This window comes from Conger conger, chromosome 4 (genome assembly GCF_963514075.1).
Source record: "Conger conger chromosome 4, fConCon1.1, whole genome shotgun sequence".
Lineage (NCBI taxonomy): Eukaryota > Metazoa > Chordata > Actinopteri > Anguilliformes > Congridae > Conger > Conger conger.
This window is the reverse complement of record NC_083763.1, coordinates 55,682,078-55,826,256: the sequence shown is the minus strand read 5'-3', so window position 1 is coordinate 55,826,256 and position 144,179 is coordinate 55,682,078. Positions and strand designations below refer to the sequence as shown.

The following is a 144,179-nucleotide window of genomic DNA, read 5'->3' as shown; positions in this document are numbered from 1 at the left end:
TAGCTATCTAGACTAGCTGGATAGCCATGAACAAAATAACCAGCTCAGCTTTGGGCTTCTGATCAAATTTGCTGAAGTAACATTACTCCCAGCATTTGCAGACGAATCCTGCAGGTCACGTCAGCTAATAAACTGATATTGCTGGACACACACATATTAAAATAGCAAGCTAGATACCTAGTACCAAGGCCTTGTTTTATTTGTGCATGCTAGCCATCTGAGTGGAGAGACCATGGAGAAAACCTGACGAATTGTGACCCTATTGGCGTTTCATACACAATGACAGAAGAACACAACAGCCACCTTGTTGTAGCTGGCCTACTTGCTTTTGGACGAGATTATGAAGTATAAATAGTAAATATTTCTTACATTCATTTTAAGGCCCACACACATATTTCTTGTGTCTTTGTGTAAAATTTTAGGATCAAAGTGCTATTTTTCCAAGCTGTTCATAAAATGATTTCCCATGTGTCAGGACATATGTTTTTGCATACATTTGCAAATGTTTTGTGAGCTTTTTAGATACTAAAACCAGGACGCGAATGCTGATGCGTGTGGGTCTTTATGAACAATGCGAACAGAGGCAGTTGTGAATTAATTTAATAATGTTTTTATTTGCGGATTTTATAAATTCCATGAAAGGTGTTGCTAAACACATTTCAAAGTAATAGGTTTTATACAAGGAACATATTCACACATGGAAAGCGTTTTTTTTTTTTCATTTTATCAATAAATTAAGCTCACTTTAGTGCTTAAAAGGAAAAAATTACAAGATGTCTCAAAAAACAGATTTCTCTAAATACCAAATTTAAGTAGCTAATGATAACTGGCTGTTACTTAAAGTGAGTGATATAAAATATCTAATTACAAAATGGATTTTGGAATATAGTCAAAACAAAATATGATTAAATTGCAGTTAATTTTCCATTAGCTTTGTCAAAAAAACCTTCCTGAACAGCTGTGTGGCAGTATGGCAAGTATCAGATTTGATGGATTTTCCAAAATTTTGATGCATACTCTTTGCCACGTAAACAATATTACAACACCCTGCATTTGGATGAGAATTACCAGGCTTTGTTGCTGGGGGAACCAAAATGCTTCTCAACTTGTCATTACTCATTTAATCAAAATCAAGACAGAAAGGACAAAATGTCACAATGTGTCACGTCTGTACCTCCTGCAAATCCTTCTTCCAGCCTGCCAGGAATTTTTGTGTACTTTTGTAGTATCACTCTTTTAATGTGAAAAGAATGCTGGGGAAGGTCAGAAGTCAACATATAGTTTGTGCTGCTGTCGTTTTCTCTTACTGTGAAGGTGAAGTCTTCATAATACCTGACAGATTTAAAATATACTTTTACAGTATCAAGTCTAACAATAGGTACAAAATGCCAGTGCTGCCAGTGAGAATTATTGGCTTGCGTTTTCATTTTCAGTGTTCTTCGCATTGAAAATGCATGTCAATGCAGCGCTTGGTTATCTATATTAGGATGTTGTCTACTACTGTGACTATTCACTTTGAACATGCATTCTAATTTATTATTCAAAATATAGTTGAATATATAACAGCAGAAACATCTTTTTTCTATGAAACCTTTATCATACAGCTTGCCTAAACCATAAGAAAGGGTAGATCCTTTATTTTGTAAAAGTATCAGTATACTTAGCCATCATGTACGTAAATGCATGCGAATTACTGAGACATACTGTATGTCTTGGTTCCCATTCTAATTGCCTACAAGCCACCATTTCCTTAGCAAGTGATACAGCTTTCTAACACTTGCTGTGAAAATGATTTTAGTACTGAGAGGCATGTCTGGTGGGAAGTAATCACTGGCTTGCAAGTGTGTGCAGTTGACAAGTTCATGCATTTAAGCAGCAGTTCTGATTGTGTGGGGTGCTTGAGTGGTGACTTGAGTGCCATGATTAGTGAGTCTAAATTAGTGTGAAAATAAAGAAAATGCATTATAGTTCACTCACAGTGTGCACCTTCTTGTGCGCGTCATTTACTCATACAGTATGTATTGCATTCAATCCGGAGGGAAATAAACTGCAATGGAAGTGTGGACCAGTTCAGCAGTTCTAATGGTATATTTAACTGATGATGAAGAGACAGAGACCAATTTAATGGGCACAACCTGTCCACTGCTATAACACCCTAATGTGGCAATGAAAAGAAAGCATGTCAATATTGGTACAAGAACAAAATGAATAAACAGCATAAAGAGTAGCTGTTCCTTGAATTAATTCTGCTCCTTTAAAGTCATGGGAAAGGCCAATTAGAAGTTGTTATATTAAATTGAAGTCTTTAGTAGCTACACTGAAGTGCCCGTGGGTTTTCCGGGCCCTTTCCAGCTGAGCACTAGTCCAAATGTAGCATTATCTAGAGTTTCAGCCCATTTACCCTGGCATTCCACAACAGCAGTCGACATTTGTGCAATGATTGTGAAAATTAGGCCCATGTTGTTTCTTACTGCATATATGTACAGTAATTCACTTTAAGTCTTTAAACAGTGAGGGACCTTTTCTATTTAAAGGAAAGTGGGGGAAAGCTGCCGTCAATGAACAAATCCTCCAAAGAAAGGAGTTTATTCTTTGTTATGCAACAAATTAATATTACTCTGCATTGCAATACAATTCAAAAGACAATTATGTTTTATTTATGTGTTTGGTAGAGGAAAACATGTATGTAATATTAGAGTACTTCTGACATGTCAATAAACAAAAGGGAATTAACTGAGCATGTATCCATGTATCATGTGTCCAACACTAGCTTCTTATCAATGACTGCTACTGACCAGGTATCGACATGACATGACTATTTATTACTCTGTGGAAAATCATGTTGGGCAATGTGTGTACACGCAGCTCAGCAAGCATTTTGTGTGTGGCCAGAGCATCCCAGTGATGCTCTTTTGAATTTGAGTCAGATAAACAGGGTAGCCAGTCCCAATGCATTTGCACAATACTGCAGCGAAATTATCGCTCCCATGTCTGCAGAACACTCCAGAACACTACAGAATATCGTACCGGAATATACAGAACCTTGACCCATGACTGAAAACAGCATTGCATCAGTCTGTGTTTGGTAGCTTTCCGTTGGAATATCTGTGTGCCAAGGCATGCTGTATTGTTCTTTGCCAGACTTCCAGCCTCATGCCAATGTACAATGTAAATTAGCCCCTGATACCTTGATTTTGGAGCCGGTGTGTGGGAGCTCATCTGGCTATGACAACGGCCAGGTGTCTCCGTAGTAGTTTTGGATGCAGTCAGTTGATTCCATGTCAATGTATTGCCATTATGGGTGTGATTTGTTGGCAGGTGCTCATCCAAGTGTCTGGTAATTTCCATTCCCTCAGCATCCACTCTTGTCTGCTATTTTGTGCAGTTGTGAATTTATTGTTAACGCATGTTTTACACCGCACTCTGCACCTAGGGAAATGTCTATGTACATTTCAGCCACACGTTGTATGTTACAATATCCAGTCCTTCAGCGTGTAGACACAAAATCGGCCTGATTATCTGCCTGTTGTACTGTATGTCAGTGCTATATGGCAACCTGAGGAACCCGTAGTGACATGTATGTCCTAACATGAGGCTATTCACTCCATATCACTGTGCCATACCCATGTCCCCCCTATGACATTGGCTTCAATCCATGTGTAGCTTATTATCTTTCATTCGTGTGATCCAAAGTGACTTGTCAGTTCTGGAATCCATTTGCAAGTATACATCTGGGTTCTGACTCGTACAATCTCAATAAGCACCTTGCTCTGGGGAACAGTGGAGTCTCTCTCAGGACTTGAACCAAAAACCTCTCTAATTAAATCTATGTACAGTGAACAACTAATAATTTACAATTATTTGCAATGTGTGTTTGTGTGCATGTGTGTGAGTGTACATGTACTTGTGAGTGTGAGTACATTATATGAGTACAGAAATATTTTACTGTATAAGGCTCAGTTAACATGCATACATTCTGAAATGTAAAAAAAAGTTTGGTCTCTTTTCTAAGCCTTATAGCATGTACTTTAATTGAATTCCTATCCACCTTTTAACTCTCTTCTGGGCATCTCAGTTCTCTGTGGGGGGTGGAGGACTGAGGAAGGCTCCTGTCAGGGATAGCTGGAAATCTTGTGAATACGAGACCCTACCTGCATGGGGTTTCTTGTAACAATAGAATTTACACATGTAGGTACGTGGGCCTCATCCCTACTCTATTGGATTCACTGTCAGTGCTCCAAGCCATCCCTGCTGTTTTACTGTTTGGTGTCTTGTTTTCTGCACTTAATGCCACATTCATGCATTTGAACAATGTCTAATTGAGCAACACACAAACCACAAAAAAAACATTACAACATGATAGTGATATGGCCCTTCTGCCCGTCTTGCCATTTTGCCTGATCAGTCGTAATATTAATAAACTTTACAGTATATAGTGCTGTACAGACAATAAAAAAGAGTAAGGATGAAAATATGAATGACAAAAATGAAAGTGTTTTGGATGAAAGAACAACAACAAAAAATAATAATAAACACAGAACACATTTTTTGTAATAGCTAATAGACTTACATTTCTGGGTTTTAACAGATTGTATTGTATGTCTGCAGTTTTCATTTATTCCTGATGCAGTTCCCTTGTGAGATCCACGGGTTGTGTGAGAAGGAAGCACTCCTTGAGGAGTTTCTCATTGCCATTATGCAAGCTTTGAATATGAGCCAGATAGCCTACAGGCATACAGTAGGAAACCTTGGTGAAGGAAGGCAATGATGTGCAACAAGAAGCAGCTTTGGAAAGTCTGTGCAGCTGGGTCAGGACCTGCTACCTAACCTTGAGACCCGAGAGTACATATACATAAATAAGCAACCTCATAAGAATAGAAAAATCACTATCTTTCCTTTCTTTTCTTCAGACTGAGAATACCATTTCCGCAAATTCTGTGTTTTTTTATTTCAGTGGTGAAAGCTTTTTTGTTATTCGATGTGTATTTAAAACTTCTACAAAACATAACATCCTGTTTTTTATACGGATGTGTGCATTTTGGTTTCCTCCACAATATTAAGGTTGTGTTACTTGTAAAACTCGACTCTTTTGAAACCTTAATCTGTCTAAGGCAATTACATACGACTTCCATGAGTCCTTTTAATATGTTTAAATGTGACGATACATTAATTTTACATGTTTTTCAAGTTAATTTACCGTAACATACGTTATCGGGGGGGGGCAAGCCGGCATCATCTGATGTTCATATTCCCCATAGTGTGCTTTTCTTTAAATCCTTGCTAAGAATTGCATTCCTTTTCTAAACTGCATTTCCATCTCCTGTGTAGGATAATATTTCATTCTTTTTGACAAGCTATAAAACCCCATCATACCCTACAGGGTCTTGGTCTGCATTCTTCCCGGCTCTGTGTTAGCAAACGCACTAATGAATGATAACCTACAGATGTGCCTTTAGGAAAAAAAGACCTAAGCAGGAAAATTAAGATAAATCCCTGAACAAAGCACTGGGCGAGGTGGCGGAGGTGTCTTACTGTTATCCGTTGCGATATTGCTCTCTCTTGTACAGGAGCAATTTTCCCTGTCTGAGATGGGGAGAGGTCATTGAAACGCATAACTATGACAAGTGGCACTCAGGGCTCCCCCGGCTTTGCCTGGCACGGAGTGACACCGGAGCCTTTTGTTTTTCATAATCAGTGTGGAACCGCACATTAAAGGTAATAGGGCCAAGGGCCAAGCATTGTTTTGCATAAGCACAATGCCATGCTTTTATGCTCTCTTACTTTGCTGCTGCGACTAATGTGTTTGTGTGCATATTCATGTCTGTGTGGCTAATCAGTCAGTCGGAATAAATCATTAGAGTCAGCGTTCAGTCACTAGTATATAATTGATGAGAGGATGTAAACACATACACAGCTTGTTGTTGCATTTTTCCCTCTTTCTGAATTCTTGTTTTTTATGCAAGGTGTACAATTCCCTGGAAAAGTAAAATAAAGGTAAAAGACAAAAACAGCAGTTTTATTTATGTGTACAGTCAGCTCATCTTTCTTGGACCAAGAAACACTCTCAGCAGCAACCACCAGCGAATTTATCCTGCATATGAAAGTTGTGACATGTACTGTATACCTATTATGTAGTCAGCCATCTACCTTATGGGTATGCTTGTTGTAATGCAGCAGGCTTCTGTGGTGTGCAGTTGTAAGTCCTGACCCTTCACCCTTGTTGGTGACATGCCATTAACTAGAAGTAGTGCTTTCCAGTGCACCCACCATCCCTCACCAGCAATGGCTATAAATTCTCTTTGTCTTTTCAAAGGCAGTACAGCCCCTGTTAGACACTATGGCTAAGGTCTGTTGCTTACAGAATGTTAATGTATCTTACAGATGTCCTTCAAAATAGTTTATTTTGCAGTCATGTCACATTACTGTTCTTTCAGTTCTGAGGTCCCTGGCTGACAGTTGCAATTAATTGTAAAATAACATGCCTCTCCCTGTGGCACACAAAGGGCTGTGCAGAGTACACCCAAGCGTAGCCCGTAGCGATAACTCCACTCAGATGCATTTACTTTGGGTGCCACAATTCCAGAAAACTATTTAATGGAGATCACGAGAGTGTCAGGTGCTGGGGAAATGGAGGCGGACGCTGTTTTTATTTCTGCTGTCATTCCTGCAGCGTTGCGTGGATGCCGACACACCGTCCTCTGACTTTCCCAGCACTGGCAAAGAGCCGGAAACTCCCATCTGAGTCCCGGCCTCAGATTTAATGTCAGTGTGTAATAAGGGCTGCAAAAGGCACTATCCCCCTGGCAACGTCCCATCTGAATTCTGTTTTTTCAGTCCCATATTATTGAGGGAAGGAGGGAGACCAGCCCTCCTCTCCTATGAGCACTGGGGCACGCTACTCTGTCAAACCCAATGAGGTAAATATTTCATATGAAGGTGTTGTATACTGACCCAGGGTTATTTTCTAAACACGTGTAAGCAAACTTCAGTAAAAATCCCCCCTTGTGTTTCACTGATATTGACCCCTCATGACACCAATATCAGCGGTCACATTTACGGATGCTTCCCCGGTTGAAATGACGTATGACGTTCGCGGTGACCTTGAGTTTCTGCACTGCGTGAGGTGGAGGACATGCACATGAGACAGCACTGCACAGGTAGTGTCAGTATCCTTAAAGTTTGTTTCAAGACTTGACATGTTTTGACATGACTGCCTCCGTCGAGCAGCAAAGAGCACTGGAAATATCCATCACTCTGAAAGTAGAGCCGCTAACCTCCTCACTCATAGCAGTGGGCCTCCTGAGTCACTCCGACACCTGAACAAGACCCACCTCCCGAGACAGAGGTGGCTACCACTACACAATCCTCTCAGGGTAGATCTGTGAGCGGAGAGAGAAGAAAACCTGCTCCCTTTCAGTTGAAGGGAATTAAGATGTCTGCCGTGAAAGATCTGGGTTGCTTTTTTTGCAACTGTAAGTTTAAAGCAGGGAAGTCAGCCTTTTAGGCCCGAGTACCTAAGGATTTTTCGACTCCTCTCACCTAACTGCCTCAGTTCTTTGTCCATGTCCCAGATGAAGGATTGATGACAGAGAGGCAGGCTAAGAAAGCGGGATTACAGAATTGAGAACATCACCCACCAATGGCCCCCAAAAGTACATAATATTGCCCCTCCAGCTATATCTCTCAAGAACAGGAAATTATTTGGCAAGTCATCCAAATTACCCCATTCCCTGGGAGGAAATACTTTCTATAAAGTGATCCTGGACTCAGTAGTGTTGTCAATGCCATACTGTCAAAGGTATTGATTTATATTATAAAGCACTTTGGAATAACATTAATCAAGTTGAGAATTTACCAGAACACTGAAAAGCTCTGACAACTGAAGTGAAGTGCAATATCTTTTCAATGTTGTCTCAGCAATCATTGGCATTGAACTCATAAAACACACTTGTCTCTGTTGGTACTTTAAACTGAACTCTGGTTTCAAAGGAGTTTTTTTTTCATATTGATGAGTGTACTTGATAATGTGTCTTGTGCAGTGGCAATATCATGTTTTCGTTTTTTAGCAACAAAATGTTTATTATAATTATTTGTTAGGTGAATGTTCACTGTAATAGCGAACAAAGCATGGTAATAATTGTTTTCACTGAGATATTTTCTTTATAATACAGCAGAGATTTCCAATTCCATGTCATAAACCTTTCTTATTTTCTTCAGATGACACAAACATAAGCAGCTTCTATAACATAATGATGAATACATACTGCAGTATACAGTATGAGTATGTTATGTCTGTGTCCATCCTTCTGCTTTAACATTTCAATCTTTTATTCTGTGGAATGCTTTTCACATAGAGCATTCCTCTTGTATAGCGTATGTGTGAAAAGGAAAATAAATGCCTTATGCTATCTATTAATTACTTTCTGGTAATGTTCCACAGCAACACAAAGGCGTGCAACAGAGAGAGGTTGAGGTCAGAAACAAATTAATTAAAACTTATATGAAAGGGAAAAAGATGCTTTGTAAGTATTTTAAAATGATAAAAGTGTTTGTTGAGATTGATGTCAGTTATTAAAAAAGCCAAACAGTTTCCCTCTGGGAATGTGTGTATATGTGCGTGCGTGTGTGTGTGCGTGTGTGTGTGCGTGTGTGTGTGCGTGCCCGTGTGTGTGTGTCTGTACATGTTCAAGTATCATTTGTGTTCTTTATGTATGTGATGATGCACATAATAGTGCAGCCTGTGGAGAACAATCTGGGTCGGCGATTTCTGTCATTTACCAATGTACCATGTTTGGGTTTAATTGCACAGTAATGCACGGAGCTGTATAATTTTAAACTTCTGCCTCTGGAATGGATGCTAGCACTAATGTTGTGACATCTTAATTATTGTAATAGCTGTTTGTTAGCGTTTTAATTGTTATCCTCGTAGCGTGTGCATCTGCAGTTGTCTTATCCCCTTTTTCTTCATCGCGGAAACCGCCCGGGCCGTTGTTTAAACTGCTCCGGCGTGGGGATTTAATGCCAGCCATTACAGAGCCCAAGCACAGTGGTGTGTGCCCCGCGTGTGTCAACCCAGCCTGCCTCCTCACTCCCAGCTCCTGTCATGCAGCAGGAAGCTATGGAGCAGATTCCTCATATTGATCCATGGACATATAAAAAAATAAATAAATCAATGCACTGCTGCCTGAGTTCAAATCCTGCCCTTGACAATAATGTGAGGGAAAAAATACAGCAGAGCAATAGGGAAAGGAGGCAGGAGGGTTCTGCATTGTTGATCCAGAATGACATTGATAGACAGGGTCTGAAGGAAAGCTGATAGCCATGTTTGGCCTGCTGGTATAAAGGACGGACGTGACTGCAGATTCAAAGTCAGCAGAGCATGAATGCAGCGGGCTCTCACCCTGACTGGTCACACTCTGTACAAGAAGTAGAGGAAACTTTTACGTAGGGCTCTGTTGACTTTTTTAGTTCGGTCATCATTATTCGATTTTGCGTTCTGTCTGCCCCCCTCCCTCCCATTTCTTGTACAGTGCTATTTATTTTGTAGTTGTTTGTAATATCTGTTTTTACCTTCTGGCAGGCAATAAAAGGTCAGAATGTCTGGCTGAGTTCTGACTGCAGTGTTAAAGAAATACCACTGTGCGCTATCAATAAAACAGAAGGGCTCAAACACAGGTGAACGGTGCATATGGGGGCAAGTGATATTTTTGCAGCCAACAGCTGAAATTACTATCCCAGTAGGAAATGAGCCGAGAGTGGCTGTGCCCCCAATTCATGGAACTTGTGGTGACTTGAAATGGCCTGGGCCTTCAGCTGAAGCAATTTATTTCAACTACTTGTTACTTTCACTTATTCTCTGGTAACAAAGGGAACAGCAGCTACTTGTAATGTAGCTTAATGGTGTACATTACAAACCAGTGTGTGGTCTCTACAACAGCCATGTGGGTTGATTCCTAGTTAAGAACTTTCTGCTGCATGTGTGGAACTCTCCCAAGGCTCTGAACCGGAGCTGGAATGGGCACTTTGCCTGGGTGTTCTACGAGGGGTTGTTCTGCCCAGAGGAGCCATTAGTATTGTGTTAAAAACAATATTCAATACATCAAACTTCAGACCTGCCTTGCTTTTCAAAGATCCCATGACATTCATTTTTTGGAAGGAGCAGGGCTGCTTCTGCAGCAGTACTCGTTTAGTAAAAATACATTGTTGGCCAACACAAATCTAAACTACCCAGTCTAATTAATTATCCCACAATCCAAAAGCCCCAACTCCAAGCTGGAACATGTCCATGCCCATGGTTGCGGGCAGCATTTTCTGGCACACTGGATGTAGCCCTGAGGTAGCAGTCTACTATGCACTGCTTTCACTTTTCTGCGGCGGTTGTTAGGAAAGCTTGTGGTGACTCATCACAAGACCGAACGTACTGCAGGCCAGATATTGTTTTTCAGATTCTTTCTCAGATGACTATTGATCCGTCTCCCACTCCCAGTCTATTTCAGTCTGTCTGTCTGCTTGCCTAGCTACCTCTTTAGACATCAGAAGCTAACCTTATTCATGATTTGTGCATTTATATTTATGTGGCATTAAGCAGAAACCCAGAGAGTTGATTTAATTATTATGCTGAAGGGATAGGGATAGACCCTACCTTTCCAAGGTCCAAATCTGGGAGTGATAATATAGTAATTTGGGTTTTAGAGTTCTGCCTTCAAATTTGAATTTGTGTATCGAGTGTTTTTTTGGGGGGGGTTTTGCTTCATTTCTGGATCTCTAATGTTAGTGGCAGTTGTCTGGCAGTGTGATAGGGAGTATCTCTTGCTAGTTAATCCACAGGCATGCTTTATTACTCTGAGGCATGGGCATAGGATTGTTTGTTTTTGCTGGTGGTCCCTCTCAGTATCATTTCCCCTTTCATTCCTGCACTCACAGAGAGCAGTGGGAAGATTAGGCACATTTGGTCCACCCTTATTTCTTATATCTTACTTTTACACGCCACAGGAGAAGCTAAACAGTCCTAGTAACCGAAGATACACTTCCTTAAACCTTCTATAATTAGAAAGGTGGTAGATAGAAGCTGTCTGCTGTTTATTGCTATATTGGATCTGTAGAACGTTACATGCTGAAGTCATGGGATTTGAACAAGACATAATGAAATATACACTGAAACATCATTTCAGACTTTCTGCTGAATAGATTAGTCCAATAATCAGGACAGAATAAGATCATGATAGAACATGTTGCATAAACAATGGAGTGAAAGTATAAATGTTAAAAAAGAAAACCATAATATTGTATCACAATTGTCCTTCTTTGCCTGTTGCTGCTGAAAGCTTTTCTGCGGCCAACTAATTAATTCAAGAACAAATGTCCCCAAAGGCTGCAATTAATGATAACTTATTAGACCTGATGGTACCCATGAGGCTTAGATTTAATCCAAATGCTGCTGCTCCTGGTGATGTTACTTACCCAGCTGTCAGCACAGATGAGTCAGAAAGTAGACTGTAGAAATCCCCTAAAATGCACGTGTGTGTGTGTGTGTGTGTGTGTGTGTGTGTGTATGTGTGTGTGTGTGTGTGCGTGTGTGCGTGTGTGTGCGTGGGCGTGTGTGTGTGGATGTGGGTGTGTGTGGGTAAATGTCTTTTTTGTTTTTTCTTAGCTGGCACATTTCAACAAAGAAGCTTGAACTGTAAATATATCTTGAAGCTTTCCTTTGTGTGTAATTACTTGTGTTAGAGGCCATAAACTACTTCCTCCAATGTGTTTTGAAGTGATTAAGTTGCCCTGTGAAGAGGTTGTTTAGCAGTCCAGTTTAGCATCAGTAACCTCAGTGGTGCCGTAGACTTTCTCTTCACCATGGTGTCAGCAGTCTTGCTAATTTGGCCACTTGTGCCCCTCTGCAATAACAACAGCAAACATTTGGCTTCGATGTGTTTTCAAGTCACACATCAAACTGTTGTGAGAGGAGAGGAAAAAGGAACATTTGACCTTGTTTCAAAGGTGTTGAAGAAGAACAGCTGCTTGTAGGGTATTCACAAGTTAGTAAAAATACCCCTCTGTGCAAATTTACAACTGCACAGGAACACAAAACAGAATTTAAAATTCTTAGGAGGTCTCCTAAAACATGTCAGTAGGCAATTGGCATGCATTCAGCACACCGGGAAGACCTCACGTGACTATCTGTGCCACATTTTTTATATTTGTGCTGGTAGTTAACACCCTCCACCCCTACTTTACTTTTTATAATTCTTTCATGCTGCAGGGCGTAGTAAACAAGTGGAGGAATTAATCCACAGTGGATATATCACACGGCCAGCATGCACCAGGCAGGCTTCATAGCTTTACTGTCTTTTACTGTTTTTTCCTACGGTGCCTTTCTTTCAGCCGGGGCCAGACGTTGCGGCTCAGAAAAGAAGGTCAAATTAACTTAGCGAGAACAGCAACGGGGTTATATATACAGAGTGGCCTCTGTGCGGACCGCCTAGGAGCCGGCGGAAGAGAGGCACGGCTCAGTAATCTCTGCAAACACGGAGGCTGCAGGCATGGGGTTGCTATGGAGGTGGGGGGCAATCAGACAGCGGTGACATCCAGCTGGCCCACCGAGACAGCGTGGGAGTGACAGCAGTCGCCGGGGCAGGTCAGGTGACACGGGTACGAGTCAGAGTTTGATCAATGGCGGCCACCGTTTGCTCGGTCTGATCACTTACCCTCCGAGGCGATGTCGGCTCTGGCGGGTACGCTACACTGCACGGAGGGTGATTGATCCCGGCAGACCTTCGCCCCCGCTCTGCTCCGCCGCGCTCTCGTGAACTCCACCGGCCGCCTGCGCGCAGAGACTTCCTGCAAAGACAGAGTGTCCACAGGGCACATCACACTCATCAAGGCCACTAAATTACAAATTATACCCGTCTTCTCCGAAGAGAGATAGGGAGCTGAGGACTAGGGGTGGCACCGACGGTGGATCTGCAGAGCCGGTATTGTACTCGCTCTGGGCTGCTCTGGGCTGCTCTCTGCACTTCAGCGACACAAGTACAGCTGTAGCAACACTTCTGTAATAAGTCATTAGGAGTGCCTTTGTGTGCCTGCAGTTAATTCGCAAATAAAACAGAACAATGCTAATGCTAATTTTTTTTCCCCATCTGCAATGTTGATTACCTCAGATCTGGAGGCATATAGCGGAGCTTGTTTTCCTTCCCCTCATAAGTCAGATTAAACATGAAGCCGGGAAATTAGATTCTGTTGCTTTGGCTTACTAAATCCATGCAAAGGCCGAACATGACACTTTTCTCAATTGTTAAAACAGAGACCGTTATCTGATTTTAACGCTGAAGACATCTTGTGTGTGTATCCCCTGTGTGTTTGAATAATTGTATGTGTGATGCATTATTTTCTGGTTCAGGTGCGTGTTAAATCCAGTGACTCATTTGCATTGCCGTAACTCTTCAAGCGAAGTTGTGCAAGGCAACAGGGATTTCCAATTCACCAGAATATATACCTCTCTGTGTCACTGAAGTAGAACAGATGCTGGGGGAAAAAGAAAACACTTGCCCTGCGAAAAGCTGTTTGTAGACCTAATTCATCTTGTTTAATTGCAATTACTGCCCTCCTCTTAATGCCTGCAAGTCCAGTTTTGCTCAACATTTCAGGTTGTGAAATGAAACACAGAGTAGGCATTTCACCCTCCCTCAGTGTACCCATTATTCATCTTTTCTTTGATTACACTAGATACAGAGCGTATTAACGAGCACCATTTTACATCTGGCTTACTGGGTTTAAATAACCACTTTATACCTGGTAACAATGTAGAGTGGCACAAGAGCTCTATGAAAAAAGAGAAGAAAGAAGTTTCACATTAACAAGCATTAGCCCAATGATGGGATTATTTTATGATCCTTGTAATTCTACTCTTTTGAGTTTGATACAAATAGTCAAATAAATGCATACCGTATGTGTGTATGTACAGATATACAAATAAATACACCATGTCATCAGAGCCACAAATAAAAAATAAATAACATAATAAAGCTTTTAATTTTAATTTTATTTGAACAATATGAAAATCCGTCTCAAGTTAATGAATACAGCTGATATATTGTATTGTTCATCATGTATTGTTAGTATGCAAAGTACTTAATTTTATTTATACGTATTGCAAAATTACCAAAAAATATGCACATTTCATTGTATACTGTATTAAAGCCAGACCTAGAAATGTTTTATTGCCGTGTACACCAAGGGCATTTAGTTAGCTGTGTTGTGAAGTTACTTATCATTTTCATGTACGTTGTTTTTATTTCCATTCCTCAGTGGGGAACTATCTGGAATGCAGGTGGGAGCTATAAACAGGTCCTGACCCATACTTACACAACCAAAGCCCAGGTGGATAATGACACTGTTTAAATGTTTTTCCTCCCAACACAAACCCTGTCTGCATGCCCAGAGTCCTTTGTCTCCCTGCCTGCCCGTTCGCAATAATTTCATTGTACAAAATGTTGAGGTGAAAGGACAGGAGCAGCACGCTAGCACGAAAGTGACAGAGCCCATGCAGCATTAAAACTAACGATAATCATGGGATTTGATTGCCAGTCCCTCATCTTCAATAATTGATGACTCCAATATTTACTCTATTACCTGTGTGTTGTAAACATTCATTATCTGGATTCTTTTTAGATAGGTGAACAGGAGGAAGCGAGGGAACACAGCCTAAGGGGAGCTCCTGTCAGTTTGACTAATGATGGAAATGAATAAAATCTCATAATTACTTTAGAAAAGGTACAGTCCCATCCTTATCTTTGCAATATGCATTTTAAAAGTTTTCTTGGTTTATTAAATTCAGCCTTCCAGCCCATGATGCATTACAGTCAGCGCTAGTTCTCAAATTTCAAATTAAATTTTCAACTCGCTGTACACGGTGTAAGTAATCAGATTTCTGCATTATTGTATTTATATTGACATTAGCATCGTTATTATTTGTACCATGTAAATATTTGTAACTGGAGCTCTCCCTGTTCTTTTCCAGGAAAGGATTTTGTTTATTTGTTTATTTTAATGGTTTCTAAGATCTGTTTCAGATGATAGCTATCTAATGTTTTCCATTATCAGGAGATATTGTTTGTGTATAAATGTATTATTAGTTTATTGCCCAGCAGAATACAGGGTCATCCCTTTATCAAATTGTAGACTGTTCTGTTCTTTCTGTCCAGAGGTATAGATACATTTTCTGCTAAGATGCAGGTCCAGGTCGCAACTATTCATTAGCAGTGCAGTATTGCCATTGTATTATCAATGTAAAAAAAATCTTTAAAAGGATAAATAATGGTGATAGAACTGGGAATTGAAGTCAGAACCTATTGTTTGCAATACAGTGCTCATTTTTCCCCTTGTTTTTCTTCTCTGTGCTGTGCATGCGGAATTTATACAGGAATGACCAGACTAAAAGTCATATATAAAACCCCAGGGAAGCCTTGCAGGTATGCATCCTTGATGGAAAGGAAAGTGGTAATTATGCAAACCATCTATTTATGCTGAAAGACATTCCACAGTTACATTAGAGCAGAGAGGAAGTGCAGACAGTGTGGCTGTAGACATACAGTACAAGGATTAATCCAGACGGATGTCAGTATCACCCAGGAAGTCAATTTCCAAATTTACAGTCCATAAAATAATAACATAAGCTTCAGGAGACCTGTGGCTGACAGTCACACAGTATAACTAATAATTTGGTAAAATGTCTGGATTTTAAATGGAGGCAATAAGTGCATTTCAGGAAATGCAGAGACAGTTGTAAAGTTTTCAGTGTCTAGCTATTTTTTTACTTTCCCCAAAGGAAAAACAATTGAAACTTTGACAGCAACACCAAATTTTATCCAAAGACAAAGCAAGGCTTCTCCTTTATGTTAAACGCTGACTTTTAAAATTTGAAGGAATGAAAACTAAGGTGCTTCACCATGTTTGTCCTGACTGGAAAGAAATTCCACATACAGTTTGAAATATATATTATTGCATATTTACATTTTATAGAAAGAGACAGTGTATCGTGTTCATTTTTCATGCTGTCAAAGTAATTACCAGGCATTGCGAGGGGGAGGTGTGAATAAGATTATACCCCTACCCCACCATTCAGCTGTCACCCTGAAAACCACCAATGTGCCATTGTGCCAAGAAATGTAGGAGAACAAGCCCAGAGCATGCCATATCAACTGAAAAGGACAGTGATTGCAAGGTCAGATATGAATACCTTAAATAACATGTTAGGATAAATTCAACAACAAACCCTTGAACAGGTCGTTAGGATATGATTGCTGGTTTGAGAACATTGTTTTAGTAAATTTGCACCGTTTTTGTGTTTGTTTGTCCGTTGGATTGCATTGTGTTGCTTTGATGCATCCTTCTTTGTCCTCAGTGTTGAAGACATAAAAGTGTTGAATTTATCATGCCAAATTCGTTTTGAGTTGGCTTTTGATCCACTATTTCATAGAATGCACATCTGATTGCTGATGATTTCCACAGTGAGTCAATTAAATTGGTTTTGAGAATAAGGTAGCCAGATGAGAATCAGTTGTTGCACTGCAGATGAATGTCCTGTCTGTGTTTGAAATCAGACATGCTCAAAATGAAGGTCACCAAATTAAAAAGTCACAAGATCTTCTTTTTGCTGTCTGCCTTGAATTTGCTTGTTCCCTTTTCATTAAGACATGCTCTTGTTTTGAAGATGATGAGGAGAGATCTGAGATAGAGACTCCGAAAGTCTAAGAACTGCACCTACAAAGCATGAATCCCTGCCAGTACAACAAGGATGAAAGACATTTTTGGTCACTGACAAACACTATATCATAAGCAGGGGGTGCTTTTGATGCACAGCTAGTCACAAAGAATAAATCACCAAACAAGATGGGTGAAAAGGATTCAGCAAACTTGGAAGGATATTAGATATACCCCGGAGGCAATGCGATAAACTGAAGAAAAATCATACGAGTCATGAAAGGAAATAAACCAGCTCTCCATTTCTTAACAGCACTGAATCCTTTATATGCACTGTAGCGTTGTTGTGCATTAAGACATCAGATAAATGAATGAGATTATTTGTATCGTATCATAGATCATATCATAGGCTAATGATCATACTGCCATAAATCAAGAAGGGAAGAGATGAAGAAACGCGTTTGAAAAACTGCAAAAATAAGCGTTCATCTTTCGTTATAGATCTGTTTGCTGGACATGTTGTAGGTTTGCTGTAAACAGGCGGGCACTGGTAATTGTTCACCTAAAATACAATGCTGTGCTGGAGATTAGTGGCTTTGTGTTGAAGACACAAGTTCACACATTGCATGATTTCATTCAGTTGTTTAAAATTCTGTGCTCTGATGTTCAGGACTGTTCCAGTCTTCAGGTACTGAGTGAGGTGTTCTCCTTTGTAGCAGCTGTCAGCGTCTTCACTGGCTTTCTCGGTAGCCATTCTCCTGGACGCTGCTGCTCTCCATGGAGGATTGCTGTTTTAGGCTAGGAGTTCTATTTGAATAAGCTCTGAACCAGAACATTCTGTCCCTTTGATGCCTCGAGGGAGCGCCACTTTCAGATTTTTTTTTTCCTAGATGCAGTAATGCACCTATAAATGGAGCAATGGGTAAGTATGGCAATGAATGAAGCTACATTTAATTCCTTCATGCAAACCTATCCTAGAAATTGTGTAATTCTGCTCACAAAATGTATAGTTTAGAGCAGGGATCATCAAATAACGGCCCTCAAGGTCTGAGGACCGCTGGTTTTCCACCCACCCTTTACCTGAGTCAGGTGTGACGACAGTCTGGCCAATCGATAGAACTAATTGTTCAGCTAATTACCTGAGAGAAAAGAAAACCAGGGCCAGATTTGGATTTGTGTTCCAGATTTTATGACTTAATGTGAAATCATTATATATATATCTATTATAACAGTTCTAAAACATATATAAAGTATGTATGAATTGCCATTGTAACCAAGTTTGTAATATATGAGTAGTAATGGTCTATGGTTAGTCTTTTGTGGTGGTGTATGCATCTCATTCCCTCTAATGAAGTCTTCCATGTTTCAATGAGGTCACCTTTGTTTATGTGTTTCACAGGTTTGGAAGCTAATGTTTCTCAAACATCAGGAATTTATTCTGAGAATAATTTGGTTTGAATAAACACAGTCGGGCAGAAAGGAATACAGCATACCCGGCTACTCTACCAAAGATAAAATTTTGCATTAAAATGTGTACCTAAGATAAGATTCTGCACTGACTTATAAAAGGGAATGGTGTAAGAGAGAGATTACTGGGTAGAAGCAATATTAAACCGTTTTTAAATGCCCATTTGGTGCACAGTCCATTAATACACCGCGACATCATTTTCACAGCAGCATGTGACAAACGTCCGAGACCTTCAGCCAAATCAAGGAAATGATCCCTGACAGGCAAGACAAAGGCCAGGTTTTGTCACAGTCCTCGCATCATAATCAGGGGCTAAAGCCATGATCTCAAAGTGCGCAAATTGCACAATGTGTGACTTGCCCTGTAACATCAATCAAGGCAAAACCTGTTTCTTGTCAGGTAATGACAACCACAAAGCAGAAGACTAAAATAGCAGCACACATATTTTTACCTTCAACTTATCAAATGAATGTTGAATGTGTTAAACACAGTTCAGGCATTTGCATAAAGTATCACCATGTCCTGCCCCTCCATTATCACCATAGGGGAAAGAGAAGAGTTCTCTTTTTTTTCTTTTGGGATAACTCTTTTTGTTGTACTGCTGTGCGGCATAGCCTATCCCCAACCCAGGTAGCCAGTGCCCTATCCTCCCGGCCTTATAGCCACTTCATGTCAACAGAACAATCACTGTGTTGTCAGTAAGTGAATAATCTTAGTGTTTGGGGAAAAAATGTGATTAGGCTAAAAAATCTACTTGACGTATTTGACTTCTCTTAGTATTCATTTAGTGGAAAGCAGGTGCTTATCAGCAAGGAGTCTCTTTATGTATTATTAATGTCTGATGCATGGCTTTGCTCTGGGAACAGGATTTTGATGATGTAAGACTGACACTGTCAATCTCTGCCTTCCTCAGAGAATCAATTAGGAGATAAACAGATCCACATGTCTTTGCAGTGAGAACACCAATAGCCTCCCCTTGAATTACCTGGGGCAAGGTAAACTGACAATGGAGCTTTGTCCACTAGGGATAGAAGGAGAGCAAATTATGTATATGCTCTCACACTGTGTGAAGCAGTGTATATCAATTGTGACAGAAAGTGTAAGTCATAAGGTATTTTAATTGTATATACAGTGGGCTCCAGAATTATTGGCAAGATATAAATGAAGAAAAAAACAATACAGATAATAATCTCTTTCTCATGTTCAAATATATTGGCAACCTATATGCTTTTATTTCGATAAAGTTTCATTTTTTATTAAGGAATCTCGTTTTTTTCTGAAAACCATAGGTGTCAGAGTTATTGGCACCCCTAACAATTATTGTAAATAAAATCAAACAAAGTGAAATTGGCAATAACATTTTACTGAAGAACTGTCAATTCAGAAGAGATAGATGGTAATTGACGGTCACAAGTATGGTAATGGGTACCAAAAAAAACAATCCATAAACGGTTAAACATATCACTTTGCACAGTAAGGGCAATAATACAAAAAATATATATCTAGGTCTATCGAATGGAAAATGGCCAAACTTACAAGGAAGGAGACTCCATTGTCTCCATAGACAATGAGGAAGATGGCGAGGGAGAGGCCATAAAGAACTGAAGGATCATGGTATTAGAATTGCAGAGATTTCTTTTAGCTTGGGATCTCCAAGTCTCAAAAAGAACCATGCAAAGGCACCTGCATACCAGAAGCTCTTTGGAAGGGTGGCACAGAGATAGCCCTTACTGAGCACAATGAACAAAGCCAAGCATTTGGAGTTTGCCAAACATCATTGGAATTATGACTGGAAGACAGTGCTATCATCAGATGAGGCTAAAATGAAATGTTTTGGCCATACGCACCATCAACATTTTTGGCGGAAAAAGAGGAATGAATACAAGCACCTCCTGTATATGGAGGTGGGTCATTGATGTTTTGAAGATATTTTGCTGCCAGTGATCCAGTGGCACTATTTCAAATCAATGGTATAATGAATTCAACAAAATACCAGAACTTTTTGGCAGAAAATCTGGTGTCTCTGCTTGGAAACTAAGTCATGGTCATAGGTAAATGGTCCTGCCGGACAGTTCCTCATGCAACAACATACTACATTTCTCAATAAACACCACAAATCCAAGGATATCAATGATTTTGAAATGTTCTGTATGGAGGAATGGTCAAAAATCCCTCCAAATGTGTTCTCTAACCTGATCACCAATTTTTGAAGACATAATTAAAGAAGAGGCTTGTATCATTCAGAAGTTTGAGACAAAACAAATCTATGTCAGTGCATGTTGTACGGGTAATTTTCTTATTTGACAATGTGTGTTAACATAAAGACAATCACATACAAATAACCTTTTAGTGATAATCCTTATTACTATTAGACCACTTTCTGAATTAAGTGCTTACTAGGAGTCTTTCTCTGTCTCTCTCCCAGAAGACAGACAGCCTTTGACCTTAATGTCTCTGCATCTCAGCTAGCACATTCTGGTCTTACAGCAAGGTCAACAAGGGGTATTCAGAAGACAAAATAGCGATAAATGTTCGTGGCCAGCTTCATGTTTTTTTGTTTTGGTAAAGCCCCCCCTTCGGGAAAAGTGTGTATAAGAGCATTACTATGTCTGATTCAAATCAGAAAGCCTTTCTCACTTTTTTTTTAAGCTTTCTCACTTTTTGTAATTTCTTTGCAAATAAATATGAAAGTTAAACTCAAGTATAGCTATCGTTGTTTTTACTGGGATCTGTTTCATCAGACGATGCTCACCTGTGAAATGTTAAAAAGGGCATTTTTCCCTAACAATGTACATACAGTTTAGCACTGATATCTCAATTTTCAAGTCAAGGACCAAGTCAAGATATTGACAGACATTCAAATTCCACATGAGTTTTCCCAGAATGGCACTCAGATGTCCTCAAATGTGCCTAAATATCTCCAAATACAAAACATCTGCATATCTTTTTAGAAAAGCTTATTTTTCTATTAAAGCTGATTTTCTGATACAAAATGTAAAGAAAATGTTTATTGTTTATAATGTTTATTTAATGTCTATTGTGTTGTATTCATATACTGTATGTTTTTATAAAGCATGCCCAAAGTGTCCAAAAAGGATTACTCACCCTAGTGCTTTCTAACCAAACTGCACCACATTTAAAATTGAAATGCAGGACTGTAGAAATGTAGAACTTCTGAACTGTATATTTTTCCTCCTATTTTGGAACATGATTTTTTGATGCAGAGAGTTTTATTTCCCTGCTTTGCAAATAAGAGACTGGTAAGCATCTAAACTGCTGTTCTCGCTATAGCGGAATCTTTTTAACATCTGGCATCGCCACTTTGCGGTTTTATTACATCACATTTTTTTATGATATGAATATGAACGCAACCAACAATAATTTCAGACAACATTGACTCAACCACAAGGGAAAATTGAGTTTTTCTCAGACTTTACATTTCCATTTAACCATAAATAAAGCGCACTACAAAAGGACCTCAGTGAACTGAACACTAACGGAATGAAGGTCATTCGGAACACAGGAACTCTGAAAGTGACAATATACCAATTAAAGGAAATAAAATATTTATTTCAGTTCAACCTCAATAGAATTTGTCCAAACAATAAGTGAAATTAAATAGGCTAACCAACAATAGGCTAAGACTTGGCAAAGCTTGCACTCTTTTTATTTCATTATTTTATCCTGGTCCTTTTTTTTAGTGTCAAAGGAATACTTTTCATACAGCAACAGCCATCCCTTGTATATTTTTTTGCAATTGAAAGTTTTTTCTGAATCAATAGTGTTACTCATTTGCGTTTTTTGGTGGGTTTTATTTGCATTAATGTTACACTTCCGATTCCATACCCTGTTGACTGGAGTTTCGGACTTCTGAGATTCTACTGTACACAAGTTGGAAAGTAGTGCTTATGTTAATAACTATTATTTTTTAGTTTACAGTATTTTTGTGAATATTTATCAAGGATGCCAATTCTGGAGCCCACTGTATATATATATATATGTGTGTGTGTGTGTGTGTGTGTGTGTGTGTGCGCATGCGTGCATGCTACACACACAACAAATATACATTGCCCCATTTCTTGTGTATTGCTGTGACTGCTGAAATGATACAAGTAGGATTTCATATGTAAATTATTGTGGTTATATGGTATAGTGTGCATTTCAGTCTCAATGGATGGTGAAAGGAAGACCATTTAAATTATGCAGCACCCATTTCAATTGAAATTAATGTGATGTGGTAAAGAGAATTGGTTTGTGATAATTTGTGCATTGGAAACTGGGTTCAAAAATATGATAATAGGGAAATGTTGTCTTTTAATACATAAATAATAGCCAAGAGTAGGATCACTCTAGAATATGTGTGTGTGTGCGTGCGTACATGTGTGAGAGCGTAAAACAGAGATGCAATTTCATTGTGAATATACTGCCTTTGAATTTCTTTTTCATCCTCTTTCACCAGCATAGTGAAAATATAACAAATATGAATGCCATTTTACTTAAATGATCTTCATTGCTCCAAAATTATCCCATACCGGAAGGTCATTTCTTTAACAAGTACCATGATTTCACTTATTCACAGCCCAAATTGCCAGCCTCCTAGTTATGCAGTCTACCTATATTACAGTAATGAACAAACTAGCATTCTAAACCAATTGCACTTCAGCTCATCAGTTTGCTTGACTCCTTTTTCGTTTTTTAATAAGTGAAAAAGGAAATGTCCATGAGAGTTTTAATGAGCAGAGTAGCCTATTATTCCCCTTGTTATTTTATCATTAGCATTCAGTAAGTCAGCACTGTGCTGAACTATGTATTAGGTTTAAATATCATTATAATCTGATGCATGTATTACTAGAAATGCAGAGCTATGCACAGGGGGCCGTGGTTAAAAATGAATATTTTTAAAGAAAATGTTATTTTAAAACATTGGAATACACACGGGTAATGTATTGGAAGTAATGACCATGTCTACCCTATATGGAGGGCCAGCTACAATACAGTCGAGGGATGTAAACTGAAGATTGAATGTATGAGGGGAAAGAGCTAATTTAAGTCACACAAGAATGACCTGGCGATGCTACAGTGAGAGGAAAATTCAACATGGAATTTGACAATCTGTTCCTTTTTTCTGCTGGGTTGATATTCATACTTTGTAGTCTGTGCCTTCTGTCAGACAGAATTTTGGGATGCATGTGTCTCTGATTAAACAAATAAACATCTAGATACTGAGAAGGAATGTTTTTCTCCATAAATGTAATCTCAGCTCCTGGCGAAAGAGAGAGCTGATAGATCATCCCTAAAATAACTTCAAGGTAATTGTTCGGAAAACAAAATTCAGGCTAATCACATTAAAATGCAAAGGATCTACCAGCAGGATCTAAAAATAAAAATGATAAAAACAAAAAAAAGATAAAAAAGGATGAATGAGGTTTTATTATTATTTTTATGACTCCCAATCTGGTTTCTGGTTGAAATACTTAAATGGGGAACATTCAAATGATTGTCATTTTCAATTAGCCCTATGCTAAACCACATTATTTTGAAAGGATGCCAGCATGACAATGGCAGTGGCTGTTCATTTCCACCATCCTGCCCGCTCCTCATAAGAGGGGAATTTGCATTGTCTCAGCTTGAGATATGAGTCTGCCGCCATTCCAGCTGTCAGTTCCGCCGGCTGCAGCCCCACTGGAAGCCCCCGTCTCAGACCACCTCCGCACAGGCCAGGGATGCCATGAGGGAAGCTGGGATTTGATGGGTGGTCACACAGTGGCCTGACATGGTTTCAACACCCAGGCACTCATTGTAAACATGATGCTCATCTCCTTTATTCCCCCAATGCAGATTCCACGCACAGCAGTGCATAGCAAGGAGCCCCAGCCGGGGCCCGGGACGCCGGCTTTGTGGAGTTGTCATTGGCGGACGCGGTGTCACAGCATGGTTATTGGATAGTAATGACAGGGGGTGCGGACCCCATGGAGGGGGATTACTCCCACGACAATTCCCCGCCGCAAAACGCTGGGCATGGGTGCAGGGCTATTCTTCTCCCGGAGGATCAGTGATGGTCTTAAAGTCCAAAAGGATCCTGCATTATTGTTTACCGTTGCATCCAAATGTAGGGACTTGGTTGAGAATGGTGTTTGTATAGTCAGAGGAGGTGCGTCTGTCTGTCTGACTGACTGACTGTGTTGCATGTCTGACCAGATGCTTGTGTTGTTTCTAAATGAGCAGGCAAGGGAAAACTGAGCGCATACCGTTATTTTTATCCTGTTAACAGAGAACAAACCTTGGGAACATATAATCTACTATCTTTGCAGAAACCGATCTACGGTACATGTAACATGTTCTTGTACAATGTAGTATTGTGAAAAATATAACAAATAATTTAAGTAAAGCATATTTCTCTGTGTTTCGATTATTCAAGGGTACAAGATTTATAATGTCAGAAGTCAAATGATATGAAGAAATTATGTTTCTTTCGATGTATTGTTTTTCCTCTGTTGTTATTATTATTTTTATTATTGTTATTATTATTTTATTTCATTTGCAATTGAACACTATAATATGGTGATATACAAAGTTAAGCATAAATATGGAAGCAGAAAATAAAATGTGCTACAAATTTAGTATGCACTTTTTGGCTTCAAAAGTTAAAAAAAGACTACTTTTTGAAAATACAGCACAACTATGGGACTGGCACATTAGAGGGGTTCGGCAAAGGAACTGAAAATAAAGATTATGTGTTTGATTTCAATTCATGATCATATATCCAAATGATCTTTTGAGTCAAGGATATTCAGAACTGAGACATCAGTGCAGTAATGAGATGCCCAAGTTCATGCTTTAAGAAAACAGCAAGGTTGTTTAGAAAACTGAAGTCAGGGTCACTCGAGGGACTTTTAATGTAAGCTTTCAGTGTACTTAATTAACAGATAAGAAAATGTAAACAAAATATGTTGTTCAAGAGCCAATGCAGTTGATGCAGAAATGCTATAATGAGAAAGCAGGATAATATAATGAACTAGATTTTATTTGTTTCAGATGGGCTGTAGATAAGTAGGAGGCGCAGTGTTTGAAAAACCTGAATTATATGCAGTTTATACCAGCTCTCATTGTGTATACATGAATGTTGACGGGATACTATATAATGCTTAGTACTTTATGCATATTCATCTCTACTGATTTACTGAGTACATGCTAAAACAAAGAAATCATTTTATATTGCTTAATAACAAGAAGATAATTAATTTGACATGCTTTTGGAGGGTCTTTCCAGCACAATGCAGCAGCCCTCTTTAGATCATACAGATACATTTTGGAACCTAACTTAAGCTAGCTATCATTACCTGCTAATACATTTCTGCTGTCTCAATTGTGATTCCCACTTTGCTAGACATTGCTGGCCAGGAAGCAAGCAGAAACCTTTATGTTTAGAGGTAGGTCTTAATTTTTATTCGTAACATACGGTACGATGATTTGCTTAACACAGTGAAGTAAGTGTTATGTCACAAGTTGCATAGATCTACATTGTCAATGTTTTAACATAAATAAAAATGAAAATATATTCCATATGGCCAACTCTATTTGTTACATGTACGTATTTTGTATCATGCTCTGTGAGAAATTAGATGGGTATGCTACATGGAAACCTCTACAACAACAGTAGCCTTATGAAAAGATAAATAGATTATCCATTTACATTTATCAACATTTCTGGCAGAGCACCATTAGGCATAATTGTTCCTCAAGGTGTAATTCATCATTCTGCGGAATAGCATAATAGTACTAAAATCATTTTAACAACAGACATTAAATCTACCTGAAGTTTGTGAAACAAAGAGCCTTTTTTACTTCGCATTTCTGGACTACTGCTCGGGATACAAATAATTTGAATGCAGCATCATATTACAAAATAAATAATAATGTTTTTATTAATTGGTATAAATTACTGGTATAAATTTTTTTCATTTCTTTTAATTCAGCTTTGAGAGACAATTTAATTTGTTTTATTGTCTCTGTGTGTGTGTGTTTGTGTGTGTGCATGCGCGCATTAATTTGTTATTTTTGCTATATACTTAAGATGTGTGAATTTTAGATCCAAAGATTGATATGAGACAAATGTACAGACAGCAGCTCTTTAATTTATGGCATTTATCTGCACAAAGTACATGTTTTGCCATTTTATAGAAACAGCTGTTTTTATGTTGGGTCCCATATTTTCAGCAGTACAAAATTAAGCTAACAGATTAACTTAAAAGTTAATCAAATCAACAAAGTGGAAAATTTGTTTGCATGGCCCTTAAATGCAATAACTGCTTTGTAGTATCTCCTTAAAAAATGCTTTTCCAAGCCTTTTCTGCAGCTGCTTTCAGTGGGTCTTTCTTCGGGGGGTTTCTGTCTTCAGTCCCCTATTCACCGAATGAAATGCATCTCGATTTGAATTTGAATCAGGTGACTGACTTGGCCAGTCCAAAACTTTACACTTTTTCCCATTGATGAATGCTTAGGTTGCATAGGCTGTGTGTTTGGGGTTATTGTCATGCAGCCGGCTGATGAGGTTTGAGGAATGTTTTGTACATAGCAAGACAAAATCTGTCTGTTCACTTTGGAATTCATCCTACTGCTGCCATCCTCCATTACATCATCAAAACAGCCGAGTGAGCCTGTTCCAGGAGCAGCCATACATGCCCTAGCCATGACACAATCTCCTCCATATTTCACAGATGAAGGGAGATGTGCTTTGGATCTTTCAGTTTTACATTGTTTTGGTAAAGGTGTATTTTGACTACATATGTATATCCAAAAAAACTACTTGTAATGTAATGTAGCCTTTATACTTCCGCTCTCAAAGTCTTCTGTCTACAGTGGCTTGTGATGCAGTATTTCCCCCCCCTGCCCCCTGGATGACCTGTAGGGTGTTTATTTGGCTCAATACTTTCCAAACTGCTGTACTTGAAAAACTATGTTTCTTCTTAGAGGGATATTTCACTTTAGTAGACCTTAACACAAGTAATTTGCGGAGATTACCCCATTGTATTTGCACAGAGCGAATGCTAGCAACATCAGCTGTCCCTGCTGACCATTAACACCATTCCTCTCACTTATCTGGCTCAAAATTCACCCCCGTTCATTCTTGGGCCCTTGCCAAATAGTTTTAAAGCGCACACTATCTATGGAGGACAACAGGTCAATAAAAGAGAGAACTATCATCAAATGGTTTCTGTTTTTTTTAGCTGTGTATATATATATATATATAGAAATATATATATATATATATATATATATATATATATATATATATATATAGAATCTCAGCTCAACGCCACATGCTGAATCAAAACAGCTTGACTTGCCAATACCATGGTCGACTGAGAAAATGAAAGGACAGATGTTAAGTAAATGCATTGAACTGATACCCTGGGACTTATAACAGGAAATCAAGGAAGAAAAGCGAATGTTATAAAGTCTTAGTCGAGGACAACAGATGTTATTCTGAACATTGTGTTCTCTTGGCTTTTTGGTGATTTGCCTAATGTACAGTAAGAGTCACTGTACACGTGCCTTCCTATTTTTGTGATAATAAAATGAATGCTGAATTTGTGTTAGGGTCTGAAATGCTGTAAAATAGTCTGTTATATTTGGAAATTAAAAATCCTTCCCTCTCCTCTGCATTACAATTAATGGAACTATGTATAATGAACACTCTGGCATTGCTCGTTTATTTAGTCTGTCCAAGATACAATCTCCAGAGTCCATGGCTTCCACACTGTGCCTTATTACTCTTCTATATGAAAAGTGAACAGTTTAGGCAGTAAAGCACTGTGGAAAATGGAGATAGGTAATTCACTGTACGAAGTGAACAAACACATTTAGAGCTGTTTGAGGGTTAGGTTGTCATCGGAAGAGATGCAGTACTGTAGCATTTTGTCTCCACTCTCTCAGTTTTGCTGTATTGACTTGACTTTATATCCCATTATGTGCTTCAGAACTGGTAGGACAATTTATGTTGCATAATGAATACTTACAGTAAGCACAGAGAAGCAATGGCATATTAGACTGCACTTCTACTTCAGTATGAAAACCTGCAAATTGTTCTTCTTTTGTTCTATGTACAATAACTACTTTCCATCACATTACATCTCTTCCAAACTGGACATAAAATGTATGTGTATTCTACTCCACAAATAGCTCTATGCTTTTGCCTTACTCGATTCTAGACTTTTATAGTCACTATAAAAAAGCACAAAAAGAGAATGGTAGAATGGTAGAATGGTTCCACCTCATGTATTTAGATAGCACACATATGCAATGCGATATACACCATTTCAACCTGATACAGGCCATACATGCATCATGACAAACATTTTTTTAAATGACAAATAAAAAATGTCCTTATGAATTACACAGATATGCAAGTAGAATGGCTTATTTCTTTAGTTAGCAAATATTCTGCAGTGGCTAATTGCAGAATTCAGTAAAATAAAAAAAACAGTAATTCAGTAAAAGTGAAAATGTATGTTGTTGTTTTTTTTGCTCTCCCCAATGAGCAAATATGTGGAAAAGAAGAATGTGAAAGATGTATTTGTTCCGTATCTAAACAGTGTTGTACGGTGTTTGGGTCATGGTTATCCCATGGCTCAGTTACGTTTACTGCCTCTGATCTCTACTGAGCGTTGCTGGGGATGAGATTATGGCTTCTCCTCAGCTGAGAGCAATGGTGGTCATAAAGACCTTGACTGCACACAAGAAAGCAGCTGAAGAGACTGTACATTGCACCTGAATTATCCCATCTTTCTGGATCATAGTGTGTCAGGTCACAACATTTCATCAAAGTACAAACTGCAGTCACAGTATCCCTGCAGGATTCTCTATGGTATAATCATTTTGCTTGCAAAGAAAAATGTTGTCTTCCACCACAAAGCCCTGTACTGTATGTCAAAACAGTAAATGAACATCCAAAGGCAAAAAATGAAATTCTGTCTGCAACTGCATGAGTCCAACAGAAAGCATCTGAACATAATAGTTTATATCGTACCACCAAGCCATTCTAATGAGGAATTAATGTACCATAGATATTTATTCATTTGTCAATGGCACTTCCTGTAATTATTGCTATTTATCTCATATCTTGGTGTATCACTTGTAGAAACAGGTATATTTCAAGGCAGATTCAGTGTTTGCACAAAGACATGGAACAAAATGTAATGTTTCAATTGTTACCATTTTCAGAAGTTATCTGCAAGGAAAGTATAGCTTTAAAGCAGATAATCCTGCTTTGTGTGTAACCTGCCTCAGTCCAATACTGTAGATTCTTGCATTATTTATGAAGGATTATTTGCTGCCTTTCCGATGGCGTGTCATGTGGACTTGTTAACAGCATTCTAAATGAGTTATACTTAGACCCATGTGAGGGTAACATTATTTCAAATCATTCGAGCCCACACAATACTTACTGGTACAATTGACCAGTTTTCTCACCATACAAATGGGACCTTATACCCTCCCAATGTGGCCAATCCAACCCGTCCCTCACCCAATCAGATCTGCAATTAGTGTAACCATGGCACATATAATCATTGAACTAAAGCTGCTTCGTATCATACTATGGATTCACACCAGATGTCCTGCGGCAGAAGATTGATGTTGGTAGTGAGTTGGGTCATGCAGATAAGACAAAATGTCCAATTACGAGGGATGTTCACTGACACCAAAAGCGGTGAGATTTTCTCAAAGGTTCCAGCCAAGTGACAGGTCTCAATGACAGTGAGATTATGTCAGCTTTTTTTATTTAGTTTTCCCCCCAAGGCTGACACTTGCTGAATGGGAACACTTCTTTAAAATGAAGGGAAAACATTTGTTATAACTGTGGTTCTAAAACTGCGGCTGTTGGATAACTGGAATAAAGACTTGTAGCACACTGCTATCAATATGTGGAGGTTGGGTAAATATATGTGAATGGAATATACGTCTTGAGGTGGAAAACCTCTGAAATGTGACATATTAATCATACTCTTTTATTAAAAGGACTGTCAAGCTTTCCCATAATTTACTAAAGGTCCGCCTAGAAATGTTTCTCCTGAGAAAAACTGGTGTATATGAGTTCTCATACAGCTGGACAGTTTGCAATGAAAATGTAACTGTAAAATGTGTGAACAATTGATGGGTGTCTTTTCGAGGAACAATTGCACAGACATCCAGCCATAACCAGATATTATTGCTAAGTAACGTGTGGACAGAAGCTCACTGGTTCAACAATGGGGTCTATCTTGTGGTTGGGCAAAAACAGATCTTGTTGAATACCAAGTCAGTTTTTCCATCTCCATCTCACGTACATATATTACTGTACTGTATATGAAAATGTCATTGCAAAAAGACCTGGTCTGATATTGATTGAACAGTACCAGTGATCTGAAGTTCTGTTGATTTGTTTGAGAGCTGCAAATGGCCCATAGCTGGTGGCTCCAAGATGTTTCCCTGCTGCATCCAAATAGGGACGCGGTCTCCTTACCAGAGATGAAAAGCCAGCTTGCATCAGAAATCTGGGGCTTGTTTCTTTGGCAGTCAGCAGAGTGTGAAATCTACAGAACTTGTCATGTTAGGACTGCAGCTGCTACGGGGCCTGGGCCACCACACTGTCAGAGAGGGAGCTGGGAGGGGGAAATCCAGATGTGAAAGCATTGCCCGCCATCCCAGAATCCTGATGAACTGGCCGAGGAAAGGCTACAATCATTTCCCATATAAATAATGTCAGTGATTTCCTCCATGTTACATTCTGTTTTAAATCTGGTAGCGTTTATGTTAGTTCAAACAGCCGGGAAAATACGAAACTGAAGTCTGTCCTGATTCATATTACTATTGTCACAGCTCAAGCTGGACATTTTTACAGCAACGGACTGCGAGCAGGAAAATGACATTGAGGGAGAGAGGGGTTGTGAGCTGGCCTTTGTTCACATGACTAAAACTCAACTCAGTGTTATTTACATGTAGTGCTATGGCAATGGCACACATCATTTACAGCGAGGCCATCGTTTTCCTTACATATTACAGGGGCATATTATTCTGTCTCCTTTTATTAATAAAAAAAACCCAACAAAACTCAAATGGTGAGGCTGATGTCTGCTGTGCAGGGAACTTTCTCCTCCGTTCTCCATCACAGAAAATGCCTCAACCCCTGTGCAGGGAACTTTCTCCTCCGTTCTCCATCACAGAAAATGCCTCAACCCCTGCTAGGAGAGAGGAACAGATGCTGTCTGACTCGGCTGCCGGCTGGAAGCCTCCGTCCTCTGGTCGGCGGGTCACACACGCAAGGACAGTTGTGAGGGATGTGTGTTTAACTCCCTGGTTGTTTCAGTAAGCCGAGAAGAATCCCCTCAGGTGATTAGCTCATTAGCGACTCAGCCATGAGAGAGAGGCACAGTCCTCCACTGGAGCTCATGGGACGCGGGAATGAAGGACATTCACATCCATTCATTTTCCCTCTCTTGTGCTTGTTTATGTTTTTTCGGGGCACTGTGGAATAGAAAGAAAGAAATGTACCGTGGAATATTAGCATGCTTCTTTGTCCTGGGCTCATTATTTTCGCTTTGATTACAATCTGGCCCAGCTCAAGTTTCCTTAATTCGGCTCTCTGAAGCTGGAGCTGAAATTGGGGCGCGCTGAGTGATGGTTGACTTGCGGCGGATAGGATCTGCCGTGTGACGGTGGGGGGGGGGGGGGGGGGGTGGAACAATGGCAACAGCTATGATCAAAACAACAAGCGGCGCACAATACACAACAGGTAGTCAAAAATGTCATGTTTTCCAATGGATAGGTTAGGGTGGAAGGATTAATTATAGTAGATGCTGTGTCAAAAATAATATAGAGATATAGACAAGAGTGTATTGCTGTACATCTACAGCTGTGGCTGTCTGTCAGGCATTATGCATTTTATGAGAGGTTTTTTTCATTTCACCAAAAATGTTCAAAACATGCCACCACAAAAAAATTAATTATACTGTACATCTGCATCTTCAGTTAAGCTTGAAATCCTTAGCTGGTGACAGGCATGCCACGGGAATCACTGCATAGCATTCCAGTCTGACCACCGCTAGACAGGGGGCACTGCTCTTCCCTGCTACTCCTGCATATCTGATCACAAATCCAGCCCATCTGTTCTCTATTAATGCCTGTAATTCCACCCCTGACAGAGTCGCCCCCTCTCCCCTCTTGGCTTGACTCCATCCCCATGTCTTTGACTCCGTGGATCACTGGAGTGTATGTGCTGCAGCAAGGCCCTCTTCCTCACATGTGGGTTTTCTTTAACACTTTTGGTTGCTGTTCCTTTAATTATTTCTGGAGCCTTTGTACTTTACAGTAATTTTTGCAGTTTTTTTAATGATCAAATTAGCACACGTAATTAAAAAAGGAATTGAAAAACATCCTTGCATTTCTCTTGGTGGTGATGAGTGAGGCTCTGTTATTATGCTTTTGAACTCCTGCGGTGAGGGGGCAAGCTATGGATGCTTAAAGCAGCATGACATTTTTTTGTTTGTTGTTTCTTTGGTTCATTTTCATTCCTTGCCAGAGATTAAAACATTGATAACCACCCTGAAGTTTCAAAAGGGTAATTTGAGTTACCTCTCTGGCAAAATTTTGTTGTTGTTTAACTGTGTATTTTTTTTCTTTTTCTTTCCATTATCCTTCTTTCTTTCCTTTCTTGCCAGCTGCACTTTGGACTCGCCAAGCATACTGTCAATGTATAGTAAGCTCTCATATGAGTTTCACACTGGTTTTAATGCTCTCTGCTAGAGATTAAACCACAGGTTCAAATCATTTTTTCAGTGCTCTCAAGAGTATGACTATACAAGGACGAAATGTGTTCCATCTTATTCTAGAAAAAAATATGTTCATTCTGCTGCAGTTAAAATGCTTCTTTTTTTTTCTCAGGCTAAAATGAAATACAGAAGCTTTAAAAAGAAACATTTGGCCTCGTTATACAAAGTCCAAATCGTCAAACTGCAAGTTTTGGAATATTTTTCAAAGAAACGGCTTTGTCTGCCAGAAGCATGCCAGTACAGAAACAGTAATTGTGATAGATATCATGTCCGGTAAAAGCGAATAAAGGAAAAAAGGAAAAAAGGAAAAATCCCACTGAAAGAATGAATCCAGGAAATAATTTAACTTATGTAGAGAATAATTCAAGTATTCAGTTACTTGCTGTTTATAGTTTATTTCTTAAAGGCACCAAGACTTTAGTTTTAGACACAACTTTTTGAAATGTGTTTCACTGAACCACATGAAAAATTTAATTTCCCCATGGATGTAGGTCGCGGATTTTGGCTAAATTAATTTCACATGGGTTTCTGGTGGTCTGCCTTTGCTACCTTAATCTAAAGCTGTTTGTATTCAGTTTAGCAGTGGTCTGCTTCTACCACATTGCTCTAAAGCTGTCTTTATTCAGCCCGACAAAGATACTGATGGACTGTCTTGCTTGTTCGCTATTATGTCATCTATTTCTATTTCTCATAGAGCATGACTGCCAGACAGCCCATCTGGATAATTGAAATGACCTTTAGTTATTTGGTTAGGATTTTTAATATTTTTGGCTGATTGTTATTCCCACAGTGCAGGGAAAACATGTCAAGAGCACTCAAACATGACAGAAAAGAGAGGGCAAAATTTTGATCACATCTTTTTGATGGAATTATGCGATAATATATTTGGAAAAGAGTCACGTAATTTGTATCAGTCTTACATTTCACAGGACTGAAAATTAAAATGAGACAACATGAAGTAGTAGTCATCACTTTTTTGTTGTTTTATAGACCATGGCTCAGTAATTAAACACAATATATCAAATTAAGAAGTAGCAAGCCATTACCTTACCAGTGATGTGAAAAGACACCAAGACACTCAGTTACTATATAATGGTAATTTTACTAATGGTATGTAATGGCACCTGGAGCAATTCTTTAAAAAAAAATGTTTTAAAAAGGAAATCATTTATTTTACAATTGTCAGTTATCGTGTGTATTTAAATAGAACTTGAAATGACCTTCATGTTTTCTGGAAAAAGGCAATGAGTGCAAAAATGAACCCCAGGGAAGGTGCTGAGAGCTGCAGACCAAGCAAACACCAAGTCAATGGCCCTTACAGGACAAATTTGTAAAGGCTCAGTCTGTCAAACCAGATACTTTTTTTAGGCTTTATGGTCTCATAGAGCCACTTCCATCGTCTCTTAATCAGGTTAAATCTTGGCTTTGTCAACTCTTTATCATCAATAATTGTGTTTCTAACACATTACAAAACACGTGAATTGTTAAAAATGTTATATTATACGCTTATAGTTATACATCAAGATGTAATTTACATAATACTGAAAAAGCAGCTTGTGATCTCTGTGGAATAGCCCGTCATCAAGAAAGCATAATTTACAAGATGGAAGAAAAGTCTTTAGTTTTTATTAGTTTAAGTGCATATTAAAAGATCCACAGGACATTATTAACTTGTACACATGTAGTGAGACGTATTTCAGATTCATACAAAATTACTAGCTTCAGCAATATTACAGTATGTGCATTATAAATACATGGTAAAATTGTAATAATAAAAGAAAATCCAGTTTGTTTAAATGATACATGTACATGATATGAATACAATTGTACATGTATTGTATGTAAATCATAGCATCTAGGATATTATGAATAACTACAGTCAGCTGCTTGTTGACCTATGCTGGGCTCAGCCACTGCTCAATGCATATCCTAGAGGCAAATCCATGAATTGATACTGAACACATAATTACTTAAACCAGTGTTATGTGGTGTTTAGGATCATTTGAACAATTCCTTACATCAAATTTAGGATTTGTAATTTGTAAATTGAGAGGTCTCCCCTTTGTCTCCCAGTTTGTGACTTACCACTTAGATTCTTGCATTGGCACTTAGATAACTTACTCTAAAACAGTTAGAAGATATACTATTGTAAAAGATGTTTTCACCTCATATCTGTACATATGACTCGATCTCAGTATATTATCCCATAAGGACATATTATCCTATTATCCTATTTTGCTTCGGAAAATAAGTTAAAATGAATATAATGACTTCATCATGCTCCTGCATGTGCACATTGCTTCATGGTAGGGAAATGGTAATATTCTTTAAATCGTAGTGTAACTTGTGATTTTGAAAGAGACTCTACAAAATACACATGCCTTTCTTCATTGGTTGTTGATAGAAGTTTGCCAGATCAGATGGTGCCTTTTCGATCACCAACCAAGAGGAGATTTGTGGTGTTAAAAATACCATGTGGCCTTCTTTTGTGCACTTGCTGATTGCCCATTCTAAAATGAACAATTTTTGAGCACTTCTGTGTTAGCGCTGGCCCTTAATATTCTGCCAATAATCTGCATTTATCATTTTAATGATGTATAGTACTGCATATTCTTTTGTTTCATATCTAAGTGTTAGCACTCTTGACTAATGGAGAAATGCTGGTGATGGGGTGTCACACTGCTGTCTGAGGAGCCTTTGACAGGTTATTAACAGGCAAAAGAGACAGCAAACACTAACAGATGGGAGCTACAGATTTCTAAGCCTTAAACATTCGCTATCAAGTATAAGTATTTCCAAGTGTCACAATTTCCTTGTACCAGCTTACTTTTTCTTTTTTTTCCTTAAAATTCTTTTTTTAAAGAGATAGGAAACAATGTCATTATAAACCTTGAGGTTTTGCAGGAAAGAGGCCAGGGCCAGACATTTTACCCTGGAAGAAACATTGGAGTTGTCATAAACCTCTGGCTCCAGGTGCTAACAGAAGGTGACATAGTTTTCTAGAAAATGTAAAAGGAGTACCTGATGTTCATTGTTTTCAACAGCTTCTGCCATCATGGGGTTTTTCCACCAAGCTCTGTGCAGGTATATGACCATCTGTCCTTCATTTTGCTAGTCTTGTAATACAGGCAGCAGATGCCCATCAGAGAAGGGGTGATTAATCTCCACAAAGTCTGCGTACTGCCATTTCTGAATCCAAGTTTGAGGGAATGAGAGACAACCGAATGAGGAAAGTTAATCATCAGCTAAACTTACATATAGACAACCATATTGTTTGCGCCAAAAAGGAATGCCTTTTCTCTGTTGACTGGTTGCCTCGAAATAAAAAACTTGTTTCAAAACAAGTGGGCACAGATCACCTTGCACAGCACTGGCTAGCCAGGAAATGAGGCAATAGTTCATCAATGGATGGACTGGTTTCACATAGGAGTAAGCGAAGTGACAGCACTCATTATCCCACTTTTGATTGGGTCTCCGGTGACTACGGCTACACTGTATGGCCACTAAGGACAGACCTCGACATTCCTTACGTTATTGCTCATGTCCAGGCCCTCTGCAGCAGCCAGTTCACACAAGAGGACCTTACCCTTCAAGGATTTATTGTGTTTAGCGGCAAAGTGAGCATTCCGGAGCTTTAGAGTCACTGATCGCCTATCGGCCTCACATGGAATTGGAAAAGCTGTAATTGCACAGGGTGGCAGATGGCAATCGCTTTCCTTTCCCTCTCTCACCACACTTTGCCTATTTAACCTCTCGCCGTGTAAGCTCCTCTCCTGGTTTTTTATTTTACTCATCTGTAAATCAGCTCTTCCCTCTCCGGTGAATGCATTGGCTTTTCCTGGGCCATGCTGGGCCTCTTAGTCACACCTGACACATTGCATATGTTAAACCCAGTCATTCAAGACTGGCCACAACCAGTATCTCCTCCTCAGAAAATCCTAATTCTTTTTTTTAGAGGCAATTATGGCTCTATTATATTTATAGATACACGGCTTTACTGTGTTTGAGTGGTTGCTGCTGCAAAGCTATGTTGCATCTAAAATTTGGAATATTGGTTTTCATGAATACACTGTATATCTAGTTTAATATAAAATGTATTCATACATTATTGGACAGTGAATGAAAATCCATAGTCATGCATTTTTATTATGTCTTTGTAATTATTTGACTATTCCTTGAATGTTTTGAGACTTTCAAAACTGTGAATGCAACCCCATTTCCTTGTTATTTGTTTAGAATGGCTTGTGTCTGTTGTTTAATGATAAAACTGTCAGCAGCATGGCCTATAGCTACCTTTTTTCCAGAAAATCACCATTAGATGAAAACTCCCAGCTAATGATTCAGGGGCTTTTATCCCATAAAATTAAAAAAGCCAGTATTAACAAACACCAACAATTTATCAGGCAATATTATTATGAATATTGCTCCTATTTTATTCAAATTGCATCCAGAAGATTATAAAAAATAATAAAATGAGAAATAAAATGTTTTCATGTACACTGAATATCGGTGAAGCGTGTTATTACCTGAAGCTCATCTTTGTAGAAGAATCTCCGGGAAGACAAGAAGGGGGGGTTCAGAAGTATAATTTTTTCCACAAGGAATGTTTTCTATCTTATAGAAGGAAAAGCAGTCTTATATGTACTATATTGCATATGCTGCTCAATCCATGGGGAGAGGCTGTGCCAACAATATAGAAAGCACACACAAGCAGTTGCACATAGCAGTCATGTTCACAAGCTTCTCAGCGTATAGCCATTTGGGCTATTTTGTGCATCTCTTCCACACGTTCTGTAGCTCCGATCTTTGATTTTAAATATCTGCATTGTTTCCATATGGTAGAAACACTTCTGTTTGATCCATTTAAAGCCTTCCAGGGCTGACCACTGAACTGTTTTCACACACCCTCCACATACGTATGCCAAGTAATAATATCACAAAGTATTTAGCGGCTGGAGGGTCATTACTGAGCTTGCATCTGAGGCTGATCTGTAATAAAAGCATTCCTGGTGAGAAAATGGCAGCAAACAAGAGAAAGCAGGACAGAGGCAGACGTAATTAAGCTCTGCTCTATGGAAAACAACCCTGTACTCACAGGGCAGTGGGGAACGATTACCATATTAAAGTCTGAATATCACACTCAACTGATGGATTAATGGATGGATGGGTGGAAAGAAAGACTAGATATTTATTTAATGATATTCTCTGTTATATTCCTTCCAGCATCCTGTTGAAGCCAATTAAAGTAAAGGTGGAATGAAAAGCCATGTTGAATGGAACGTCACTAAACCAATACAAAACAGCTTCTACTGATCTGGAGGAAAGGGTAAATAATTTGTCTCTTGTCTTCAATGCAAAATGGCATGCTGTTATCCTGACTTTTGGTATGTTTTGATGAATGTCATACTTTTCCATCTATACATGCTATAAAAAATTATGAAGCTTCTGACAGCCAAAACCAAATTTAATCTTTTCAGTTTCTGACATAGACCATCAAACCATAACATGAAATTATCAATCACACGAGCACAACTATTTCCACTAACCCACCAGAAAGAGGCCATTTATTGATATGAGTCCATAAAGTACACAGTAGGCTACATAATTACTCTCAGCAGTTACACTCGCTATTCCTCTAAAAAATGAGTGAAACACATTTTTGTCATAATTTACGTCTGCAGAGATTGGAAACACTTTCTAATGCGATGCGTTCGGAGAATGATACAGCTGGAATGCGCTGATTAAGCAATTATATACTCATCACTGCATCTAGGAAAATAGCACGTTATATTCAGTACAAATTTCACTGTGCAAACCTAACACGGGTAATAAAGGTAAACAATAACACCAGAATTTTTATATTTCATTCAAACTTTGTCTATATTTTCATTAATGAAAAAGTCAATGATTCAACCTTTCTTTGTGATACGATTGTTTCACAGTAATGAAATATAATCTCTAAGATTTGTTTTAATGCACAAAAAATTGAAAGTATCTCATTAGTGAAGTTCCATTTTGTCATACAATACAGAATGTTTCTCAGGAAAGTCTTTCAAAAGGACAACACAAATGTTATAGATGTGTGGGAACTGTACATGGAATTCATATGAAAATGCCCGCATGCCCTGTACACTTTAAATTGTCCTGCATTTATAGGCTTTCCTGTGCAATTTCCTGTTGCCTTAAGAGCCTTTTTAATAAACCATTTCTGCGGCATGAATTTCCGAGCGTGTGTTGTGAAAATCTGAATAGAAAGAGCAGATCACCGACTGTACGGCCTGCGTGGTTAACTCCTGTTTCTCCACCGAATTCCATGTTTGTTTGGGTGATCAGAAAATACTCTGTCATGCTGTGAATAAATGTGTTTGAATTCTGAATGGTTTCAGACTTAAATTACCCCATAATATCAGAATATGACTTCATGGCAATTTAAACAAAACAAAACAAAAAGTTGTGTTCCTTCCCTAAGTGTAGCTCTGGGTGTAGTTTTGTTTGTCTGCCAAAGCATTTCTGCCCCTGTTATTTCCTCCAAATGAGAAAGAGATGTAGTTTCCCCCCGCCGTGAGTGAGCGCCTGTCGAGATGAGAAGTGATCCAGCTGCTTCATGGAGACTAACACAACAGGCCACATGACATCAATTAGAAAAAAAAGCCATTGCCTCTCCAAAACAGAGCAATTTGCCCCTTGTTTGTAGATCTAATAATGGAAATAATTGTTCCTGAAAATGTTTGTTTTGTTTTACTCTTTTTAGTTTATGGTTTACAAAGCCAGTATTGGTGAAATTGCATTCTCTTTGTTGGGTTCATCACATGGTTATCCACCGTCAGGTTGTTTAGTGAAACCGGGGTAAACTTGTAAAAATAAAAATTCATCTTAAATTCACTGCAAGTATGGAATAAAAAAAATATGAAATATCAAAATAACAACCTATTTGGAAAGGCTTGCTGTGTAATTCCACAGTCGGGCCACCTCAATATCTTGCAGCATAATCAGCATTGTACCTTTCCAATAAATAATGAGTTTGAGTCAACCCTGTGTTTGCACACATTTTGAATGGAAATGCAGACACATGGTAGACACAAGATATTTGTCCAGTCAGTTTAAATAAAGCGAGAGGGAAATTGACTAATATTTAAAGAAAGTATACAATTAATATATCTAAAATCTATTTCAGAGCATCATTCCTCCTCTCTTGAATTAAGTCAAAGAATAGAAATGTTTTAATAAGGTAGCCAACACTACGCAAACCTCTAAATGGAATACACCAGCTGCAGAAGCCACTGTCTACTCAGATGAATCAGACAACAGGCAATGTTTACCGGGACCATAGGTAATTTCATGTCAAAGCAAAGCATCAACTCTCTGGGTGCCTTTCATTAAATCGAATTGCAGCAAATTGAAATTCACTTTCCCAGTGAAATTATTTGTGGCACACAATCACCAAAAGGTATGCGTCAGTATTACCAGTTTATCTGCATTCACTGAATTTCATGAACACCAAACATACACACATAGACACACACTGAAAAGCTGGAGCTTCCACAGACCCCCTCTGCTCGTGCATTCATACTGTAGGACTGGTTGTGGTTTGAAGACCTTTTATAGACATTCTAAAATAAGCTACAGAAAGTTGCTGCAATACTTTTTATGAATGCGTTGATTGATGTAAACCAGTCTGCTCTAAAACAAAGTACAATGCAGTATTTGTCTATAAAATGACAGAGACATGTCCTTGTATTAAAGGGGACATCTGTGTGACAGTGAAGAGCATCTGATGTGCTATGTAATTAGCTTTTATTTTTCTCAGTGCGGAGCTGCTTGTTGCAGCCCGTGCTCCAGTTAAGCACTGTGAGTCACAGTGCACGGTTCAGGGCCTCTACCATGCTGCAAGCAGCGCCGTCTCTTTCATCAGTCTTGTCTGTAACCTCTGGAACAACCCTTTTTCTTTGAGAGCTTCCATAGGCGTAGTTTTTAATTTTTTTTAAAGGAAATGTTGAGCTCAAGTAAGGATGTGAAAAAAGAATGCAGTTGGCGGTGGATGTAATGCGATCCCACCACACCAATTTTCCCTGTTTATGTATGAGAGGGTAAAGAGGGCTTCCACAGCCTTGGGGTCAGAAAAGGGGGCTACTCTGCCTGGCATGTGCCAGGTTGTTTCCTCCCTAAAGCAAAGGGAGGTCAGAGCAATTTCCCAAAGTCAAAGCCAAGCCATCAGGCCATCAGCACATTCCCCTTTCATATTGGTCTCGGATGGCCGGAAAATGAGCCAAGGCCATTCTGAAGTCCCTTCTGTGGTCCTCGGAGTGGCAGGTACAAACACAGAGATATAGTTTTAAGACCTTTTTTTCCTCTCTCAAAAGCAAAAAAGAAGGACAGCCTTCATTAGATCTGTGTTCTCCCCACTTCTCAGAAACCATACAGTGTAACGTACCTGACTGCCTGCATAGAGAAGAGAACTGGAGAGGTGAGGGCTTGACCTACAAAGAGGTTACAGAGCCTTTGGTGTATCTGATATTATGCATCTAATGTTTATAACAACTTTTGCCAACTGAAGGTGGAGCAGAGGTTATATGATCGCTACTGTGCATTTGTATGACTACTTATGAGCAGGACGACTGGGAATTTGTGACCGAATTGGATGAAATTGAGTGCCATCACTGGGAAATGGAGGAATTCACACAGTTTAAGGACTCCACGGCTTTGTGTAAAGGTATGAACAGTGATCTTCTAAGTTGCACTCCATTTATTAACTGGTGCATGAGTTCAAAAAATAATTCACTGTTATTGTTTCTTACAGGGTGACCTTCAAATAATAAATACGGAGGTATGCATGAGAACTTTCTCATCGTTTTTACATGGTGGCAAACAGAATTTTCAATCTCGAACAGAATTTCAATAAGATAGAACCACTTGGTGGTCTTATTTCTAAACCTGCTGAACAATACTAAGAGTAATCTAATTCACAATCGAAAACATTACTCAGCAGGATTGTTTTTAGTAGCAATTAACCTCAATCTAAACAAGTTGTTTCGCCTTTAATTTAAACCTCCAGCTAATTAAGACAGCGGACATGACAGACAGCATTGATCGTCAGTTTGGTCATTATAAGTTAAACATTCTGCATGTGCCCTGCCTTTTATTAACAGAACATGCTTGTGCTAGCCCAAATCTACCATGGGCAGTATCTGGGGACTTCATTTGGAGGATAATCCCAATAATAAGCACCTTGATCTCCTGGATCTTATCTGTCTCTCGGAATGCGGGGTCTAGTTTGGGCACACAGCTCAGCACATATTCCCGTACATCAGAATATAATTAGCAGATTATGGTGAACTGAATTATTCCCGTTTAGTTCAATTCATTCCCATACCCCCCTTCCCCCCACACCACATCCATTTCTGCCTCCAGGTGTTCCAGTTCCAGTAATGTCGGTTTATCAAGATCTACTTTTAATTGAAGCCTTGAAGTACACAATTGCGTGCCGTGAAATCCATAACAATGACTTTGACGTCTTCAGGGTTTGAGTCTGAAAATGCAGAACACAAACCTCACACAAATTTCCTTTAGCAAGCTTTTATGGAAACTTTAGAACAGAGAAGAAAGTTTTATATGGACAGCTGGGGCCATGCGTGTTCTCACTTTATCTTTGTAACCTATGCAAAGGTGTTAAAGTGTACAATGCCTCTTTCCTTTTCACTGTACTGTATGTGCTCATATAACTTCAAAGCTTTGTGATACCGCTGGATTAATACAATTAAAAAATATATTTAAAACTGTTTCTTCAGAATTTTTTACACATTTACAAAATCAAGTCAAGCTACTGTATACACATATTTATTGTTATGTTATTGTTATTTATTGTATTTATTGTTTATATGTTATTGTAAATTATGTCTATGATAACTAAATTATAAATTAATTATAAATTAATATATCCTGGTGAATCGTTGCAAGATGATATGATATACTGTGTATCAAAACTGTAATATAAAAATGTCAAGCAAACTAATATAGCCAACAAACTTAATAAATATCTTCCATAATGTACTATCATGCTATAATGAAATTAACATTGCTTTAAGTATTTTAGCTGTGATGTGTACATGATTATCTACTTTGATATCGGAAGGTCCTTTCCCACAAAAAGGAATTGTTTGTCGACACCATGTCACCACTGCATCTCACTCTTTTTTTCCGCCGATCACAAGCTCCATTTTGTGTCATGAAGTGAGGTGTTGTGCTTTAGCTCCGGTGGAGGTGAGCTGACGGGACGAGACAGAGGCGGCAGATGGCAATGTGACATGGCCAAGGTCAACTGGCACATTACTGTCAGAGCGCTGGATTTGAAACCCAACACTTCTCCCTTCTCTCTGCCATTTCCTTCACTATCTAGGTCACGGGGCCTGCCATACATCCCGCTATCGCAGTATTAACTCAGTGCCGCAGGACTCTACCTGTATGTTGCGCGGGCTGTCCACCATATACGCGGCTCCTTTATATTTAATGGGGAGGACAGTTCTCCTAATTATCACCTGAAGAGCCTTGGAGGAATAGGTGTGGGATTAGCACACAAAAATCTCATACAAAGTGCCTATGAGATACAGTTTTTACAATGAGAATGAGATATCAGGAGCGACTCTGTCTTAAGCCTTTCAGCACCTCGGTACAGCTTTGGGCTAATTTTCCCATGTAACAGAATGAGATTAGATGGAGAGAGTGTTGCTGTCCTCTGACACCAGCCCTGAGTATCACAGCTCACCAGCACATCTCTTAGCCTCGGTGGCACAGGGCTCTACTGTAATTCTGCAGCAGACAGCTCCCGCTCACCCCGACTAGCTACTGTCAGCAGCACTCTCAGACACGGCAAGGCGTCCACAGGCTTAGCAAAGAACGGATGACAGTTGCTTTCTGGAAAAAATATGCCAAAACACATCAGAATGATTGATGAGCATGTGAAAAGCATCACGCGACACGGTGCATATTTAAGTAATTCTCGGCTTCCCCACCCCCCTCCCCCCTCCTACAAATGCTTTTTTAAATATCCATTGATAAGTGGCAATTGAGTGATACATTCTGGATATTTTTTATTGATTCGTTTTTTATTTGAGAAATTTAAGCAAGACTTTTCACAATTTTTGAAACTGCGATCGCAAACGCAAACAATAGTTTAACAAAGACGTAACAAACACGCAGACAGATGAAAAATGGGATTTTGAATGAACTGTGACAGGGCAGCATGAACAATGAGAGGTATTTAACCCAGTACACTCAGATTGGCTTCTCTGCCTTGCCGTGCCAATTGCTATAATTCAATAAATGTGTAGAAGCCGTTCTGGCTCTGCCAAGTTTGTGCCACTTCAGTATGCAGTATCTCCAGTAAAACCCTGTGAAAGCAGGCAACTTTATTTGTTGATGGATTTTCAAGAGCACACAAATAATGGCAGTAATAGTACAGTAAAATGATAATGACATGGCTTTCAGTCAACTCTAGAATGTCCAAATCTTTTTGGAAATGTTTGAACATAAATTACCATTATTGCTCTTGGTTAGTTACTGTGCCGTTCTGTAGGAAAATTTATATTGGTGCGTTTATATTTTATTTTGCTTTTCCATGTTCTGCTTCACCATACTTCCAGTTGTTTTAAATAATCTGCTGAACTTCTCCGGTGCAGCATGATGGCTCAGGTTTTGATTATTTCTGCCCTTTTGGCAGAATTGCTTTTTAAATTAAATAGCAGAACTATACCTGATTGGTCTAAAAAAGTGCATTTTCTATCTATGTTAATGCTGCAGCAGAAAAGTACATGGGAAATGTAAAATCTTTTCATCTATCTTTTTATGAATAGTAAGTGTTTTAGCAGAAACCGCATGTTTTCCCTTGAAAAGATGTTTGTTGATACCCACAAACAGCAAGCATATGGAAAGACTTATGGCAAAACCTTGTTCCAATAGTGTTGAAAGTAATGCTTTGGATCTTGAAAGTCCCTTTGTAATCTCCTACGAAAAGCATTTACAGTCGACAGTCTATCATAATTCAGTGAATCCTGAGAAAAAACGAATCAAGGGGACTGGTGTTTTTATTATAGTTAGGGCATACAGGCTACAGAGTTGAGTTTCTTTTTGTTGTTGTTGTTGTTGTTGTTGTTGTTGTTCATGACCATTATGTTTAACTTTTCCATCATCAGATTGTGCCAATTGTATTTAGTAAAGGACGTGTTCAAGACTACATGTGTGTGTCAGTGAAATATTGAGATGGAAACTTTTTTGTTGGTAGTGGAACTCTTGCTCACTTTTTTATTTCAGTAGAATCTGGGAGGGAAGGGAGTTTTCCATTTGAAAAGTAAAGTAAACTAAGTACAGCATAATCAGTGTTGGAGATATTTTGGCAAATTAAAATGTGCTAACTGTAACAAAACAGACCCTCGATGGAGACACCATTTTGTGGCAGTGCAGAGCTGAGAATTATTCCTGAAAGTACAGTGACACCTAAAGGCTAGTTCTGTAGCCATATTGCTGGGGTGTAAGTGACTTATTCAAGGACAAGCAGAATTTTTTGAAAAAGTGATGAGTTTTCACTTTTACTGGACTTGATAGTTCCAAGCACCGGTGAGGGGGATCAAATTCCCACCCTAATGACATGCCTCAGGCAGCCTTCAGGAGAACTGGCATTTTCATCTCACAATCTGAGGATCTGATTGGGCATCTGTGAAAAAAGAGAAAAAGAAAAGGAGGGTGGAGATGAGGTAATTTTATTTATTTATTAAAAAAAACAGCAAAATACTATCTGTCCATCTGTCACCAATGTAAAAATCATGTCGGCCATTGCATTTTTGTATTGTGATATGCTATGAACAAATAATACTATACATAATGTATATATTTTTTAAAACTTAACGTTTTATGAACACACTATAAATTCCAGCGAAAACAAAAGAGTGGGAGGAAACGTTTTCTTTCATTAAAATACAAGTAAATGATTTCCAGTCATGATTCCTTTTAAATAACTCGGTGAAATGCAATACGCCAAATAAATTAATAGATAAATAAAATGTGGATGTAAAAACTTTGTGAAAGACCACGACTAATAAAAGACGCAGGCATGTGTTCTTTCTAAACATGTGGATAAAAGATACATTCATCTGTTTGCTTTATTTGAATGCGCGCGTCTGTGCCCTGATAACGTAATCGTGATTTTGAAATTGTTACGAAGAAACCAAATTGTCATGAGCCAACTATTTAATCTGTTTTTTTCTGGTGTGTCTTTTCCCCATCCGAAGTCAGGATGCACTCTGTTAATACAGCAGTGAGAGACCAAAGCACCAGCGAAACAATAAACGTTGACTCGAACTGTCAGCGAGTCTTAATCACCAGGATTAAAGCGAGGCGTAATGTTAGATTCATGTTAATAACACTGGTGGTGAAATAGGTAAACAGTGTCAGATACACATCTCTGAACTTGAATTTGCCTTTGTGAACAATATCCCATTTCAACACTTTCAAATATGCTGGAATGCATTGGGAAAAAATCTCTGCTTGGCCACCAGTAGCTGCCCAAATCATATAGCCTATGGGAATTCTTCATTTGGGAATATAACCGAATTCTACGGAAACACATTCTTTTTTAAAGAGCATTGCGTTTAAGGAAAATGTGTCCTGGGTTTGAGTTTCCACGGTGATTTTCTTGTGAAGACTACATAGGTGAAGTCGGTCATTTCTCATGGCCACCATCTCTCACCAGCACACTGCACATACACACTACACTACACGAGGAGATCAGTGTTGTTCGTCACAATCCCGAGAGGAATCCAACAATGGAAAGATAATATTGCTTGCATCGAGAGGTCCTCTTTAATGGAAACAGATTTAGTCTTAATACTTTAGGCCTTGCATGTACAGTACCTCATCAGAAAGCCTTAGGAGATTCTTTAGTTGAAAACAAGCATTTCTCTGTTTTAGAAATACCTAAAAGTAAACCTCGCTACTAAATGTTGTAGTAATAGATGGAGCATAGCCTATAGATGTTACTGTATGTCTTTTTTAAATGTCTCCTTGTTTTGATGACATTCAGACATAATAATAATAATAATAATAATAATAATAATAATAATAATAATAATAGCTTAATGATATAACCATAAAAAATATTTTGTAGCCAAAAAGTAGTCTCTGTGGTTTTACCCTGAAAATGATTACTGGGCCATGCTACAATATTAAGTTAATGTGAAGGTGTTTTCAGATGATTATTCATATTTTAAAGTTATGTTATATTAAAAGTCATTTGGTCAATGTTTGTGCGAGACATTACATGACATAATTAAACAGACGCGAGGTCTCCCTCTGTTTCAATTTGACTTTAAATATTTGGATAATATTTTCAGAACTGCCACAGTTATGGAAGGACACTTCTTTGACAGACAAAGAAGCAGTATGGGCTCCCATCCCTGGCCTTGCATGAAATTATAATCAAACTTTAAAAAAATGTAACACAGCCTGCGTGATACATGTAGCATGGCCTGCTAAGCTTATGCTTGTAAAAATGTGTATCATTATGCAAATTAGCTTCATAACATAATGTGACTGTTCCAGACTGTCAAAAGTTAAAGAAATAAAGAAATAAATAAAGAAATAAATAAACACACAGCTCCAGCGTTCTCACCCATACATTTAAATGTCATCAATGGCTGGGGAGAAGATATGCCTTAAAGGTTAAATCCCTTCCCTGCCTAGCACAATCATTTTACCATAGCTTAGCTGCTCCACTAAGATCTGCAGTTGTGTGCACTCCATCGCCCCCTTATCTGCTTTTTTAAAAGGGACTGGATTAAAGCAGGCTGCTTGTGGACACAGACAGGCTGACTGCACAGTGACACAGTTTCATGTCTGTTTCAAACCTCGGGAAGTGTTTATCACAGACACAAAATGATAAACCAAATATGTATTGCAATAGACCTTCATATACAGCTTTGGTATGGGTATTATAGTGTGGGTAAACGTCATTGGATTGCAATGTGCTGGTATTGCCTGTTTGTTGCTGTCGAATAAACCTTTGAATAAAAACAAAAGGTCATCCAACTATAGCCATGTTAATTACTGAGGTTTCATTGTATTGCCTATTCTGGACAGAAATGTAAATTCCACCGTGTGATCGTATGTATGAATGTACTTAATGAGTACATGACACATCATAGCTACAATGTCAGGGGAGGCATCCTGTATTGTTTTGGGAACATGAGGAGGTGTGCCCATGTTAATGGTTGGGTTATTTGCAATGTATTGTTTACTTTATCTTCTTATTCTGCACTGACCTCTAGGGGTCAGTTGTTGGGGCAAATCTTAATGCACAAGAAGATTTTTCTACTCATTCAGAAAAATAGAACTATTATTTTATGATGATATTAAATAATACATATATGTGCTTCAATTAGTAAAGAATTGAAAAAGCACATACAATTTAGAATTAGAGTTAGAATTTAATCATGTAGTTAAATATTTTTAATATGGCACCTTCAGTTAGTACACTATAAATGGTTTAAGCAGGTGGCTGAAGTAAGAACAAGTATTTTCTGCTCATGAAAGTATGAATAATATGGAGTATGAAAATATGAAAGTATGAGTATGAAATATAATTATGTTAAATGACAGCCCTAACCATACTGTAACCCTGATATGATATTTTCTTCATCTTAATTTGTTCTGGTCAATATTCAATATTGAATTTTTTTAATGAAGCCCATCCATGCTGAATGTTCATCATGAAGAAATTAGAAAATTAAGCAAACATGGGCAGATAAGAAATCAAAATATGTTTTGTTTGTATCTATCATTGTATCATTGCAAGCTTCTTTTCCATAAATGGACAACAAAGTGTATAATAATGCAGATTATTTTTAGATCAGTATGGTATAAGGAAACATCTTGCTTGAGTTCCTTAACAAACGATCACTCAACTGTAGAAGAATATTGCCTTGAAAGAGCCAATGTAGAAGTCAGAACAGGAGGTATACTTCCACAGTCTGCACAGTTCAAAATTAAAATTTTTACAGAACTTCGGGGATTGTCAATATTATGAATTTGTTTACATATGTGCAAGCAATATGCAAAGGGTAAAAATCAGTACAGCCCATTCTGATGGTTATAATTTCATTATAGCTGCAAGGTAGCAATGCGGAGCATTAATTTTACATTATAAGAAAAAAGTTCTGGGCCAAAGCCAATGTGAAAAAATTACTTCACAAAAAGATTATTGCTTTTCATTCTCATTGTTCATGCTTGTACTATAGAATAGCATCAAATTCTAACAGAAATTGTGCAAGTATTCTGCCATTTAAGTGGCTGAAATGTAGAAGAGACTTCTCTTGGTGATGTGCTGTGCTGTATATAATATAAAATGAGAAGTTGTAGCTGTTGTAAAGATCTGTATTCCTTAAACTAACCAAACAGCTCTAAAAAGAATAAAAGCAATAGGGGGCTCTTCTTATTCTGTGAATGCTCTTCTTCTGTCCCTATAGCAAATTTTGTGTTGTCCAAAATATTCAAATATCAAACTGAAAACACGAAAACAAATACAACTATGATAATATTCCCTAAGAACAGAAGACTGACAACAATGTATTTAAAACGTAAATTCAGTAGATTTTCGGTTGAAATCATTATGTTTAACAGAATTGTAATATTGTACATGCTTTGGAAATACAGTGCTGAAAATGTAAAACACACACACATGCACACACACACACACACACACACACATAGAAACACACACACACAAACACACACACACACACACACACACACAAACACAAACACATGCACCCACACACACACACACACACACACATACACACACATACTCAGGAGAAAAAAATCCTTTAAAAAAAGGTTTTAAAAAAAGTGCATCTTCCTCCCATTTCACAGTTGCACAACAGAAAATGAATACATTTTAACTAGGCCATGGCTCGTTTTAAAATCACAGTCAAAGGTTATGAAAAAAAACCCACTCAAACACTGATGGCATTATTGCAGAATTATTTACTGCATTTCTGTATTTTCTGTCTTTAGCCTGGTGTAAAACTACGCTTTCATCTGCATGAATGTATGCATGAATGCATGTAGGTACACTTGTATGTATAACACAAGATCAATTGCTCCCCTAAGCTGTGATGTTTGAGAGTGCATCATTTTCCAACATTTCTCAGTAAAACTGCACCTTGCTGAAGATCCACTCCAGCTGAAGCTATTTATAGGAGTCACTTTAATTTGCATCCGGAGCTTATGAGAGTATCACGAAGAATAGCGTCAATTTTAGAATTAATAATTCATTTCATCAGACCCATGGTTCATTGTCTTGAGCTAAGAGGAATTGGGGATTATTTTTCAAATGCATACAAAGGGAGTATGAAGCCAAAGTCTGCAATAACCCTATGCCGAAAAGAAATCAAACTCTGAACTATCCCCCCATCACAAATTGACAGTATATTTATGCCAAAATGTGGTAGTACATTGAGAATAATATATGTTATACACATGTCTACTGTATATATACAGTATATATGACCTCTATATACATGCAAAGCAACAATTGCAATCAATATATCAAATCTGTTTTAGTTGCATTATTAGGCCAGCTAGCTGAAGTTCCTCATATTACACCCAGCAGCAGTGAGAAGACTGACGTCTTTTAACATGGCGTCTGTAATATGCATATACATTTTCCTGGAGAAATAATACACTTCCTTCATCTGCCGTATGCAGCACTGAAGAGATTTGAATTATAAGTTATGTATTTTGCTTCATTTGGCAAATTTGAAAAGTAAATAAATGGATTAAAAGCGTTTTTGTTCCGACTGTTTAAAATTCAGTATGGCGTGCATGTCTTATGCATCTGCATAAGCTCAGACTGTATGTTCATCCTGCAACTGACACAAAGCAAAGAGAGCCCTAAATCAGACTGCAAAGCCTGCATGTTCCATAGACAACATGACACAAAAGTATTGACCATCGACACACAAGTAAGTCCTTACCTCTCTTGTCCGATGTTTCCAAGTGTTGAAATATGTATTATTTCTGACAATAACAGCGCTTAGTTTTTTAATGTGACTGGGCTTGATTGAAATAGCTTTTTCCCCCGAAATGGGCATTTTCTTAGCATCGGAACACACTCCTGTCTTACGAGACTGCATTAACCAGTGTAATTACAGAGCTGAAATGATGTGTGAAAGGAGTTGTGTGATCAAGGCTTCAATTGAGTCCATTTACTTTTGTGTGTTGTCACATTTTAAAGCAAAGTATAAATATGTTAATGTATGTTTACCCCATTCAGTACAAGGGCAGGGGTATATTGAAAAAGAAGCTTCATTGAGCACTGCAGCTATGGAGTGGAGGTAGCCTGGAAGAGGCAGGAAAGGAGAGAGGAGGGGGGTGTAGCTGTATACATTATTCACTATGGCTTCATCACATGTTCCTAGTTTCTTTGGGACTTATTATTCCAACCTGCTTTAATGAATAACAAGAGAGAGGACAAGAAGATGAGAGGATGATTTATGAAGAAAGTGCAGAGAGCACCACCATCTGGTTCGTCCCGGTACTACATCACAACAAACGTGTCCTCCCGTTGAAAAATAAAAATAGCTGCAGATCTCACCCTCGACAATGGCCCCAGCATTAGCATGTGACAAGGTCCCTGCTCGCCACAGTGCATACAGATTGGGCTCTCTTTGTGGAGGATACTTGTCAAACACATGACAGCCAGATTTCAGGAGCTTCACGGTGTGGCTCAACGTCCAAGTGCTGCAGAGAGGGAAAGGGCGAGTGAAGTTATTGCTGCGCCCATATCCAATTCGACTGAAGCGTTGTTTGTGTGAAATCCAGCGTTCCAGGTGGCCTACTTTCCACAACACTGGACTTTGTCTATGTTAGTGTGAACATTCCCATTTATTCTTCAATGTGTTAGTGATTTCTTCTTTTTATTGCAAATGCATCGGACATTTTCTCTGCAGTCGCATTGTCACTGTAATTTTTGACTGCCTGGACATGTAACTGATTGATTTGAATGAATACTCGCTAAATTCCTGACTGTTTATGATGCATGGTAAGCCTTTGCATTTCAGAATCTGTGAAAGCACCATGCAGTTTTAAGGAGCTGAAGCAATATCAGTGGGTGCAGGAAAGGGTGATTTGTTTGTGTATTCTGTTTTTCCCCTGGATTTCTCATCGGAGAGTAAAGGTACTCTATGGGGGAGATTTGGGGTAGAATAAAGGCTTTAGCTTTTTGCTTCTGCTATTCCCCTGATCAGATTGTGCAGGGCCCCATGGTGTATTGCTCATGCTCACTACAGTGATTATGCAGACTTTCTTGTGCCAGGCATACTCGGCTCTACAATCAATTCATCATCAAAAAAATCCTCACAAAGAGAACATTTAAAACTAGCTACAGCAAAATAGCGGTCATTTTTTTCTTGTGTTGTGGCTGATAAATAATTTCAGTCCAATTGAGATTTATAAAAAAATGTATATAGGATTTTGAATACACATAATAGCTGGAGAGCTGAGATGTAATGAGGGTAATTTGATTGGTTAGTATTTATGTGTATGTAAGCCTTGATTTAACTGAAAAACAATAACCATTTACAACAACTGTAAAAAATAAAAAATAAAAAACACTCATTAGATATAAAAATCTTGTTTGAAAAATAACTTTTTTCAAAGCTGCCAACAGACCTGAAATATGCAGGATTCAGCGATGACACATTGAAAGCCGCTGTCATAATGGACAGGCTTTCTTTTGTAAAACTAAACCCGTTCACAGCTGTTTTCTGGCCTCTGATTATATTCAACAATTTCACCAACTGCAAGGTCTAAATGTTAGGGGGCCATTACATGTCTGTTCTCATGGGTGACAGCTTAACTATTTCTTTTGCTTAGAGAGACTCGGGGGACAGCTACATGGCAGATAAGCCAAGGGCTTCAAGACAAGGAATCCTGGAACAAAAAAGTCATAGTCAGGCCTGGCAAATGTTTATCATCAGAGTCAAAGGTTATGCTTCCCAGTAATTTTCAGAAACACAGCATGATTGAAAAGACAACATGTCATGCGAGAGACCGGCTGTTTCTCTTTCCAGAACAGGGGAACAGATGACCAGGAGGCCTGCACCTGTAACATGTCATTCAGAAACTGTCAACTCAAAAATAAGCCCCATTAATCATGTTTATACAACTATTAATCTTGCTGCTCTTACAAACAAGTGTTCAAAGAGTAAGAACTCAGTATGTTTAAAATTCTCTCAGGCTGTTGGCAAGCACCCTGTAGATCTGATCATTTTCATCATATCGACTTCCTAATGGTTTTCTACTCATTTATAATGAAAATCAAAACGACATGAAAATTAGTCCTCCTGTTGGGCTGTGTTTTCCTTACTTCAGCCCTCATTACTGTGCTTGGGTTATATGGCATGTTCAAGATTCAATAACATTGCCATTCAAGGATTTGTCAGGCCGCAGAACAAGGTTAGGGGAGCAAGTAACAGGATGCTTACCCTAAATCAACTGTTTGTCTGCTGTTTGTGCATGCTGGGGGATGTGTGATTAGATGCACATAAGTCAGTGTTTGCATACTTGGTGTAGGTAATCTCACAAGAATGGCTTTTATTACCTCAGTCAGCTAATGAAGTTAGCTGCTCCACTCATCTAGTTTATTGTCCCTCCCTGGTGATCGCTAGAGTGGCTGAAGGGAGCCAGTAATATTGCTCAGTCTGGATAAATATTTCCCTTAATAATTTAAACCTTATCTTCATAAGGCTCCTGTAACAAAGTAACCCCCGCTCAGGAATTTTGGGGAATCAAAGAGGGGGGTCTGTCTAAAAGTAATAAAGCAGTGTTCCAGGGGGTTATTTCAAGTCCAGCAGTCTCACATAAATGATGTGATTGCATAAAACCCAGTTGGCGGCCACTAGTAAACATCCTTTTATAAAAGCATGTGGTTGTCTAGGAGTGCTGCTTCAACTAGATTTATCACAGCACATAAACATGCATTTTTAAAGGTTTTACCTTTCTTCTCTCGCAAGTAGCCTTTTATGGGAGGCGAAGGAAGTGTTTGTTTTGCCTTTTTGTTTCTTTTTTAAGTTCAGCATTTCAAATAATCCCCTTATGAACTGTTCCTCACCCACGACGAAACATTGGTGGGCCGCAGCCCTTGCAGTTAAATGAGGAGTTAATAAGATAACAAATATCCTGGTATAGATCCCTACACCCACAGTCAGGGAGACCCTTCTCAGGCCCCTACAATACCAAGCACGATGTGTGGGAACGGGAAGGGTCACGTTCGACCCAGGTGACCAGGAAATGCCTGGCCAGTGTAGTTGACCAGCTGTCCGTTCAGGTGAAGTTGATCAATAGCAGCGAGAACTCGGAGTGAAAATGAGGATGACCAGCACTGCTGCAATGCGTGCTCTGTGCACGGACAGAAATGATTCAGCAATGGCCGTGGAAGCCTTTGAAATTGGTCAACAAGTCCAACATTTGCAGCACTATGCAGTTACAGATATAATAACCTGTCCATCTTAGCCTCTGTCTTAAAGCTACGGTAATGTATTTGAAAGCAGAATTACAGACTTGAATTTTTTTCATCAAGAACATTTTTATGCTATGCATTACCTAATGTTGTACTGTAAGCACTTTGGGTTGTATATTTGTAATTAAGGTGATGTGTGATAAAAGGTTTATTGTTATTATTATTGTTACTCTGTAAAGTGCCTTTGGGACAGTCTGCTGTGGAAAGCACTATACAAATAAAATTGAATTGGATTATTATTATTATTAGTAGTAGTAGTATATACTGAAATAATAATTCCAAATTAAATCAAAACAAGACAGCACCCATAATCTATGTTTTTACATCCAGTTTGCAGTTGAGTTGAGTAGCTAAAGGTGGAAGTCCAGTAGAAGGGATGTTCTCAGCTTTCATAAGAGGGACATGATCTGTGCTTCCACTCAAGAGTTGAAAATCAGAGTAGGTGTTCCATGGGGTTAAGTGCACCCTGACCCATCCAAGTCCCATCTCTTATAAAGAAAGTCCCAGAGGACTAGATTGGGCCAACCACTTTTTAAAAACACCATCTGTAGGGAGCTGTTTGTTTTAACAACTTCATAGGAGCAGCCTACGTGTGAACTTAGGTCAAGAGTGTCTGAGAACTCACTGCAGGACCCTGACCAGCACGACGGTCTGGAGAACGGTTGGCTGTGTTCACAAGCAAATCGAAGCATCCGGCCTGTAGTTTACAAAACAAATATTGAGATTTAACCCACATGGTGTCAATGATAGGGTGTAATGATTGAACCTTGACATTGGTGCTGACTATGTTGTAACCGAATCTTCTCTTTTCACACAATTCAACAATTATAGGGCTTTTTTAATCTCTCGGGGAAAGTTCACACGAGGGTCAAAAAATGACAGCAAACACATTACTTTTTGTAAAGGTTTCTTCAAGGGTCACATTTGTAAAGCGAATTGTAATCTCCATGCACCATCAACACTCAGGCATTTTTGAGAATACCTCCTTCACTGCTGTTCTCCTTCATTTTATTTCAACTTGTCCCAGCCCCTGGCTAAGTCCCTGTGTGGAGTTTATAGGCACTCTGCACTGCAATGACAGATGTGAGTGGCAACTTTCTTGAGAAGGTCCACGTTAATAGGCCTTACAGGTGTCGTAATCAGGGTGTTAAAACTCTCTTTCTCTTCATTAATCAAAATCAGTGCTGTTTTTACTGCCTGCCACCCCTATCACACTGGCTGTTGAGCACTTTTGCTTTCAATTGCCATGGTGTTCTTCCCACTTACATTACACAGTGCATTACTGCAGCATTGTCCTCCAAAGACTGAGGGGGCACCCTCATTCACACAATTTTGATCATTTTACGCATTAAAACCTTCCACAAAACAGTTACTGTATATTACATTACCTTCACGTTGGTTTCACTTCACTGTACAAATGCGGTTATGTTCAGTTTTGACAGAAATTGTGTAATTACTTTGCTAGCTGTTAAGTTCCATTATCCAAAATGCTGAAATGCATGTCAAATTCAGGGCATTCAAGTGAGTCAAATGTACATTCTTGACAAATAATTGCCTGAACAGATAAAGGGAGAGCATTTAACTTGATACTTAATGAGAAGCATGGTAATTGAACAGGTTTTTAGATGACATTCACAATCCACTTTTGGAAAATATGTCAGATAAAATATGCTGCCTAAATGGTCTCTCAAAATAATATTTTTCTGATACTGCAACAATAATGTTCAATGGCATATCTGCATACCATAAAAAGTGAATAAATAAAATTGCCTCTGCCTGAAATGGAACCAGCCCTGTGGTGATTTCTCCAGGAGGGCTCGAGCATTTAGCCAAGTTGAATCAGCAGGAGATTCCTCTGCTAAAAGGATTAACGTCAAGTTTAACAACTGAGACAGTTTCCACTTTGTGAAAATAAAACGGTACAGTTGGTTTTCCCTCAGTTTCTACAGACTCCACTCTGTAGAACATCTCCCATCATCTGTGAGCTGTGCTATTGCCCTTGGTTCAGAAGATAGTGGCAAGGCTGGCAAAATTATAGAGACAACAGTCTATATAATAACAAAAATCCATAAAAATACAGGGTGCTAGCAAAAGTCGGGTCAGAGACAATACAAAACGCTTTGAGAAAAAGCCAGTGGAGTTCTTATGACCTTCCATGGTGGGGCTGCTGTGGAAAAGCAAGCACTAACCAGCTTTCTTTTTCTAGAAGAAGAATGATTTCTTTCCTTATGTAGTTGGTGTGCATGCCAATGCGCAGCTGCCATTTCATCATTCACCCCATTCATTCCTTTCCTAGCACACTGCATCTTTTGCTTCCCTTGTGGAAAATCCTGGATCCCCCCCTCCCCCAGGCTAAAGAACAACTTTTTTTTTTTTTCCAATTGTTTTTTTATTATTCCTCTTCGTCAATGTGTATCTTCTGAATTTCTTGCCCTATTGCTTAAGAGAATGGCAGTATTTGGGAGCTATTCTTCCCTGATTAAGCACTGTGCAGAGAATACGAGACTCCTCGCACAACCTGCCAGCGAGATACTGCGTCATTTGTGTACATGGCAGGAACAAAGACTCTGATGCTGTCTGTACCAAAACAAGAGCAGCATTGTTTGAGTAAACATGGTGCAGTTTTAACCATTACACATCCATGCAGGTGGTTTAGTATCCTTAATGTTATGACAGTATATGATATACAGCATATGTGAACAGAACAATAAACAATAAAATAAATTGCATTATATATTCCAAGAATATATTGTGTTCCAGCATTTCTAATTAATTCAAAATCATGCAATGGCTTAGATAATTATCAGTTAATACAGCTTTCCAGCATAGAATATATTATGTTTGTTTGTTTTTGTTTTTTTTAGGAAATTTACCTGACATTTGAAATGTGAAGCACGTTCAGTGCTTCACGGTTATCCTCTCTTCCCAGGCTCTTTTTTCCCCAACCCCACAAGCCCATCTAACACGGGCACATTGCCAAAAAGGTAGAGAACAACTGGAGAAATGAGAGAAAGCACGGACGGCCAGGTCTTAGCTGTGCATGACATCTCTTTCATGTCCAGAGCAGTAGGGCCACCGGGTCGGCCCTGCTCACTCCAGAGTGTTCTCTCTCCGGCCCCGGCTGCATCCTGCAGGCCGGACCGTCTCTTACTCCATGCCACCCTCAGCCTCACACGGGAAACAAATTCAGAGATGGCAAGATATTTCTGATAGAGGGATTTAAGCACAACACTCCCCTGGGTTTATTACTCAGCCCAGGCTGAATGTTACTTATAAAGCGGCCTCAGATGGCTTCTATCCTGCAGGAACACTCATCATCCAGTCGGATTTGCTGTTAGAAAGGAGTTCAACTGAACATGAGATTGGCGATATTTAAGAATGTAAATCTTAATTCAAGTGAGTGTGGATTTAAATGTTGGATTCTCAACTTGCTCCAGTGATTGGAGCAGCGTATGCAAGCATCCACAGCTAATTACTATACTGACTAAAAATGAAAACCGATACCAGAAAGAGATTATTTTTCCTGTAAATGGTTGCAAAATCATTTGAAAGTGCAGTGCTTTAAACACGACCTGCCATTGAAGATGTGCCTCAGAAATGTCTCATTATATTCTGCAGCTTCCAAAGTAACATTAACCAAGAACAAATCTGCCTTTTAAGTCAAAAATGAGAACTAATCATTAGTCAATTTTATGCACATTTTTACAGACAAGTTATCATAATACAGTCCTCCAGAAGCACAGGTTTTTCAAATTATACAGGTGACCATGTAACACAGATTTCTCTTATTTTTAATTAATTAAAAAATATTCTGGTGATATTTTCTATCAAAATCACAATCTGACATTATTCAACAAATCTAAAGTGAAGGGCCTTAATTCAATTTTCACTATTCATGTTTTCAGAGCAGAAAAAAACTGCCCAGAGGTAAATTCAGAAGAAACGCTATTGCAACACGCTAGTCACCAGTTTCATGCCCGTTAGGTAGGCAGAGGGAACTCACGATGATTTTGAATTAAAATGAGAAATGCACTGTACTGTAGGTTCTGATATTGCAAGCTGAAATTCAAACAAAAAAAATCATACTGAGTCAAGTGGCCTTATTTGCTTCTAATATTGTGTTATGGCCAAGTAGACTTTAAACATACATTTAGGATTTCATTCTTTTTTAATTTTTACTTGGGGAAGTGTCCTCAGTAGCCACAATAAAAACTAACACTGGATTTTTGACATGATTGCCATCAGATCGTATGACGATTTTCTGGAAAGTCCAAACAAGCTTATGTGAGCAGGTGATTTGGTTACCATAGCAATGGAAATAGGAGTTCTATACTGCACCTGACAAGATTCAAGGAAGGCAGGGAATTTACATTTCATTAAAATTTTGCATTGCGCACATTAGCAAATGCAGTTCTTTAAAAATAATTGCCATATTGAGTTGTAATTCAGTTCATTTTTTGGTGTAAAATGTAAGGATTCAAAGAACACTTGATACAAATCAAAGTTGTGTGTTTTATTGAAACATTAATCAAGTCAGCTGGGTGAAATCTCCCCCAATATAATTTAGCTGTATAGAAAGCAAAAAGATTGCCTATTTTTAATAGTCTATTTCATGTGGAATGCAGTACTTTTTTTCAACATACAAAAACAGTGAAAAATGGGGTTACATTAGTAAAAGTGAACCTGACAGCCCAGATTATATTAATGCATTATATTCACAGCATAATAATGAATTCTACAAATGAGGCCATTTTTTATTTAAGAATATTTTACTTTAATGGCAGTCATTAAGCCATAGATACTTACAGTATTTCCGGTAAATCAGTAGAGATAATAAAAAAACAACACAGAATTTGAGAAACTATTTCAGTCTTGTAACAAAGGACGAAGGGGAAGGTAGATTTGTACTGTCACAATGATCTTCAGGGTGCTGTAGGGATGGCATAAATGGGATTCTTCACATACCCCTCCCACCACCAGCCCCCTCCCTGTCCCCCAAGCCTAACCATCACCACCCTTCCCCATCCCCCCAGGATGCTACACCATGTTCAATTGTGGATGCAAACGCTTATATCCATACCACTCTTCAATGTTTTCTGCATGATTTCCTCAGCAGAAACCATCCTCTAAGAGAAAGGAATATAAATGGAGTGTGAGATATTGTTTACCTTTCACAGATCTCAGTAGGGGTGTCACAGTGCCTTCATTTTATTTTTTCCGTTTCAGAGTGGATTTTCTTAATGATATTGGATGGAGCGAAGTTCAAGGAAAAGTCTGCCGATCAACAGAATACTTAAGATACTTGAAGTGAAAGTAGAAAGTAAAGGGCCCAATTATTTCAGCTTGACGACCTTGGAACAGTCACTCAATTAATGAGTCAAGCCTGAGACAGGTTTTCTCAGAGAAATAGAATGGAAAGGAAAATGTCATACCACAAGAAACTGCAAATACAGTGCTAAACCTAATTGACAACGCTTTACCTTGGAACACATTTGAAAAATATTTGGAGACCCTCCCAAGTTACAGTGTCAGTAACATGATGGAAGTGACATATTTTCAACAGCGCATGCTTGCTTGTACATATTCAGCAAAATATTCACTGCAGAGACACCTTCTTCAAGCATGTGTATTACACTCTGGGCCAAATATCCCAGATTTCAACAGTATCTTCCCAGAAAAAGTTTAAAGGGGAAAGAGGTAGAACTTTTGGATGACTTGGAGAAGGAGATAGGAATGGTCTCCTTCAGGCAAATGCATACCCATAAATACTTCTCCCAACTCGTCAAGTGGTACGAAGATAAGAACCTGCAAGCTGGCTCTCTATATAATGCATAACATATATTGCCATATTCCCCCAAAAATATTTAATCACCAAATTACCACCCACCCTCCAGGGGAACGGGGTGCTAGATTTGTACATGTTCAAGTGTTAATACTTCCACATGTACGCACATCCACATGCAATCATGCACACACAGTACAGTACATACAACATGTGTGAGAGGGGGGAAATGTGAAAGATATGCAAATACAAATACACAAATATACAAATATTATGCCCATTTTGCTGAAAAGTGGGAAAATGTACACGTTTTTAAAAGTTGTGAGTGAGGATGTCATGAATGTCAAATATTGAATTGCCACCACTGCCAACACTTTTCAGTTTAGATGATGATATATTTGAGCAACACTGAGGTCAAGAAAATACCAAACCAATATATTTAAGCCTGATTATGTAAATATATTATGAATTATGTATTATATAAAAAGTGCAAACATGAATATAGTAGATAACTAATAGCATTCAGATATGAAAAGAATCTGAATCCTTGTTTTACTATGGATCTGTATAAACATGTATATAAAAAAAAACAATACAATATGTGCATGTTTGTGTGCAGAATTATAACAGCTGAACTCCAGAACCTATGAATTTCAAAAACCCAAAACAATTCTGCAGAGCGTTTCTCTGGAACAGCAGTCGCAACCCAGAAATCTCTTCAACAAGTTTTGAGTACAGCTTAACCTACATTTCTGATTTTCAGCTGGGAAGAGAAGCGCAGAGTCCCCAGTCTAGCCATCTCAATCTGGCTCCCTAATCACCCCCCCCCCCCAAATTTGACTGACTAATTAAAGTCCTTGCCTCTCCACTGCTACGGAATGCTCCGAACGCAAAATGGCTGCCGTTCGTCGCCCTGCCCCCCTACACCTCAACCCTGGATAGGAATGTAGAAAAAAAACACTTGAGGAAAACACACTGTAGTAATACAGGCCATTATCTTGAAAGAGACACGAGGAGTGGCGTGACCCCCAGGTTTTTAGCGCGGGGGGGGGGAAGAGACGAGCGATAGACTCCGCAGACGGGCGGTAAAGCCTCACACGCCTGGCGTGCGGCGTGAGTTTAGGTGCATCTCCCCGCTCCTCCTGCCGGAGCGCTCCTGGCACGGGAGCACGCAGACAGCTGCTCCTGAGTCCCAGTGCTCAGCAGTCGACTAATGGGCAGAGCAGCTCGCTCTCATGTCTCTGAGCCTGGCTGGAGGGGATGTATTGATAATATCCGCACGGATGTCTCAATCCCCAGAAGGGCCGAGGAGGGGGGGATTCCCTGGGCAGAGGCTCGCCTTCGCCTCAGTCGCTTCCGCAGACTGACAGCGCGCACCTTAAAGAGGGGATGAGAGGCACGGAACGAGAGCACGGGGGGGGGGGGAGACCACTCAGTGGGTCCTGCACTTTGGGTTGTTAGAAGTGATAATACGGAGAGAGGAAAGCAGGGAGAACCCGCTCAGCTGGCCTCTTGTTAGGAGCGGGCTTTTCCCACTCTTTAAAGTTTCACTTTCATTGAGACTGCATTACATTAGCGAGTCTATTTTTATATTCTCCTTACAAATGCCCAAGGGAGCTGAAGGGAGTATCTTTGGATGTGAGCTATGTAGGGAGTTCAGGCTCTGGGCGTACTGTCACCCTGTGGTTTGAACAAAGTGCGCGTGACTTCACGCGTGTTGAACCGGGAGCAGAGGGGTGCTTCTCCCGCGCCGTGCCGCCTTTGACAGGGACAGTGCACTGGGTCCCTGGCACCGCGCCGCTTTTCTGTGGGAACTGGCAAGGTCAGGTCAATCCATCCAAGCAAATAATTTAACAATGTTACCGCGGCCATTAAAACTCCACAGCCTAACGTGTGAGCCAGACTTTCCTTCAGCAAATGATGAACCAGCTTTAATCTGTTGATGCATCTTCCCGCATGTAAGAGGTTTCTGACCTTACACAGACACCGGTGAGCTTTTAAATTACACTGAAATCCTTTTCTTTTTTTTTTTTCCCCCGGCGGGCTTGGAGGAGCAAGGGTTGTGGAGTTCAGCCTGGAGGATAGCGAGGAAGGGGCCCTTCAATTGTCATACAAATGGCAATATCAGACTTGCGAATGTCTGTGAAGGCAGGGGTACATATATATAGTATTTTGCCTGTTATCTGGAGCTTGTAGGGCAGACTCCAGCTGAGAGAGAGATGCAGTAAACGTGTGACTCTGATAATGTGATGAAGATAGTCACACTCCCCACCTCCTCCCTCAGCTCACACAAAATGCTCATGTCTACAAATGAAATCATTTGTTGTTCAGCCAGGTCTGCCAGGGCCTGCCCTGCCATTTACACCCATTCAGAGTTATCTGCATATCTAAAAACAAAAAACATTTGCCCAATAAATATACTAAACCGTATTCTTCCCCTTCGACTGCGTTAAGACTCACGACAACAAAGAGTTTAAAGTCTGTCAGAATCGCTAATGGAGGAGGAGGAGCCAGCGCAGTCATCTTTGTGTTCGACAGGCGTAATTTTTTTCTCCATCGTTCTTTCCTTTGCAGTCAAAAATAAGGATTAAGAAGAAGAACAGCCAACTTGGAAAAGCAGCCCCCTTCCCCGCTCAGTCGTAGTTTGCCGCATTTGGACCGCTTCTGCCTCACGTTGCTCCGGTGAATATTTCACAGATGGGCGGGGATGGGCATCGGCGAGCTTATGTGTTTATTAAAAGTGGGTCAACCGCAGGGACCTCACTGCTCACAAACTACCCACTGACAGCTCTGCTCTGGCTGGACAAGTGCAGGTGCAAGCCGGGCACTGAAGAAAAAAAAAAAAAAAACATGTCAGGATATTTTTGGAGAGAGCGGGGGTTTAGAATTCAAGGTCCAACGTCTGCTTATTTGGAAGTTTGGGGAGGTGTTTGAGGAGGAATTCAAGGTCATGATCCACACTCTGGCTGCTGACAGAGAGAGGAAGGAGGGGGGGGGGGGAGAGCAGGGGAGGCTGGCATGCGGCCGGACTCCATCCTGACACCCGGGGTGTAAATAAAGGCTCGCTGAAATCTCTGCGAAATCACCTTCGTTTCCGCGCTTTCAGGTCAGGACAAGACATGACAAGGCCGCGGCAGAGACTCGTGTCAGGCTGACAGCGGATGCGGACGGCAGAGAGGAGGTTCACACACACAACGCGAGGGGGATGTGTGAGCCCACAATCCCAGCAGGCCGAGCGGACACGGCCCTTCCTCCGTCCCGGGGTCCAAGGGGAGGGAACGGCCCCCCGACGGACCGAGCGTTTGGAACATATTTAAACTTAAAAAGAAAACCCGGCAGTTAAATTATCTATAATATTCTATTACCTATGCGCTTAGAAGACACCCTTCACCGGTGAGGTGCAGTGTATATCTTACATTTTGCATATCACCCATGCATGTCACTGAATATTTATAGAAGCAATTTGGATTCTTTGCTTGAGGGCACAGAACGGTGGCCCACCTGAGATTCAAAACTGCATCCACCTGGTTACAACCCAGTTCCCCAATCCTCCACGCTACCACCCCTCCATGTCATCTGATGAAGAAATCCAATTAATTCAGGGAACCGCTTGTAATGTTTGAAGCATTTTATTGCTATGTAAACTTAAAATTCATATTCTCAAAGGAAATATACAGCAGTACTCTACATATATGCAGGCAAGATAAAATGTTTGGCATTGTTGAATGACACAATCGGGGGAAAACTAAAGTATATTTGTCGCACAAGGTCAAATCCATTTGGAGGACCCCTTTTAAAAACAGACAATACCTCTGGGTTTTCCATCATCCATTAAAATTAAATAATTTATAAAACTGAACACTGTCTGCTTACACTGTACAAATATAACTAATGTTTAGAATATGATTCCATAGACATTATTAATACAAACTAAAAAGGAACCTACTGTAATTAAGCACATTTTTTAGCCGCAATGATGGCCAATTACCATATGACTGGTAGTGCTTTATATTGGCATACCACTGTTTTGCACTGGCACTTACACCTGATGGACTAAAAATAGGACACAGCTGCTAACACTGTATGGCATAACTGGCTTCATTCAGGGAGGAAACCATGCACTTTGGTTACAGCTGGATACACTGACCAAACGCAGCATAACACTCTTCACAAAGAATGCTCTTCCTCATACAGTAAATAGGTGCCTTAAACCCATGATATTACTACTAAAAGACGACACATACATGTATTTAAAAACGACAAAATAAGTTAGTTAATGCAATTGCAACACAAAATAATTCAAGTATTTCCCATAAGCAGTTGCTCATATCCAGTGGGGGGTTAGGGAATCAGCAACTGTTTTTTTTTTTTTTTCACGCATGCAAGAAATAATGCAGAGGACAGCAGTACACCAAGTCCCACCTTAACATACTGCGAGGCGCTTATTCCACATAACATTCTCTACGGTGTCCTTTGGCTCCCTAATGTGCAGCCGTACACTAAACAACTAAATGTGAGATCAGAAAACCTCATTGTTTTCCTTGTGGACATTGCTATCTCCACTTAACAACAACGCTCATATTCCGTCCCGGACTCAAAATCAATAAACGGAATTACTGAGGCGAGACTCTTAAGCTGCAGACTTATTCAGCAGATGATGTGTTGGCTGAGATGGTATATTTACGCCTCTGAAAGCCTTTTGGATTCTTGTATATTGTATGTTTCACCGCACTGTACAGAATGGAAGCTGCACTGAGCAGATGAATCGGAAAAGCAGCTGTACTGCATAATAGTGAGAGGAGCGTTTCTAAGGATGTTACAACCTTTCAAATAAAAAAGCTGCAAAACTATTTTGCATTTGTCATCAACAGCAAAAATAAGCAATTTACATTAGTTCTCAAATAGGGGGTTACCTGCAATGTCATTCCATCTACATAACGTTCTTGTTTTTCGTGGAATCGGTTACATGTGAAAATAAATGAATAGCTTTGTTTTTAGTTTCATTTTTACAGTACTGTGAGAGCTGTACAGCGGTCAGGTATAATACAGCAGGCGTGACTGGACAGAGCGTCCGGGGCTGGCTAGCCTTCTGCAGCTGATGTGGTAGAGCTTGGGATGAGGCGGGGGACGCACAGTTCAGTCTGCTGTGGCCCTTGTTCAGTACAGCCGTTAACATGGGCGGGATCCAGTCCTTCTAACCCGAGTGCTGAAGGGCTCCGGCAACAGACACATCTGCCCATCTCCAGAGTTGGGACACAGCCCATGGCCCCCCACGCATCCCTCCATCCCTCCCTCCTCTCTCCTCTCCTCAGAACTGCCCCATCCTGGTGGTGAACAGGCTGCGCGAGCGTGGCATGGCCGAGGAGACGCGTCCGAAGCTGGAGGAAGGCCACTTCATAATGAACTGGGAGGTCACTGGCAGCAGATACCTGCACAGACGGGAGGATTGGACAGGAGAAGCAATGAGAGGATTTGAAAGATAAAGGTCAGAGAAATCACAGATCAGGCCACATTAACTCAGAGATGGAATCTGACACGGTATCCCTGCCGTTTCTATTTTCCACCACCAGGCACAGCTCCCTGTAAGGTTTCCGCTTTCATCTCCGCACCGTTTTCGGTGTTGAGCTCCTTGTTGGATAGTTCTTGGTGGCAAACGGACTAAGCTTGTTGAGAGGGATTAGAGGTCATGTGGCGGGCATAGAAAGCGTCGGAGTTCCTAAATGGTACAGAGACACACCTTTCGACCGTGGATGCGCGATTAGATAATTAAGCCCTAGAAAGGGACAGATAGGTTCACTGTACAAGACAGCTACTGACCTACATGGAAAAGGACCAGAATAGCAGATCGTTCTACGGTTGTCAGATGCCTCACCAAGGCCAGTTTAGCCTGGCAGCCTATTCAAACACAGGGAACTTCCACCTGCAAACACTGGTACATTTATTACAAAGCCCGAAGGCAGCAGATCCAGAAGTAATGTCTGGGAAGTAAACTGGAATAAAAATTTGGGCATTTTGTGAATACACACCATCCCAGTCTCTGAACAGTGATTATGCTCTGAACATTTTATCCTTTTCACCAAGTTGGTCACTATCACTGGGATGTACCACAACATATTTTATCACTAGTTATTCAGAGACAGTTCTTCAAGGACAGTGCTCCAAGCCACATGGCTCATTTTAGCACTACTGATTAATTTAAAAAGCCAGTAATCACAGTGCTCAGTCACGTCCTCGCTGAACAAAGCAGCAGCCGCCCTGATAACCTAATGTGCTTTTGAAAAATGGTGAAAACCCCATTTCTGGTCCAAATATTATGTAAACAATGGACAAGTTATAGTACAATCAACCTCAGAGGTCCAACTATAAATATGAACTTCCAATGGGTTTTACACTCAAGTGGAGTGCCTGGAAAATGTAGGATTTAGTTAAGTGAATACACGTTACCAGCATAATTCAGCACGGTCCTAATTCTGGGGAAAGGTAATACAGTCCACGTCTACCTTGTAAAATGTCCCCCTGACAAATTAACAGACCTGCTTCTTTTATGTATACCAAAAAAAGAACCGCATAGAAGTCATCATCTGCAACAGAGCTCTACCCAGGAGAGTTGGCAATATTTAAATTAACTTCATTTAGTTCAAGTACAATGTCCTTGAAACTACTCAAGTGAACCACAGGTACTTGTCAAATGCCTTCTTAAAATGTACCTTGACTACCTTTGTCTCGACCATTCATTGGGGAACAAGGTAGAAAGGAGCAACATTTTTTTCACCTGTACTATATGTCTTTACAGAACTGGATTGCACTGGATTTAATATGTCAAATGGTAAAAACCTGCCATTGCCACACTTTTTCCTGTTTGGTCTAATAATGTAGTGTTATAATTCTTCGGACTCTCAAAGCCTTCAATAACGCTTTGGTATGTTCAGGCTAGTTCGGAGTGAACTGGATTTACGGTGATGCCCAATTACCGCACTGTTTTCACCACAGCATGTTGAACATGGACAACAACATGCACACTCACATACACATCAAATTCATTAAAGCATATGGCGTTTGGTATCTCTTCATCTCGGTTACAGTCTTTCAGGAAATCCTGTATGCACAGTAGTAAGCAGCTTATTATGAATTTCAATCACTCAAGTCGGGCTGCAGGATGATGTTTAATTGGATCCACGTAACTCTTTCCCCAGGTCTAAGTCTTTTAATCATCTATAGAGACTATAAAAAAAAAAAAAACCTGCTGGTTTGGAGCCCTGGAGGACCAGTCACTCTGCACCGGTGGTTTCTTAGCAAAATCCAGTGAGAAAGCCGCTCTCATTACATCCACCTCAATGAAACACCCTCAAGTTTCTCCTGCAGGCGTCTTTTTCAAAGTCTTCATCCAAGAGGAGCTGCCACACACAATCGCTTCAAATATTGACGAAATTTGTTTCTTCATCAAATAGGACAAAGACCTTTCACAAAAGCAATAATGCAATAAAGTAATATGGGGAAAGCTAATCTTTTGTCGAAATCTAATTTTGCATGGTATGGATCTTGGCAATAGGCAAGGCTTCTTTATATGTTTTTAAATGCATTGAAAAATGTTTAAACTATACTTTGGGAAACCATGAGAAATGCATTGCAAGCATTCCGGGACTTTTAGAGTTGACACGGTAATTGAAGTTGTGACAGGTAAAGTTATTGTGGAGGTGTCAGTGTGCTTCAGTTTAGCTCAGCCTCAACTTGAGCGAAAGCATATTCCTAGACCTCCGTGATTACAAAGGAACCTCTAATCTAGCTGAGTGGTGCTCAAGCCGGAGCCTGTGGAAATGAAAGCTCCTACAGCGAGCCCCTCTGTCCCTCTCCAGCGGACTGCAGAGCCGTGCGGGGAAGCAGGAGTCAGTGACGGAGGACGGCTGGCACGCGGGCGCAGTTTGGGGGGTTCGGGCGCACGCCGGAGTGAAGAGACGAGGGGCAGCGTTGGGGTCACGCACGGACGGGGCTCGACTGGTAATCAGGCACCACGTTCCCAATAAGGCAAAGCATATGCCCTTAATAGAAAAATAACAAAGTTCACTCTTGTTCGGCTCCACAAGTGGGTGGGCTGAGGAGATGGAGCATTTGGTCCCGAGTGCTTGATGTACTGTAATTAAAAACATTAGGCAGAGGGGAGATGTGCAGTGCTGTGGAGAGAGATGGAGAGATGTTCTCTTTCGGTGGGAGCACAAGGGGAGGTGACTGGAGGACACGCTGATCGTGCTCACACTGTGAAGGGTCCTCTGTGCGCAGTGCTCTCACACGGCGTGCGACGACGGGGGGTGTGTGTGTGTGTGTGTGTGTGTGAGAGGGTATGTGTGTGTGTCCGTGTATGTGTGTGTCTGTGTGTGTGGGCATGTGGGTGTGTGTGTGTGTATGTGTGTGAGTGTGTGTGTATGTGTGTGAGTGTGTGTGTGATAGTGTGTGTGAGCGTGTGTGGGTGTGTGTGTGGTTGTGTGTGTGTGCGCGTGCGGGTGTGTGTGTGTGTGTGTGCATGTGAGTGTGCGTGTGCATGTGTGTGTGTGTGTGTGTGTGTGTGTGTGGTTGTGTGTGCGTGCGCGTGCAGGTGTGTGTGTGTGTATGTGTGTGAGTGTGTGTGTGATAGTGTGTGTGAGAGTGTGTGTGAGCGTGTGTGAGCGTGTGTGGGTGTGTGTGTGTGCGCGTGCGGGTGTGTGTGTGTGTGTGTGCATGCGAGTGTGCGTGTGCATGTGTGTGTGTGTGTGTGTGTGTGTGTGTGTGTGTGTGTGTGTGGTTGCGTGTGCGTGCGCGTGCAGGTGTGTGTGTGTGTATGGGCGCGCGTGCGTGTGTAAGGGGTTGGGGAGTGGTGGAACACAGCCAGAGCCAGCCGCAGAGAAGGGGCTGTCCCCGAATCAAGCAAAAGGTTCTGTGAAAACCTGCGTCGAGGAGCGAGGTGGGAAAAGGCGATTCCAAGGCCGATCCTCCAGCCAGTGGTGAGCTGCACCACAGTCCAGCGGTAGGAGCGTATGAAAGAGACAGGTGTTATAACAGATAATAAAAGCCATTAAAATACAAATGACCGCCACCATATAAGAGATTTAAATCCCAGATGGTTAGATGGACAAATTAGCATCCCGTTTAGTACTACCCAGTAATGACCATCCCCATGATTATAGGACAAATAACCATATCTATAATAAAGACTACAGTGCAGAGTCTATGGAAAAGCAGACATAAATGTATTGCACATTCATACAAGTTGCTGAAGAATGGCACACAGTGGTACTATTAAAGATTTCAAACCTTTTAACTTTAATTTCCTACTAAATTAAGCCTCTGTTAACAATTAGTGGTTAGAAATTCCCTTTGTCCCACAACATGTCACTAAGAACCCAGCGAGGCAGTTATGATAATGTTTTTACTTAGATGCTTTTAAATTGAATGGCGTTGGGTAATGCTCATTGTGCGCGCTCACAAATTCCCATAAGGTCATTCAGCCCGCCGCCGATCTGTTTCATAATCGGATTAATCTAGTTCCAGGGGGTATGCTAACCTGACCACTTATCCAAAGTCAGGCACTCCAGGGGTCTTTACCTCCTGTTCAAAGCGCCCCCATCGCGTCCGCAAACCGCGGGGAGCGCTTTGAGCGTCGCGTGCGCGGCCTTGCTGAGAGGCGTGGGGCCCCCGTGTCATCCCAAGAACCTTCCGGAGCCGGGCGGCGCTCACCTGGTGTCGTCCCACTCCGGGCTCAGGCCCGTCAGCGAACCCCGGGAGTCGGCCACGAACTTGTAGACCACGAGCAGGCAGTCCCGGCACAGCTGCACCAGCCTCTGGCAGCACTGCAGCTCCTGCGGGGACACCACCTCGCTGCTCTTATTCAGGATGGTCTCCCACGAAGACCTGCGGGGGCGGCACGCGCACAGACACACGGCTTACCACCGCTCCCCCGCCGCCATTTCGAACCTCAGCCATTTTGTACGGACGGCCGGAAAATAGGCCGCATTGTTTCGCGCTTCGGGGTGTTTCGAAGGCGCCGTCAAAAGGCCGCTAAATTCCCGGTAGTTTAACCGTTCGGCGAGTCGCGCGAAACCTAAGATCTTACGTTCGCATTACACTGCAGATCATACTTAAAACGTGGTCTCCCTCTCCCTCTCGCTCTCTCTCTCTCTCCGCATGACAATGCACTCCCGTGGAGATGATTCTCCCGCCAGCTGCCTGCCTCCTCCGGAGCCTGGTCTGATTAAACGCAAGCAGCGTGTGGCGCTCAGAACCGGTGCTAATCCCCTGGCATGTAGACCCTCATCAGCTGAAATAAACCCGATCTGAAACGCCAGGCGAGCAGGGCAACATGGCCGTCTGTCAATTACAGCCCCGAGTACAGGGGCCAGCTCCACACAGCCCGGGAACCCCCTGCACAGACAAGTTAGGGCTTTACTTTTTTTTTAAAAAGCACCGTTTAAAGAAAAAGCTCACAGTGGTTCGCTGGGAGATAAAAAAAGCAGCCGACACAGTTTGCTTTGTGAGATGATATGATTATGCTAATGCCTACGTGGACATCTATAGGGATGTGAAGTGCTGAAATAACTTGGAGAGAACTGGGCGCTTTAAAAGAAAAGACAAAAAAAATAGAAAACTTCAAAGGGTCTTGTAACGACTAACGTTGTCAAAGCGGAAGCCAGTTAATATGAGCCCTCAACCTCGTGACTCATCTCTCATGTCTAAACAGCGCGGTGTTTCAGACGTAATTGACATCGCATCACACGTTTGATACAGACCATTACTGCGGCTAACGGAGCGCTTTGAAATGCCCTTGTTCTTTAGGATGCTCGCACGTTAATGGGCAGCTTTGATATCAGTCTCCTGTAACAGTGGAAGGGGGTCACCGGTTCTGTCGTCTGTCTCTCAGTCCAACTCTACACTAGTTGACTTCAATCTGCCGAGGACCTTTACACGTACACATCAAACGACTCGAGGGCAAATGGAATCTGCGCGTGTTGCATGGCGATGGGGCAATAATGACGCCTCCCGCCTGGCTTCGGCTGAGCTGAAATCAGACTCCACTCCCCGTCTCGGCGGCAGAACAATAAGGACGCCGGCGGAGAGAAGAATAGAGGCAGGGGAGGGGCCTCTCCTGAACCGGCTTCATTCAGCCGCCGCTCAAAGGACGCGGTGCGTGAAAGCGGCCCTGGCATAGAGGCATACCTTGGGCCGGAGCTGAGCTTTATTTCCCCCGAAAAATGCTTCACATGGGTGTCAGCCTTGTTTAGAGGGGGCAATGAGACGGGACCTACCCAGAGTTGGAGAAGCAGTTCCACAGCCCCTGGCCGTGACTCCAGAGCAGGCGGTTAAAGACACGATTGAAAAGGCGGTATAAATGTAAACTGTCCACGTCGGGCTCCCTCCAGATCCTCTGCAGCACCGAGCGCAGGTTCGTGCGCACGATGTCCAAGACCTCCGCATTAAATATTCATGGATGAGAGAGAGAGAGAGAGAGAGAGAGAGAGAGAGAGAGAGAGAGAGAGAGAGAGAGAGAGAGAGAGAGAGAGAGAGAGAGAGAGAGAGAGAGAGAGAGAGAGAGAGAGAGAGAGAGAGAGAGAGAGAGAGAGATCCAAAATCAGGATTTTAAATAGGAGCCTGTGGCCGACAACACAAAAAAAAGTACAGCACAAAGACGGCTTGCAATGGATTAATTAAGAATCAAGGTGGGAATACTTTCTTGCTAGGTTTATTATTATTTTTGTGGCCACAGTCCCTCTGTGCGGTGGTGCAGGGCTTGGCTATAATTATCCGGGCTGTGTGCGAGGTGGAATTGGACAACAGGGTAGGAGACAATGTGAGAAAAGCACTAAGGCCCAGCTGCAGTGGGGAGAAGGAGAGCTCCAGTAATTGCAGGGAGTGTCAGTCTCAGGCGAACTGAGTCAAAAGTTCCTGGTCAGTTGAAGATTTTCTTTGCCCTACCCCTACGCTTTTTGCTCAGGGCCATAGTTTAGGCCTTTGAATCCTCCTCCCTAATTACTGAGATATGCCATTCAACCGGGATGCCAGATTTAATGAACATGCATGTGGGGCAAAGTAAACTTTCTGCTGGTTTGACCAGCCTCCCGTCATAATCAGTGTGAGGGGCACTGTAAGCTTCCCCATGTGTCTGCGGTTCATTATACCAGCATCTACATTCCAAGTGGTTTCTGCAAACCACATAAGACTGAGGAGGAATGGGCACCCGATATCTCAGATTTCGAATGAACAGAGTTATGTTATAGCTCAGACCCCTGCTAAAAATAGGATACTGACGAACGTCTGTACTGCTCAAAACAGACTTTGACCTCACTGAGACGGGCACTTGAATCAATGCATCACATAATACATCGAATAAGTGTTTGGGGAAAAAACGTTAACTGGCTTGAATTTGCGTGAGTTGGTAGAGAACAAATTACTTTCAAAGTTCATTCAATAAAGCTCTACAACCTGATGCAATACTCAGTGACTTTGTGCAAATCCTCCAAACTATCTGACAGTCTGCCTGGTCGTAACATTCAGTCAAGATTCAACATGAAGCACATTGCCTGGATAAACTTCATTCAATATTTGGTTGGGAGGAATTATTTATACCACTACTATTATTAATAATAATAATAATACTAAAAAGCCACCAATATCTTGCACCACATTGAAGGACAATCCTTACCCTGAGTTAACTAGAGGTTGGAGAAACATAAAATGCAGGTGTAAAAACATGACTTACCTTCCTTTGTTTTGTGGAGTCTAACTTCACCAACCAATAAGAGGCCACTTTCGGTTTATGATATTTCCAGTTATCAAGTATCTATTGGGAAGAATGGTAAAATGTGAGGATAAAGATCGCAGGCGTTTCATACAATTCCTCTGCGCCTCCTCCATTCACAAGTCCTAGCGATCTGCTTGTTGATCTCCAGGATATCTTTAGCGCAGCATTCAACAGCTCAGTGCAGGGCGAAGTGCCGCCGAGACAAAATCAATGTCTGTGGAACAGCCTTCGCATTGAGAACCACAAAAGAGCGGCCGGGCCGCCAATCATGTCCTCAAAACATAAAGTAAACTCGCGTTTCTGTGCAGACTCAATCAAGACAAATTAATGGAGTCTAACGAGCTGTTAATCATCTATAGTTTTGGGGGGTTTTAGGGGATGCCGTCAGACTTAAGCACTTTATTCTATTCATTGTCAAAGGGTAAATCAGACCAGACCTTGGAAGAAAAGCGAAAGCTCACCAGATTTTGAGATTTCTTCACATTTAAGGTAGCTGCTGTGCTCAATAGGGCTTTATGCAACACGATAATGAAGGGCAATTAAAAGCTACATTTAAAGTTCAGAGAGAGAGGCAGAGAGGCCTGTGCAATGCTGCCCATGTTTTGGATCATAGTGTCTTTTCCTTTCATTCCGTATTGACATCGAAAAGAAATGACATTGACATTCAAAAGCAGAGTGTTCATCCTGAATGAGGCGGTCTGTATTCGTTATGATCTTTGACGCCTTCCTCGGTTCCATTCTCTGTCAAGAGCTCCCGGTCAATGTAGACTTATTTACCATACTACAAAGCAGCTACTTGCGCTCTCCTTCCATACAGCCCTACTGGACACAGCATTCAGCCCGCAACTAGCTAACAGACTTGGCAAATCACGGTACGCTAAGAACATACAGGTCCTAATAAGGAGTGATCGTTCTCTACAGAGGTGAATGAAACCCAGAGTAATTAAGAAAATAATTCATTTTAGCCGACTTGGACTGTAGTTACTTAAGTGTACAGATGATGTTAAGCACTCCCCCAAAAAGGAAGGAATAAAGCAGGACAATACTTGCTTAATGGATGAGATGTTATCAGGTAGCCTGCATTAAATCTCAATGTTCTACTTAAAAGGAAAAAAATCAATGAAAGAAATTACAAGCAAATGCTACACAGGAGATTCTGCACCATTTTATGCAGTAACGTTTGGTTAATTCGCTCAAAAATATCAATAATAAAGAGTAGAAAAGGAGCTTTGAAAGTGCACATTTCCTACACACTCGTTTTCGTGTAGACCCATCAATAATTACAGTTTATTTTATATCAGCTTAATTTCCCAGATGCCAGATATTAATGTGTCAGTAAAGAGCCGTTCCCAGGCAGAGGACATGATGTTTCTGCCGGTGTGAGGTGAATCTGGAGATCAGACCCAGACACTCACGTCATCCAAGACCATCTCCGCCTCCTCCTCATTCTTCCCAGGGAAGCGGATCCTCATTTCGTTCAGTGCGGCCAAGGTCTGGCGCGTCAGCTCCTCCTCCTGTTCTTTAGTTCTCAAGTTCAGCAGCGGCTCTCCCTGAAACGCAGCAACAGAGACCCGACGCAGCAGGGGGGGAGATGAATTAGCGCAAAGTTTCCCCCGTGTTTTCCTTTTTAATCATTGCTTTCACCCCCGTTTCGAGGCCGCCTCTGTTCCGAGCTCAGAAACAAGACGGAATAACGGCAACAATTAGCGCGGGGTCTGACTGCACTTCAAAGAGAGGCCATCGTTCAGGCCTGTTCGGTTCCTGAGGTAACGGTCGGAAAAGGCGGCCGGCGCCGTCTGGAGACAGTGAAATGTGATACTGCACAATGTGGCCTGTCTTTCTTTGGGATAACGAGGAAATGTGTGCGACTGCTTTGATGGCGCACAGCTTCTGCTTCGTCTGTGGACGAGCGCAATTTTTACCATAATTGCAGAAAGCAGACGGCAGGGCAGGACTGGTAGAGAAAGAAATAATTGAGTTTTCAGAGAGAAAAACATGTAGGAGTGGGTGCGTGCGGCTGTGTGAACACGGAAGCATGAAAGCACACTCTACCGTGTGTGTGTGTGTGTGTGTGTGTGTGTGTGAGCGCATGAGAGTTTGAAAGTTTGGACATGTGTGTGTACCTGTGTGCATGCGCATGAGAGTTTTTAAGTTTGGACACAAGTGTGTGTGTGTGTATGTGTGTGTATGCGTGCGTGTGTATGTGTGTATGCGTGTGTGTGCGTGCATGTGTATGTGTGTGTGTGCGTGCATGTGTGTATGTATGCGTGTGTGTGTGTATGCACATGTGTGTGTATGCGTGCGTGTGTATGTGTGTGTGTGTGTATATGTGTGTGTGTACACGTGTGTGTGTGCATATGCGTGTGTGTGTATGCACATATGCGTGTATGCGTGCGTGCGTGTATGTGTGTGTGCGTATGTATGTGTATGTATGCGTGTGTGTGAGCGTGCGTGTGTGTATGTGGCTGTGTGTATGTGTGCACGTGTGTGTGTGTGTGTGTATGTATATGTGTGTATGTGTGTGGGTGTGTGCACGTGTGTGTGTGTGTGTGTGTGTATGTATGTGTGTGTGTGTATGTAAGTGTGTGTGTGTGTGTATGTATATGTGTGTGTGTGTGTGTGTGTGTGTGTGTGTGTGTGTATGTAAGTGTGTGTATGTAAGTGTGTGTATGTATAAGTGTGTGTGTGTGTGTGTGTGTGTGTGTGTATGTAAGTGTGTGTGTGCATGAGTCACTGTGTGTGTGACTCTCAGAGGCACTTGCCATGCTGGCCTGGATGGTCCCCAGGCTGCTGCTGTGGGGCACTCTGTGGGCGGAGCCGCCGCGGTTCAGCGAGTGGGAGCGCGAGGCGGAGTTGGGCCGCGCGCCGGCAGTGGACGGCTTGGCGGCGGGAGGGCGGGGCTCGGCGCCGGGCGACTGGGCCATCAGCGAGGAGATGGAGCGCGGGCAGGAGATGGAGCGGCGGATCGGGCCCGATAGCGTGGGAGAGGCAGAGGGCCCGGCTCTGACAGGCTTGATTGGAGGTTTCCAGTGTACCCGGCCTTTGAGCAGAAGACAAGATAATGAAACGGCAACACGAGCAATCAAGCGCAAAGCCCGTTTACGCCGAGCTGCTTTCCTTACACTGACGGCTAAATCACCATCTAACTGCGGCGTGATGTAAAAATCCTCATCAAATATTTGACAACAGACATCAAATATGACTTTTATAAACCACAGAACCATGTGTTTCCCTGACCGCCAAGTCTGTTCCCTCTATGCTTCAGATTAGAAAGTCATCTGCAGCTCATACTTTACCCAGCAGGTCAACATTGAATGCCCTTCAGTTTGACCATCGGCCAGTGTTTGCTGTTCTACTAGCGAACCTTCGGGGAGAGACGTTGCCAAATTGAGTATTATCGAGCTTAGCTGAGCCCACCCCCAGATGGACTCTAAGAGAGAGCAGTCAAAGTCACTACCGCGTGGTCCCAGAAATCCCGCCAAATCATCTTTTCGTCCTTCATCCCACAGCTAACGGAAAATCTCTCGCTAGGTCACTGTCCAAATACAAAACTGCTCATTTCATGCACAAAGAATTACAATAATGTGTAACTGCGGTAGGTAAAGCCAACATATTTATAGCCTTCAGAATATGCCGCTCCATTAACAATGACTTACAAACTGAATGTGTTAAAAATATATACACACACACACACACACACACACCCCCTCACCCCCCCCACCCCCACCCCGGGTGCCAAGAGGATATCCTACATTGTCTACAGAACCAGAAGAAAAAACTGAACTTAGCCCCACCCTTCAACCAGAAGCTTCAGAACAATTTGCTCCAAGAGTTTTCAAGGTAAGCTGCAAGTGTTTTTTGTTTTTTTTGTTCACCTTCATAGAGTAATCCCCAAACTGCAGGCGCAGAGTGCCCGAGACATTCTGGCCAGCAGATCACTGGACTGGAACACATCAAAAAGCTTATTAAAGGTACAGTATATGTGAGCCGAGAGGGCCTTTCCAGCCACTGCATGGCAGGGTGACCCGGTAAAGTAGAGCACCATTGTACTGAACCATCAGACCTCCTCGCCTCCAATTACAAAAAGGATCGATTTCTGCTGTCTTATGTATTAATTAGGTAAACAAATGCATTATCCAGACGTACTCCTGTAATTCAGGTTGCGCGCACTGTTTGACAGAGCCAGACCTCTTATCCTCTTGGCACACAAGGATGTGCGTCCCTGTGTGTGTGTGTGTGTGTGTGTGTGTGTGTGTGTGTGTGTGTGTGGCTTGTAGGCGCTTGTGCGTGTGTTTGTGTGTGCGCATGTGTGTGAGACAAAGGCAGAAGTTTGTTTTTGTAATTAACAGGCCCTCGCGGTCATCTGGAAGGCATCAGGGGAGGAATCTCAAATAACAGACTTTAATATAAAAAGGGGGGAAACGGGGAACCTCCAGGAAGAGCTGGCGGTTGTAACGGGGCCCTCTGATTGGTCATAAAGAGGTTCCCGGACCGTCTTGTTAACAGGTGTGGTGCATGCGGCGAGCCCTCACTGGAACGCTCCGATGGCTTGTATTTGTCCTCCCCCAGGTCGTATGAAACCTTCTTCTCCTTCTTCTCCTGGAGGTCCTCTTTCTCCTCCTCCTCCGAGCCGGAGGAGCTGCTGTTGTTGCAGCTGCTGGCGCTGCTGCAGTCCCTGCCTTTCTTCACCGGCGTCTGGGTGCTCTCGGGCATGGACGACAGGGCCTGTGAGAGGCGACACGCCGTCAGCGAACGCGCAGTATGTGAACACGCAGGCAGTGAACACGCAGTCAGCGTACACGGGGTCAGTGAACGCGCAGTCATTACATTACATTACATTACATTATTGGCATTTTGGCAGACGCTCTTATCCAGAGCGACGTACAGTTGATTAGACTAAGCAGGAGACAATCCTCCCCTGGAGCAATGCAGGGTTAAGGGCCTTGCTCAAGGGCCCAACGGCTGTGTGGATCTTATTGTGGCTACACTGGGATTAGAACCACCGACCTTGTGTGTCCCAGTCTTTTACCTTAACCACTACGCTACAGGCTGCCCCCAGTCACTGAATATACAGCCAGGGAAAACGCAGTTAGTGAACACGCAGTCAGTGAATATACAGCCAAGGAAAACGCAGTTAGTGAACACGCAGTCAGTGAATATACAGCCAGGGAAAACGCAGTTAGTGAACACGCAGTCAGTGAACATACAGCCAGGGAAAACGCAGTTAGTGAACACGCAGTCAGTGAACATACAGCCAGGGAAAACGCAGTTAGTGAACACGCAGTCAGTGAATATACAGCCAGGGAAAACGCAGTTAGTGAACACGCAGTCAGTGAATATACAGCCAAGGAAAACGCAGTTAGTGAACACGCAGTCAGTGAACATACAGCCAGGGAAAACGCAGTTAGTGAACACGCAGTCAGTGAATATACAGCCATGGAAAACAGTTAGTGAACACACAGTCAGTGAATAGGCAGTCAGCGTATATGGGGTCAGCGAACACGCAGTCAGTGAATACGCCCTCAGACCCCACTTTAACACCAATCACCTAGCAAAGCCAAGGCTGTGGAGGACAGTGACACAGTGACACTGTCACAGAGGCTGGCGATAGGCGGGCGGCTGACGGGGACGCTGTTGACTCTGCCGTGATTAATGCAACGATGGGAGACGTGTTAATTCAATCCAAACGGCTCCTGAGCCTCCCGCCCTGGTTTGGAGCATGAATTTATAATTTCTTCAACAGGAAAGTTAATTGAATTGAATGTCTATTTCACACCCTGGAATGAACACACTGTTAGCATTAATAAAGCATTCACATCTGTTATTCATCAGCTAATTTGGCTTGGCTTTCTTTTACACAGCTCTTGCTCAGGATGTGATCACAGGCGCATGCTTATACACTCAATTGAAAGAGGCAGAGGGGGGAGGGCGCTTTTCTACAGCATTCAAACGTTTCCCTCGGATGCTGCTCCAGGTAGCATAGGACAGCAAAGGCATGAATCCACTATATTTAAATTGCCTCGCCTCTCCTTTCTCTGATGTTTCCAGATGGTTCATACAGTAATACACCCTTGGGAATGTGTGTATATATATATATATATATATATTTATATATATATCTCTCCATGCGAGCGCTCGACAAAGTCCAACAGGCCCACAGAAATCAACTTACACTCCGCACAGTCCAAAGTGACAAGCACAAATTAATTTCAGCAAAAGCAATGCCGTGGTTGTAGAAGACGCAGTTATCCTAGCGGAGGTTTAATACGGTTTAAGACTGCCTTGACAGTATTGCTTTGGCACTTAATACATTTTACACTCCTTAAACTCCTGGGTTTTTTACTAGATTTAGATGTAGAACCTCTGGAAATGACTCTGATGTAGGAAACCATGTCTTTTCATTGTAGCTGTGGGTGCGTGGCGGACAAAGTATGTTATAAAGTGGGAGAGCTGACAGCCCAAGCGGAGCCCCATATTACCTTAGGCCCTCGTTGCCGAGACGATTTCCCCATGAGTTTCTCATCATCCAGCTCGCACTGCTCCAGGAGGTCCAAGATATCTTCCTCCTGAGAGAGTAAAAGATGGCCCAACAAATTTTCCCTTAACCATCAAAAGACAGAGATTACAGGAGCTCTACAAGCAGGAATAAATGGGATGGCGCTATTCAAAGGCAGATGGAATACACGGGGCCCCTCAATCTGAAATGGACAGATTTGTTTTTGATTACGTGCGGAAGTGCAGTGGCGGTCTAAAAGGCTCGCGCCGATTTCGGTCAGCTGGAACGCTAATGTCAGGCTTGGTCCTGCCAGGGAAAAGGTCAAGGGCTAACGCAGCGCTGGCTCGCAGTAATCTCCTGATTATTGTCGAGCCCAAACAGCCAGTAGGAGTCACCTTTTACAGGCGCACTGAATCGCATGTAGACATGCCATATCTCTCTCAGCGGAGATGGATAATATCGTGCTCCAGATACGACTCTCCATTAAAAACACCCGCCATATGTAAGCGCCTGCCAAAACAAAATCACACAGCCTTCAGCATTAGCCAGCAACAAACAATCCTTTCCCCTTGAATTTCCACCTCAAGTCACAACCATCACATAACTTGTCAACATCCCTAAAACGCTATGCACTGGCAGCACTCTTATCCTTGAGAATCCTCAAATTAACCCACAGATTTTTTTTTTTTTTTTTACAGAAAACTCCACAGCATGATAAATGAAAGGAGTTGAGCCAAAGGACAATGACATTGACAATGACGGGAGGGAGAGGACCCAACGTGTCGGAAAATTCTGGAAGACAAAGGGGGGAGTTTGTATGCTTTCATTAACGCACTGGGAGGGAGAGAAAAAAAAAAACAAGTCTTCAGCGTTCAACAGACGCTTTTAATCTATGCGCAAGGACGCGGCGACGCACGCAAGGTGGAACCCAGAGCGTATCGCCCGCATCGCTTTCTCCGCCGAAGAGAAATGAAATGTGCCGTCGCGCGCCGAAGCCAGAGGAGTCTCAGGTACATGCCTTCATTCGTTTCAGAGGATTATTCATTTCCTTTTGAAGTGAGGCGGCTCGCCCGGCGAGGAACGTGTGAAAGGCAGCGGAGAGCAGGCTTTCATACTTCTCCAAGAGCAGCTTGTCATCTGGGGGGTAAATACGTCTGTCGGGGAGAAGAAGAGAAAGAGGCGGCAAAAGAAATACATGTTAAATATTCAGATGGTTACTTCACCAGCCTCGCTTTCATTCCGGCAGGAAGTGAGCAAACCCCATCGCCTCTTTTCCAATAAACGGCTGTACATAAATGTAACTGTCACCTCAAATATGTGTTTTCATCTACAGAGGACTAACTAATGTATTAGTTCTCACACCAGCCCTCAGGAGCCTCTTTCTGGGCTGGAGACTAAATAAATTGGGGTAATGTTTATCTTTCAGCCCAAGGGAGCCGAGAAGCATGAACTGCAGTTGCTATCTGTATATGGTAGATCACCAAATTACCTCATACAAGCTTTTGCCATCTAATGAAAACAACATTGATGACAGTTATCTAAACAAACAATAACTGCAAGGTCGAATGAACCAATGCTTTTGCGTAGGTGAACGGCCCTGAGTGCAAATAGATTCGTGTGGAAGATATGTGTGTGTGTGTGTGTGTGTGTGTGTGTGTGTGTGTGTGTATGTTTGTGTGTGTCTGGGCAGAGCCAATGAACCCAGACAACTTCAGAGTGCGCACACTACAATCGGACACACAGCCAACGCGGGTACGATCACGGGATTAACCTCTTATGTCGAGATCTAAAGATGAAGCTTTCAGTCCATTATACTGAACATGTGCAATGCCAACCTATGTGGAAAAGGTCAAATATATACAGCATTTCTCTGCAGTTAAACATATGGTAGCTTAATCTGTGAATGACCTACATATCTAGAATTCTTAGTGTTTCAGCACATTTTCATGGTTGTTGTTTTTTTTTTTTTGTTTTTTTTTTACGAGGCAGCAATGTTAGAAATACCAATTACATCAGCTAAAAATTGACCCATTTCAATGGTTTCCCCTTACATTCATCACCCAGCTTTGAAGTACCGGTACTACATCAGCTCGCCCGTCTTCAAAATCACTCATAAAACATTAGATACCGCGAGTGCCACGTATTGTAATGGCCACATGCAGAGGTTCTCTTTGAACTCAATTTCCCCGTCACAAACACCATTTAACTGAATGGACGGGGCGAGTTAGCAGATTGACTTCTCCTCGTAAGGGTGCGTAAATCAAACGCGGGCCCCTGACTTTGAAGCGGGAGGGTTTAGGGCCCGTTCTAAAGCCACGCACACGGCGCGGGCCGGCGGCTTAACGGCGCTTGTCAAGCCGTTGCATCACGCCGCTCAGCGAGGACGTTTTAGTATGCGAAATGGCGTTCGGCACGAACGCGGCGTCGCCCCCCGGTAGACCCGAAAAGCGCCCGCTCGAGCTGGAGTGGCATCTGGTCTTTTGACAGGTGAATATTAAAAATGGATTGCCTGGCTTTTCTGAAGGCTTTATCAATGACAGAGGAACGTGAGCGCAGGGCTGTGCCGTGGCTTGTTTTGCTTTCTCTCTCCCCCCCCCTCCCCCTCCTCCCCACCTCCATTTTAGGTTTTTTTTGCTGCAGCATCCCTGAAGTGTTTAGGCGGAGGAAGTCACGATTCAGAGCTGCTGACAAGAGACTGCAGGCATCACCCCCATTTCACTTCAGCTCTCTCCCCTACTTACTCTTCTGACTTAACATTCTTCCCAATGTTATTTATTCTCCCGGGAGGAAAACGCTCTACAAATGACCCTGTAAATGTAAGTAGAACCAAGAAGCGGGCCCCTCGGGAGCCACGGTGCGCCTCTCCTTACCTGTAGTTCCCTAGATGTCGGTTTTCATGCTCCTCCCTGGAGATCTGCTTACGGACCTGAGCCAGCCGTTCCTTCTGAAAGCAGAGAGGCGTGCATTCCCATTACGTACGGGGGACTTAGGAAATAAATAAATATCCCACCCATCGCACATTCGTAGCGGCGCGTTCTCCGCCATTAGTGCCCGATAATGAAGAGCGAGTTAAACACGGAGCACGGAGACACTCGCGCGCGAGACGTGCTCCCTCTCATGTCTGTTAACGCCAGAAGGAAATTCATAATTCATATGTTTTTTTTCCTTCTTTTTTTTTTTTTTTTTGCTCCCCAGCTTTTGATTTTAATATATCAAATACAATGAATGAGATAAAAGGTCAGCTGGTCAATTTGTCGGAGAGCTGCAGGATATCTCCAATTATAGTTTCACAGCCCGATTTCAGTTTAACAGCCGCACATGCCCCCACATTCCGCCCGGGTTCTCCCTTCTCACCCTATCGTGTAAAGTCCACTAACACGCACCTGCCCCACAGTCACACAATCATTTATTATTCACAGGTTGATGAAAAAAGGCTAACAAAGAGACGGAATGAAGCGGCTAAACTCGGACGGGCTCACCAGACGGAGAGACGACGGAGCCTTTTCACGGGCCTTGACCCGTCCTCACCCAGGAGCAGAAATAACGAAACGGCGATACGGCGGAGACACCGCCGGAGGTTAGCGCTCACCAGCTCCTCTCTCCTCCTCTCCAGCGTGTGCCTCTGCCTCTCCCAGTCCGAGGAGCCGGCCGAGAGCTTCTTCATGGATCCCTGTCCGTAAAGCCGGCGCTGGGCCTCTGCCTTCTGCTGAGCCAGGTTCCGCCTCTTATCGCTGGCCCTGGAACAGAGACGGAGGGAGAGTGAAGGCGGCCCGGCTCCCCGCGCCCCCGACCGCCGGTCTGGCCCGCGTAGCGGCCCCGGGAGAAGTACAAAAACACACATCGATAGTCTCTTTCATGCCTCCCTTTTGATAGTGATTCCAAGGTTACGGAGGGCCTCAGATTTATACACGCGGTCCTGGTTTTGCCCCAGGAATTTCTGTTCTACCTTTACAACACTTACTGTGAGGGTTTCGCTGTGATTGGACGGAATGAAAGTCTAATGAATGCCCACACTGTCTCCTTTTCAGCCCCTTAAAAAAAGCACGCAGAGGGCAAGCCACAGTGCTTCACTGTGGCATGAGATATTATGTTTTGGTTATCAGCTTCGGGCTGCTTTTCTCATTCTTTGTTCTTATTAACAAGTAGGCAATTGGTACTCAATATGGGGCAATTAAACCGTTTACTGCAGAATGTATAATGCACAATACTAACTTGCAATTAATATCTGTGTGCTAACACAGTTTTAGTGTAGTCTATATTTAGCCAAGTGTTGGACTATGGGAGCACTATCAGAGCTGCGATGATCAATCGGCATGGCCTTCTCCTCAGTGTCCCTTGCAACCTGGAGGCTCACAAACACGCACATGCAGCAGACTGCCTGCCCAAACGGACGAAACGGAGCGCAGGAAAACACTGGGCAGAACGCCGTGTTCTTCCCGTGCTTTTTCCCCGCTCCGTCCATTAGCATTCTGGGTTTAAAGGTTTTTTCCACAAAAGAGTAAATAAAGTGCCCGGTCGGAGATGTACACAATGTTCTCTTGCGTGTTTAGCACTGGAGAACAACAAAGATCTTGCACATCAAAGGGTCCTCTTTATGAAATGAAGGGATCAGAGAACTACGCGACTTTAATATGCGCTGACCCTAAAAGAGTTCATCTGGCTGGTTTTAACTGACGGCTGCTTTGTGCCGTATTGGGACAGGCAGACAACACGCTCTGTTCTGGGAGAGCTCACGGTACCTGATGTTCAGCAGCTTCAGAGCATTGAGCAGGACCCCCTTTTTAACGTCGTAGTCAATCTTCTGATCCGTCCCGAAACTCGGAGCTCGATTGATCTAAGGATGAAACATTCGAAAGATATTATTTCACAAAAAAAGAAAGAAAGCAAAAAAAAAAAAAAAAAAAACACATTTCGACGCAGGCCAGAAACGCTCCCTTTGTCTGATTCGAGGGCGAGGGGCAGCGTGTTCGGAGGGAGCGCCGTTAAGAGGCTGGCTGCGTGACCTTTGACCTCACCGAGGCACACATCCTGTCTGAACAAGGGCAGCTGTCACCTGATCTGGGAGCGGGTCTCGGTACGGCAGGGGGAAGGCGTCGGGTCTCCCTCCGTCTGCAGTGTGCTACTGCCCCCTGCTCCAGCGCGGAGTACAGCCTCCACCGAGCGCGTGAGCCGGGCTCTCTCAGGGAATATCAATATTATCGCTCATGACTGAGAATTACCGCCCGTGTCAGGCGTGAGTGAGGGGGCTGCCAGCCCCATCCTGTTGCGTTAGTGACACTCTCCTCAAAGTGTGCAGCAGTCGGGGAATTTCTAAAGGCCTTTTTTTAAATTAATTTGTAGCATTGTCAGTGATGTGAATCTGGGTATAAGGTATTATTCATCTGATGAGAAGATCTTTTTCTTTTTTTTTCTTTTTTTTCCAGATGGTTCAGGGATTGTTGAATGCAACAAAGGGACTTGCATATTGAGGAGAGCGCTGATTGAATTGCTTTCCGTCTAAAAAGGGAGTTCAAATGACTGCTTGCCACCCATAGCAGAGCCTCAGTATCGGTAGAAACTCCTGGAGCATTTAGATAACAATTTCAACACTGCTGTCAACCCCCTTCCCCCTGTTTTCTACAGCAACGTGATGCATTCCTATCCTGATTAATAACAGCTCCGTTTTTTTAAAACGCTTGCATACAAAAAGCATTTATTTCGCTTGAGGAAACTGCTCTCTGCTAAACCGAACACAAAGTCTCAAACAGTCCTCCATTCGCTCAAAAAAATAAAAAAGCATACCTTTAATACAAAATACGGTGAATAACAAAAAATAAAAAAAATAAAAAAGTCATCAAATGGAGGGGGATATTTACTGCTACAACGCTGAATTATTCATCCCTCGGAGTCCCCGTGTTACTTTTGCAGACCATTTGTGATTAATGCTTTTTTGGGGGCCTGGGACTCTCGGCGTGATGTTGAAAGCGCGCAGGGACGTATCGCATGCCTTGTACATGAGATATTTGGACCTGGTCATTAAGCCCGGCGGTTGGAGCGGTTGGGAACGAGCAGCCCGGCCCCACGCTCCTGTGAAGCCCTGCTGCAGGGGAGACACACAAATCCTCTCTGGGCTCTGGGTAAATCTACCCCGGCTGGATGTTAATCCCCATCACAAAGGTGGTTACTGATGTGTGTGAGGCTTAGAAGCAAGCTGTAAGATAATATTTACATCACAACTGAGCGCAGGGTGAAAAAAGTGGGAAACTGCAACAGTGTGCTAAATCAATGAATTTACTGTACTGACCGTAACTCTAGCAGCTCCTGTGCTCGGAGCTTTGAGCGCTGCAACATTACCCACGGAGAGCTAGCCTTGCAGATGGCCGGTTTCACAAAACAACAAAGAAAGCTCATCAAGTTCTACAACACTGGAGCCCCTGAGATTTATAGTGTCAGCCATTTAACAGAAGGTTTCTTTTGAATTCAACGGTCTTGGTAAATGGAAGAGTACATTTACCCTCCCGAGTCTCGAATGCACCCTTCTTCCCAGCACTTGACGAAAAAAAAAAAAGTAGAAAACCGCAATTCTAATTTACATTCCGTTCAAAGATAATTAACATGGAAAAGTACACTGGTCTATGGATAATACCATTGGTCTGCATAATCCTGGTTACATTTTTCTTTTTGCTCATTTTCCCTGTGATTTGTAGTGTCAATCTGTCATCCTGAAAGGAATGAGACTGGCAGCATACCAGGCCCCTTCTCATTGAGGAAGTCAGGCCAGTCTGAGGCTAATGAACCCCTGTAGCCTTTTAAACCCTGTAGTGATTTCCTTAAGTGTCTCTGGCAGGGGCTTAAAGACTCGAAATATAAAGAGGCATTCAATAAAAATGTCAGATGAAAAGATGAAAGTTTGGTTTTGATTCCCAGCCTAAATCTGTCATTTCTAAGCGCGCGCGACAACAGGAAAAACAGGGACGACAACAAATCAAAAAAAGGAGAAGAAAAACGATAGCCATTTTGCGAATTTAGCTCGCCGATATTTCCTCTCCCACTCTCCCCAAATGACAGCCTCGGTTCGCGGAGAAAGAGCAGATCCGAGGAGCCGCAGAAATACACTCCAGGATTGTTCTGCACCTGGACCTCTGTGGCTTTGATGCATAAATAACCTGTCAACATTTCCATAACCACTTGTGGGATTCAACCCCTCATTCACTCTCAGTGTACCATTCCACAAAAAATGGATTACCCATTTGGTTTCAATTTGCTTTGATGTGCTTGTGGTCTAATGATCTCAATTACTGCCCTTAAAGTAAAAACTCTGCAGAATCGTGCAACCGATGAATTTCAAAATGTACAGTCGAGAAACGGCGAGGAAAGAGAAATCTATTAAGCTTCCAGACCTGAAGAGTGCGGTTATTCAATACATTAGACACGGGGGGAGAAATAACGAGCAATGGCTGTAAATCGATGATCTATAAAATTCAATACACACTATTTTGAACTCGCAGAATGAAAGGGAATTATTAATTCCGCTCAAACGTAATACGGTCACCCAAATGTACATGAATGATTAATTGCCTCCATGAGACCTCCGTGGCTTATCTCAGAAACATTAGCGCGGTCAAATACGGTTTCCTGAAAAAGCGATACTGACCACGGAGTCCAAGCGGCTGAAAAAAGCGGCGTTGCAACACAAAGGGAGCGAGGCGGACGATACGGGCGGTCACTCAGAAAATTAAAGAGCGCCTTTCGGTTTGCCTTCAACCTCCGTTTTGTTCTTTTGTTGCATTTATAGAGGCCAGCGGCGCTGCAGAAACTCAATACTCCCATTCTGTGCAACGCACGCTACAGCGAGTTCTCAAACAAACACTTTTAAGGTCACCTGTTAAGCCAGTCTGGAATGGCTCCTGTGCACACTGATATGGCCAAGGCCACGACACACTGACTTTCAGGATTGCTGGTTGCTCTACTTCAAGATAAACGGCCAAAGAGCGGGCTGTGTTTTCCACTGTCACTCAATGTACACTTACAAACTCCAAATATTGAGCTTTTTTTCCACGAGACGGGGAGGTAAAACAAATGCAACGTAGATTTAGATATAGATAGGTAGGGATAGACAAACACATAGGTCATTGTAGAGATTTTTTTTTTTGAAACATGCCTATTGCAAATGCATAGCTGTTCACAAAAGGGGAACACTGCCATCTAGAGCTACATACAAGGGTGCTCAGAGAAGGGCCAATGCAGCTACAGAACACCAGGGCAGTTAATGTTCATTCTTTACACCCCTTACAGTGCTTTAAAAAACTAATTGCAATGTATTCAATAAAATAGCATTACAATTACAATTGGGGGAAGATATTAAAATATATCCATTTAATTTTAATGAACAATAAAAAAATAAGTACATAATAAATAATACAATTATTACCGCTTCTGCTGGTCACAAAACATGTACTGTATAATCATACAATGTGGACTCACCATCTATATAAGGAAACAAAGCAAAGATTTCGCTTTTTTATATTCTCTGTCATACATTTCTCGGTTACTTATTCATGCAGCAGACTGAAATTGATAATATCAACTGTGATGTCAGAATTAAAATATGATATTAAAATGTAGAATAATGAAAGCATTAACAATTTATATTCAGCAATTCACACATCCTTCAAAAGGTTCTTTTTCATTTTGCTGGATTACTGCAACGATGTTTTACATGCGAAAATAATTGAACTGCACGCCTCCGCATCTCCATCAGATTTACACGCAGAATACGGTTTTGTACCATTGTACAACCGCACGCTTTTATATGTCTTTAATGTGAAAACACAATTACCCAAGGACGTTTTAAGGGCTCTTTCAACATGACGGTTCTTCAGCTGGGGGAGGGTTAACTTTCCCTTTCAGCGCGGAGCGCAGCAACAAGGGGAAATGGCCGTCACGACGGCGAAGAGAAGCCCAGAGATCAGAAGTGTGTCTGAGGGAGCCTTGAAAAGAGCCTGTTTGTTTACGCTTGCTGGTGCAGATCATTCCCATTCATTCCCAGGGAAGAAAGGAAGTCTGGCTTGTGTTGGCTTTCAGGAAAGGACAAACAAACTCATCTTGAAACAATCGGGGGAGAGAGGGAAGTGGCTGGACCACCGCGGGGTGCAGTCTGAGCTGTCATCGTCCCCAGAAGCACCCGGAGCACGGCTGACCCACGCTCGCCTCATTAGTTACCAATCACTACGTGCTCTCCCCGGAGCCGTGGCAATTAGGCCACAGCTTCCAACGTACAAAACCTAATAACTGCGCCTCAATTTGGACAAAACCAACATCCCTTTCGCGTGTAATTGCGGCGCTAGACAACAGCTCGCCTCGGCCCGGACGAGAAAGCGAAACGCCGGCGTTCCGCTCCGTTTTTCCACCTTCTCCCTTTGTTTTCTTTTCCTCTCGCGTGTGCGGCAGGAAGCAGGCCCCTCCCCGGCTCCTGGTCTCGGGAGGAAAGGTCGGGTTTGATGCTGGCGAGATCAGAAAGGCCACACGTGTTTTCTGAGTGCCCTGAAGAGAGGAGCCCACCAGGGCCCCGCTCACAGCGGCTCTCTAACAAGCAGGGACGTCTTCAGAGGGCGGGCGGGCGAGAGCTGGCCTGACGGGGACCTTCCAGGACACTCATTATCCGGCGCGCTGCAAACACTTGTTCCCTTTATTTACAAAACCAGCTGTATTTCTGTAAAGCCCACAAACAAGAAGTAAACCCGGCTTTAATGAGCCTGAACGCCACAAGTGGTCCGCAGGCTAGCTGTGCCGGCCAGGAACCCACCGCAAATTCATGAAACAATAAATAATCTTGCAGTCAGATTCCAGCAGGAGCGACATGCCGTATCATTTAAGGGGGCAGTTTGCATGCGCTCGCTCTTTTTCACTTGCTGTGTGCACTGAATATATTTCTGTGGGCTGCTCTTGCATTATTTTTCATGCCAGCTTAACAACTCCAGTGTGACCGGTTCCTGGAAATACTTGTGAAAAATTAGAAGGGAAACCTAGGGGCAATAATGCCAGAGTTGCAGCAAGATATTTCATTAAATGGACAAAAGCTTGTTCACATAGACTTTTTGAACTCCCAGGACTTGCTATCCAGCAGTGACCTTTCAGATCAGCTGGCTGTTCAGCAATTACCAAACCAACAAGTCAGACCAGGCACTGGGCGCAAAACAACAGTGAAAGAAATGTCGGAAAATTCCAGACGGGCTTTTTCTATTGGCTAGACGGGGTAATGGGAACGAGGTTTCTAGAGTTACACCGTTTTTGTCTCTTTCTGTGTAGCTGCAATGTTTTAAATGTCAATGGGAGGTAAAAACCGGTGTTGAAAACCGAGGGAATTAAGATAAGAATCACACAAAGGCCTTCTCTTTCTCTTCACAACACAATCTGTCCACCTGATGGCTTCGCCTGCCTTGTGTTTCCCCGAGCTTTCTTTTGATAGTGCTTGAAATAGCGTTTGGTATTCTTTAGCAGGTGTGCGTTTTATCCAGGTCCACGCACGGTGACATTTTGTCTTCAATATTTTTGCAGCTGTGCTGATTTCCTTTTGTCTGTTCATTTGGAACGGGCCAACCCGGAGCTCGCTCAGCTAGCTCTCTCTGTCCCTAATCAGCGTTGTTTGCTGCACTACACAAATGTGAATACCTTGTCAAAACGATGGTGACTTTTCAGCATAATTACAGGATGTGAAGTGCAATCACGGCCTTTTCTTGAAATGTACCCCGCGCAGGAACAGAATTGTATTTGACATTTTCTTTTTCGACGATACCATCTACATTTCAGACACAAGTTCAGACTTTATTTGGACTAAAGGTTTGTTTGCTCATTAGGTCTGCCTGTCACTGACACAGTTGTCCGGGTAAATAGGCAGGAAGAAAGGATGCATGGCAACACAGGAAGCAAGAGAGGCAATCCCTGGAACCAAGGCTTCCGTTTAATCCGTGGTGACATAAGGTAACCTGAGATATTTAGTCTACAAAGGCAAACATTTAGACAAGGCACACACGAGACATCAAATTTTGAGTGTTCTAAAATATTTAAAAATACAAGACAGCAAAAATAGGAACTTAAGCGATTCTACATTTAGCGATGGAGTTAGAATGTACCTGCGCGAAATTACCATTTGGAGCACGGTATTTGAGACAACGGGATAATAGACTTACTGCGAGCGAAGCAGGCAATAACAGGTTTAGGAATGAACGCTTAACGCAACACAAAGTACACAAAGGCAGACACCTGCTAAGAAAGCAAACAAACAGTTGTCGGCCTTTGCTGTGTACGCTCAAGACAACATGCAGTTTGCTTAGAAATGTCTCCAAACTAATCGCTGGAATTTTGGAAATAAACGGTTGTTGGCGTAAATGTAGCGTGAAAGAGACGCTGCTTCACCGTGTGGAACTTGTGAGGATGTTAATTGATGAGAGTTATGGCGGGCATGCGGAGCTCGGTGGGGATCATTATCGGTGGAGTGTAACAGCTGCGTCCACGGCTGTTTGCACCCTCTCACGTGAAGGGCTGCGCGCGCGACTGCAGCCGTCGAGCTCGTCTCACTCTGCGTCCTTTTGCCGCTTAGACGCAGAAACTAGACCGTAATGCGAGCCGCATTCTGCAGTGACAGGGCAGAAACGCGGACAAACACTCTATTTAAGTCCGCGGCTTTTAAAGAGATTTTCTTTTGTGCGGTGGTGAAAACAGAGCTATCCCAAAGGTATGTAACATCCTCAGCTCAGTTTATCGTTGGGGAGGGGTAAAGACCAAAAAAATTGAGAAATGGGGGGGAAAAAAAGCTAACACCCAGCTCTTTGGGTTTAAAGATTTAGGTCAGGCTGCCACTGGCTGCATTGGTCCGGGAAGATGGAAATCCTGGCCTGGATCTCCCAGAAAATGGCAACTGCACAGGCAGATGTCAGGCTTCAATTGCAGACAGTGCATGGTTCATGAACGTGCATTTCTGACTGGCATTCTTGACGGGCAGTGTATATCTGGTGAGGTGTGTCACAGGCAAAATTAGCAGATGTTTAAGGGCACGGTCCATATAACCCACATTTTTCCCCTCAACCATATGACCTTAATTTATGGCCTCACACATACAGTACATATGCACTGCATTTGATATTAATATCTTGCCATATAAATCCGCACAGCTGACGCTGTCTATTCCTGCCATATATCCTGATAATCATTAAATAACTTTTCAACGCCTGAAACAGGGCGATATTTATTACAATCTCTATCAATCAGAGCCTTCCAAACTACTGATATAACTTACTAATGCACACAAACAGTATTCCCTTTTGAGAAAAGAACTAGTGCTTGAACTAGAACTACCTTGGCACGCTATGTTTTCAACATTGACCACGTGAACAACATATAAGAGGACACACATCCATGTTTACCAAAAATAAAAGTCATAACAGACATGCTTAAAGGTACAATAGGTAAGATTTTGTGTTAAAACATTTTTACAAGACCATTATAAATCCTCTCTCATCATTGAAAAAGGCTCACTGACATGTTCACTCTCTGCCTGTGTTTATAGTCCTTAAATTTGGGTTTCACGGTGAACATTCGTAGGGCCATCAAACATATCAAAACATTGTACAGCTGTACAGCAATTAAAGCTCATTGGTTGAAAAATGGTTCCAACTGCCACAGCCAATGGCTTTCTGGGGGCTTATTCTGATTGTTTGTGTCGCTGCCCAAATTGCACTCCAGACAAGCAATCATTAAAACTCTGTGTATTGCTTATTATCCAAGTGAAGACTACACATCTAGTTATAAAACAATACCAGTTTGTTATCGGTAGCAACAAGCAAATGAGCAATTGTAAGCCTGAAGAATTTACAAATATCCACTTACGATAAAATATAGGCAATACGAACATAAAAGCAATTGCAGGAGTGCCGTGCTTCAGGTGGATATTTGTACATTTGGGAAGCGAACTAGTAATCGCTTATTTGCTTGTTATAGCGAACTGGTATCGTTCTTTCACTAGGTAAGTAAGAGTATACAGGGTTTCAGTGATCGCTTGTCTGGAGTGCAATTTTGGCAGCTACACGTTCCTTTTGTCTCTTTATGTGTTCAATCATCCGTAAACCTTTATTTCTCTCAGTTGCATCGTTTGTGGTAGACTATCATATCTTAGTTATATAGCCAGCTAGTTATGCAGCCAAATAACTTCCTTGCTCACAATATAGTTGGTTAGCTAAAGTGAAAACTATAACTAGTGTTGAGTAGCACACCGAAGTCAAGATCTCATACAGTCAATGGCATTGTCCATGTTCGGCAAACATTTTCTTACTAGAACACTATGAAAAGATGGCAGGCTCTGTTGCGTTCGTCACTGTCAGCTTTCCAAAACAGTGCACAATAACACTGAACTTTGGGAAGCACAAACGGTTTGAGGTTGTCTGTTGTTGCAATTCCTGACCATTGGGAGTCCAAAATGACCGATTGCACCTTTAAAATAGCAGGAAATGCAAACGATACAAATGCAAAATCCATCAAGTCCACAACAAATACAGAAACAAATAAAATAAATACAACTTATTTTGAAGGGTGTCAACTTCCATTAGGTGTGTCTAAGGGGGTTATTAGTCCTGCTGTGTACCCTGCAATTACTACTAAAGACATAATTAGCATCTACACAACTACAGAGAGTCGCGTGTAAGTCAAGCAGAAGGCATGGATACATGGATACAAACACACATACACAGGCATCAATAGCACTGCCCTGCCCCCCTTTTCCAACCACACACCTCCAGAAGCCATGGCTTCAGCTTGCGGTCCAGAATGATGTCGAACCCCAGAACCTCGAAGCAGACACTGTCACTCCCTGGAGGCTGGCCGGGGCGGCACATGCGGTAGGCGTGGAGGACATGAGGCTCGGCCACGATGAGGGTCTTCACCACCAGCTCCTGCGGAACAACACCCCGGGTCAACACCCCGCGCGCTACGCTACGCGCTGTCACCGCGTTCCTGCGCCTCCTTCCCCCTCACCCCGACTGGAACGTCTCCCCTGAGCGGTTCACCCGTGACCCCCGCCTCAATCTGGGACGCGCAAAATAGCAAACGGGCGGCCCGCAAATTGAATAAGAGAGTAATGGAGGTTTTTTTTTTTTTTTTACTGTGTGATGGGGATGTTTTCCACAGACTCTGCGGGGCCTTATCCTGAAGGCGCAGCATTGAAATGCATGTGCTGGTGGCCTGAAACTGTCAGTGAAATCCCTTATCAGCGCCGGGGTGGACGGAGTCCCCCTGGAGAGAGCAGGCAGGTTTGTCTGTATCACCGGCACGCAGCAGGGGAGGGAGGGAAGAGAGGAGCTGGCATCCAGCGGGGAGCAGGGAGAGCAGGACCGAGCTGGCAGCCCCGCAGAGCTGGGACAGCCTGGACCCACAGGTGTCCACTGACAGGAGGGAATGTGTCTACACTTGTGTGTGTGTGTGTGTGTGTGTGTGTGTCTCTGTGTGTGTTTTCTGTAGCCTAATGCTACTGACCCACTCAGAGGTCCCTCCCTACAGGAGTTAAATTAGCAATGACAATACCAGACCCACCATATTTCACATGCGTTAAACGTTCATTATTTACTGGCTTTAGTCATAGTCTAAAGAGGCACATAAATCTCAAACAGACATATCTCATCATTGCCATGAATGCTACTTATTATACTTGTACATTCTAAACTGAAAATGATTAATAGTTTAGCTTTCATAGGACACATATAATTAATACAAATATACAAAAATGTGATGATATATCATTATGACAGCCATTAAATCATGTAGGTACACGTTTGGAAGGTCTAATCAAGATGCAGTAGTGGTATTTATGTTTCCAGGAGAATTCTGAGCACCTTTGCAACATCTGTCACTTCAAAACCCCGATGAATGCAGCTGGTGTACTTACTGAGACGTCGCCCCAAAATTTGGCCACGTCGTGGTCATTGGTGCGGAGAAACTCAGTGAACCAGCCAATGGATCTCTTGCTGCCCTTGTCCACAGTCTCATCCCTTTCAAAGTGCTCGTTGTGTTTGTTCACAGAGTAGTTTGTCAGGTGCATGTACAGTTGATTCTGAGCGGAAACAAGATCAAACCCCAAAATGGAAACTCCGTCAAATTAACATCTGCCGCTACACCTGCAGAAAATCATCATAACTACTAAAGACAATTAACTTTTCTCCTCCCTCGAACACACTATTATTTATTTTATTTTAGCTGTTGTTTCGACTCGTTAGCCTTCCGACAAAAATAGAGCAGCTTGAACAGTATTTACAACAGACGTACAGAAACCCAACCACGCTCCCGCTGAAATCTAGGCCTCCCATGGATACCCTTTGCCATCGGATACCTTGTGCTGGTAGTTGGGCTCTATGTGATCCTTCATTAATCTCACTCTGTCACGCATCACTCTCAGTATCAGGTGGTGTGTAAGAGAATCTGGAGCATGTGACAAAGTGGGCCACAGCAGGTGCCGGGGCCCGTTGGGGACCGGTCTTTAATGAGACATCTGCCGCTCTGAGCTCCCTCACCAGGTTGGACTCGCTGGGCGGGTGGTACTTCTCCGTGCCCAGTCTCACCAGCCCGTCGTCATACAGGAAGATGCGCAAGGGGTCGCAGGAAGTGACCAGGATGTAGATCCTCAGGTCGAACTTGTAGCCTTCCATCAAGAAGGGCTTGTCCAGGTACTCTTGGACAATGAAGTGGTCTTGAGACGGAAGCTTCTCGCAGTTTCTGATCAAGGAAATCCTGTGGAGGAACATGAGTGGCCAGGCTCTCGTCAGTCATGAGCGCAAGTGTTGCTGAGATAATTCACTCAGACCCGAACCGCGGAGGCCCCCACAGCTACATCTGAAGCATTTCTATGGGGTTTCTTAACATGCACAGCATAATAAGAGCAGACAAGCAGGTATTTTTCTGCTGCTGAAAAAAATTAACTCTGCTTCAGCCTCTTGTCACAGGTATTCAGAAGGAAAATGGAGGCAATGGTGGATTGCAAACACTTCAAGAAGGCTATTTTCTGGGTTAACACAGCCATTAGAGCACTTTTACAAATACCTGCATTTGGCCCCCTGTCGTTCTCTATTGAATTTGAATATAATACACATCCATTGATTTGACTGCAACATAGAAATGCATGTAATGACAAGGGACCTTCACCACTTAAAAGCAATAAAGCAATAACATTTTCTGAAAATGTGATTTACTCACACTCCCTGTTGCCTACTAGTACTGGACAAGCACATTCACACAAATCATGAGTTGAAACTAGAATTCAGCAAATATAGTTCAGTCCATTCAGTTCATGTTGGTGAAGGCCGCATATCGGTAGAGTGAAGCTCTGATCCAAACAATATGATAAAGCATCCAAACTACCAGATTACGTGGATGTTTTTTATTATATTAAAATATTACATTTATTTTTAAATAGTTTATATTTTTAAATAGTTAAAATATTGATTAAATAAATATCTTATTTTTCCATTAGGAGAAATTGACAAAAGCTAAAAAAGAAAAGATCGAGCTTTAGAAATTCCCAAGCAAAAAACATGTCTCCCAGTGAGACAGGACTCACCCAGCGAGCACCAAGCCCAGTTCCCCTGCGCAGTAATGAACTGTAATTGTCTCTAATTCCAGATGATTTAACCATCTGTGCAGATACTCAACTACAATTCCATTAAAATAAATGCTTAAACACATGTATATTGCCCAGAGAGAGGACTAAAGACCAAATGAATAATACATTGATATGATGTGATGTAAATTGAGAAAATTTGTTTTCCCAATAACCAGTAGTTATGACCCTCATCCCAGGGGAAGGAAAGATTATTCTGCCTGGTGCCTCAGAATTCAACACCAAAAGACTTATCTGTGGTTGAGTTATGTATATTTATTTGAACATATAGAAGGTCTAGACAGGGTTAAATCTTAGTAGCTATAGCAGTAAATTACAGGACGTGATTGATGAGCACTAATGTCAGGTAATCAAAACCCACTTAAAGTGGCTGTTTAATTTGGCACCATTGGGAATCTTGTATGTAAACCCAATGCCTTTTAACAAGCTTCATTTCAGACACAAACAATAACTTCATTTAGTTTTCAGACGGAAAACAAATTACAGAGGAAGATATAACTTAATTTCCTGCATCGTGGTACGAGTTTTCAAATTTAATCTCTCATCCTCCTCCAAAAGCCTATACTGAACTCAGCTTAAATCATCATTCAGTTTCTAAATGCACTGGAATAATTCAGCCTGTAGAGACTATAATTCTTTGATAAATCGCAGCTTATAGCACCATAATGCGCATAAACTCAAAGCACAATAAAATGGTAGAAGATTGGCCAAGCCCTAGTCTTCAGCGTATCAATTTTTAACCAGTTTGCCTCAATTCTAAACAGAACGCATTAATACCTGTGGCAGAAAGGTCCTGCGGTAGGAAAACAGCCCCATCTAGGCACAACCTGAAAAACAATGAGCCTTTCCGCAGAGCTCAGAGGCCTGCTCAGACACCCCTCCAACCCGGCACCGTTCTACGCCATTGATCCGCCGACATCATTTTCATAAATCACATGTTAAATTACGGCAAATTACAATTTAGACAGATAGATATACTGTACTTGTATACCGAATCGCATCTGTGCTACTTCTAAATCCATTTCTCTTCCGGGACCATTCAAAACACTCCGCTGTTAATGCCATCTGATCAGTCACTGGCCTGTAAACTGAAATAATGTTTTGTCTCTCCCCTGCTAAAATGAAAAAGCTGCAGAAAACGATTTTGTTAGATCAGTGCTTTTGGCGATGCTTGACCTGAAATGTTAACAGACTTGGGCTGGGATTCGGCGGGAATCTTTTATAGTATAGACGGAGCAGTAACATAACGGCACGGGGCTGCACATCCTATTTATAGTCTGGCCAGGTCTCCATGGCGCCCGATAAGGGGTCTCAATAATGACGAGCGAGGGCCTTGGGGGAACGGGCTGCCCATGACTGCGTCCTTGCTGTGGATTTATGGAGGGGGGGGGAATGAAAATGAGGTCTGGTGTAAGAATGGCTTTAGTCTTACCACAGAATTACTCAATTTAGCCATGGCGCATTACTCCCGTAGATGGCCGCATGACGGCCATCGTTCACGGGCGCTAGCTAGCGCCTCCGCGGCCCGGCGCCTCTGCCCGTGACCTACCCGTGACCCATGGCTCCGTTGGCGGGCTTGACGATGAATGTCTTCTGCTTGCGTTTCCTGCGCAGCTCCTTCACGTAGTTCTGGAACTGGGTGTACTCGGCGGGGAAGATCCAGGTTTTGGGAATGAAGCTGTACTCCTGAGGCTGGCTCTTTATCATCCTGCGCACAAGGAAGGGGATCATCGGTGTGGCACCAGCGGCAACACCGGCTAACCGCCGCTTTATTCGCCAACAACAACCCCGACAAAGCCTGGGATACCACTGGCCCGTAATCTTTACAAAAGGACAGCTTACTTGGCCATGTTCCTGGCCAGGCAGTCTTTTCGGCAGATCTCGCCCATTCCCGGGAAATGGTTAATTCTCTGTAGTGAGAAACAAAGGAATAATAATATTGTTAAACCTATTAAGTCATTTCTTCTCCGCTGCAAAAAAAATAAAAAAAATAAAAAATAAAAATCTAAACACAATGTAAGAGCAAAAAAACCTGGAGTTGGAATACAATGTTCTGACATTTATGCCCAATTATGGACTCAAAACAAAAGGTGACTGCGGGACCTTTCTTAACCCTTATTTAGTTTACCACATCGTTTTTAATTTAAAAAGAAAAAAGCCGATCAATTTCTACTCCTAGGGGCAAAGTAATTGGTTCTGCTCTAGAGCTCCTGCAATTGTAGGCAGTGACAGATGAATGAATTGCTTTGAATGCAAAAAAAAAAAAAGGAAAAAAAAGGAAAACGAAACCTAGGTTTCTGTATTCTTTGACCAAATGAGGCTGAACAGCGCCGTTAATTAGGCTCATATGAACTGCAGCCTGACAGCAAACTTTCCAAGTAAATCAGTGGGAAAGAAAGAACAGGCATTTTACAGACTGTGAAAGAAATTCACAATTATCCGAATGAGACTGCAGTAATTAGGATTCTGAGACCCTTAAGAACTCTTACCATCAGGCTGAAAGACAGTGTGTGAAAAGCATTAGGGTGAAAAACAAATTATTTATACACTTATCTATATATTTATACTGTATATACATTTATATTCTGCATATATGCTCAGTGATCACTTTAATAGATAGACCAGTACACCAGCGTGTTAATGTAAATATTTAATCAGCCAATCATGTGGCAGTAACTAAATGCATAAAAGCAAACATGTGGTCAAGAGGCTCAGCTGTTTTTCAGACCAAATGACATAATGGGAAAGAAATGTTTTCTAAGTGACTGTGATCGTGGCAAGATTGTTGGTGCCAGGCAGGTTTGAGAATCTCAGAAACTGCTGACCTCCTGGGATTTTCACACACAACGGTCACTAGAGTTTGCAGAGAACGGTGTGAAAAACAAAAAACATCCGGTGAGCAGCAGTTCTGCGGGCACAAACACGTTGTTTATGAGAGAGGTCAGAGGAGAAGGGCGAGACTGGGCAAAGCTGATGGGAAGGTGACAGTAACCACACATTACAACAGTGGTATGCAGAAGAGCATCTCTGAACACACAATGCATCAAACCTCTAAGTGGATAGGCTACAGCAGCAGAAGAGCATTAAGTCTAATAATGAAGTCTAATATATACCTCAAAGTGCTCACTGAGTGTATATATGCACAGGACACACACACACACAAGGCAAATTATAGATATAGAGAGGACCATAGTGTATATGGCTTTCAGAGTGATGCAATATGTGTTATTAAAACTTCATTCTTATTGTCAACTTCTTTGTGCTTGCAGCCACTGAAATGCATTATTGCATTTGGACATCGTCCAACCTTAACCTGAAGCGTTCATCACCCAGACCTCCTGGTTGATCTACTTCTTTGCAAAACTACACTCCCACTGACTGAGCAGTGATTTAATCGATCCTTACTGTCCTGTGTAAATGAAATCAGCGAAGGGAGACGAATCGATGGCAAGCTCTGTGCAGGCAGGTGAGAGCCCTGAGAACACAGTGAATAGAAACATTTAAACCAGACGTTTCATTTCAGAGCCCTCCAGAAGGAAAGATTTTTTTCTGAACCAACACGTCAAAAAAATGTTTGGTCTTCAAATCTGCAAAGAGGTGGGCGTGCTGCAGGCTCTTTGATAAACTGGTAGGAGGTGAAAAGGATCAGGATTCTAATTCCACTCAATACCTCAAGACCACGGCGCAATTATCTCAACTTTGGGCAACTGCATTCATTTGACATATTCAGAAACTTTAAATGCCACCTCATTTAACCTACGACAGTAACGTCGCACGGGTGAGGAGTGAGGGCGCTTTTGGGAAGGGTGAGAATAGAGCAGCCTCGGAGGGGGGAAAAAAGAAAAAAGAAAGTGAAATAATAAATGACACGGAACAGGACTTCTTTGACATTTCTGCGCAGTTAATTTACAATGTCACAGACTTATCCGAAGCACAGATGAAAGCCGCAGGTAATTTACAGGAAATGGAACCGGCCTTGCCATTACTTCCCGCGTTGTGTGGAGCGCAGGTGAGAAGGCACCGGGCGCTGTGGAGTGACCGAGCAGGCGGTGGTCTGCGACGGCGGGGAAAACGCCGGACGGGACGGAGGCGGGGGGTGGAGGAAGTTCCAGCCGCGCCCGGCGAGTGGCACCGCGCTTTCCCCCCGGAGCGCGCAGCGGAGACCCTCACCTTGCCTGACTTTCACGGCGCGGCCACGGCTAACCTGCCGTCACCCGGGCACGAGCAGCAGCGGGCGCCCACACCCCTGGACCCCCCACGCCCGCCGCGCGCCTAACCCGTCCTCAGGTGGTGCTTATCTACGGATCCGCCGGCAGCCATTTGGCAAACGCTCAAAACACCATTACGACTCGTGTCCGCGTGCGTCCTTGCTTGGGGTTCGGACCGTGAGGGCGCTTTCATGTTTTATCGCTTTGTTTTCCTATGAGGCAGAAGGGTGCTAAAGCACAGCACCGGACAAGATCAAGAGTTTGTCTAGCAGGCATTTGCTCTCGGTCACATGCTGGTCGTCCTCCTCCCCCTCCTATAATTCAGTGCATTGTTCTGTACTGTTGTACAACTGAGAGCAATGTTTTATTACAGCTGCGATAAATACAGCCTTCTGAATGTTTGGAACAGGTCATATTTCTGCCCATGTCACCCATACGAGACACCACCTACAGCGCATGGAATATCATTACCGGTACATATGAAGTTGTAGTGGGCCAGACTGAATAAAGGTGCGGAGAGGAAATATGGCTTTGAAACCCCTCCTTACATCTACATAACGCATGGTGTAATTTTGCAAAGAGGGTCGCAAATGTAAATAGATGTGTAGTACCTGATAATTCCTGAGCTCAGCGATTTTCTCGTGCTGCACTGCAGAGTCGTTCCAGATGAGATTGGCCGTTTCGTCCTCGTCTCTGGTTTTCAGGAAAGCCATTTCCCCGATCACTATGCGCACTGAGGAACAAGAGCACCCCTCGCTGCTCATTCATCACCAAACACTCATTTGCAAAACACGGACAGCACATGATGACTTTCTGTGAGAAACGTGGCTGCATACGGAGCGGATACAGTCCTGTGCAGATTTCACAACTTATTCTCAGAGTCTGAATACAGAGTGTATGTATTTAAATGTAAATGCATTTATTTACAGAAAAAAAATTCTGCAGAATTACAGTAAGCATACCAAGATACAAATAAATCCTTCTCTATTACTGATCAATGAAGAGTAAAAGGGTTACTGTAAATGCAAATTTGTGCGTATGTGTGTAAATATTGCACACATACAGATTTTACTTATTTAATTACAGAAAAATAAGTAAGCCATCTTATGTGAGAATGTGTTTAAGCTCCCTACTCTGCATTGTTGAACGACAAAGTCATTTATGCATCCTTACAGTAAGGTATTTCAGGTTTCAGACCTCATTTACTGCTCAAAGCAATATGCACTATTGGAGAGGCCTGCAAAACAGTAAGTTATAACACGTTTTGAAAAAGATAAATGAAGTCACCTTAATGCATTTACATCCCAGGGAAAGCTGGAAGTATGAGAGGCAGGTGGCCCACGTATTCAGACATTAATCCAATAACTATTCATTATTCAGTGACTAATGAAAAATTCATATGCCCTAACGAAATAAGGTATTAATTAATTTCTTGAACGTCTTTGAAAACTATGAGATGCCATACCTAATGCTCTGGAATTGCCTTTTTTATGTTTCCAATGGCAGCAGCAATCAGACTAATATTAAATGTTTGATGCCATTTTACAAACATACACCAAATTAAATTTGATAAAAGCTTACTGAAACTGAAGAACTCGTTTCAGAAAACATTTATTTAATCACATTTTTGACAAAATGTGAGCCTTTGATGCAAATTGTTGATTCAGTCAGCTTTCACAAGATGAAATACTCCAGTGGTGTCAGAAGTAGTGCTTTTTCCTGCCTTTGTTTTCTCACCACTGCTATCTGATGAAAGGCTACATTAACAGCGTTTTACACAATGCATTGGATGACAACTGGATTAAATGCAACTATTTTCACTTCTCAATGCCTTTTTCAAACTAGCTGCTGACTACACACTCTGCTATATTGCGGTTTACCCCTTGAGATACCGTTGCGCAATTTATACTTAAAGATGGCTTATTCAGCCATTTTACACCCTCCATTTTAAAAATTCACTACCAATGTAAATTATCAATCACTCATGTGCTTTTGAAGTCAACAATGGAGGTCTAGCCCTTTGTTAGAGAAAACCCTGATTCTCCGGTTAAACTACATCGTGTTGCTTTTAATTAAAAATATTTATTATAAAAATATAGATGTTATACATACTAAAAATTGGCCTATTAATCTTTGGTAGGGGACATGAGTCTCTCAATAACCAAATATTCTAATATGCGGAAACCTGAAATACAGGGGATTCAATACAAATAATACAAAACATTTTAATATCAGGTGGATATATGATCAAATATTCAGAGTTGTTTAGTTTAATGAGTGTGACAGTGATGACAATAAATGTTTCACACTAACGACTAGATTGTAGTGTAGTATGTAGTGTATGTAGTTTGTATTTAAGCTTGGGCTGGGTAAGCAATGACTGGTAAGGTATTTTAAAAAACAATTCTCTCTTAGTGATCGAATGGTGACCATATATCTTTCTGACCAGCTTTTATGCAACACATGACATCCTGCACATTAAAGGTCTCTAGAAGTCTGTTAAACAACTCTGTCTCAACTCTGTGCTCCGGTCCTTAAAAATGGTGGACGATTAAATCAACTCAATTAAATGAAATATTACTCAGGGTAATAACCCAGGCCACCACTATGGTCTGAAATAGACTTGGACTGCATACCGATCTCATATTTGGTTCCTGCCACGTTGGCTGCGATGGAACCTTTCTTCTTCTTGGTGCGGACCTTCCTCTTCCCACCATTCTGATAGGACAGGTTCACGGGGGATGTTCCTTGATCCTCTGTAGGAATCACACCACATTCAGAGAGATGATGGGGCGAGATTAGGAGCGCAGGGGGGCTGAGGCAGAAACTGTTAGAAAGTCTATTTACCAGCACTGCAGGGATGCAGCAAGAGATGAGTTAAACAGCCCCGCTCTTCTGAGCTGGACGTGATCGTTTTCCATCACTCCTCACCCACTGTCAACCTAGGTTAGCATGGATCCAGACCTGGTAGCATCCATGTGGAGAAATCGTCTGTGACAGACCTTCAGAGCGGCGTCATACTCACCTCCATCGTTGGGGAGGGAGGGCATCTCGCGGGTTGGCGGATCAAAGGACCAGGCCGAACGCTCTTCTGCCAGGCTTCTAGGACTCCAGACAGCCCGCCGCTGATGGACTCGGTCTTCCCTGTCTTAATGAATTTTTAGCACCATCACAGCCAGCAGAATCTGGAGGATCCTGTTTGGCCTTCGAAAGAAAGAGACAGAGGACAAAAATAAATACGTTAAGTGGAGACCCAAACATTCAACATTTACAGCCCAAAATGTCTGGTGTCTGTGGAGGGAAAAAATAGCTTTTATGGCCCTAATCCAGGGTGGAGAGGAGACTGCTTCAGGCAACCGGCAGAACATTTGTAGGGCAACCGTTCGATCTGGATGGATCTCCAACCATCAATGTGATGAACACTGCTTCAAAAGAACAAGTCACGTTTAATGATGGTGTATATCCTGATAAAGGCTACACCGCCTGAAAATATGACCGTGTTTATTTAAAAGAAGTGGGTAACATCACCCGCCCACTTAGTAGTTTCAAAGGCGCTTGCTTCGTGGTGAAATATTAATGCCAGTACTGCATCTGGCAAAGGGTTCGATTCCCTCTGTTCAATGTCTTGCAGCTCACCTTGATCAGCCTGCTTTTGTCCACTCAGGGGACTCATCTGACCTTCAAATATATCTCAGCTACATTCAGTTCAGATAGCTGCTGGTGTTGCTATGAAAATAAGTTTTCATTGGTATACATCTGTGGTAAAAAATGCTCCTAAGGGCAGCAATTAAATTATTTTTTACACTCCTCCATTAAAATGAATCAAATTCATTATGGTACAGTATAGACAGACTTTGTACAGTAGAAATAAATACCGATGCATGCTAATTCATGCAACAGATTTTGTAAAGAGAACAACAGTATCCTCTAGTGGCCACTTTATGAACAACATGTCAGCATGACTTAATTCTAGTACCGTGTACTATACTGGGTTTTTACAACATTGGATGTACTACACTGAAGATTCATGCTTTATTCATACTTATTATCCAACAGCTCACCATAAAGAATTAGGCACATTACAAAATAATAGTAAGTTAGTCATAACAAGGTAGAGAAACATACACAAGCAGGAAATTAAACCATTTAATGAGGCAAAGCAGAGAATAAACAAAACAAATAAATAGGATAAACAAATTGAATGAAATGAATGGGTTATGAGGAACAAATGACAATTGTAAAGGTGTGATGTGCTCTTTGTCCTTTATTTCAGTGATGTCAGCAATGACACAGTGGCGCAGCAGCAGGCAGGAAACGTCTGACGAGCGGACTGCTGACACCGCTGCTCCCAAGGGCGGTATTCTGTTCAGCACTCACACTTAACCGCTTCCAAGAGCTGCGCTCCCAGGAAAAATCCATTCACTCTGCCTTCGATTAGCTCTCCATGGCCCTGTTCCTCCAACACTAAGAGCCACAGAGCACTCTCTTACAGTCCCTGCGGATGCGCTCTGCACTGACATCCGTCTCGCTGGGCCCTGGGCTGAAATTTCTCAAATACGTGCGATTCCTTCACCAGAGGTCAAGGGTCCATTTAATGACTTGGCAGATGGCATCCATCAGACACCAGTGTTGTCAGTCTCATGAAATAAGATGATAGTATAATGCCACTTGCTGCTGTAAGTTTACTACATGAACAGCTCCACACTGATCTGGTCAGGCATTATGCTCGGGGATTGCGTTCACACTATCTCCACAAGAGGGCCCCCTTGCAATAGTTTTCAATCATGATGGTGTTCTCATTTCTGTAACTACAACCATTTTATTGCAGCTTTATTTGCATTTCATGTACTGCCGATTCTCAATATCCATAACTGGTTATTTGATGTGGTTTGTGACAGATTGATTAAAATGCATCGTGCTATCCCTTAGAGATTACTCTTGTTGTCAGGCCATTTTTTTAATATCCACAGCACTAACAACTAACCACAAATCCTCCACCTTCAATATTGCTGGTATGAGAGCCATTATTCTTCAAATCAAATAGAATTATTGTCAAAATACCATTTCCTTTTTCCAAAAGGAGTTGGAATCTGTACTTTAGGATCCAAGTAATTAAACAGGATGCTTTCTGATCAGCAGTGCTGCAGCTTGGTTCTTGTCTTGTTGACACTTCAGAAACACACACATAAGCAAGTCCTGCAGGATCATACAAAAAGGCAAGCTAATCTGAATTACTGTCAGGCAATTTATTTATTTTTAAGAGGACGCAGTGCTTTAAACCGTTCAGATGCTCTACTTCTGGTATAGCACTAGTCTTTCACTTCATAATCTTACTTTTTTTTAACCATGCATAAAACCTACATAATCTATGGTGGTTCCGAGCCCTGTAGGGAATAATTTTCTCACCTGTGTTCCAGATTCGCCAGGACAAAGATTTAAACTATTTTACTATTTCTTTTATAATGCCATGCATAGGACAATTGCTCCTTTGTATCAAATATTTGTTTTAAATGCAGACCTAATTATACCCCTAAAACATGGACTTACACAAGATTATACAATTTAGACATCACCCAAATAGACAGTGGCTGTTTTTCCTGACGACCACAGCTTGGTACGCCGGCAGAGACCATGTCACTGCAGCTGCGTAGCCCAACACAGAATGGGCTCTTTGTGAGGCTCCCGTTCACAGCTCCACATGTGAGGACTTGAGCAGCAGCCGTGTGGCTAAAGCATGAGCGACCGCCATTTTATTAATGCTGACATGCTGTGGCACCTTGTGACCTCATCTCACGAATGCTGTCCTTCGTTCCATGTCGGAGAGGTTCATCAGTAAGTAACTGAGCCCATTGTAGTCCATCACATCTAATGTAGTATAAGGGTGGCTCCATAATTGGAGTGCCATTTAGCTCTTGTAACTCTAAAAAGTTAAACGTCATTTTTGTTATTCATTTCTCAACATTTAAGCCAAATAAATGACTTTCAAGCAATAATTAGGCAACAGGGTAGTTTAAGAGTAACCAATATCACAATACCAGTGAAAAGAATAATGAAAACTTATTTTTCTTCTTCTGTTGAACCTGTGACTTGTGAAATATACAAAATATTTCATAGGGGTGAATGTGTTCATGTAACAGGGTTGAACATTATGTAAAAAAAAAAAATGTTTAAATGTTTCTAGGATGAGATATACAATGACTTGCACAAAAATAAAAGATAATAAGACTCAAAGTATTTTTAATGATTAATCGTATATAAAAGGTAAAGTTTAGTTGGACAGGCAAAAATGCTGTAAGTAGCTCAGCTTAATTTACGTTTTAAGCCGTTTATCTAAAACTTACTTATAGGTTGTTGAATAGGACACTTTACTGAAGTCATTTTCCTTTACTTTACATGCATATTTGTACATTTCATATCATTGGGACACAAATGGCACCCAAATCATGGAATCACCCAAAAACCTCAAAGAAAACAAAGAAATTGACACATTTCCATATTTTGACTGCCACATAATTTCTCCGTGCAATTACTGCAAGCAGAGTACTTTGCAGTATCAACAAAATGGTTTTATATGCATTTTTAACCACTTATGAAGACCTAAAAAATGCTCATAGCAAATTTCAGTCACAACAAACCATTGATGGTTCATATTTACACTGCATGACACCATCAAAATTGATCTCCCCTATATTTGACCTTGGTGACATACAATACTGTGCCAACTTATACACAGAAAGGACATACAACATGTCAGTGTCATTCACCATGGAATTTGGAAAAGGTCACTCATAGCTCCTCTTCCCAATTCCTATCATAGTCCCACTGCACATGGGTTGCTAATAACTTGAGATTAAAGCTGGAAGCATAGAATATCTCAAAGTACTACAAACCTCATCATTTCACTCAGACTGTACAGTCAGTCAGTGCCAAGTGGGACAATTCAAGCAAGAACAAATATTCCCTTCACTGACACAAACACGCCTTCTTTACTGGCCTCTCTTTGAGGAATACAATGTGCTTTCTAGCTCAAGGACAAGGACTGAATCTTTCCTGTGGAGTACTGTGATGTTTCAGGCTTTTATCAACTGTACAGGCCTTCCTGCCGCTATCTACCAGGGCAGATCCATCCATCATCTTCCAATGGCTGCAACTAAATCAGAATCAAACTGTTGCTGACTGAAGCCTAAACCACTTGGGTGTGGTATTATGACAATTACAAAAGTATATTAATAATTTGCTCAAGTGTTATGAAGTGTTACAAAGTGCTGTGATGACATTCTGCCCCTGTAGGCTAAATGTTGTCAAAGAAGATCAGTGAAATGCATCATTAACCTTATATGAAATGCTATAATGCAGGGGATAGTAAACTCCCCATAACCATGTCCCCTACAAGCATCATCTATCCTTGACAACTCCAATTACAAATGCTCAGTTACCATAAAACAGAAAGCACTGCTAAGAGGCCCCGATGGCTATAGGGCAGTCTTGGAAAAGCAATGCGGCAATGTCTGTGAGCAATCAATTTCCAGAAAGACAGACATTTTCTTGATGACATTGACAGCCATACAGGGGTTACAGCCTTGTTCTTAAGAAAAAAAAAATTACAACGCTAGAGGCAACAGGCTCTGTAGGTTATGAGCATGTGTACAGACACTGAACGTTTCTGAGTGTGCACTTTTACATGTTAGATCTGTCATTGATAATGCAAATACCAGCAGCACAAAGATCAGCAATTTTAGCCGCACAATCATTAACCTGTACCACATTCTTGAAATGCATTGAAGGTCAAAGGCTACCTGTATGGCTAAAATGGAGCACAAAATATTAACAAGTAATAATATATTAAAAGATTTCAGAACAACGTTTCTGAGTGTGCACTTTTACATGTTAGATCTGTCATTGATAATGCAAATACCAGCAGCACAAAGATCAGCAATTTTAGCCGCACAATCATTAACCTGTACCACATTCTTGAAATGCATTGAAGGTCAAAGGCTACCTGTATGGCTAAAATGGAGCACAAAATATTAACAAGTAATAATATATCAAAAGATTTCAGAACAACATTTTGGGGCATCAAACCTGGATATGACAAACTAACATTTGCTCAGTTCATGGAGCATGGAGCATCAATGCCAGAAAAAAACAGCACTGTGGTTAATTGTACAGTCTAGATTCATTCAATACATGAATACCATTCGTCTCCTACTAAAAGGCCGGCATTTTCTTTACTATATTTCCATTCACAAGTTGTTGTTCTAGACCTGACGTCTTTGCAATGCAGCGCAACGGCACAGCATGTTCAGATTTGAACAACGCTAAAGTTCCGAAAACAGGCACTGACAGTGGCAAACTATTGAGATATTGTTTATTTGTAATAACCTTCTGCTTGTTAGGCTATAATAATAAAATAATGTTGATGTTGTTGATGCCCTCGGCTGACTGAATCTACGATAGGAAACCATTGGGGCTGCTGGTCTGATCTACAAACTCAATTTCACTCAATTCACCTCCCTCCACCTATACTGACATCTGCAAAGTGATTGCAATGCTATCCATCATTAAATCCTACAAAAATACATTTGTCACTATTCAGACACTGAGATAATAATAACACAACACCTCCGGACATTACAAATTAAGTTCAGACAGCAGAGTAGTTATCAGCGAGGGCTTGTCTGTAGCAATGTTACAACTCCGGTCTGGTGCAAACACGCAGAAAAGGGTCACAGTGGCCTCTCCTTACAAAGCACAATCATTCATTGCAAACCATAGGCAAAGTTATGCCTAATTTGTGGCAAGAAAAACAGATCAACAGCCACCATTTTCAGGGAGCAACTGAATGATAACTAATGGCCCTGTGACTGCCATACCAGTATCTGCAAATGGCCACAGGCAAACACATTTATTAGCCACCAAGAGAAAATGTTCAATACATTAAAGTCATTTAGCTGACACTTTTATCCAAAGTGACTTACAGTTGATTAGACTAAGCAGGGGACAAAGGCTCAAAGGCCCAATAGCTGTACGGGTCTTATGTGGCTACACCGGGGCTTGAACCACCAATACGGTATTATTGATAAAGCGAAAAGATAGAGCCCACATGCAAGGACAAAGAATAATCATTCATTTAATGTAAATGGTAAATAATTAAGAAATTCAGGAGCAAATACCAAGACCAGTAAATTACCACATAAACCTATTCTGGTTGAATGTGTAGAATGTATATTTGCATTTAACTTTTTCATTCAGTTATATTTAAATGTTCTTTTGGTTGAGATTCTATTAAGGCTTCACTTACCTGTTCCCTGTAATCAGAACATAAATACTTTGATCTCATAAAGTCTTAATATTAATCATCCATCGTTTGTTTTCAGGAAACCCTTTTCAAATTAGCAGTGCTGTGCTTACTTTGGTATTCAAATCCAGTCAACATACGTTTTAGGTTTCTTCAAAATCTAAAATTAAACTGATGACATGACTAATGCTACATAATATGCTGATATAATTAGCAGGCCTATAATTAAAAGGTTGTGGACAACCAGCTGTCAGCTACTTGCCCTGCCCAACTAAACTATTTATTCTAAGCAGATTAAGGCATTTCAGGTAAATAGAACCTACACTCAATGAGAACTTTATTAGGTATTTATTAGTTAATTATACTTAATTATTAGACTTATTTGTCTTCTGCTGCTGTAGCCTATCCACTTAGAGGTTGTTGTGTGTTCAGAGATGCTCTCCTGCATACCACAGTTTTAATGCGTGGTTTTTTGCGTTACTATCACCTTCAACCAGTCTGGCCCTTCTCCTCTGACCTCTCTACATTTTTGCCCACAGAACTGCTGCTCACTGGATGTTTTGTCTTTGTTTTTCGTACCATTCTCTGCAAACACAGACTGTCTTGCCTGAAAATCCCAGGAGATCAGCAGTTTCCGAGACACTCAAACCACCCTGTCTGGCACCAACAATCATTCCACGGTCAAAGTCACCAATATGCCATTTCCTCCCTATTTTGACATGCGGTTTGAAAAACAGCTGAACCTCCTGACCACATCTGCATGCATTTAGTTGCTGCCACATGATTGGCCAATTCCATATTTGCATTAACAAGCTGGTGTACAGGTCCACCTAATAAAAATTGTATACAATCAGTGACCACTTTAAGTAAGGTTTCAGGTTTGTTAATTAAGTTTAGCAAAATAATGTCTTCTCAGAAACCACTTTCCTGCCTATATTTAGATAATACAAATTAAAATGCAGTTGACATTGACATTTCATTCACCACATCAGTTGGTGATATTTAGTGACACAACACTATGGGCCATACACTGGGGCAAGATTTACATACATGAAGCTCGCATCGCATAATGCAGGGTATGTTGGTATCTTTACAGCAAGTGGCGATATCCATTCATCTGGTGCCACGTAGAAGCGTGTCCAGCACAGAACAAAATGTGCAGGCCTATATATTCCAGTTGTGGCGGCAATTGTCGATTGAATTAATCCAAAATGCAAGATTGTAACACTGCAATGAGCTTGACTATTGCCGGTGTGTCATATTAAGGAATTTTGACGCATCTATAAATAACCCTGTTGAATACTTAGAACTTTATCTAGGAATTCTCATTTTTTTAATAATAGCTGGGCTATATTTTCAAAGAATGTCATATCCTGTAAACAATGGCTTTCTGTTCTTTATTAGGGATTGTAATTGTTGTTTTAAATGTTTTATGCTACCCACTGCACCATCCTTGCCGCCGCAAAAAAATTATGATTACCATAAATTGAACTTGAACTTACTGTTATTGTTTGTTGTTTATTCTGTTCAAAAATGGAAACCAGAGGAAAATATGATTGTCCTGGTGGAGACACAAAGCGATGTGCCAAACTAATGCGCCAAACCTGACGACCCACTGGGATCGAAATGTTAAAGGTGTGTAAGGAGCATATCAGTGCGCAGGCTTCCTTGTTTTCTTCCAAACTAACATCTAAACATAGTTTGTTGCTAATTTGTGTACTTTTGCTTATATAGGCTCCATAAATACATACACACCACATAGGACTGAATAAAAACAGAGTAGTGCGGTAAAGTTGGCCTGTTTTGTTGAAGAAATCGAATATCAAGCATTATAAGTAGGACAGACGTTGCGGCCTGGAATTACCAAGTGTAGTGGTTAAGGTACGTGACTGGGACCCACAAGGTCAGTGGTTCGATCCCCGGTGTAGCCACAACAAGATCCGCACAGCCGTTGAGCCCTTGAGCAAGCCCCCTGCATTGCTCCAGGGGAGGATTGTCTCCTGCTTAGTCTAATCAACCCGCACTGGATAAGAGCGTCTGCCAAAAAATGCCGTTAATGTAACATTGCCCTGTCAAAACTCCTCGTGTGAAACAACTCTGTTGTTTGTGTGTGTGGTGTGCCTGGCTGACAGAATGCCAAAGACAATGTTCACTGTGGCGAACAATAGTCTACAGTTGTGGTTCCGAAACTGGGGACCCCCTGTGTATGCTGGTTTTCGTTCCAACCACTGTTGCAATCCCAGAATTTTAACAAGCAGTTAATTTGCCTTAATTCATGCCAAGAAAAAAATGGATTCAGAAAGCATGCACTTTTCACACACTTTAGGTTGTAGATTTCATTTCAAATGGATAAGATTTTTGACCATCAATCTACACTCAATAGCCCATAATGACAAAGCGAAAACAAGTTTCAGAAATTTCCGTAATGTCCCTTTGGCAGCAATTACAGCTTCAAGTCTTCCTGGGTACAGCTCTACAAGCTCTGCACACCTTGATTTGGGCAGATCCTCTCAAGCTCCATCAGATTGTATCTGTCAACGACCAGCTTCAAGTCTCTCCACAGATGTCATTTGTAGTTTAAGTCTAGGCTTTGGCTGGGACACTCAAAGACAGGTAGAAACCCAAAGCCGCACCAGCATTGTAGTGTTGAAAGGTGAATGCCCCAGTCTGAGGTTGAGTGCAGTTTTTCTTCAAGGACCTCTCTCTATTTGGCTGCATGCCTCCTTCCCTCAATTCTGATCTGTCTCCCTGTCACTGACACAGAGAAGCACACCCATAGCATGATGCTGCCATCACCATGCTTCACCATAGGGAAGGTATTAGCCAGGTAATGAGCAGTGCCTGGTGTTCACCAGACATAGTGCGTGGAGTTCTGCCGAAAGAGTTCAACTGTTGTCTCATCAGACCAGATAATCTTTTTCCTCATGCTCTCAGAGTCCTTTAAATGCCATGGATCCATTATGCTTTGGGGTTGTGTGGCAGCTGGGGGCACAGGAAATATTGTGTGAGTGGAATGGATACCACCAAATATCAAGAAATTCTAGAGGCTAATGTTCAGTTCAGACATAGAAGTTGAAGAGAGGTTTGGTAATTCCAGCAAGACGATGATCCAAAGCATACGTCAAAATCAAGCATGAAGTACACCTCCAGGAAAAATGGATGAAAGTTTTGGAATGGCCACCACAGTCCCCAGACTTGAATAGTATTGAAAATCTATGGAGAGATCTCAAACATGCCACATACAAGGAGGCCAAATAATATTTCTGAGCTAGAGGTGTTCTGCCAGGAAGACAAATTTGGAAAAATTCCAAAAACATGAATTTAAGACTTTTACAGCGTTTACAAGCTGTTACGTTGCCTAAGGCGAAGAGTTACAAAGTATTAATTAACTTTTGCTCAGAGCCTTTTTCCTTTTTTTTTTCATTTGAAACTGTAAAAAACTTGCTTTAAAATTTAAAGAAATGTGTCAGATTTAACTTTTAGAGGTCAAGTTCACATCTCATCACTTAGATATTAATTGTAAAAGGCTTTTTGACCAGGGGTGCCCAAATTCTGGCGGACCACAGTCGACTCTCGTTCACAATAGCTTCCTCCCCACCACACTGTCACAGAGGAGTACCATTACAGTCACTGTATGCTGAAACAGATGTATGTGACTCGTACCAAGTTTTTATGAAAACAGAAAAAATACACAAAACACACAAAAAACAAATTTCATATTTATTTGTCATGAAAGTTCCAAAGACTCACCCGAACACGGGGAGTCTATGTTAGATATTAGACTATATTATTGCAATCTGACAATTGTTTTATCCTTTTAAAGTTCAAGCCTCTTGCTGTAAAATTCCGAATCCCCAGGAAAAGGAAGTCAGATTTACAACATTTGACATCTGTGATTGTCGAAGCCACTCAGAAAGATGAAACACATCTTTAATAAAGACAACATTCTTTTTGAGACCAGTGCTGTAAATTGGCGTTTAGACACTTTAATAGTCTGCGTAGCTTCAAATGTTTGTATGGAATGAAGCTTTAGTTGATGCGTGTTGCTTATTTAAATGTGTAACCACACCGTGACTTCTTGTAAATAAAATAAAGGTTTTTTTTCCATGTTAAAGATCCCAACAAAGTTGTTCAATAAATATAGTTAATTTAACCAATATAACCACATTCTACTGACATTGTCTGAACTTCATTCATTCATCATTCATTATCTTAACCCGCTTATCCTGAACAGGGTCGCAGGGCGGCTGGAGCCTATCCCAGCATACATTGGGCGAAAGGCAGGAATACACCCTGGACAGGTCGCCAGTCCATCGCAGGGCACACACACCATTCACTCACACACTCATTCCTACGGGCAATTTAGACTGTCCAATCAACCTAACCTGCATGTCTTTGGATTGTGGGAGGAAATCGGAGTACCCGGAGGAAACCCACGCAGACACCCAGGACCTCCCTGCTGTGAGGCGGCAGTGCTACCCACTGCACCATCCGGAATTTACAATACTTAAATTAAACTGTGCAACTCCATTGTTCTTATTCTTATTAAACTGCACAAGCTGTCTTAGAGACATTAACCAATTTCTCATTTATCAGGCTCCTACAGCCTGCATAATCTCCTGATACGTACTAGGGGCAAGTAGAATAAATCCTAAAATAAATACAATAATAATAAATACAAATAAATAAAAATTATACTGAGCTCTGGGTGGGCCCTGTTTCACAGGATTATTTGGCTGGATTACTGCACTGTTATGTACTAATGATTAAATTACTGGTTGGATTACCTGTGATCTCAAGTGGCCATACCTCACCTAAATTTAACTACTGAACACCTCCATTTCTTTTGTGAAATGCCCCCTGAACGGTACTATCAGCAGATTTCTATCAAGCCTATCCAGTTATAGATTGTTGTTTCTATGTCAACAAAATGGCAGCAGCCTGTCAATTGAATACTACCCATAGAAATGCATGGATTATTACAACATGCAACCTAGCACCTCAGGCTATAGGCTACCATTGTGCAAAATACTTATTTTAGCCATAATAATGTCCTGTACTAGCACCTGAGCATCACACCAGACACCCTCTATTTCCTTCATCATTGTTTTTTTTTTTTTTACCATTATGCATCTCACTATTTCCAGTCTCAATTTTTCACTAATTACTCTTCCAGCCATTTCCTCTTCTGACAAAACTCAAACCATTCTATAGGCTATATTGCCAGTGCAATAATGTGTTATTGCTAGGCCCAGACGGAATCTGCTGACTTTTTTTGGGGTTTTCTGTAGAGATCGAGAGTAAAATCTGCGGAAAACCTGCAGTGTGAATTTTCGCTCCAGAACTGTACTACAGTCATTCACTACATTAATCAACATGTTTTGAGTACATTTGGCCATGCATACAGAGTTAATTCAAGCCGAGAGGACCACAGTGTTACAGGAAGTAAAAAAATAAAATAAAAAAATTAATTAATTAATTAATGTAATCTGAATTTTCAAACATTATTTCAGTTACCATGAATTGCAAAAGTGTGAAAATGTAAAAGATTGGGACACACATAAAACTATAATTGAACTTGAAAACTGACTGAAAAAATGCACATTGAGTTCATAGATCAGCCATGAAGATATTAAGAATAAATGTGCCCATTGCTCAAGAGATGGTTACAAACAGCTGGCAGTTTAACACTAGAAAGGCCAACTTTAGACACACTTTTTCCTCAATTTAGTCGATTCTTCATGACCATACAAACTGTCTTGAAGTATATGTTCCAAAAATATTATAACACTGTAATACTTGTGTATTTTCACACTAACATTTTTCCATCAACTTTCTGGAAAACAAGATTTTACAAGATTTGGCATCATTGTGTATTTCGATTAAATTAATATAAATTTTATAATGTCCTTTCATGCACTTATGGACATAAATTCACATTTTAAAATGTATGTTAATTATATTGCAATTCCCAATGACACTGTGCGTTACTAAAGCAAATGACACAAAATAAACATTATCATGTATGAAGCAATTGGTATCTGGTATGACAAAAAATGAGTTTGAACTTCCTTTGAACTAACCTTTTACCACCACTTGGGGGTCCTTCATAAAATTCTATATGATGTCACTTCCTGTTTAATGACATATCAAAAAAAAGGTGCTTTTTAAATTTGTTACAGATCGTCAGTTATCCAGGATAAAATTCCAGTGCTAGGACTAAGGGCTTTGAAGCCTAAAATCTATATTTTCATCCGGATAGAAATTCATTCATTCATTCATTCTCCTAACCCGCTTATCCTGAACAGGGTCGCAGGGGGGCTGGAGCCTATCCCAGCATACATTGGGCGAAAGGCAGGAATACACCCTGGACAGGTCGCCAGTCCATCGCAGGGCACACACACCATTCACTCACACACTCATACCTATGGGCAATTTAGACTCTCCAATCAGCCTAACCTGCATGTCTTTGGACTGTGGGAGGAAACCGGAGTACCCGGAGGAAACCCACACAGACACGGGGAGAACATGCAAACTCCGCACAGACAGGCCCCGGCCGACGGGGATTCGAACCCAGGACCTCCTTGCTGTGAGGCGTGGATAGAAATTATCTATGTGGAATGAAATACATAGATAATGTATATCATTTTGTCCAAGGAAGAGATGTACTTTTTTTTTTTTTTTACTCTTTTTGTAGCATTTTTGTTGTTGGTGCGGACAGTTATCCTGTATGAGATTTTGCCAATTTTAAGTGTAATAGTTCCTTCAATTTCCAATACTCAATAGATTTTCATATAATTTAACTCGTGAAGGATAGTATTGGTTTTAATGTATTTTTTATAAAAAATAAAAAAAAAGATTATGTGTTTTGGACATCAAAATAGATATATCACATCATAGACCAATACACATAGAATTTCTTTAAATTTATTTTAGCCTTAAAATTGCAAGATAAATTAAATCTTTAAGTAATGGTTTCAACAAATAAACAAGCACATATGTCTTCACCTCTGAGTAGATTGCAGTTAGTTTGGTTGTTCTATTACCTTAAACAATAATTCCAACCATAGAGTGTGATGAGAAAGTGCTGATTCTAAGTCACACTGCATACTGCTAAGGGGGCAGGGTGTTGCAGGAAACAAGCTAATCCTGAGACTAACATGGTAGGTTAACAACTGTATTAGATCTGTGTTATTATCCGTTATGCTGTAGTTCTTCATTGCATAGACAGTGAATTGAAAATACACACCTGTTTTTAACACCTTATTGTACAGGACATTTTATGTGAGGAATACCTGTAATAATAGATGGGAGTCGACTATTGATATTGAAGCAAGTCGCGTGACAAGTGATGTGTTGGCTACATTCTGCACAGGGATTTCATTTGAATGTGGCTTTGTTTCCGCGTGTATATCACGGTTTCATGTAAAGAAGAGCTAGGCTATTTCTATAATCAGTTCTCATTATTTAATAATACAGCTGCACTACCTTTAGTGACAGTATAGAACATGTCAACAAATATATATAATATAACTTTTTCAAACGATAAATGCCTTTCACTGTCTTTTTTCATTCCACGTGCGTCTGTACAATAACAGTAATAAAAAAAATGGGAAGGGCCTTCCAGCTGGCTAGGCCAAATGTGCGCTTTGCTAAGGCCAAAAACGTTGAAGTGAAACTATTTAGCTTGCTATTGATACCGCGGATGCAGCACATTAAGTATCTTCATTTGAATAAATAATGTGCTTTTCTTCACACTCCAGTTAACCACTCGCTAAACAATTTCCTAAGGACTAGTATTTAAATCAATGTATCCCTAACCCATGCAGCCATCACCAGGAGATGGCTATTAATAGCAGGTCACTGACACAATGAATGTTCAACATACCAAGGCGTGCGAAAGGGGGCATATCTTGTGCACAATTAAGAATAACAAACTATCTAGCTATATATAACGAATGAAAAACATCATAAGTTGCACAATTTTAAGCCTGCGTTCAGTGATGCGACTTGCCTTGCCAGCTAGCCAATATCCGTAACGCGAAGCCTATACTGTACTGCTGTAACAGTCAACTTGGCAGTTATCTAGCTAGCTAGCCACTTAGCTAACGTTACTGTGCTGAAACTGTATGTATTAGATCATTTAGTTAGCCAACTTACTAAATTATATAAAATGCCATATATAATTGCTACAGGTCTATTTTTTAAACGTTAGCCAATGTTGAACAGTTACACAGACTCAATCTCACAAAGGAACCGATGCTGATAACATTGTCTTTATGAATGAATGAGATAATGATGTTTGCTATTTTGATGCATAATCAGCTAGCTAGCAAGTCCACCTCTGATCTAATAAAACGTTAGCTTCCCACTGTCACTGTTAGCTAGCTAGTTAGCAAGCAGGTGAGACAGCACGCTGATAGAAATAATGCGGTTGGCATCATAACATCGACTTTGAATTATTTAAGCTATTATTTAAAGTCCAAAAATGTAATTTAATAGACAAATATCTCGTCGGGTACCTAGAAAATGAGCACAACTAGTCTAGCCTGCTAGCAACCAAACCATATACAGTAACGTTAGCTAGCTTGTTAGCCACCACTTGGCTAACGTCCAGATTAGTGGGTAGCAAACGTTAAGAGACCGATGCGGCTAACGGGCTAGTTGGCTATCAACACAATGAACGGTTTTATCCGTCACATTTTAATGAAACAACATAAGCCAGTTAGTTGGTTAATAAAATCCAATAAAATCGCATGATTTATAAAAGAGAAGAAAAAAAATAGTAGTGTACCGTAGCGTTACCTTCTTGTCCAGTCGCTTGGGTGGGCAGACAGGTTCACTGCATGTCAGTGATTGTAGAGCGTTCTTTTAATTGGAAATTTTCATTAACTATTTTGCAAAAAAGATTTACTTTAATTCTGATAATGTCACCGAACGCTTCCAATGAACCGTCCTTTTTATGTTTTACAACTCTCACTACCTCTGAAGATTGAGGGTTAAAGCTCCCAGGGACTGAACCATTCTGCTTATTGTGGGGGATATGATACAACAGTCCTTTAAATTGGAACGTAAAACCTAGTTTGTACGTTCGAGTTAAACATTAAGTTACAATAATGTACACGTATTACGTGGTACATTGACTGCGTTTTATTTTTTTTAAATCAGCGAACTATTTTCCCCATACCCCATATTTACCCATGTAGTTACTATAGTTGCGGTTTCCAGCGCAAACAACGGTCTTGGCAACATGTATTAACCGGCATATTGCCCTATGCGGTGCACCTGACACGAGTGTATGGTAGCTAGAAAATTTGTTAACGTAGCTTGGCGGTGAATTACGTCTTTCAAGTAAAAGATTCTCCCTGTTGCTGATGGATAATAAAGTAATTGGCCAAAATGTCAATTTTTTTCTGACCTCAAGCTGCATGAAAATATTTAGAAGTTTTTTACAAAATAAATGGGCGTATTGCTTTTATTCTTAAACGTGAAAGTGAATCTCAAGTGAATTAGCCTCACGTTTGCTGAACACTGATAGATATTTTGTTCATATAGGGCTGGTTTTACAGACAAGCTTAGTCCAGGACTAAATTGAGTTTTGTATGGAAAATCGTCATTCAAAATATAATTTAGTCTAGGATGGTCTGGCCCACAATGTAGATAGGAACATAATTATCTGTATTTTACTTTACATTATTACTGTAGTTTCAGAAGTGGCTAGTCATATTGACTCCAAGTTACCATTTGTAGCCTAAAGCTTAAAACTTTTATGACATTAATTTGACATATTGGAATTTACATATTGTATTGTTCAAATGCTTATACTTTGATTAAACCCAGCTTTATACCAAGTAGAAATGTTACATTCCCATGCAAATTTTAAGCCCATTGTCAGGGCAAGGTCCCACACAATGTGCTACATTTGTCTTTCTAATTAGCTCCTTTATTCAGTACATTTCAATAACCTCCAATTACTTTAAAACAAATTTTTTGGACAAGACTCAGGACACTGCCATTTCAGGTACATCCGGGGCTTTGTAGGAGCCAATGCCTTGAGCAGGTTGCTGAAAAATGTCCTTAAAATGTACCTACATTGCTTTATAAAAATGTAGGCACATTGTTATGCGCTTTGTCTTTAAACTTTTACATACATAGGGGAGACCGGGGCATTTCCCCATTCTTTTGGTAACTCTCCAAATGCTCGAAAGTTCCTATTTTTGACGTGCGATAGCTCCATTTGTCAATAAACTATTAATACCATCCAAATATTCATATTATGTTCTCATCTGAAGATATTTTAAATTAAATCAAGAGACCAAAATTGACCCCGTGTGTGGAGTCGGTTGTAACAAGGTATGGGTTGGTTGGTCTCAATTCACAAAGCCTGTGAGACGGATAACTATACAGTGGGAGCAATAATTATTTGATCCCTTGCTGATTTTGTAGGTTTGGCCACTTACAAAGAATGGAACTGTGTAGAATTTTAATCATAGGTACATTTTAACATTTTAACATTCACAAAATAATCCACAATAACATCATATACATTTTATAAATTTATTATCGTATTTTTGAATGAAATAAGTATTTGATCCCCTACCAATCAGCAATAATTCTGGCTCCCACAGACCAGTTAGTTTTCCATTAAGAAGCACTCCTAATCTCAACTCATTACCCAAAACTGTGTCAACTCGTTACATTGTTATGTAGCTGTATAAAAGACACCTGTCCACACAATCAATCAGATTCCAACGTTTCCACCATGGCCAAGACAAAGGAGCTTTCTAAGGACATCAGGGACAAAATTGTAGACCTGCACAAGGCTGGGATGGGCTACAAGAAAATAAGCAAGCAGCTTGGTGAGAAGTTAACAACTGTTGGAGCAATTATTAGAAAATGGAAGAAAGTCACCACCAATCTCCCTCAGTCTGGGGCTCCACGCAAGATCTCACCTTGTGGGATATCAATGATCATGAGAAAGGTCAGGGATCAGCCCAGTACTACACAGGAGGAGCTTGTTAATGACCTGAAGGCAGTTGGGATCACAGTCACGAAGAGAACCATCAGTAACACACTACACCGTGAAGGATAAAAATCCTGCTGCGCGTGCAAGGTTCCTCTGCTGAAGAAGGCACATGTACAGGCTCGTCTGAAGTTTGCCAAAGAACACCTGGATGATCCAGAGGAGGCTTGGGAGAAGGTGATGTGGTCAGATGAGATCAAAATAGAGCTATTTGGCATCAACTCGACTCGCCGTGTTTGGAGGAAGAGAAATGCTGAGTACAACCCCAAAAACACCATCCCCACTGTGAAGCATGGAGGTGGAAACCTTATGCTTTGGGGGTGTTTCTCAGCTAAGTGGACAGGATGACTTCACCGTATCGAGGGGAGGATGAATGGGGCCATGTACCAGGAAATTTTGGGTGACAACCTCCTTCCCTCAGTGAGAGCACTGAAAATGGGTCGTGGATGGGTCTTCCAACATGACAATGACCCAAAACATACGGCCAAGGCAACAAAGGAGTGGCTCAAAAAGAAGCATATTAAGGTCCTGGAGTGGCCTAGCCAGTCTCCAGACCTAAATCCCATCGAAAATCTGTGGAGGGAGCTGAAGTTTTGAGTTGCCAAGAGACAGCCTCGGAACCTTAAGGATTTGGAGAGGATCTGCAGGAGGAGTGGACCAAAATCCCTCCCAAGATCTGTGCAAACCTGGTGAAAAACTACAACAAACGTCTGACCTCTGTGCTTGCCAACAAAGGTTTCTCCACCAAGTATTAAGTCCTATTGTTCTATGGATCAAATACTTATTTCATGTGAAAATATGATATTAAATTTATATGATGTTGTTATTGTGGATTATTTTGTGATTCTGTCTCTCAAATGTACCTATGATTAAAATTCTACACAGTTCCATTCTTTAAGTGGGCAAACCTACAAAATCAGCAAGGGATCAAATAATTATTGCTCCCACTGTATATTTTTTACATTATGCAGTAGAAACGACTTAAGACGTATACATTGTATACATTTGTACCAGAATAACTATTTTCTCAGCTAAACTGAATTTTAGAGTGGGCGCATGGATATTTTGCACCACATGCAAGGAACGGGGAAACAGGGAAATACACACTATACACTATTCAAGGAAGCATATACACATTGAAAATGCATATATTGGTTAAAAACTGTAGAACAGCAGTTGAAAATGGAACAGAATTTAATCAGAAAACATTGTTTTGAAAAGTTCCCAAGTGCATTGGTTATTTTCATTCCAGTTAACCACAATATTGGATTTCATTAACACGGGTTAAACTATGAAACAGTAAGCAGTAGTTTGTTAAGGCTATCATGTAAACGGGGTCATCCCTATGTTCCCACAGCCCTATGTTCCCACATTTCTAAGATTTTTTTTTTTTTCAAAATTAAATGTTTATTATTGATCGTGTAAACTGAACTTTATATATTTAGATGTCAAAATAGTCCTCAAAGGACAGCACTTGCAGATGCCTGTTCCTGGCACATAAAAGGTTGAAAAGTACTGATGTAGAGCCCTTTCCAGTTTTAAGTGAACTGCATAAATAGTGTTTTTTTTTTTCTTATTTCACTTGTTTGCTTGTTCATTAAAAACGTATAGATAATTGAACGTGTACTGTGTCTAAATTGCACAAACATACACTGGATTTCTTCAAGTCCCATGCAAGCAGCCTGCTGAGTGTGAAGTCAACTGAACATAGAGCTGTGGGAACATAGAGCTGTGGGAACATAGACACGCTCCCCTGTAAACATTGTAGCCTATGTTGGCCTACATGAACCAAAAACCAAAATGTATTGCGACAGATGGTTTGTTGTAGTATATACCTGAACATCCTTGGACTAATGGTTTTCTGGTAACATCGGAGACCATCATACACACAAATTGCATATTCAGCAGAGGGCGCTGAAACCGAATCGTAAGAGTGACATGAAAAAGTCCGAACAGATTTTTCTGATGCATTTATATCCGTAACCTAGCTGTCAGGATTGCTGCTGCTGGACTTGGTGATGTCCGTAGTTCTTTATTGAAGAGTCTGGGAAAACGAAATCCCTGGTTATCAGTTCTATGCCACCACTGTAGCCAGCTTGTGTGTCTCCATAGCGAGACAGCCAGCAGTAGCGTACGGTACGTTAGGGTATTTAGCGAGTTGGACTAACTTAGCTAATGATAACGTCAATGCAGTTCCTTTGGACGAGGCTGCCGTGGCTTCTGCAGCGCTACCAGTACCACCACCGTTTTCTGAAGCGCTGACTCTGCACCTGATAGACAGCAAGCAAGCCAACGTTACCTAGATAGGTAGCCTAGATTTGTAGCTATACTATTGACAGTGCTAACTTAACCGTCAGCTGGCAAACGATGGCAAAGGTACAAGTAAACAGTGTAATTGTCCTGGATAATCCATCTCCGTTTTTTAACCCTTTTCAGTTTGAGATCACCTTCGAGTGTATAGAGGATTTACCTGAAGGTAAGTTTTATTTATCACTAACATTAGCTATGTTTTTGACATTAAGTTAGCTAGCTAACTAGCAAACGTTAACGTTACATTTCCCACAATTATAAGTTAATGAGTAAGTTAGCATTAATCATATACGTGTCATTAGCCAGCGCTAGCCATTTCACTTCACTGTTACTTGCTGCTGCTGGGATGGGGGTTCCAGCTAGCAGACAAGACTAAGGTAACGTTACCTAGCTAGCGCACATTCAGTTAGTTTTGAATCTTCGTAACGTCGTTACACTGCAGTGTGACCTGAACCAAACCGAACAATTTGACTAATACGAGTGTCTGGCGAACGCTAAAGTAGCTCATAACCAAAATTGTTGCTATATTATTGTGTAGCTAGCCAAGTGCTCTAGTAAGCTAGTCTAATCAAGCCAGGTAACGTTATAGCTAGCTAGACTAACGTTTACTAAGAGGGGGGGAAAGGCGAAGCCGACGTCGTTGTTGTCGACGAGTTACAGATATAATGTTGGGTAACGTTAGTCTGGTGTTCGGATAATTAGATGTTTGGTCCAACGTAACTAACGTTTGACTAACTAAATTAAGGAATTTGTTTTAGTGATGTTAGTGGTGCATATGCAGTTATAAACGTTACCTCTTGCAGTTCACGTCAGTGCAGTTGAAGGATTTAGCGAAGTTAGACGACATGTATTTTGTGGGCTAAGCTTGTTGTTTAGGCTTTGCTGTTTCCTAATTTCTCTGCTTCCCCGGCGTTCATTGGCACAACTCTGGTCCTCATATTGACGCCAATAACACACGACAAAGCGTACAAAAGCCTAGACTAATCAAGACAGTACAGTTACTAAAACCTCTCTAACACCCACATTAATGAAACAATTGAACGCACATGACTAATAAGAAACACCTGTAAAGCCACTTGTCCCAGATGTGGGATTGCCGGTTCGTGAGAGCGCGAGAGCTGTATAAATGTACTTACTTACCTACTTAAAGGGGGGCATGACTTATTGCTGCTTTACAGCAAGAAGGCCCCAGGTTCACAAACAGGGATGCTGTTTTTTGGCCAAGTTGCTCTGCAACTATACAAAGTTTCTACAAAATTAAATTAACTTTCAGAGCAGAATTCAAATTAAGAACAAGATATCTTTACAGATTAATCTGATCGTATTTGTTGTCCAACTATGTGTCCTGGCCTGATATAAAGTTTATTCATGAAACAAAGTTGTTTATTGCATATGGATTATCTAAAACTCAGGTTTTGATGGTGTCATGAGCCCTTTTCCCTGGATACTTATTTTCCATTCTATCAATATAAATACTAATAACACAAAACATAGGACAAATCAATAATGATACTCAAATGAATGACTCATACCATTAGTATTCTTACAAAACTGTAGAGCATGCACTTAAACTAACGGGATGAACTGTAATGTATCATTGTGCCTTTGCAATACATTACACATCTATTAGACTATAAAGTACAGTATTGTACCTGCACAGCACTAGTCATATCTGCATACTACATTTTACCTTTATCATTAGCTGCACCTGTACAAACCTACATGAAGCTAGATAAGTGTGCTAACTAGGAAGCAAAATAAATGCCAAATATTTACAACCATCCATCTAGCACATGAATATAATTGAAATGGCTTCCATTAATGTTATGCGTAAGTTTAGCTGACCTCTACATGTGCGCACGCATCCACGCACGCACACACACACACACACACACACACACTCACACTCCTCTCTGACAGCCTTTAATTGGTTGCAAGCCATAATGACCTAAAGTTATTGAAACTAAAGTTCCATTTTGTATTCACATTTTTTTTAGCTCTGCCTTTGGCGAACCAACTAAAAAGGTTTCATACCGTGTATAATTGCCATCAAAGAGGTACCATAAAAATGTGTTGATAGCCACAGGAACAGAGAGACATTCAAAGAATGCACAGGTATGGCCATGTACTTATACCTGTATTTGCATTGTCCTACAGATCTGGAGTGGAAAATAATTTATGTGGGATCAGCAGAGAGTGAAGATTACGACCAGGTGTTGGACTCTGTCCTTGTCGGACCAGTCCCTGCAGGAAGGCACATGTTTGTGTTCCAGGTAACCTCTACCTTTTTTTTCCCTTTACAGAAGTCACCAAATGCCTGACTTTTATGCTTTAACTTGCCTTCTTGTGAACAGTGCTCTTTGATAATTATGAGAATTATTTGAGTCAGAATGAGCAAAAATGCCCTTTGTAATTGGGATAGGTTTGAATATGAGATATGAAATATTAATGTCTAACGAATGCGTTATAGTATACATTCACTAAACACCTTTGCATACTGTGGACGTGGATAGATCTTTCAATACTATGATTTTATTTGTTTCTGTTCTGCTTTGCTGTTTGTCTTCAGGCTAATGCAGCAAATCCTGCCCTGATTCCTGACGGAGATGCAGTGGGAGTCACTGTTGTGTTGATAACTTGTACCTACAGAACACATGAGTTTATTAGAGTTGGGTATTATGTGAACAATGAATATATGGACCCGGAGCTCAGAGAAAACCCACCAGTTAAACCAGATTTTGTAAAGGTAATTCTTCATGTAATGTGCATGGTATGGTCGTTTTACATTATGACCTGCTAAATTAGCCAGTGATACTAAATATCTGTTTTGTTTATACAGGTGCATCTAAAAAAATTAGAATATCGTGGAAGTGTTACTTTTTTCTCCATAATTTAATTCAAAAAGTGAAACTTTCATATATTCTAGATTCATTACACATAAAGTGAAATATTTTTTTAAAATCCCGTATCAAAATATTAGAATATTACATAAGACCAATCAAAAAAAGGATTTATAATACAGAAATGTCAACCTTCTGAAAAGTATGTTCAGTTATACACTCAACACTTGGTCAGGGCTCCTTTTGCACAAATTACTGCATCAATGCGGTGTGGCAAGGAGGCAATCAGCCTGTGGCACTGCTGAGGTGTTATGGAAGCCCAGGTTGCTTTGATAGCGGCCTTCAGCTCGTCTGTATTGTTGGGTCTGGTGGCTCTATGGGGTTCAGGTGAGTTGGCTGGCCAATTAAGCACAGTAATACCATGGTCAGCAAACCAGTTACTAGTAGTTTTGGCACTGTGGCAGGTCCTGCTGGAAAAGGAAATCAGGAAATCTCCATGAAGCTTGTCAGCAGACGGACGCATGAAGTGCTCTAAAATCTCATGGTAGACGGCTGCATTGACTCTGGACTTCATAAAACACAGTGGACCAACACCAGCAGATCATATAGCACCCCAAATCATCACTGACTGTGGAAACTTCACACTGGACTTCAAGCAACTTGGATTTTGTGCCTCTCCACTGTTCCTCCAGACTCTGGCACCTTGATTTCCAAATGAAATGCAAAATATACTTTCCTCTAAAAAGAGGACTTTGGACCATTGAACAAAGGTCCAGTTCTTATTCTCCTTAGCCCAGGTAAGATGCTTCTGATGTTGTCTCTGGTTCAGGAGTGGCTTGACACTAGGAATGTGACACTTGTAGCCCATTATCTGGACACGTCTGTGCATGGTGGCTCTTGATGCACTGACTCCAGCCGCAGTCCACCAAGTTCTTGAATCGGCTTTGCTTGACAATCCTCTCATGGCTGCTGTCATCCCTGTTGTTTGTGCACCTTTTCCTACCACACTTTTCCCTTCCAGTCAACTTTCCTTGAATATGCTTTGATACAGCACTCTGCGAACAGCCAGCCCTTTCAGCAATGACCTTCTGTGGCTTACCCTCCTTGTGGAGGGTGTCAATGAGTGTCTTCTGGACAACTGTCAAGTCAGCAGACTTCCCCATGATTGCCCGACCAAGTTTTGAGTGCATAAATGAACATACTTTTCAGAAGGTCGACATTTCTGTATTATAAATACATTTTTTGATTGGCCTTATGTAATATTCTAATATTTTGAGATACTGGAGCTATAAGCTGTAATCGTCAAGATTAAAACAAAAAAAGGCTTGAAATATTTCACTTTGTGTAATGAATATATTATATTTATGATCTATGAAAGTTTCTGTTTTTGAATTACATTACGGAACAAATTTTACATTTCCAAGATATAACATTTTTTTTAGATGCACCTGTAGACCTGTAATATAGTGACATACACATTTAGCCATTCTTCTGTGCATCATTGCATTTTGACTAACAATGGATGTTTGCTGGATTTTCCAAAGCTTACAATTAAATAATAAAATATACACAAATGCATAAATAAAAGCATTTCCGTTTGATTCTCAGCTGCAGAGAAACATCCTGGCCTCAAACCCACGAGTCACACGCTTCCACATTAACTGGGATGAGACGAATGTGAAAATGGATCATTCTGAGACCCCAGAACTCAGCATTCAGCCGTTGCTCACATCAGACAGTTCGACTTCAGCTTCGAAAGGACTGGTCACTGGGAATTCCTTACACCTCATGTCAGACTCACTTATGAACTGTCTATGATAGACCAGCTTCAACAGCATTGCCATTATGTGAAGGAAGGCCTTCTGTGTTCTGTTTAAACTTTGAGTGTTACTTTGTTATAATGCCAGTATAAGATTCCTTTGGATTATTTGTGGAATTTTGTCATCTATTTGCAAAACAAAGGTATTGCCACTTTTTGTGAGAGCTGCTCTCGTAGGCAGACCAACATTCCCTTTCCACTGATGGAGTGGTGCTATGCTAAGCCATTTTTTATTGTAGCCTGGTTTAGCCATGCAGTTGGTTTTACATTGTTCTGCACAAGAGTAGAAGAGGTATATGTTGCTGCAATTAAAAATATAACATCTTAATTTTTCACTTAATTAACAAATGTGAAAAATGTATTTATATTGTATTAATCCTTGTTAAAGTCGTGCTGTTTCTGTATACAGCTACTTCTGTTCTAACTTTTGAGATTAATTGGTAGTTGCAGTACACAGAATATTTCTTCTTTCTGACAGTTTTGAAGCTGACTGATGAAAGGTCAGCACACGACCTGTGCGTGTTTGTAACCAGGCCAGCACTACATCAGTTCTGGAGTGAAAAGGACATTTGAATGATTGAAGTCCACCTGCAGTCTGTGAATGAGGGTCCCCTGTTTAGTAGCTACAAGAAAAAGGCTCAAAGGAATATTATACTATGCTGATCACAAAAAAAAAACAGTTACAATTTTATTTAAATTCAGATTCTGGTATTTTCTCATTTATGTCTTTGTGGAAATGTGCAAATGAGAAACTCGTTCTGCTACCAAAGGAGGGAAGCTTGCATTCTGCTGTGCAAAATGCATTCATTACCTGCAAGAAAGCCATTAATTTAGGGCCAAATAATCAGACATTTTTGCAGTGCAAAATGTGCTGTATTGGGGGGGGAGGGGGAGGGGGGAGGGGGAGGGGGGGGGTTGTTACTTGACTAACATTTGTCATGTATGGAAATAAAATGATTTACATTTTCCTTGTCAATTATACTTCTGACTGAAGTGAGGAAGTCTATCTGTTTGTGGATAGAGAGACCACTGACCCCCCTGTGGCTGGAGCTTTTTCCATGGGGAGTGGTGTGAAACACTGTGGTGTGTTCCTGTCAACTGAGCATGCTAAAATGAGTAGAGCTGAGACTGACATGCAAAACTGACATTTCTTAAAAATGAATGTTACGGTCAGATAAACTTGGATGTCTCAAATCTGATCTGAAATAAATTCAGGTATGTTTGAGTCCAGTTTGAAAACAAATGAGGGCATCCCTGCTATCCCTGCTTAATTTTGAACATTTCATTTCGTGCAGAATCTGTGAGGCACACAGTCCCAGCAGATCTTTTCTGTTGGAGGTGGGAGTCATCATGATTATGTATAGTGATTGTAAACTATACTTTTTACTCCCAAATTCAACAAAAACCTAGGCACTGGTCTACAGAGAAAAGGGGATATGGTCAGATGCGCCATTCTTTAGCACAAATAACAGTACAGGCCTGAGTGCTTGACCTTGACAGAGAGGGGTCCAGTGGGTCTGTTTCATTGTGGAGGGGCATTTCCCTGGAATGGTTTGGGTCCGCTTGTCCCCTGAGAGGGAAGGGTTACTGCAAATTTGTATAGTTATTCTGAGTAATCACATTTATCTATGATCAAACAGTCAGGTAGTGTTCTTCACAAAATAAGGGCATCTCTTAGACATTTTGCCAACATGCTTTCACTTTAGTGAATGTGTCTTAAGAATCCTTCATACAGAGATTGTTATATTGGTGATTGTTATATTAGCAATCTCACACCCAGTTGGACAGGTATTCAGTTTTATATTTCAAAACTACTGTATTGTACTATATTTTTCCATTTAATATGCAAAAATGTTAGATTTTACTCACAATCCACCGCTCCAATCTAAAGAAAATATAAAAGACTGCTATGAGGCTATCCACAAAAAAGTGCCCTTCAGTTTATGACTTATTGTTGATGGTACATTTTTTTTTAAATGTCATCATGTAAATAAATGTATGGTCTGACTATGTTTCTTTTGTTAATAATTTGCTTTGTATTAATGCAATTTTGCCTTTTAGTTCACTCTTCACTAATTTAATTTTAAGCTCTGTCTTTATTTATATTATGTATTTGCTTTGCACAGTAAAGCAAGTGATACAATGCATTGTATGCAATTATGTGTTATTTAAGAACTGACTTGGACTTGGTCTTTGTTCCAATTTAATGCTGAGTAAATGTGTCTATATATGAATGATTTTCCTTTGTGTATAATTCCTGAAAAAAAAGTGATTTAAACAGCTTTCTACACTGAGTTTTAAATCATTTTTAGATTCATTTTACAGCATAAGTTCACTTTTTTTTTTTTGTTTGAAGCCCAGAGTTGAATTTTCACTATAAATTTAAGAAAAACATAAATCATTAAACAACACGTATGTACAAAATACAAATGTACAAAAAGTACAAGTTACAGTCAAGCATAAATCTGAGGAGAATAAAGATTCCTGAAGTGTAGCCCTGAAAGTGAAGATAATTCAAGGTAAATATCATTTAGTTTTTATTTTCTGTCAAATACAAGAAAAAACTTTTTTGTATTCTTTTCATATTTGGTATAAATTTAGCTTCCTTTGTTTTGTATGAAGGGCTCATATGAGTGTGCCACATCGGATTCAACAAACAAACCTAACTAACTATCCTAAATGAATATGTCTTTTATAATACAGTATGGTACTGTAGGTAGGAAAGATGGCCAATGTGATTAACAAAAACAAGGGATGATTGATTGATTAGACTGATTCATAGTTTTTGGCAAAATGATAAGCATTGTCTTTTTTCTCCTGAACTGTCCACTAAAATACACTTCTGAAAACATTTGAGAAAATAAATAAGCAATGCAGTTGCATAATCTTGATTCATATTTGATCTGCAATGCTTAGTTTGATAGTTTGATCCGAGTTCTGTTTGCCAAGTGAGCTGTGCTGCAAGGCTCTTGTTTACATGACTTGAAAGACATGTTTTGACCATTTATAAATGTTGTTCTGTCGTGAGCCTGGACCCCGTGCCGAGCTCAGACCTCACGTTCCCACGAGCAGTACCCCACGAGGAGGTGTCTCGGAGACGAACTCTTTCCCTTTAAGTACTTTCGAACGTCCTGGAGAACTGGTAAGTTCTTCTTAACTTCCAGCCCAGTCTCGAAGTGAAGTGGTGTGACGCAACGCTGTTATATGATCTCCTGTATTCACTGCATTCCTCTAAAAGACCCTTTCTTTATTAATTCACCCTCTCTCAGATATGATTATAGTCAGATATACTTTATTATAATCAAAAGAATAGAGTTATACAGCTCACAGGTTAAATATCATCTTTCAGTTTGCTAATCACATACATTGCTTTATATTCTTTCAACCGTATACCGGTGCCTTTACGTGATTCACATAAGGTTCATATAACCCCTTTGTTTTTCTAATTCACCTTTCCACCGGATGTTAATATCAAGATACACCTTCAAATATCCATCCTCTTTGACCTTTACCTTATCCTATGACTCCCCCTTCAGGGAGATAAAAGCTACTCCTAGAATATTGTGGGCACAAACACCCCTAAACTTTTTTACTTTATTCCTACCTTATATAGTATCTTACTGAAAAATAAAAGACATAAAAATGAAAGGAAACTTATAACTTTAAATCACCTAACAATGCTACCTTCTACCTTATAAGTAATATAAAATATAATTACCACCCATGCCCTAAATATAGTTGTCTCGTTTTCCGCGGGATTTGATCCCTCCTCCTTGCTGTTGATGAGCTCTTTGAACAGCTGCATTGGTTTGGGAATCTGGGGCAGGATCAGGACCCGGAATTTTGAAAGACGTGACTTTGCTCCAGTCACTGGCTCCAATGCCGCAGATGTCCTTGGAGACAGCCTTCACCTGCACTTCGTACCGCGAGTACCTGTTGTATGGGATGTGCACTGGTGTGTCCGGTAAACTATACTTCTCCTGCCAGTCAGAGGACCTGCTGCTTCTGTAGTGGTACGTGTATTTCCAGCAGTCTTCGAACACGTTCAGGTTCTTGCGTGGGTCCAGCAGGAAGGTGTTCTGTAGCGTGGAGGGACCCCGCGTCCCGTCTGTTAGCCAGGTGCAGTTCATGGCTCCAAGCATGTCGTAAAAGCACTTAAACTCTTTCACCAGCTTTTCTGTAAGATGAGGGATGCGCATGAACACCTCTTCACTATCAGTCCTGTTGCCACAACTCTTGGGCTGAGTCCACACCGCGTACGTCACTCCGTTCCCCATATCCAGACATTCCTAGTAATGCGTAGAATCCTCTGTATGGGACTCCGGGTCGCCAGCCTGCCCAGCTGTTACTGTAATGTGGTATTGAACGCTACATGTACTGCTGTTCAATTTCTCCGGTAGGCTCCAGGTAAAGTTCACGCAGAAGTCGTTGGGGAATTGCAGATACACATCACTAGGCAGAGGGAGCGCGCCACTCCAGCTTGATTATAGTTGTCCTGCGTTGCTCTCTCCTCAACAGCCCGTAGATATCTTGTTAAGCGAAATCCTAAGAGGCTTTTTTAACATCTAAAAGCTCACTCCTTATATATCCTGAAACTTGTATAGAAGTGTACTTATTTTGGTAAGACATTCATCCAGAAATATCCCCATTATACCGAGTGGGAAAACACTAGCCCTTATGCAATTTATTTAATGAGCCTATTCATGACTGTTATCTGCCTCACTGTCATAGTCTCTCCTGGACTCTCTCCATATTTTGACTTCATACAAGCCAGCAGTAAGTGCCTTCCACCATCTCAATACATTCTTCAGGTGCTCTTTCTTGTGTCGCCTTAAGGGATCTACAAAGGACATCCAACTAATAGCCGAGTGTAATTCATCACCCAACTCCTCTACAGTCAGTCCTTTGAATCTATCCGACAAATTGTCAGTGCTATAATCAGGGAGGCCCTTAAAGCCTCTTAATCTTCTTTTGGTATTAACATCCCTCCCTTTTTCCTTATCTTTCCTACATTTTTCCATCTCCTCATACTCTTTTATTTCCCAATCATCCATATTGTCTTCCTCATCTCTTTGCTTTAACCTGGCCTTATGCTCCTCCCCTGTAGGAGCAAGCCCACACTTCTCCACCAAGAATGTTATTATATTTACCGTTTCTTTGAAAGCCAGACCCCCTGGGTCACCAATCACTCGTTCAGCATGTTGAGTCTCCTCCAAGGTCATGCTGGAACACATTCTACGCATGGCCTCAGTCAGACCTCTAGCCTTGCTCTCTAGTACTCTAAATCTAAGTCCTCTGACTTCAGACTCCTCTGCTGACAAGTAGGGCTGCACATTAGCTCTGAACCACATATTTTTCCTCTTACGGGCGTTCTTACTACCACCTCAATGGCGTGTGCAAGGGGTTAACAATGCATTCCTGCCTAACCCATCTTCTGTCAATCTCTCATCAGGCGGGCCTAGGGCCGGGTCCTCGACAATTCCTACTGAAGAAAATGGATCAATTCTAAATAATAGAATCGGTGAACACGCCAAGTTCTCTTAAATAACTTGTTTTAAGAGATTTAAGCAATTTAAGAACAACTCTATTTTCTGTATTAAAATTGCTTGCTTTTTTCTTTTTCAGAAAATGCTTAAAATAACCATATAGAGGTCAAAGGTTTACAGAGAGGATTAGTTTATTTGTATACATTTTTTCCCTGTGAAATGTCAATCAATATAGTCACAGGATATACTGTTTGAAACTCATGGTTCTATCTCATATTCTAAGCCAAGAATCAAGATTAGATACTGAAAGATTTATTTTATGTGCACTAAGTAAGCGATTGCATACATCTCACTAATCTGAAGCAGCTGAGAAACCAACTGTGCAACTAAAATGGAGGGACTGTGTATAAAAATTGATGTAATTCCTACACAGATCAGCCAATATGGATATAAATACCTTCAAGTTAAAGGTGACAGTCTGGAATTGAACCTAATTGTCATTTCAATCCAGTACTGAGTCAAATAAAAACTGGTTCAATACACCATAGGCAAAAATGAGTCTGATAATTTGTGTTAAGGTTACAGAACACATCTGGAAGTATTTTTGACAATTCCTCCATGCAGAATCAATGATATCCTTGGGATATGCCCTCTTCAGTTCAGACCACAGGTTTTTCATGGGATTTAAGTTTGGAGACTGAGATGGCTATTGCAGAACATTGTTGGTTGTTGTTGTTTTTACATAATCATGTGTGGACTTTAACGTATGCTTGGAATCATTGTCCTGCTGGAAAATCTATCCACAACCAAGACTCAGCTTCCAAGCAGAGGCAATCACATTTTCTGCCAAGATGTCCAAGAATGAATTGTGCCATTGACCTTAAATAGTTACCATGAACCACAGGCAGCAAAACATCAATGACACACTGCCACATTTGACAATATGTATGAGGTGCTTCTCCTTGTATGCATTTTCCCCTTAAACATGTCAATGGTGCATATGGACAAAACTTTCTATTTTTGTCTCATCTGAACATAGCACTCTCTTACAGTCATAATTCCAATGAGGTTTGGTAAACTTAAGATGCTTGGTTTTGTTTATTGTGCTCAGTTAGGGCTGTCTTCCTGCCACCCTTCCAAAGAGTTTGCAATTTATGGGTTTTTTAGACTTGGTAGCCCCAAGACACAACCAATCTCTGCAATACCTAAACTGTGATCCTTAAGCCTCCCTCACCATCTTCCTTACCATCTGTGGGGATAATAAACTAATGCAGATGGTTGACAAATGGATTTTCCTTGCTTGTTACCTCATTTTTTTGACTCTAGTGAAACGGAGTGACGGAATTACAAAATACAGCGCCTTTAGACTGAGATTAACTACATTAAAGTAAAATCGTATTGCCAATTTTGTTTGATTTTATATCCATTATTTTTAGGGGTGCCAATAACTTTGGAACCTGTGTTTTCCAGAAAAAAAAATTGATTAGTAAATAAAAAACTTTGAAACATGAGAGTAAATGTATTGAAATAAAAGTATATTGTTTTCCTGTATGTTTGAACATCTCAACAATTATGCATGTTGTTATCCATGTATATATAGCCTTTTTTCTAAATTTTTAGACTGCACATTCATGCTGCAAATCTCCAGTTCCTTCACATCTCAAAGGTGCTCTTTTAGATTGAGGCTATTGGAGTACAATGAACTCATTGTCATTTTCATGGACCAGCTTGAGATGAAGTGGTAACCCATCTGACTCATCAGAACCACCTGTGCGTGTGTATTTTGGGGTGAGTGGGGATTTTTTGGTTTCCTTGCAATCAACTTGTGTATCTCCATTTGGAGTCTATTGCCATCCCCTTTCCACATTGCCCTGCCCCAAAATATTGCACATCCTGATGGTCAATATATCTTCCTCTTTTCTATTTAATTTGGAAATTGCGCTGCAATATTCAGTAGCAGGTTGGTGATTACAACCGCTACACACTGCACTTTATACACACCCAATACCCTAGGTCCACATGTCGCACATCTACAGTCAGGTCCATAAATATTGGGACATCGACACAATGCTCATCTTTTTGGCTCTATACACCTCCACAATGGATTTGAAATGAAACAAACAAGATGTGCTTTAACTGCAGACTTTCATTTGAGGGTATTTACATCCAAATCAGGTGAACGGTGTAGGAATTACAACAGTTTGTATATGTGCCTCCCACTTTTTAAGGGACCAAATTAATGGGACAAACTAACAATCATAAATGAAACTTTCACTTTTTAATACTTGGTTGCAAATCCTTTGCAGTCAATTACAGCCTGAAGTCTGGAACGCATAGACATCACCAGACGCTGGGTTTCATCCCTGGTGATGCTCTGCCAGGCCTCTACTGCAACTGTCTTCAGTTCCTGCTTGTTCTTGGGGCATTTTCCCTTCAGTTTTGTCTTCAGCAAGTGAAATGCATGTTCAATCGGATTCAGGTCAGGTGATTGACTTGGCCATTGCATAACATTCCACTTCTTTGCCTTAAAAAACTCTTTGGTTGCTTTCACAGTATGCTTCGGGTCATTGTCCATCTGCACTGTGAAGCGCCGTCCAATGAGTTCTGATGCATTTGGCTGAATATGAGCAGATAATATTGCCCGAAACACTTCAGAATTCATCCTGCTGCTTTTGTCAGCAGTCACATCATCAATAAATACAAGGGAACCAGTTCCATTGGCAGCCATACATGCCCACGCCATGACACTACCACCACCATGCTTCACTGATGAGGTGGTATGTTTTGGATCATGAGCAGTTCCTTTCCATACTCTTCTCTTCCCATCATTTTGGTACAAGTTGATCTTTGTCTCATCCGTCCATAGGATGTTGTTCCAGAACTGTAAAGGCTTTTTTAGATGTTGTTTGTCAAACTCTAATCTGGTTTTCCTGTTTTTGAGGCTCACCAATGGTTTACATCTTGTGGTGAACCCTCTGTATTCACTCTGGTGAAGTCTTTGCTTGATTGTTGACTTTGACACACATACACCTACCTCCTGGAGAGTGTTCTTGATCTGGCCAACTGTTGTGAAGGTGTTGCTGAGCTCACCGGTCACACTTGAAATGAACTCTAGACCTTTTTTGCTCCTTGTAAATGATATAATGAGGGAATAACACACACCTGGCCATGGAACAGCTGAGCAGCCAATTGTCCCATTAATTTTGGTCCCTTAAAAAGTGGGAGGCACATATAGAAACTGTTGTAATTCCTACATTCCTTTGGATGTAAATACCCTCAAATTAAAGCTGAAAGTCTGCAGTTAAAGCACATCTTGTTCGTTTCATTTCAAATCCATTGTGGTGGTGTATAGAGCCAAAAAGAGGAGAATTGTGTCGATGTCCCAATATTTATGGACCTGACTGTATGTGATTCTTAAGGTACTTGAACTGGCTGGCATTAAAAAAAAAAAAATTTTTTAAAGACAGTTCCAATTATGACTGATTGGGTCAAAGTTAAAATATAACTTGCTAAAATATTTCATATTTGGAAATGTATTGTTATGTGTACATATTGGTGTGTATTGATTATTTTGCCAATGTGACCAGAATTGCAGTGGTGGCACATGCTTGGTTTTGTCACATACGGTAACTGGATTTGATTACATTTTCATTGAAGAATATGCAAGACACATTTACGTATTGCAATTTAGGAAGAAAAATGGGGAAACGTTGATAAAAGTGTTATATTTGCATGATGTAATTGTAGCCTAAAGTGTATGCTGTCGATGCTCCGGCTTCAGAGCATTTATTTGCAACAATCATGGAGAATATAACATTTCACATTAGAGGCATTTCTGATTTTGTACAATTTATGGAGGTGAGCTCGTGGGTATGGGTGATTCTTACTTAAAATTGAATTAATGGAATGGCAAAAATAAACATCCATAGAGAGCATTGACTTTAAAGTTCAGTGATAGAGGCAACTCTGAAATATCAGTTTGACCATGAAATATCGCTCTAGTTTCATCCAGCTTCCTGCAATTCCTGTCGTCACTTCCTGTGTGTGCACAAAAACAGTTTTGCTTGACTCTGGTGGTGAAAGAGAATCAACAGTGCAACTGGAGTCTAAAGGAAAAAGTGTGAATGTATGTCCAATTCAGTAAGGCAGGCGAAAGCTTCCCCGTCAGTAATAGGATAGGATATAACGAAAATAAAGGGCCTGACAAAGCGTGTTTGTGCTTAAGCCTACAACACACAGAGCGACCCAAACTAGCTAGGTAGCTAACATTAGCTACACACTACAAGAACGCGACGAGGAATACAACGAAACGGAGGACCCCTTCCATTAAGCATTATCGCCATCGCCTGCACTCCGAGCCATAGTCGTGTCTTCCTTACGATGGGAAACGCTGCTACAGCAAAGAAAGGCAACGAGCTAGAGAGCGGTGAGTAACAGCTGTAATGTCAAATCGAGTGAGTAGCTATATGCAAGTTATAAGTTAAGTTAACTAGGTATAGACTTAAGTTAACAGTTGGCATTAGTGGTTGGTTAGCAGACAAACGTTTTTTTGTAACGTTAAGGGGCAGGAGAAGGCCATGGTCGTTGAAGGTTGCTAGAGCAGTTTAGGGAAAGCACACGCTCATTCATTCCTGTGGTGTAAACATTCCGTCAACATTTGCCTGCCCCATCCAAAGCTAAACTGGGCATTGAGGCAAATGAAGAAGTAGGCTAGGGGGTGTGTAGCTTAATAGTAAAACCTATTGAAAAGTAACGTTAGCTAGCTAATGTTGGCGAAGTATCTAATAGGAGGCACATATCGGATGCTTTTGATAATTTACCGTCAGCGTTTCGTTTTGCTTGAGACTGCAGTCAACATCTTTGACTGCTAGCTAAGGTTAAACACAAAGTTTATCCTAGCAATAACTTAACCTCGGCATTAACTAGCAAGCTAGCAACCAACAAAGTGATCAACGACGTTAGCGCTAGTTGGTTGACAACGTTAGCTAACGTTAACTGACCAATTCTATAACTTAACAGATCAAACGCTCAGTTGGATGTCACTTGATATCAGGCAAGCTAAGTTAGCGGTCCATATTCCACCGGAAAATGTTAACTATAATACACAACTGAAATTCTACGTACTAGTGCCCAACCCCAACCCACCCTAAGCAGCTAACGTTAACCTTAGACTGTTTGTGATTAAGTTTAATTATCCAGCAAAGTTGGTCAATTTGTTATCCCGCAAGCTGACCTGCCACTTGGATTTGGGACCTGATAGTAGGCCCCCGATCTAATTTGGAAACATTTCCCATCTTTGGCTCACAATCTTGTCGTCCACGAATAACTAAGTTAGCGACCTAGCTGTCTAACGAAGTACACTAACCATTTCTGATTTAATTTGCAAATATCGAGTTCGTATTGTAATTGTGTTGTCCAGGTATCCATTATATGCAGCTGTAAGATAGCATGGTGTATCTAGCGTTCGCTATATATTATGTTAATGTTCGCGAACGTTAACTTTGCATTGACTAATCATTTGACCGTAGACTAATGTTTCGTCGTGGGTTTTTCTTTGCAACTAACGTTAGCTAGCTAATGTCAGCTACTTTGGAAGTGGCACGGTCCAGAAGGCCCGAAACATTCTAACGTTAGCCAGCTAGCGCTAGCTATCTATTTATAGAAATGCATGGCGAATGATTAGTACTAACAGTCAGCAGTAAGTTTAGCGCCAGTTTGCAAACATTGATGGCCCTAGCTAACTTCGCTAGCTGCTTTCGTATGCGTATATAAACACCGAAAACAACCATGTTCTGGTCAGATGCCGATTTATATTTATTCGCATCCTGCTATGACTGACACAAAGCTCAGTGTTGAAGTTATTTTCAGCCAGCTGTAGAAAGGGTTTTGAATTAACTTTAATAATGAACATAATTGTTTGCGTTAGGTTCTGTTGATAAACGCTGATAAAATTTGCACATTAGTTTAACGTATTAATTAAGCATGTTTTGCGGCCACAACACAATATTCAGCAGATCCGTTAATGTGCACATTAACCTGATTTGGGAAAGCGCATTAAGTTAATGTTTATGTTATCCACTATAGAATAAAGTATTATCTCCTTCCATCAAAGCTCGGTGCGTTGGAGGGTTGCGTTAGGTCGGGGAGTTGTCATTTATTGCGGTTTGAGGATATTCTTGAATTTTGGTATTTTGGATATAGTCAGAAGGTAGTAACAGTATAAAAGTAATATGTCACAGCGGAATCACTCGGTCTTGATAGTGTAACTATAATGTAACTTCTGTTGTCGTTTACTCGCAAAGCAAACCTATACAGTATCTGCAGAGTTCGTTTTGCAATGTGCACTTCTAATTGCTGGAGATAAATTATTCCCTCACAACAAAATCAGAGGCGAGGGCCCAGCTGCTTCAGAATTTTGTGCCAAATTCTGCTCTTAATGATTTAATTAGCGAAATAATGTCTTGATCAGACAAGTATATATACACCAGCTACCGCTGCAGACTATCCTAAAGATTAAGATAACTTAACCGTAAACTTGGGATCTTGCGTGTTTGTGCTTAAGACACTGTTGTCCCAGCCACAAGCCAGTCTAAATTGTGAATATAGCCTTGTAAATTAGTCACAGTTAAGCTATATTTTAAGCAACAATAGGATATGTATTCCTTAAAATCGCTCAAGATGATGCAAGATAAATTAATAAGTATTTTATGCTGCTAACCAAATGCAATACATGCATACATTTTCATTCTCAAGTCATTTGTTTATTGAAAAACAATATAACAATTTAATTAAATAGATTCTTCTAGTGTCTGACTTTACATTACAGAATGTGTTAGTCCTACAGTGCTGTAGTATCTGTAGATTTTTGTGTGTGTCCTTTAAAATGGCTGATGATTTAGGCCTTGGAACCGGGAGTTTGAACATTTTATCCGAGCGTCAACTTACTTAAAGGTACAATAGGTACGATTTTTGTGTTAAAACATTGTTACAAGACCATTGTAAATCCCTTCCCATCATTGAAAAGGGCTCACTGACATGTTGACTCACCCTCTGCCTGTGTTTATAGTCTTTAAATTCAGGTTTCAAAATATAAAGTTTTATATTCATATAATAAATACATTATATAAATATAAATACATATGTACCGACACATTGTATAACTGCAAGTTCAAGCTCATTGGTTGAAAAATGGTTCTAATTGCCACAGCCAATGGTGTTTCTACATCAGCGCGTTCACAGAGAAGGGGGTGGGATAAACAGTGTTGTGTTTTGAAGGTGTGTGTTGCTGCTATTCATCTCTTGACCGTTAGAAGTCTGACATTATCTATTGTGCCTTTAATATTTAGGTAACCAACCAGCAAATGTCAATTCTAATCATACGTTAAACAAGTGTTCATTGACAAAGTTACGCAACCTATGGAACAATTGGTTTGTAATTTGTACTGTTCGCTATGCACTGTCGCTTTGTCTTCTCGTGGGCCATTCAGCTCCCTCCTCCCCTCCACTGGCTTTCGGTAGCCTACTGGCTAGTCCCTTTTGACCACTGCAATGCTACATTGGAGTATGATTCTAACCATACATATAATAAACCAGTACAACATGCGACAGCTTTCACTTAATCTTTTTGATGCTCTAGTGTAGGCTCAAGCAACTTACAAGTCGATACTGCATGGAGTTTATGATTGGATTGCTTACAAAAGCACAACATTTTGAACAGATATAGACTCTTAACTTGCTTCTCAATATGCCCCGGATTGATGCATTGAAATAAGCACAATGCTTTCAAATTCACACAATGCTCAGGGAGGCTTGCCCCCGGACTCCCTTAGATTTTCCATTCTAAAACTCACCCAACACACAGTTATACTGGAAGGGGTGTGACTCATTTCTATTTACAGTAATGCTCACTTTCTTTGCATCAGTGAGAACAAAGATAATTAATAATGTATAGTACAGGGCATGAAGAGGTTTATGCCTTTTCACTTTGTTGTCTGGTCAGTCAGTAGCTATGATATTTGTTTCCCTTAGATATTAGATATTTGTATTTTCATCTCTAAGAAGTGTGCCTCATATTATATTGTTTGTTGATTGGCTTCAGAAACAAATGATCGGTTAACCAAAACTGAGTTGTGAACGTTTACAAAAAAATACTAGCCGATAAACTACAATTTATTTCTGAAGCGAAGTAAAATCATTGGACCAGTCGACTTTACTGTAGTTTGTAGAGAAATGTTTCCTTTTATGTCTTCACCAGTGGTCCAAAAGTGTGTTGAGTTGACACTATACCAAATTACCAAATTACAGGTTTGAGGTGCAGAAAACCTTTCTGAGATTGAAGATGCAAATTCAATAGGGTAATTTTGTGAGAAAAATCAAGCAGGTGCGCACAAGATAATTATTATTTAACAATTTGTTTTTAATTATAATTATTTCGGACTGCATCAACAAACCTCTAAAATCACAACATGCGCTGTTTTGAAAAGTTGATAAACGCGACTGACCATGGCGTCTTTTCGTAGTGTTCTAGTAAGAAAATGCAGACTCTTCATAACACTATATGTTTTGTCTTTTAGCTAACCAACTATATTTCGAGCAAGCAACTCATTTGGCTATGGAACTAACTAAGAAATGATAGTGTACCACAAACGATGCAACTGCAACTTAGTTTGAGACAAATAAAGGTTTAGCTAAACACGCATGATTCTACACATAAAGAGATAAAAGGAACGTGTAGCTATCCAAATTGCACTCCAGACAAGCGATCACTGAAACTCTGTATACTATTGCTTATTATCAAAGCAAAGAATACATATCTAGTTATAAAACGATACCAGTTCGTTGCATGTAGCAACAAGCAAATTAGCTATTAGTTAGCTCGCCGAATTCACAAATATCCAAAACGCTTGGGCAACTATGCTCGCAACGCTCGCAACGCTCCCTACTATGTTCTAATAAGAAAATGCAGACTCTTCATAAAAGTGCTGCATAACACTATATGTTTTGTCTTTTAGCTAACCAACTATATTTCGAGGAAGCAACTCATTTGGCTATGGAACTAACTAAGAAATGATAGTGTACCACAAACGATGCAACTGCAACTTAGTTTGAGACAAATAAAGGTTTAGCTAAACACGCATGATTCTACACATAAAGAGATAAAAGGAACGTGTAGCTATCCAAATTGCACTCCAGACAAGCGATCACTGAAACTCTGTATACTATTGCTTATTATCAAAGCAAAGAATACATATCTAGTTATAAAACGATACCAGTTCGTTGCATGTAGCAACAAGCAAATTAGCTATTAGTTAGCTCGCCGAATTCACAAATATCCAAAACGCTTGGGCAACTATGCTCGCAACGCTCCCTACTATGTTCATATTACCTCAGATGGATATTTGTAAATTTGTGGCTAAACTATGGCTAATTTGCTTGTTGCTACCGATAGCGAACTGATATTGTTTTATAACTAGATATGTAGTCTTCGTTTGGATAATAACCAATAGTATACAGAGTTTCAGTGAACAATCAGAAGCCCCCACGCCATTTGGCTGTGGCAATTAGAACCAATTTTCAACCAATGAGCTTGAATTATTGTACAGCTGTGCTTTGTTTTGGTACAGAGTGGCAGCCTGTCAACTGTATATTTTGAAACCAGAATATAAAGACTATAAACACAGGCAGAGGGTGAGTCAACATGTCAGTGAGCCTTTTTCAACGATAGGAAGGCCTTTACAATGGTCTTGTAAGAATGTTTTAACACAAAACATTGTTACAACACACATCTTACCTATTGTCCCTTTAAGAGCCAATATCTCTAGAAAGACAAACCCAATGAGGTCAATCTTTTGGATGTTCTTCATTGTAATTGGAGTGGTCAACTCCCACACCTCTGCTTGATTTTTCATGGAATGACCCAGTTACTTCTTAATTGCTCATGTTGTCTTCTTGAAGATTTCACTTGCATGGTTGGTTTATTGTTAACTGACTTTGACGGCACTGGCCAGGTTATTGGCACCTTTAGCCATTGATGGCCTAATAAAAAAATAAAAAACATTTTTTTTACATTATCCATGTACAATTGTGTGCTCAATTAGGTTATGATTGCCTACATTCTGGCATGACCATGGGCATATGGAAAAAGGGAACCTTAAAAATGGAACTCTGCTATTTATAGGACGTGGTGTAATTGTACCAGCAGAGAGCAGTATTACCTTTGATAAACCTGTATACTTGTTGTTAGTGTGCCTGCAAATGTTTTTACACCTCTGCTTCTTAATTATCAGTCATATGTACATTGTCACAAATGAGCAAAATATATTGTGGTAATATACATGCAAACCTAAATAGCAGTTACATGACTGTAATTTAGCAAATGCATGCATTTCCTGTCTGTAAAATCTTAACTTTCAGAGAGTCAAGGACCACATAGAATTCTGTGAGACTTATTTTGAACTTCCTGTTTGTGAAATATTTGTGTATACATTCAGTGGCCACTTTATTAGGTATTAGGTAGACTTATTGTTTAGACTTCTACTGCTGTAGCCTGTCCACTGAGAGTTATGATGCATTGTGTGTTCAGTGATGCTCTTCTTCATACCACTCCTGTAATGTGTGGTTATTTGCGTTACTGTCACCTTCCTGTCAGCTTTGACCAGTCTGGCTATCCTCCTCTGAGGTCTCTCATTAACAACGCATTTCTGTCTGCAGAACTGCAGCTCACTGGATTTTCTTTAGCGTTTTTTGCACCATTCTATGTAAACTCTAGACACTAGTGTGCATGAAAATCCCAGGAGATCAGCAGTTTCTGAGATACTCAAACCAACCTGTCTACTACCATCAATCATTCCACAGTCAAACTTAGGTCACATTTTTCCCCCATTCTGATGGTTGATGTGTACATTACCTGAAGCGCCTGACCTGTATCTACATGATTGTATGCATTGCACTGCTGCCACTCAATTGGCTGATTAGAGAATCGCATGA

General features: G+C 40.9%; 2 protein-coding genes across 5 annotated transcripts; one reads left to right on the top strand and one right to left on the bottom strand.

Annotated features, from left to right (window-relative positions):
* Positions 1-63,924: 63,924 nt before the first annotated feature.
* On the bottom strand, positions 63,925-123,963 carry ttll7 (tubulin tyrosine ligase-like family, member 7). 4 transcript variants are annotated; one of them, XM_061239429.1, is made up of 22 exons: positions 118,521-118,712; positions 103,443-103,621; positions 103,054-103,173; positions 101,029-101,150; positions 98,052-98,119; positions 97,759-97,917; positions 95,107-95,323; positions 94,485-94,649; positions 93,337-93,495; positions 84,313-84,407; positions 83,163-83,310; positions 82,444-82,517; positions 80,592-80,727; positions 79,557-79,643; positions 77,610-77,802; positions 75,836-76,117; positions 74,493-74,623; positions 73,036-73,116; positions 71,585-71,745; positions 70,020-70,193; positions 69,230-69,291; positions 63,925-65,743 (listed from the first exon to the last, which is right to left on the bottom strand). In XM_061239429.1, the coding sequence occupies exons 2-22, from the start codon at positions 103,465-103,467 to the stop codon at positions 65,727-65,729; spliced, it is 2,676 nt and encodes an 891-aa protein (XP_061095413.1). In that variant the 5' UTR covers positions 103,468-103,621; positions 118,521-118,712; the 3' UTR covers positions 63,925-65,726. The 4 variants fall into 4 exon arrangements, with proteins under 4 accessions (XP_061095413.1, XP_061095412.1, XP_061095411.1 ...); XM_061239428.1 differs by lacking the exons at positions 69,230-69,291; positions 118,521-118,712 and adding an exon at positions 123,843-123,963; XM_061239427.1 differs by lacking the exon at positions 69,230-69,291 and having other exon boundaries at positions 118,510-118,712.
* Positions 122,735-128,582, top strand: LOC133126925 (histone chaperone ASF1-like). The gene is made up of 4 exons (XM_061239430.1): positions 122,735-123,214; positions 125,206-125,321; positions 125,618-125,794; positions 127,497-128,582. The coding sequence occupies exons 1-4, from the start codon at positions 123,106-123,108 to the stop codon at positions 127,704-127,706; spliced, it is 612 nt and encodes a 203-aa protein (XP_061095414.1). The 5' UTR covers positions 122,735-123,105; the 3' UTR covers positions 127,707-128,582.
* Positions 128,583-144,179: the final 15,597 nt, after the last annotated feature.

Bases quoted from the DNA above. Each gene is read 5' to 3' on its own strand.
- ttll7 (XM_061239428.1), bottom strand. From the start codon at position 103,467: ATGCCCTCCCTCCCCAACGATGGAG. The intron at 101,151-103,053 runs GTATGCAGTCCA...CTTGTTCCTCAG, and splicing joins AGGAACCAAATATGAGATCG to TGCGCATAGTGATCGGGGAA. The intron at 80,728-82,443 runs GTAAGGAGAGGC...TCTCCCCGACAG, and splicing joins CGACATCTAGGGAACTACAG to ACGTATTTACCCCCCAGATG.
- LOC133126925 (XM_061239430.1), top strand. From the start codon at position 123,106: ATGGCAAAGGTACAAGTAAACAGTGTAATTGTCCTGGATAATCCATCT. The intron at 125,322-125,617 runs GTAACCTCTACC...GTTTGTCTTCAG, and splicing joins GGCACATGTTTGTGTTCCAG to GCTAATGCAGCAAATCCTGC. The intron at 125,795-127,496 runs GTAATTCTTCAT...TTTGATTCTCAG, and splicing joins TTAAACCAGATTTTGTAAAG to CTGCAGAGAAACATCCTGGC.